Source organism: Mobula birostris, chromosome 28 (genome assembly GCF_030028105.1).
Source record: "Mobula birostris isolate sMobBir1 chromosome 28, sMobBir1.hap1, whole genome shotgun sequence".
NCBI classification, from domain to species: domain Eukaryota; kingdom Metazoa; phylum Chordata; class Chondrichthyes; order Myliobatiformes; family Myliobatidae; genus Mobula; species Mobula birostris.
This window is the reverse complement of record NC_092397.1, coordinates 7,734,320-7,841,170: the sequence shown is the minus strand read 5'-3', so window position 1 is coordinate 7,841,170 and position 106,851 is coordinate 7,734,320. Positions and strand designations below refer to the sequence as shown.

Genomic DNA, 106,851 nt, shown 5'->3' with positions numbered 1-106,851 from the left:
CTAATCTGCATGTATTTAAAATGTGGAAGGAAACTAGAACGCCCACGTGGGCACTGAGAACATACAAACTCCTGAACAGCGGCAGAATTGAACTCAGGGCACTGGTTTAAGGGCAGAGAGTTAATACACAGCGTGAGAGGAATCCTGGCATGGACCAGTTGGGCCGAAGAGCACATTTCTGTGCTGACTGACTCCAGTCTAGCATTCCATGGTCAGGTGACAACTGTGGTCTGGCGTGTTTTGTACTAATTAATGCTAACCAAGACCCAAGCGCAAATCCGTATTAACCTGAGCTAAACAACCAAGAGTGACTTTTGGCATTCGGTGTTTCTGTTGAGGAAACCCTTGTGTAACTTGAAAACTGCACTTGGCAGTTTCCTGCCCGAAGGAATGTGATCCGGGAGAAGTGCACACAATGTGCTGGAGGAGCTCAGCAGGCCGGGCAGCACCTATGGGTGGGAATAAACAGCTGACGTTTCGGGCCAAGACCCTTCATTAGGACCCAGCCTGAAACATCGACTGCTCATTACCATCCATAGATGCTGCCGGACCTGATCTCCTGCAGCACTTCGTGTCTTTCCAGCATCTGCAGTACCTCTTTGTGCCCACAATCGGGGAGAAGCTGGTGCTCCAGTTGCAAGCGTACAGGATCGGAGAGTTTCAGCGTACCTTAGTTTCCATGCGACATCACTATTGATCATAAACTTGAACTATAGCAATTGCCTAAATGCAGTTGGGACAGAGAAACAAGTGGTAGAATCTGGAGCAACAAACAATCTGCTGGAAGAAGTCAGCAGGCTGAGCAGCGCCTGTGGGGTGGGGGGTCAGGAAATTTTGTTTATTGTAACATGTACCGAGGTACACAGCAAACTTGTCTTGCAAACCATTCGTTCAGATCAATTCATTACAACAGTGCACTGAGGTAGTACAAGGTAAAACCAAAACAATAGTGTTACAGAGAGAACATAGGGCAGATAGACGAGGTGAAATCAAATCAAATCAAAAAACTTTATTGTCATTCTAACCGTACATCAGCTCCGCAGGGCAGAATGAGACAGCGTTTCTCAGGGGCAGTGCAATCATAACATAACAAATGCAACACTAAATAATAAACATAACAATAAATAGTAAAACACAACAGCCACATGTCAGTTAAAATCAATTATAAGTGTCCAGTGCAAGTTAAAAGTGTCCAAAGCAGAGTCAGGTGGAGCAGCTATTTAGCAGTCTGACTGCCTGTGGGAGGAAGCTGTTTAGTAGCCTTGTGGTTTTAGTTTTGATGCTCCTGTAACGTTTGCCTGATGGCAGAAGAACAAACAGTTCATGGAGAGGGTGTGAGGGGTCTTTAATGGTGTACCGTGTCTTCTGGAGGCGTGGACTCTGAAAGAGGTCTTGGACGGAAGGTAGGGAGACCATCAAGAACTTGATATATCAGAAAACTGTTCAATAGTTTTATAACAGAGTAGTTGCTGTCCTTGAGCTTGGAAGTACACGCTTTCAGGCTTTTGTACCTTCTGCACCAATGGGAGAGGGAGAAAATGGACATTGAAACCATGAACGCTACCCCACTTCTTTAATATATATCATTTCTGTTTTTTGCACAATTTGGCCATTAGGCTCTATAATGAGTCAACCTATAGCAGGGGAAGTGTTAGACTGTTGGAGGTAATTTATGTTTTATTTTTTCTACATCTGTTCGAATATTTATATCTGTGCACTTGTAATTCTTCTGTGACACTGCAATTTCCTTTGGGATCTATAAAGTATCCATCTATCTATCTTGGGTGCCATGTTTAGGGGTTTGGAAATGAGTTTGCTTAGAATGGTTGATGATTTTGGGTCAAAACCCAGCTTGTTTCACTTAAATGCAGTTGATGTCCACTTGTGTTAACAATCTTAAGAAGCGGTGTATCAACTTGCCAAAGCTCTGGCCAAACCCTCAACCTATACTGAATGCTAGAACTCAGACGTACATGTATCACAGTAGTTGCTGCAACTCAATAACTATTTTGGTTACACTCATTAAGTCATTAAAAACTGGGCAAGAAAGTTCCACTGTGTTTCCATTAACCTGGGGCCGTTGACAGGACTCTATTTTTAATGTCTCCCGTGAAGAATAATGTCGTTACCCCCCCCACAATGTAGCACTTAAATATAGCCCCCAAGGAGATGCCCTGCCATGTTCTGATGTAAATATGAGAGTAGAACTCAGTCAACACAAGACCTTAAGGAGCAGAAATAGGCCATTTGGCCCGTTGAGCCTGCTCCACCATTTCATCATGGCTGATCCATTTTCCCACCCAGCCCCAATCCCCTGCCTTCTCCCCGTATCTTTCCATTCCCTGACCAGTCAAAAATCTATCAACCTCTGCCTTAAATACGACTTGGCCTCCACAGCCGGTTGTGGCAAAGAGTTCCACAGATTTACCACTCTTTGGCTAAAGAAATTCCTCCTCATCTCCGTTCTAAAAGGGCACCCCTCTATTCTGAGGCTGTGCCCTCTGGTCCTAGAACCCCCGCCCCCCCCAACGATAGGAAACATTCTCACCACATCCACTCTATTGAGGCCTTTTAACTTTCAATAGGTTTCAGTGAGGTCACCCCTCATTCTTCCGAATTCCAGTGAGTACAGGCCCAAAGCTCTTCCTATGCCAAGCCTTTCAATCCCGGAATCATTCTTGTGAACCTCCTTTGAACCCTCTCCAATGTCAGCACATCCTTTCTAAGTAAGATAAGGGTCCCAAAACTCACCACAATACTCCAAATGAGGCCTCCCCATTGCTTTATATCGCCTCAACATTACATCTTTGTTTTTATGTTCTAGAAATTATCTCTGGCCCTCCCACTTTAACCAATCAGCATCCTCATAATGACAATGAATTGCAGGAAAAGAAGTAGGTTGGTGGGGGAGACATTTTATCAATGTGCCAGGAGCAGAGAAATGCCTGAACCAAATATCACTACTGGGGAAAACTTTGGAACTGGAGCAGAACTTCGAAACCACGGCTTGCAGGTTGCAAACGTTACAGAAATAGCTCACTGGGGAGGCGGTGAATTGGCAATGGGTCCCAATTTGCTTTGTGAATGTTTAGACCATGAAATGGGCGAAGACAAAACAAGGTCTAGGAAACTAGTTATGGAAATGATTTACTCATATAAGGTTGTTATGCAGAATGGATGGATTACAGAAGGAAGTACTGCTGCTTGGGGACACAGAAATAAAAATGCCAACATCTTTATCAGGGTCTCAGCCCGAGACGTTGACTGTTTATTCCCCTCCATAGATGCTGCCTGACCTGCTGTGCTCCTTTACCATTTTGTGTGTGCTGCTCTGGAATTTCGGCATCTGCAGAATCTCTGGTGTCCAGAGCCATAAGTCAGCCAAAGCAGCCAGGGTCAACCCCACGAAGAGCGAAGCCAGGCTCTTCGGCAACTGGCCCGACCGATCCAGCATCCCCTTCACCATCAGGTCTGACCATGTGAAGGTGTTGGGGATCCGGTTCGGAGGGGCTGAGGCGTGCAACAAGAACTGGCAGGAGCGGACTGCCAAGGTGAAACAGAAACTGGGACTGTGGGGAGGGTGCTCCCTGTCGACAACGGGCAAGAACCTGGTCATCAGGTGTGAGGTGCTCTCAGGGCTGCTGTACTTGGCGCAGGTCTGGCCCGTCCCCCGCTCCTACAGCTCGGAAATCACCCAGGCTGTCTTCAGATACGTCTGGGGATCCAAGATGGAGCGGGTGAGATGGACCGTCATGCACAAGTCCCTGGACAATGGGGGCAAGAACGTCCCCAATGTCGCCCTCACCCTGATGGCCAGCTTCGTATGTGGCTGCATCAGGTTGTGTGTAGAGCCCAGGTATGTGGGCACCAAGTACCACTATGTGCCCAGGTTCTACTTGTCGCCCTGGCTACGAAGGATGGGTCTGGCCCCACTCCCGCGCAACGCCCCAGTCAGCTGGTCGTTGCCAGCATACCTGTCCTACGTAGCAAAGTTCTTCCAGGAGAACGCCTTTGACCACAGGGCCATCAGGCAGTGGTCGGCACGAAGTGTCCTGCAGGCACTGCAGGAGAAGGACGTGATGGACACAGTGGGATGGTTCCCTGAGCAGACTGTCCAGTTCATCTGGCAAAATGCCTCATCGCCAGATCTCACCAACAGGCACCAAGACCTCGCCTGGCTGGCGGTGAGAGGGACCCTCCCAGTCAGAGCCCTCCTGTAGGCCCGGAATGTCATCTCCGCACCCCACTGCCCATGGGGGGACTGCAGTGAGGAGGAGTCTGTGACCCACCACACACTATCAGTTCGCAGAGAGGGTGTGGAGGAGGATGGACGGGCTAGTGTCACGTTTTATCCCCAGCAGCTGCGTAACAGAGGACTCTCTGATCTATGGGCTGTTCCCGGGGACGCACACGGAGACCAACATCCGGTGCTGCTGGCAGATCATCAACTCGGTGAAAGACGCTCTTTGGTCAGCGCGAAACTTGATGCTCTGCCAGCACATGGAGATGTCCGTGGGAGAATGCTGCCGACTGGCACATTCTTGGCTGCAGGAGTACGTGCTGAGGGACGCACTGAAACTCGGCGCAGCCACCGCAAGGGCCCGGTGGGGAAGGACCACAGTATAGGTTTCTCCACCCGTGGGAGTGGGAGGGGTCGGTGGGTGGGGAGTATACCCCTCAACAATGAGATGCTGAGCTGAACTACTGGAGTGCCACGTGGGTGGCTATAAATACGGATATGGACTGACTATAATGGAATATAATGGAATATAAAGGATGAAAAGTTATTGAATGGTTTATTGTATATATTTATTTTTGAATAAAGTATATTTTGAAATAAAAAAAAATGCATGTGAATATTAAGGCGTAGGACATCTACTTGCACCAATGTGGCTCCAAGATCAGCTCAGACCATTCAAAGGGCTACCTGGCTGCACCCTTTTCAGAAAATTCAGGGGGGAAAAATAGGATTTTCCAAAGCTGCAGACCAACAGATTGCATTTCAATAGCACAAATTCCAAAATGCCTGGACACAGTTTTAGACCATTTCCGTTGGCAAAGAGGGCTTAAAGAAAGGAAATCCAGAGACTGGCATCTCACAAGTTGACTGGCAACGCGGGTTCAGAATTGGGTTTAGTATCACTGGCATATGTCATGAAGTTTGTTGTTTTTGTGGCTGCAGTACAGTGCAATGCATTAAAAACAAGAAGTATATGTATATATTTTTAAAGATTAAATTTAAGAAGTAGTGCAAAAAGGCCTTGGTGAGACCACACCTAGAGTATTGTGTGCAGTTTTGGTCCCCTAATCTGAGGAAAGACATTCTTGCCATAGAGGGAGTACAAAGAAGGTTCACCAGATTGATTCCTGGGATGGCAGGACTTTCATATGATGAAAGACTGGATCGGCTAGGCTTATACTCTCTGGAATTTAGAAGATTGAGGGGGGATCTTATTGAAACGTATAAAATTCTGAAGGGATTGGACAGGCTAGATGTAGGAAGATTGTTCCCGATGTTGGGGAAGTCCAGAATGAGGGGTCACAGTTTGAGAATAAAGGGGAAGCCTTTTAGGACCGAGATGAGGAAAAACTTCTTCACACAGAGAGTGGTGAATCTGTGGAATTCTCTGCCACAGGAAACAGTTGAGGCCGGCTCATTGGCTATATTTAAGAGGGAGTTAGATATGGCCCTTGTGGCTAAAGGGATCAGGGGGTATGGAGAGAAGGCAGGTACAGGGTTCTGAGTTGGATGATCAGCCATGATCGTACTGAATGGCGGTGCAGACTCGAAGGGCCGAATGGCCTACTCCTGCACCTATTTTCTATGTTTCTATGAGAGCAAAAAAAATAGTCAGGTTCATCGTCCGTTCAGAAATCTGATGGTGGAGGGGAAGAAGCTGTTCCTAAAATGTTGAGTTTGTGTCTTCGGGTTCCTGTACATGGTAGCAATGAGAAGAGGCCATGCCCACGGAGATGAGGGTCTTTAATGCTGAATGTCACCTTTTTGAGTCGTCACATTTTGAAGATGTCCTCGATGCTGCGGAGGCTGGTGCCCATGGTGGTGAAGTCAACTTTTCCCTTCAATCAATCGCTTGGTCTTACTGACTTTGAGGGCAAGGTTGTTGCTGTAACACCACTCAACCAGCAGGAGGCATACAAGGAGTGATCCCTCTGTCTCTCCTGCACGCCTCCTCATCGCCATCCGAGATTCTGCCAAACGACGGTCGTGTCATCGGCAAATTTGTAGATGGCGCCTAGTGACACAGTGGTGGGTGTGGAGAGACACTAGAGCAGTGGACTGAACACGCACTGAGGTGTGCCCGTGTTGACTCTCTGCGAGGGTGAGATATTACTGCTGATCTGCACTGACTGAGATCTCCCGATGAAGAAGTCAAGGATCGCATGTTTGAAGCCTGTTGATTAGACACTAACTTTGTGAGCAGAAAAATAAGCAATGCCAGCTTTTGAAGAGGCCTCGGCCGGAAAACTTACAGGCATGTTGACGGGACTTGAGAACCTGCGTTGTAAGGAAAGGTTGAATAGGTTAGGACGAAGTGTAGCAGAATAGATTCGATAGAGGTACTGTATACAGAATTATGAAGTAGAAGCACCATCATGGGTTAAGGGTGACAGGTGAAATGTTTAAGGGGACCCTCTTCACTCAGAGAGCTGTGAGTATGGAATGAGCCGCCAGCGGAAGTTCAATTTCAACATTTAAGAGAAGTTTGGGTAAGTACATGGATGTGGGGGGAGGGGTGTGGTCCTGGTGCTGGTCCTTGGGAATAGGCAGAATAATAGCTTAGTATGGAATAAATGGGCCGAAGGGTCTCTTTCTGTCTCTTGGTGCTCTGTGACTAGGAATCCTAAACCTAAAATGAGGATATTAACAGTGAGAACAGAATATATTACAGATGTTGAATGAGCAAGCAATAGTGGGAGGCGGGCAAAAAAAAAAGGTATGAGCTTAAGGGAAATAAAACCTTAATTGACAGGTTCTGCAAAAGATCTACAGAGACTGACCGTTCTAAAGAAACAGAGATAGCAGTCTAGTTGACAGAGCAGATAACTAGGTTAAACTGCAAAAGCCATCAACAACTTCACTGTTCTGCAGGGATTTGTATAAACGTTTGTAGCCCCACCCTGGCCAGCCTCAGGGTCGCTCAGCTCGCTGTTGTCTAGGAAAACAGCCCTCGGCCCCGCCAAACCGGGTAATTAGTTCGTGTGGATGCTGTGTGATGTACCACACCTCGCCAAATAACAGACAATACACCAGATACGATTAAATGATTTACAGTTTATAGATGTTACTGGAACTATGTAATTAATAGAAAATAAAATGTAAAAGGAAAGTAAAAGGCGCCACACTTATCAAAGTTCAATCTCCTCGTGCACAAACAGTTGGGGTCAAGACCCTCCTTCTTCACTCTGTGATCCCCTCGGACCACCTTGACCTGCCGCCTGGGACCAACAACGGTGGTCGACCAGACGCTCCACATGAGTCCGTCTCTGTCTCCTCTCCTCACTGAACACCCTGGACCTCGGACTCCTGCTCGGGGTCCGACCCCGTTAGCAGACTCACAGCACCTGGTCCATCCTCTGATTCTCTCTCCTGCCTTCTGCACAAAAACCCCGCGCATCACACTAACTTACAGACACACAGAAAGAATAACATCTCTCCCAATTGGTTTGTTCATCCTCTTATCAGTAACATGATCCAAACAAATTGCTAACGGGAGGACTTTCTCAACAGTTAACATAACAAAGAAGCCATTTTAATTAGACTACGCAGTAACATAAAAGAAGAAACCCCTTACACATTGATTTAAAAATGATTCATCATCTGGGTCCCCTAGTCTGCCCAACACAGTTGTGACATGCCATGCAACTCAATAAAAGCCGCTCCCTGTCCCAACAGCTACTCGTTCTCCTGAAGGAGGGAAGTTCAAAGTGTGTGTACCATATACAACCTTGAGCTTCGTCTCCTTACAGGCAGCCCCCAAAACGAAGGAACCCTAAAGAACCCATTAACAAAGGCGGCCGTCAAACACCCCAACGTGCAGAGAGAAAAAAAACACAAATCTTGCAAACAGTAAAAGCAAGCAAGTCAGAACAAAGCCAGTGTTCAGAACAAAAGTGAGTCCATGGACACGAATCCCGGAGCAGGCCACAGCCCCGGCCTCAGTTCAGTGCGGAGCCGAGCATACGTCGCAGAGCAGCGGGCAGAACTGGCCCGACCCTCGCCTCTTGTCCCGATACCTTGTCTTTTCAATCCATCTGGACCGGTGTTTAAATCGTCCAAACATCAGTAGAACCAGAAGATGTAGCGTGCAGTGACAGGTGGATTAAACCAACCTTGCAAACAATGGTGCTTGTCCATCGCGTCCGATGATGACAGGGAGGCCTGTGCAGGAGAGTTTTCATTGTGGAAAAGTCATCCCGTTCTCTCGACCTCAGAAGCCCAGTGGTACAAACAACCGTCACGAACTGAGGTCTTCAGATATACTTCCGATATACTTTAATGATTTAGATGAAGGGATTAAAAGTAACGTTAGCAAATTTGCAGATGACACAAAGCTGGGTGGCAGTGTGAAATGTGAGGAGGATGTTATGAGAATGCAGGGTGAATTGGACAGGCTGGGTTAGTGGGCAGATGCATGGCAGATGCAGTTTAATGTGGATAAATGTAAGGTTATCCACTTTGGTCATAAGAACAGGAAGGCAGATTATTATCTAAATCGAGTCAAGTTAGGAAAAGGGGAAGTACAACGAGATCTAGGTGTTCTTGTACATCAGTCACTGAAAGCAAGCATGCAGGTAAAGCAGGCAGTGAAGAAAGCTAATGGCATGCTGGCCTTCATAACAAGGGGAATTGAGTATAGGAGCAAAGAGGTCCTTCTGCAGCTGTACAGGGCCCTGGTGAGACCACACCTGGAGTATTGCGTGCAGTTTTGGTCTCCAAGTTTGAGGAAGGACATTCTTGCTATTGAGGGAGTGCAGCGTAGGTTCACAAGGTTAATTCCCGGGATGGCGGGACTGTCATATGTTGAAAGATTGGAGCGAATGGGATTGTATACACCGGAATTTAGAAGGATGAGAGGGGATCTGATTGAAACGTGTAAGATTATTAAGGGAAGCATGTTCCCGCTGATGGGTGAGTCCAGAACCAGAGGCTACAGTTTAAGAATAAGGGGTAGGCCATTTAGAACGGAGTTGAGGAAAAAAATTTTTCACCCAGAGAGTGGTGGATATCTGGAATGCTCTGCCCCAGAAGGCTGTGGAGGCCAAGTCTCTGGATGTTTTCAAGAAAGAGATGGATAGAGCTCCTAAAGACAGCAGAATCAAAGGTTATGGGGATAAGGCAGGAACTGGATACTGATTGTGGATAATCAGCCATGATCACAGTGAATGGCGGTGCTGGCTCGAAGGGCCGAATGGCCTACTCCTGCACCTATTGTCTATTGTCTTCCCTGGTTCCAATGGATGACCGTGACGTCTTCTGTGTCTCGTCGCGCCCGTCACTCTCTGTGGCGCGTTGCAGACCCGCCTTCCCGGCTGTTGGACCTCACTGTAGATCTTGCCCGCCCAGTCCGCCAGAGCTGGCTTTTCATGGGAGGACAGGCACGTCCCTGTCTCACCGGGGTATGAGGCTACCCCTCAGATGGTTTAGCCAACAACGATGATGATGATGAGCCCACAGCTTTGAAGCCAGTCATCACTGTAGCCAGTCCAGGAGCTCTCTAGTTGCCGGCCACAGCCTCAGCTCAGAGCAGAGATGAGCAAACTTTGCCGAGCAGTGAGCTGAACTTAGGGAAGTTACTAACATGGTTAGAGCATTGGCTAACTGGTGGGAGGCAGTGACTGGGAATAAAAGGATCCTTTTCCGGTTGGCTGCCAGTGATTAGTGGTGAGACTGCTTCTTTTTATACAGTATATAAACAATTTAGATGATACAGATGACTTTGTTGCCAAGTTTGTAAATGATATGAAGATTGGTGGAGGGGCAAGTAGTGTCGAGGAAACAGGTAGGCTGCAGAAGGACTTATACAGATTAGGAGAATGGGCAAGGGAGTGGCAAATGAAATACAATGTTGGAAAGTGCATGGCCATGCACTGTAGTCATAAAAATAAAGGTACAGACTATTTCCTAAATGGGGAGAAAATCCAAAAATCTAAGGTGCAAGGGGACTCGGAAGTCCTTGTGCAGAACACCTTAAAGGTTAACTTGCAGGTGAAAAAGGCAAATGCCATGTTAGCATTCACTTCAAGAGGTCTAGAATACAAAAACGGGGGTGTGATGCTGAGGCTTTATAAGGCACTGGTGAGGCCTCACCTTGAGTATCGTGAACAGTTTTGGGCCCCTCATCTAAGAAAAGATGTGCTGGCATTGGAGAGGGTCCAGAGGAGGTTCACAAGGATGATTCTGGAAATGGAAGGGTTATAATATGAGGAACGTTTGATAGCTCTGGGTCTGTACTCTCTGGAACTTAGAAGGATGAGGGGGGGGATCTCACTGAAACCTTCCGAATGTTGAAAGGCCTAGACAGAGTAGATGTGGAAAGGATGTTTCCCATGGTGGGGGAGTCTAGGACAAGAGGGCACAGCCTCCTCCGGCTGAAGAAATTTCTCCGCACCTCTGTTAAATGGACTAGAAGGGCATCTAATTAAAACAGAAATGCGGAGAAATTTCTTTAGCCAGAGGGTGGTGAATTTGTGGAATTTGTTACCACAGGCAGCTGCGGAGGCCAGGTGTATTTAAGGCAGAGTTTGATAGGTTCTTGATTGGACACGGCATCAAAGGTTACGGGGAGGAGGCCGGTGAATGGGGTTGAGGAAGACAAAAAAAATCAGCCATGATTGAATGGCAGAGCAGACACGAGGGGACAAATAGCCTAATTCTGCTCCTATGTCTTATATGCAAGTAGAGAAACCTAATGGGATCTATTCTTCAAAAACTAAAATAATGCTGAATATTCAAACTCTTTCTTTACACATTTGGACAAGTTAGGGTTTCCAGGGACCACTGACCCAATAACTTCTCTTGTATTCAGCCAGATGTGGCTTTTTATCCCCACAGCTGTAGCCCCCAACTTGACCCAGAATCGTTCCCATAACAAATGGCATTTTTATTTGGAGTGGCTGTTAGCTTAAATCGTACACCTCCCATCAGGAAATGTGGTTTTAGTCTTCTGTCTTGTCCTACTGCCTGGAAAGCCTTCAGTCTTAATATTACTTGCAACTTTTAAGCATGGCGGGAACACGTAATCGTTCCCGTCACGTGGGATTCAGATTCAGATTTATTTGTCACGTGAACATCGAAAGGTAGAGTGGAATGCGTCATTTTGCGTGAACAACCAACACACCCAAGGCTCTGCTGGGGGTGGGGGGGTGGGGGCAGCCCGCAAATGTTGCCACACATTCCGGCGCCAACGTATCGTACCCAGAATGCTCGGCAGGACACCACAGAAGATGGCGCACCACGAATCAGAACGGGGGCAGCAAAGCAAGCCCTGCCCCTCTCTCCCACCGGCCGCCCCACACAGGATAGCTGTCTCCGGCCCCTGGCAGACTTGCAGATTTGCCGGCATTCAGCCTGCAGCGTCTCCGGCAGAGATTTAGAGATCCTGGGGCTCCGGCATAGGATACACGATGATCGTTTGTTTGCCATTTTTTAAAAATCTATCTCGCCATATATTTATTTACTTATCTATTTATTCGTTTGTTCATTCATTTATTGAGATACAGTGCAGAATAGACCCTTCTGGTTCTCAGAACATAGAAATCTATGGCACATTACAGGCCCTTCGGCCCACAACATTGTACTCTAGAAATTGCCTAGAATTTCCCTACCGCATAGCCCTCTATTTTTCTAAGCTCCACGTACCTATCTAAGAGTCCCTTAAAAGACCCTATTGTATCCACCCCCACCACCGTTGCCGGCAGCCCATTCCACACACCCACCATTCTCTGTGTGAAAAACTTACCTCTGACATCCCCTCTGTACCTACTTCCAAGCACCTTAAAACTATGCCCCCTGGTGTTAGCCATTTCAGCCCTGGGACTATCCACACGATCAATGCCTTTCATCATCTTACGCACCTCTATCGGGTCACCTCTCATCCTCCGTCGCTCCAAGGAGAAAAGGCCAAGTCCTTCGAGCTGCATTGCCCATCAATCCCCCGATTTAATCCTAGCTTAATCATGGGCCAATTTACAATGACCAATGGTGTGAACAAGCGTCACAGCCTGGTTGCAGTGGATGGCCGTGACATCTTCTGTGCCTTGCAACACGCACAACCCCGGTGGAGGAACTCAGCAGGTCAGGCAGCTCGTGGAAATGAGCAGTCAACATTTCGGGCCGCACACAGCAAAGTTGCTGGTGAACGCAGCAGGCCGGGCAGCATCTCTAGGAAGAGGTACAGTCAACGTTTCAGGCTGAGACCCTTCGTCAGGACTAACTGAAAGAAGAGTGAGTAAGAAGAGATTTGAAAGTATTCCAGCATCTGCAGATTTCCTCGTGTTAACATTTCGGGCCGAGACCCTTCATCCCTGACTGCTCGTTTCCACGGATGCTGCCCGACCTGCTGAGTTCCTCCAGTGTGTTGTGCGTGTTGCTTTGACCCCCAGCATCTGCAGAGGATTTTGTGTTACTGTGCCTTGCCGCGCCCTTCGCTCTCCACGAAGCGTTGGATCTCACCGGACAGAAGATGTCATGGTCATCCACTGCAACCATGATCCCAGTTTGGACGGTGGGAGGAAACCGGAGTACCCGGAGGAAACCCACGCGGTCACGGGGGAGAACGTACAAACTCCTCACGGGCGGCGGCGGGAATCGAACCCGGAGTCGCCGGTGCTGTAAAGCGTCGTGCTTACCACCGCACTGCTTGCACCGCGTTGTATGACATGGGCGATCACGGTCTTTCCGACGGCCGCGATTGTTCTTGGCCAATGTTTCTGCAGAAGTGGGTTGCCGTCTTCTGTCTTTACAAGATGGGTGGCCTCCCCTCTCCCCAGCCATTATCAATACCCTTCAGAGATTGTCCGCCAGGCGTCAGCAGTCGCATACCAGGACTTGCGATATGCACTGGCTGCTCAAATGGTTTCATGTGATCCCTATTTTGGGGGTGGGGGGAATAAGCAGGTGCTACACCTTGCCCACGGGTAACAAGCCAGCGGAGAGACGGAGCACTTTACACCTCCTTTACTGGAGCCGTATCTCTGCCCCGCCACCCAAACACAATAATACTTATTGTAGATTATAATTTTTATTTACGTATTGCACTGTGCTGCTGCCACAAAACAACAAACAAATTTCACCACGTATTATCGGTGCTAATAAACCTGATTTTGATTGCTGTTTAAAACACAGACTGCGCAAAAGCCGGCGGGAGATGGTTCAACAGTAGACCAGACCGTACACGCCGCAGCCTCTAATTCAGGGCAACCAGATTCCTAATAACCCCTCTCTGCACGTCCTTCTGCAAGTCCCAACCTGGAGTTGAATTCTTAAAGTGAAGAGAAAGTTTTAAAACGAATCTGCCCTGAGTACAAGCAGGCGACCAAGCGAGGGCAATATTTCGGTGGCAATAGATCAGGAAGGCAGAGAGAGAGACACACACACACACAGGAACTACACCCCAATTGAAGGGGGTTGCTTCATACTCCCGAGACAGCACATTGCCTCGGGACGCCTCTGGGGCAAGTTGATTCATTTGTTGGTGGGAGTGTGTATTTTCCGTGAAAACAGTCAGCTCTGTCCAATTGAATGTTGGATTGATCCTGGCGGTGATGCTGAGTGGAGTCACGGAGGCTTTTGAGGCTGAGTAAGGTGCGTGTGTGTGTGTGTTCACTCGTTCTATAGCAGAAGCGTCACACGATAGCCTTACTCGACGGAAACTGCAGTTGGTGACGCCCTGCAGCGCAAACGAGCCCAGGAACACAAGAGAGAACTTTTAATATCAACGCTTATCCCGACCACGGAGGACTTACTGCTTTAAACTCTTGACAAGCGACTGAAGGACCACCTGGATTCTGCGTTCACTGGTGAGGAAATACTTTACGTCATGTTTTATTTTAAAAAACTAGAGTGTTTTCCTTGGTCATTGTCTCAGAGATGCGGGGGGGGGGGCGGCATCCACTCGGCCCGTTAGACTTGTACTAGCCCCACAAGGTTTATTTCCTCCCCACCAGCCTTGCTAACTTGTCCCCTTCAAGTCTTTCACCAATTCCCATTCCCGTTACGTCGATCGCCTTCACCCCTTATCCCTCCAGTCTCCGAGCCCGCCGCCTCCCCGGAAACAAGTTCTTCCCCGGCCCATCAAAAGCCCTCATGGCTTTGGAGCGCCTCCATTAAATTCCCCCCCCCCTTAACCTTCTGAGGGCAACACAAGCCTCCAACTTCTCCAGTTAAAAGTACCTGCATATTGGTAGACAACTCAAGTTATAGGACTTTACTACAACGAGTTTTACAATGCTTGTTTAGAAGAATAGATTTTGTGTGGCCCACTCCCGCCCTTATTTCATTGAATCTGTTGTAAACCAGGTTGAAATATTTTTCTTCCCTCAGTTTTTAATTTTTTTTTTGAAAAGAAGTAGACATTCTTTTTCTAAAAACCATTTCTTCTCGGGTTATATTGTGTGGGCGGGGAAGAACACGTGATTTCTACCCCCCCACCCCGATTCCGCCTAACAATGATGTCCTCATTTGGTTATGAGACCGCTACCTGACGACATACCGGGGATCCGAAAGCTGCAGCCGCGGAGACTGAGCAAATGAATCCCTCCCGCGTTTCCACATCAGGCCCCCATGTTCCCATAAGATACAGGGGTAGAGTTGGGGCCCGGTGAGGCTGCTCCACCATTTCACCATGGCGGAGTCAACCCCCCCCCCCAATGTCCTGCCTTTCTCCCCGCATCCCTTCGAGCCCTGACTAATCAAGAATCAGTCAACCCCTGCCTTAAATATTTCCAGTGACTTGGCCCCCACAGCCGCCTGTGGCAACGAATTCCACAGATTCAACACTTTTCTGGCTAAACAAGTCCCTTCTCATCTCTGTTCTAAATGATCTTAGATCCCCCCACCAAAGGGAACATCCTCTCCACCGTACATCCACTCTATCAAGGCCTTTCAACATTTGATGAGTTTCAACGAGATCCCCTGTCATTCTTCTGAATTTCAGTGAGTACAGGCCCTCCTGTGACTAGTCTTTCAATCCCAGAATCATTTTCGGAAACCCCCTTGTGGACCCTCTCCAATGTCAGCACGTCCTTTCTTGGATAAGAGGCCCAAAACCACTAACAATACTCCCAAGTGAGGCCTAGCTAACCAGCCTCAGCATTAAATCCTTGCTTTTGTATTCGAGTCCTCTCGAAATAAATACTTTCGCTTTCCTCGCCACCGACTCAACCTGCAAATTGACCTTTCAGCGGGCAGAGTTCCTCAGGAAACTGGCTGGAGGGTCTTTTTGTGTTAGAGAATTTCTTCAGGTAACTTGGTTACCAGATTCCCAACTTCCGTTATGAGGGTTGAACGCTTTATATCAATGGATACTTAGGCTGGGTCTGAGTTGTAGAGGGCCTCAGCACAGAAACAGGCCCTTCGGCCCATCTAGTCTGTGCTGAACTGTTATTCTGTATAGTCCTGTACAGTCCTCCGTACCCCTCCCCATCTACATACTATCCAAACTTCTCTTGCGCATTAAAATTGGAACATTTGGCTTCTTATTCTGACTTCTTCCTCCCCCTCCCTTCTAGTTCTGATGAAAGGTCGTGACCTGAAACGTTGGCTGTTTCAACAGGCCAAATGGCCTAATTCTGCTCCCATGTCTTATGGTCTTATGTTTGTTCTCTCCATGAACGTTGCCCGACCTGCTGAGTTCCTCCAGCATTTTGTGTGAGCTAGTAAATGAATATAGCGCAATGACAGGTCAGGCAGCGTCTTTGGAGAGGAACACACAGTAGGTGCAGGATTAGGCCATTTGGCCCTTTGAGCCAGCACTGCCATTCACTGTGATCATGGCTGATCATCCACAATCAATATCCAGTTCCTGCCTTATCCCCAAAACCTTTGATTCCGCTATCTTTAAGAGCTCTATCCATCTCTTTCTTGAAGCATCCAGAGACTTGGCCTCCCCTGCCTTCTGGGGCAGAGCATTCCACATATCCACCACTCTCTGGGTGAAAAAGTTTTTCCTTAACTCCGTTCTAAATGGTCTACCCCATATTCTTAAACTGTGGTCTCTGGTTCTGGACTCACCCATCAGCGGGAACATGCTTCCTGCCTCCAGCGTGTCAAATCCCTTAATAATCTTATATGTTTCAATCAGATCCCCTCTCATCCTTCTAAATTCCAGTGTATACAAGCCCAGTTGCTCTAATCTTTCAACATATGACAGTCCCGCCATCCCGGGAATTAACCTTGTGAACCTACGCTACATTCCCTCAATAGCTAGAATGTCCTTCCTCAAATTTGGAGACCAAAACTGCACACAGTACTCCAGGTGTGGTCTCACTAGGGCCCTGTACAGCTGCAGAAGGACCTCTTTGCTCCTATACTCAATTCCCCTTGTTAAGAAGGCCAGCATGCCATTAGCTTTCTTCACTGCTTGCTGTACCTGCATGCTTGCTTTCAGTGACTGATGTACAAGAACACCGAGATCTCATTGTACTTCCCCTTTTCCTAACTTGACTCCATTTAGATAATAATCTGCCTTCCTGTTCCTGTACCTCACATTTATCCACATTAAACTGCATCTGCCGTGCATCCGCCCACTCACCCAGGCTGTCCAAGTCACCCTGCATTCTCATAACATCCTCCTCACATTTCACACTGCCACCCAGCTTTGTGTCATCTGCAAATTTGCTAATGTTACTTTTAATCCCTTCATCTAAATCATTATATTGTAAACAGCTGTGGTCCCAGCACTGAACCCTGCGGTAACCCACTGGTCACCGCCTGCCATTCCGAAAAGGACCCGTTAATCGCTACTCTTTGTTTCTTGTCAGCCAGCCAATTTTCAATCCATGTCAGTACTCTGCCTCCAATACCATGTGCTCTAATTTTGCCCACTAATCTCCTATGTGGGACTTTATCAAAGGCTTTCTGAAAGTCCAGGGACACTACATCCACTGGCTCTCCCTTGTCCATTTTCATAGTTACATCCTCAAAAAATTCCAGAAGATTAGTCAAGCACGATTTCCCCTTCATAAATCCATGCTGAGTTGGACCGATCCTGTTACTGCTATCCAGATGTGTCATAATTTCATCTTTTATAATTGACTCCAGCACCTTTCCCACCACCGACGTCAGGCTAACCGGTCTATAATTCCCTGTTTTCTCTCTTCCTCCCTTCTTGAAAAGTGGGACAACATTAGCCACCTCCAATCCACAGGAACTGATCCTGAATCTATAGAACATTGGAAAATGATTACCAATGCGTCCACGATTTCTAAAGCCACCTCCTTAAGTACCCTGGGATGCAGACCATCAGGTCCCGGGGACTTATCAGCCTTCAGACCCAACAGCCTATCCAACACCATTTCCTGCCTAATATAATTTTCCTTCAGTTCATCCATTACCCTAGGTCCTTTGGCCACTATTATATCTGGGAGATTGTTTGTGTCTTCCCTAGTGAAGACAGATCCAAAGTACCTGTTCTTAATTATTTTTTTTTTCCTTTTCACATACCTGAAGAAGCTTTTACTATCCTCCTTTATATTCTTGGCTAGTTTACCTTCGTACTTCATTTTTTCTCCGCATATTGCCTTTTTAGTTATCTTCTGTTGCCCTTTAAAAGTTTCCCAATCCTCCGGCTTCCCACTCATCTTTGCTATGTTATACTTCTCTTTTATTTTTATACTGTCCTTTACTTCCCTTGTCAGCCACGGCCTTCCCTTACTCCCCTTAGGATCTTTCTTCCTCTTTGGAATGAACTGATCTAGCACCTTCTGCATTATTCCCAGAAATACCTGCCATTGCCGTTCCACTGCCATCCCTGCTAGAGTATTGTTCCATTGAACTTTGGCCAGCTCCTCCCTCATAGCTCCATAGTTCCCTTTATTCAACTGTTATACTAACACTTCCGATTTTCCTTTGTCCCTCTCAATTTGTAGATTAAAACTTATCATATTATGGTTGCACCCTCCTAATGGCTCCTTTACCTCGAGGTCCCTGATCAAATTCGGTTCATTGCACAACACTAAATCTAGAGTTGCCTTCTCTCTGGTAGGCTCCAGTACAAGCTGGTTGACATTATGGTCAGGCCGCACTTGGGGTATTGTCAAAAGTTTTGGGCCCCATATCTCAGAAAGGACGTGTTGTCGTTTGGAGAGAGTCCAGAGGAGGTTCACGAGGATGATTCCAGGAATGAAGGGGTTAACGTATGAGGAGCATTTGTGGCAGCCTTTGGGCCTGTACTCACTGGAATTTTGAAGAATGCGGCGGGGGGGAGGGGGGGAATCTCATTGAAACCTACTGAATGTTGAAAGGAAAAGATGAGGTGGACGTGGAGAGGATGTTTCCTATGGTGGGTGTATCAAGAACCAGAGGGCACAGCCTCAAAATTGAGGGGAGAGCTTTTAGAACAGAGGCAAGGAGGATTTTTTTATGTAGCTGGAGAGCAGTTTTGCCCCAGACTGCAGTGGAGGCCAAGTCCGTGGCTGTATTTAAGGCAGAAGTTGATTCCTGATCGGTCAGGGCATCAAAGGATATGGCGAGAAGGCCGGTGTGTGGGGTGGAGTGGGATCTGGGATCAGCCATGGTGGAATAGTAGAGCAGACTCAATGGGCTGAATGGCCTAATTCTGCTCCTATGTCTTATGGACATTCCAGGCCGAAACCCTTCATCAGGACTGGAAAGGAAAGTAGACTTTTTAAGATCGACTCTTTGTTGCCCTTCCAAAAATGTTGTTTTCCTCCAGCACTTTGTGTGTGCGTTCCTCTAGGTTTCCAGCGTCTGCAGAAACTCTTGTGTTTATAACATTACCGCAAGGTGAGAGAACTGCAGTCCAAGATCGAGTTAAGGTTTTATCTTGTTGGTAGTTAAGAGCCTTCAGTGCCATAACTCTCCGCTCTTCCTCATCCCTTCCCTGTCCCAAGTTCCCGTTGATCCTTTGTTGGCAGTTGTGCCTTTAGATGTCTGAGCCTCGGGAATTCTGACCCAAAACCTTTCTCCTTTTAAAATCCTCCAACGATGCTTCTTGTCCCGATACTTGCACCTCCGCTTATGGGCTGGCAGCGGTTCAGGTTTTGCAAGGCAAAGGTCTGACCGCATTTGGAGTATTGCGAGCAGTATTGTGAGGATGGAGATGGCCCAGAGGAAGTTCACAAGAACTATCCTCCAAATGAAAGGCGTAGTGTACGAGGAGAGTTTGAGGGCTCTGGGTCTGCCCTCACTGGAGTTTAGAAGAATGAAGGGAGTTCTTTTGAAACCTACTGAATATTGAAAGACCTATATGGAGTGGCGGTGGTGGGGTGGAGATATGTCTCTACCAAAGGAGGTGTAAGGCCCTTCTTCCCTCTGCTAGCCTGCAGGTCACCCTTGGGCAAGGTGTAGTACCTGCTTAGCAGCCCCCCCCCCCCCGCCGACCAGGGTCATGTGAAGCCGTGGGAGCAGGTGGTTGATGGTCGTACGAGCAGTCGGCGCAGATCACAAGTCCTGGTTATGCGACCACTGATGCCAGGCCAGACAATCTCTGAAGAGTATTGATAATGGCTGGTGGGGGGGGGGGGGGGGGGGTCACCTGTCTTGTACAGTCACTGCCCAGAAGAAGGCGATGACAAACCACTTCTGTAGAAAAATTTGCCAGGAACAATCATGGTCACCATGATCGCCCATGTCATATGACACGACTCATAATGATGATGTCATATGACATGACGCGTAATGGTGATGAGATAGAGTGGATGTGAGTGAATCCAACAGCAGGTGGATCTAGGACCGGAGGGCACGGCCTTAGGATAGGAGTGTGTCCCTTTGAGACAAAGATGAGGAGAAATTTCTTTAGCCAGTGGGTGGTGAATCTGTGGGGCCAGATCATTGGGTATATTTAAAACCAGAGGTTGATAGGTTCTTGATTAGTAAGGACATCAAAGATTATGGAGAGAAGGCCGGAGAATGGGGTTGAGAAGGAAAATAAATCAGCCCTGATGGAATGGCGGAGCAAACTCGATGGGCCGGATGGCCTAAATCTGCTTCTATGTCTTATGGTTGTCTTTGTTGTCCTAATGAGGCATCTTTCAATGCTGTACATCAGTGAATGATTCTGTGAGGAGCAATCTGTTGTTCAATATGGTCTCTGGAATAAGTTTTGTATTGGAGTAATAGCCAAAGGGACATAAATTGTGCTTTAAGTAGATTGCATGGGTACGTGGCCAAGTGGTTAAGGCATTGGACTAGCGACCTGAAGGTCGTGAGTTCGAGCCCCAGCCGAGGCAACGTGTTGCGTCCTTGAGCAAGGCACTTAATCACACATTGCTCTGCGACGACCCTAGTGCCAAGCTGTATGTGTCCTAATGCCCTTCCCTTGGACGACATCGGTGTCGTGGAGAGGGGAGACTTGCAGCCTGGGCAACTGCCAGTCTTCCATACAACCTTGCCCAGGCCTGCGCCCTGGAGAGTGAAGACTTCCCAGGCGTAGAGCCATGGTCTCGCAAGACTAACGGAAGCCTTTATTATTTATTAAGTAGATTGCGGAGAACTGTTAGTGTTTCTACTGTGTTGCACGCAGTTAAGATGATATGGCTTCTGTAGAAACTGTGAGGGCTTCTGAATCCCTCCGCACTGCAGTCTTCGGCCATCATTTTGGTTCAGACAGTTTGAAGTGATTTTTAAAAAAAATTGGATTCCTTGGTTTACAATACAAGAAGTTTTCAGCATTGCCAATACAGCAGACAGGAGCAGCTGTTCACTATTTTATCTAGACCGGAGGGTTCCCGAGCTGGGGTCCGTTGGACCCCTTGGTTAATGGTAGGGGGTCCATGGTATTTAAAAAAAAGGGTTGGGAACCCCTTGTTTAGACAGAGAGCACAGTAGCGTGCAGTTCTGTCCCAACGAACTGGTTGTCACCCAGTCACACTCATGTGGCCCAGTTATCCTACTAATCTGTACATCTTTAGAGCGTGGGGGAGGGAACCGGAGCACCCGGAGGAAGCCCACATTGGTCGCGGGGGTGAACGTGCAAACTCTTCACAGACAGCGGCGGGACTGTCATAAGCTAACCGTCTCGCTTACGTGGATGGGTAACGAGCTGCTTCTTATTTTCTGTAGCAACACGTATAAATTTCTGGCGGACCTCGGCAGGCCGGGCAAGAGAGGAGTAAAGGGGCCTATGATTCGGGCCGAGGCCCCTTCGTCAGGCCCAAAACATTGGCTGTTTCTTCCTTCTCCATAGATGCTGCCCGACTTGCTGAGTGACTCCAGCGTTTGTGTGTGTGTGTGTGTGTGTGTGTGTGTTACTCTGGATTTCCAGCATCTGCAGGGTCTCCTGTGTATTATACATACAAGGTAAATGGTAGGGCACTGAAGAGTGCAGTAGAACAGAGAGATCTGGGAATACTGATACAAAATTCCCTAAAAGTGGCGTCACAGGTAGTTAGGGTCGTAAAGAGAGCTTTCGGTACCTCGGCCTTTATAAATCAAAGTATTGAGTATAAGACTTGGAATGTTATGGCGAGGTTGTGAGGCCAAATCTGGAGTATTGTGTGCAGTTTTGGTCACCAAATTACAGGAAGGATATAAATAAGGTTGAAAGAGTGCAGAGAAGGTTTACAAGGATGTTGCCAGGACTTGAGAAACTCAGTTACAGAGAAAGGTTGAATAGGTTAGGACTTTATTCCCTGGGGCGTAGAATAATGAGGGGAGATTTGATAGAGGTATATAAAATTATGATGGGTATAGATAGAGTGAATGCAAGCAGGCTTTTTCCACTGAGGCTAAAGGAGAAAAAAAACCAGAGGACATGGGATAAGGGTGAAGGAGGAAAAGTTTAAAGGGAATATTGGGGAGGCTTCTTCACACAGAGAGTGGTGAGAGTGTGGAATGAGCTGCCAGACGAAGTGGTAAATGCGGGCTCACTTTTAACATTTAAGAATAAATTGGACAGATACATGGATGGGAGGTGTGTGGAAGGATATGGTCCAGGTGCAGGTCAGTGGGACTAGGCAGAAAAATGGTTCGGCACAGCCAGGAAGGGCCAAAAGGCCTGTTTCTGTGCTGTAATGTTTTATCACTCTTCCTAAGAAAGCTGGAGCAATAGAATATGAATTACATAGGAACATAATTTTAATGAGTCATATCACCAAGATACTTCTAAGAATTTTGACGACAAGAGCTAAAAGTAAGATACAAGCTGAAATAGGCAAAGAACAATGTGGTTTTGTGAAAGACAAAGGTACAAGAAATGCAATATTGATGTTAAGGATACTATCAGAACGAGCTATTCAAGTGCAAAAAGATTTGTTTGTTTTATCGACTACACAAAATTATTTGATAAAGTGAAGCACAGTAAGTTATTTGAAATATTACAGAAAACTCTAGATCTAGATTCGAAAGACCTCTGCCTAATCAGAAATCTGTACTGGGAACAAACTGCCGCTGTAAGAATAGATGGAGAGGTGAGTCAGTTTATGAAAATCAAGCGAGGCGTTAGGCACGGGTGTGTTTTCTCCCCTGATTTATTTAATGTCTACAGTGAAACAATATTACAAAAAATAAGAGACATCTTGGGAATCAAAGTTGGTGAAAACATCAATAATTTCAGATATGCAGATGACACTGTGTTAATTGCAAGTACGGAGGAAGAACTACAAAATTTAATTGATGTAGTTGTTGAAGAAAGTGCAAAAATGGGCCTACCTATCAATTGCAAAAAGACAGAATGTATGGTGATATCCAAAAAGAAGGAGAATCCTATCTGCAGGTTGAGAATAAACAGGGAAGACATAAAACAAGTACTGGACTTTTACTGCTTAGGAAGCTGGGTGACATCAGATGGCAGGTGCGACATGGACATCAAAAGAAGAATAGGGATGGCAAAAGACACCTTTACAAGAATGAAGAGTATACTGACCAATACTAAACTAGGCATGACAACTTGCCTCAGAGTACTGAAATGTTACGTTTATCCAGTTATGTTATATGGCTCAGAATGTTGGACAATATCTAGTAACATGAGAAAATGAATTGTAGCAGCAGAGATGTGGTTTTTGAGGAGGATGCAAAGAATATCATGGACGAAACGAATATCTAACGAGGATGTCATGAACAGAGCAAGCACAAAAAGGGAAATAATGTATGAGATCATGAAAAGACAACGTAATTTCATCGGACATGTGATTAGGAAAGAGGAGTTAGAATGCACAGTAATTATGGGAAAGATTGAAGGGAAGAAAGCAAGAGGAAGGCAAAAACAAATGGTGATGGAGACAGCAGCCAGAGAACTGGAAGTGAATACCAGTGAATTGATCCACTTGACCTGAAACAGGAGTGTATGGGCGCTGGCAGTCAAAGCTCAAACTGGGCACGGCACCTGATGATGATGGTGAATGTTCTATGGTTCTCTTAGTTCCCGTAACTGGCTGTGTTGACAGATCTCCGTTCAGCAGCATCCTTCACGTCTGTATGACGAAATTTGGGACAGTTTATTTTAAATGACTGCTGGAAATATAAGTGGACTAACAGGACCCTCGTATCAAGTTATATGTTCGTCTATTATCATGCAGCACCTGCACTCCCCTCCCTGTTAAGTCACCGGCTTTTGAAGTAGCCATGCGACTTTTGGCCATACCCCTTCCCCACTGTTCTGTCATTTGCCATACTCCCTACCCTCCTCTCCCCTTTCCACATTATTATCCTGCCCTGTTTTTCTCCTGGATACCATGTTAAAACTTCTCCTTAGGTGATTATAAAATGCTTCCAACAGTCAATTTTAATATCATGCCAAAAAAAAAAGTTGGAGCTGAAATTTCAAGATTCAAATCTATTACTTCGACGTCCAGTGAAATACATCATTTGTATTAACAACCAACACACCTGAGGGTGTGCTGGGGGAGCCCGCAAGTGTCGCCTCTGTGCTTGGCAGGACAACACAGAACGCACCAAGTGACAAAGCAACAACAGCAGAGCTAGCCCCGTCTGTCCCTCCCACCCACGCACATTCACGGTCCTCTAACCTCTTCCTTCGTCCTCCGGAGGACTAGGACTTGGGCTCGTGGACCCCGGGCTTTGACTTCCCCAGGGGGCTCGCGGGAGATCCACACACTCAGTCGTGGGGGGAGGGGGCCTCTTCTCCCAGGCTCTCGATTTCACCCTCGGGCCTCGCTCCTCGCTCCTCGCCCCTCGCCGTCAACCCCAGGATCATCGGCTACTAACACTAACTCCAGACCTGCTGAGGACGGGATCCCGAACACTAGGCTTTGAACTGATTCGTGTGGCTGGGGTGGGGTGGGGTGGGGTGGGGGGGGGGGGTCCATCAGGCCGAGTTCCTCCTGTCCGCACGGAACTGCGACTCCAGAGCCCTCTGACGACCCGCCAACCCCGGGTTGGGGGGGTGGGGGAGGATGTGCAAGGGCAATGTTACCACCAGCCTGGAGGTTCATTTTAAAGCTGAAAGATAATTTGGCATAGATCGAGTGAACAGCCGGCATATTTTTCCCCAAGGCAGAAGAGATGTCAGAGGTAAATCTTTTTTCCCCACAGTGACTTGGAATGAACTGTGGGATGTGATAGTAGGGGACATTTAATAGATTCTCCGAAAAGGCTCGTAGATGATAGAAAAATAGAAGGCCGTACAGAATGTGTGAAGGAAGGGTTAAAGTAGTCTAAAGGGTAAGAAAAGAATTGTTCTATGGTGGTTTCCTTTTCAACTGTTTATTCAGCAGCTTGTAAAAAGTAATTGATTAACAGAGAACAACAAATTATAACAGTCATGGCACAGGAGAGAAAATTGTCCATTTATCTTTAAATTCCTGTGGTTATCAGTCCTCCGTTTACAGAAAACTCTTTTCCCCCTTTGCTACTTTGCGACATCTTGTTTCGTAAGTTTTGCGGGACTCAAGGTGAGTGGCTTTCATTTGTTTTGACACATCAAAAGCTGCCATGTTGACAAATGTCTGCTTCCTTACCGAGGGCTTATGGCCCTACAAGGTATTTGTGAGGTGACTCAGAAGGTAATCACTGGTTAATCATTGCCAACGAAGCCAAGTGCTTCAGACATCAAAGTCAAAGAAGGCGATTATTTTTATCCCGGCGTTGTGATATATCGGGAGAAATCCCAGACAGTACATTGTTTTAAAAAAAAGTCCATTCTGTCCTGCGAGTCTGTTCTATCATTCCACAAGATGCATGCAAGGTAGCGGACATCCCACCTCTCCCGGAAGTTCCGGGAGTCTCCTGCATATTGATAGCGGCTCCCTGATGCCCGGAAATTATACACGATATCCCGCAAATTGATTTTTTTTGAGAGGGAGAGGGAGCATCCTGATTGGTCTCTCTTCGTGCTAAGTAGACCTATCAGTTTTCTCTGTGGGCGGGCTTTACAGTCGATCTCAAAAATAATGACAGTGTTGCTCACTGCACTGTTTGCAATAGTGACTTTTCTATTGCCCATGGTGGGTTAAGACTGTAAATGACATGTTGAGGTGAGTTTAACAGATGTCATTTGTTCATTAGCATAGCTAACGTTATTTAAACTAGCTGGCTAGCTGCTAAGGAGCTACTCTATTGCAGACATCCCACCTCTCCCGGAAGTTCTGGGAGTCTCCCGCAAATTGATGGTGCTACCTCCCTGAAATGAGTTTTTGCAGGGTGGGATGTCTGAGGTGGAAGTCAGACGTTCTCTGGCTTTCAGATTCGGATTAGTGTACTTGTACGTCAAAACATCGAAGTGCGTCGTTTGTGTTAAGAACCAACGCACGCGCTGGGGTGGGGTGGGGGGCAGCCTGCAAGTGTTGCCACACATAGCATACCCGCGACGCTCGGCCAAACAGCACAGAAGACAACAAGCATGGAAGGAAGCAAGCTCCTTTCTTCGCTTCCCGTCCATCCGCACCAAGACAGTCCTCTGACTCCAGGTCCGGCTTCTGGGCCTTCAGTCTCCGGGCTCCAACTTCTAGACTTCAGATCCACCCCCCCCCCCCCCCGGACTAACCGACAACGGGACTCCAAACTCCAACTTTTGAACTTCAGTAAGGTTGCAGCGGATTTGATTGTATCCTCATTTCCATTGACCTTTCACCTCCTTGACAGGTCAAGTATCTGTCTGTACCTTTGGAAAATGTTCCAAGAATCTTCTCCCCCCACCCCTCCACCCCCACTGCCATTCCAAAGATCTTCACCGATCCTCACCGGCGTTTTCCTGCACTGTTCCCGTGTCCCTTTAACGTCCGGGAACAGTTAGTGTTTTGAATGCACTCAGTGACAAACCTTCCACGGTCCCCTGAGTCAGAGAGAGCCAGAGGTTCTCCACCCTTCGAGTGAGGAACTGTTTCCTCAGTTCCGAGAATGTGTGCTGCCAACCGCCGAAAGGAGAAGCACCCTCGGCCAGCTCTGCCCTAGCACTCGGCCGTGCTTAAAGAGAGGCTTTAAAGTTCAGCTTTATCTGCCAGCTTGCATGTCAAATCCGTCCGGAATGTGGGGGACGGGCGTGATACTGCACAGGGTCGAAGTAAGCTGCAGAGAGTTGTAAACTCAGGAAGTTCCATCACAGGCACCAGCCTCCATAGTATCCAGGACATCTTCAAGGAGCCGTGCCTCAGAAAGGCGGCGTCCGTCATTAAGACCCCCATCACCCTCTTCTCATTGTTACCATCAGGGAGGAGGTACAGAAGCCTGAAGGCACACACTCAACGATTCAGGAACAGCTTCTTCCCCTCTGCCGTCCAATCTCTGAACGGACATTGAACCTGTGAACACTACCTCACTACATTGTTTTTCTCTATTTTTGCACTGCTTATTTAATTTAACTGTTTTATATACACTAAATATATATTTTGTGAATTACAGTAACTTGCTCTATTATTGTGTAGTACACCGTGCTGCTGCCACGAAGACAGCAAGTTTCACGACGTGTGCCGGTGATATTAAACTCGATTCTGAAACGTAGGGCGAAGTGTGTTGTTGTGTCAGATCAGTGAGGGTTGAGCTGGGCAGCCCGTGAGTGTCGCCACGCTTCCGGCGCCAACATAGCACGCCCGCAACTCACTAACCCTAACCCCCAGGTCTTTGGACTGCGGGGGGGGGGGAAACCGGAGCACCTGGAGGAAACCCATGCGGTCGCGGGGAGAGCGTGCAAACTCCCTATGGGTGGCAGTGGGAATCGAACACCAATCTCATTGTGGTGGCCAGTGCTATCATGTTTGCTGTTGTGTGCTGGGGCAGCAGGCTGAGGGTAGCAGACACCAACAGAATCAACAAACTCATTCGTAAGGCCAGTGATGTTGTGGGGACGGAACTGGACTCTCTGACTGTGGTGTCTGAAAAGAGGACGCTGTCCAAGTTGCGTGCCATCTTAGACAATGTCTCCCATCTACTACATAATGTACTGGTTGGGCACAGGAGTACATTCAGCCAGAGACTCACCCCACTGAGATGCAACACAGAGCGTCATAGGAAGTCATTCCTGCCTGTGGCCATCAAACTTTACAACTCCTCCCTTGGAGGGTCAGACACCCTGAGCCAATAGGCTGGTCCTGGACTTATTTCCTGGCATAATTTACTATTTAACTATCTATGGTTTTATTACTATTTATTTATGGTGTAACTGTAACGAAAACCAATTTCCCCCAGGATCAATAAAGTATGACTATGACATAACTGGCATAGTAATAACGTTCCGCTAGCCGCTACGCCACTTGGGTCAAAGAGTCTGTTTCTGCGTGTCTCCATAACACAAGGACTGTATCTTAGTTACATTCATCAGTCTTAAGTCAGAGCCATTCAGCTTGAACACCCAGAATGCTGACGCAAACAGCTGCAGAGGCCGGGTCATTGGGTATATTTAAGGCGGAGGTTGATCATGGTTCCCGATCAGTCAGACCGTCAAAGGTTGTGGGGAGAAGGCAGAAGAATGAGGTTGAGAGGGGAGGTAAGTCGGCCATGATAGAATAGCAGAGCAGACTCGATGGGCCGAATGGCCTATTTCTGCTCCCATGTCTTCTGGCCTTGGCTGCGTTGTCCCGTAACTGTACAGTGCATTTCGCTGTCTGGTGTTTGTTGTAGATATGACAAATAGCTTTCAATGTTGAAGGGACGCCACACTTTATACTGGCCCTGGAGGGAGGTACTGCACTTCAAACTTTTCTTTTGGTGGTTAGAGGAGCTTCAGGGAAAGCACTGCCCCAACTGGTACAGGAGTTGGTTGTGACAGACGCTTTGTGATCCCCTGAGGGAATGGTTGTATCATAGCATCTCTCGGCGAAGAAAGGGGAGAGGAGGACGGGGAGCGCAGCAATGGGGGAGGGGTGGGAGAGGGGAGAATCGGCAAGAGTCTCACGGATGTTTCGAGAGCCCGTGACTTAGCGGGGAGGGGTGTGGGGGAACGAAATAATGATAGAGGTGCATCTAAATCGATATACCATCTTCAACGTGTGATGTCTCAAAAGGGTGGCAACTATCATTTACTGAGGTACAGTGTGGAGTAGTTTCTTCTAGCCTTTCGAGCCACGCCCTGCAGAAATCACCCGATTTAATCCCGTCCTAATCACGGGGCAATTTACAACGACCAATTAACCTACCATCTGGTACGACTTTGGACTGTGAGAGGAAACCGGAGCACCCGGAGGAAACCCACGCGGTCACGGGGAGCACGTATAAACTCCTTACAGGCATTGGCGGGAATTGAACCCGGATCGCTAGCACTGTAAAGCATCGTGCTAACCACTACACTACCGTGCAACAACATCCATACTTTTCAGAGCAAGGCAAGAGGAGGTTTTCTTGGGGTGCTTGCCAATTTAGAGGGGCTTTGGGTTTCGAATGTTTCTTGAGATTACAAAATGAGAAGTGATATTAAATTGTTCATCAGGTGCCGTGCCCAGTTTGAGCTTTGACTGCCATCGCCCACACACTCCTGTTTCGGGTCAACTGGATCAATTCATTGGTATTCATTTCCAATTCTCTGGCTGCTGTCTCCATCATCATTTGTCTTTGCCTTCCTCTTGCTTTCTTCCCTTCAATCTTTCCCATAATTACCGTGCATTCTAACTCTTCTTTCCTAATCACATGTCCGATGAAGTCACGTTGCTTTTTCATGATCTCATACATTATTTCTCTTTTTGTGTTTGCTCTGTTCATGACATCCTCGTTAGATATTCGTTTCATCCATGATATTCTTTGCATCCTCCTCAAAAACCACATCCCTGCTGCTACAATTCGTTTTGTCATGTTTATTAGATATTGTCCAACATTCTGAGCCATATAACACAACTGGATAAACATAACATTTCAGTACTCTGAGGCGGGTTGTCATGCCTAGTTTAGTGTTGGTCAGTATACTCTTCATTCTCGTAAAGGTGTCTTTTGCCATCCCTATTCTTCTTTTGATGTTCATGTCGCACCTGCCATCTGATGTCACCCAGCTTCCTAAGTAGCAAAAGTTCTGCACTTGTTTTATGTCTTCTCCGTTTATTCTCAGCCTGCAGATAGGATTCTCCTTCTTTTTGGATATCACCATACATTCTCTCTTTTTGCGATTGATAGATAGACCCATTTTTGCACTTTCTTCAACAACTTCATCAATTAAGTTTTGTAAATTGAGAGATGTAGAGTTGGTATTTTCCCTGGCCCATATTTCGGAAATCGGAGCTTCAAAATAAGGGGACAGAGATGAGAAGGAATTTCTTCACCCGAAGTATATATATCTAGTGTGCCCAAGACTTTTGCGCAGTACTGTAGTAATTTTATGCATTGCACTGCACTGCCACAATAAAAAACAAATTTCATGACGTACTGTACGTGAGTGATGATAAACCTGATTCTGATATGGGCCTCTATTGTGGACTGAGAGTGGGAAGGGGGCAGGGGTTGGGAAAAGGGGAAAGGAGAGGGAAGCACCAGAGAGACATTCTGTAACGATCAACAAGCCAGTCACCTTGCCTGGTGTCTCAGGGCTGGGTGTGTCTGCACCCGCCACTCCGGCACTCCTTCTCTGCCACCTGTCCCACCCCACTCCTGCCGCACCCTCACCATTCCTAACATCCTTTGCTCCCGCCAGGTCTACTAACTCTCTCTCTGCTCCACGTTGACAAATAGAGTAAACACAAGATACTCTGCCGATGCCGGGGTCAAAGCAACACTCACAACACGCTGGAGGAACTCAGCAGGTCGGGCAGCATCCGTAGAAACGATCAGTCGACGTTTTGGGCCGGAACCCTTCGTCAGGACTGTAGGGGGAAGGGGCAGAGGCCCTGTAAAGAAGGTGGGGGGAGGGTGGGAAGGAGAAGGCTGGTAGGTTCCAGGTGAAAAACCAGTAAGGGGAAAGATAAAGGGGTGGGGAGGGGATAGGCAGGAAAGATGAAGAAGGAATAGGGGAAAACACAATGGGTAGTAGAAGGAGGCAAGAGGGAGGTGATGAGCAGCTGGGGGAGGGGGCAGAGTGAAATAGGGATAGGGGAAGGGAGGGGGAGGGAATTACCGGAAGTTGGAGAATTCTATGTTCATACCAAGGGGCTGGAGACTACCCAGACAGTATATGAGGTGTTGCTCCTCCAGCCCGACTTTAGCCTCATCATGACAGTAGAGGAGGCCATGTATGGGCATATCCAAATGGGAATGGGAAGCAGAGTTGAAGTGGGTGGCTACCGGGAGATCCTGTCTGTTGTGGAAACGTTGACTGATGGTTTCCACGGATGCTGCCCGACCTGCTGAGTTCCTTCAGCGTGTTGACAAATAGAGTACCCTAGCCACCCTAGCTATATAACCGTGCCTAAGACTTTTGCACAGAACTGTATATAACTATCACTTCCATATAGTGGTGTGCCAGTGATATTAATTCTGATTCTGACAAAGTGTCCCTGTAGTCCATTTCTGAAAGGTCACTTAAAGCAGTTTCTCTGAAATTTCAAACGAGAGAAGATCTGCGTAGGCTGGAAATCCGAGCAATGCATGCAAAATGCAGGAGGAACTCAGCGGGCCAGGCAGCGTCTGCAGAAATAAGTACAGTCAACGTTTCGGGCCAGAGCCCTTCGGCAGGACTGGTTTCGGGCCGAAACGTCGACTGCTTACTCTTTTTTTCCCGTCGATTCTGTGTGTGTTTCTCTAAAATTTCATCACTTTTTTTTTAAAAAAAGCTGTTGGAAAGTGATTGGTCAACACAAATAGTTACAGAAACTACAACATCCAAAACCGTCCCCAGTGGTTCAGAGGCAGGCCAGCTGCTATCTTGGTTCCTCATACACTCTGACAGGATATTGTGGCCTGTCAGCTTGATAGGTCCACGTCCATACTTGGGGCCTCTTGCCTCAGTGCAGGGTGACCCTGGAGTTATTTATCGTCCTTCGCGCTTGGTCCAGTTTCCTGCCGGGTTTGCCGAATTCTGCTCTCCGCCCGTTTGCAGGTTGTGCGTGGCGGTCGAGTGCTTGACCCGCGGGTTGGGGGGGGGGGCACGGCGTGTTGTGCGTCGCGTCTTTACCTAAGCACAGGAGACTCTGGCAAATGGTGGAAGATTTTCAAGAACGCACGCAAAAGTGCTGGAGGGGCTTAGCAGGCCGGGCAGCATCAATGGAGGGGAATAAACAGCCGACGTTCCAGGCCGAGACCCTTCTTCAGGACTGGAATGGGAAGAAGCCAGAATAAGAAGGTGGGGGAGGAGTGATGATGTAAGAAGCTAAGGGGGGATTGGTGAAAGAGGTAAAGGGATGAAGAAGGAGGAATCTGATAGGTGGTGAGCAGACCATGGGGGGAAAAGGGAAGGGGGAATTATGAGGGGTATGGACAGGGTAAATACAAGCAGGCTTTTCCCACTGAGGTTAGGTAGATCATGGGCTAAGGGTGAAAGGTAAGAAGTCTAAGGGGAACATTAGATTAGATTAGATTATGAGGACACGCAGTCCTCTTTTATTGTCATTTAGTAATGCATGCATTAAGAAATGATACAACATTTTTCCAGAATGATATCACAGAAAACACATGACAAATCGACTTAAAAACGAACAAAAACCACATAATTATAACATAGTGAAACTTCTTCACTCAGAGGGTGGTGAGAGTGTGGAACGAGCTGCCAGCACAAGTGGTGAATGCGAGCTCGATTTCAGCGTTTAAGAGGAGGTTGGATAGGTACACGGATGGTAGGGCTATGGAGGGCTATGGTCATTGGGAGTAGGCAGTTTAAATGGTTTTCAGCAAGGACTAGATGGGCTGAAGGGCCTTTTTCTTTACTGTACGGCTCTCTGGGGAGGGGAACTAGAGGGGTGTGTTAGGCAGGTTAGGGATGGAACAGAAATTACCAGAAAGTTAGAGAAATTGATGTTCACGCCATCAGGTTGGAGGCTTTGCTCCTCCGGCCAGAGCTTGGCCTCGCTGTGGTGACCGTGGAGAGACGTACGGGAACGGGAAGTCTGTATCCGGGAGGAGGAGGGTGCCTGAGTGAGCTGTCCCAGTGCGTTTTTGGCGACGGTCGAAGCCCAGCGACCAAAGGCTGGAGGCTCGCAGTGGAGGACTGTCCATGTGTGCGCGGGTGGGGCGGAGGGAGGGAGAGAGTGGGGGAGAGGTGAGGGGCTTGCTTTGTTGCTTCTCTGCGTTGTTCTGCCGAGCATCGTGGGCCTGCTGTGTTGGTGCCAGAGGGTGTGGCGAGGGGGGCAATTTTGAAACAGGCCGTTCGGCCCATCTCCTTGCTGAAAACCATTTTGTTAGCGCCGACGACGGATTTCGCCACGCTGACATGTACACGTGGGTTTCCTCTGGGTGCTCTGGTTTCCTCCCATGGTCCAAAGACGTACCGGTTAGTAGGTTAATTGGTCGTTGTAGGTTGTCCTGTGATTAGGCTAGGGTTAAATTTGTGGGGGGGATGTAGCTCAAAGGGCAGGAAGGCCCTACATAAATCGTGGCTGATCTGATGGTTCCCTCAGCTCTACGTTCCTGTGCCGGAGAAGGAAAACTCTTGATTTTAAACCACCGCTGCCTTGCGGCCACACCCACCAACGGGAAGGGCTTCTGGAGTAAACCCCGAGGAAGAAATCCGGAGCCGGGGGTCCCTAAGGCAGTTACAACTTCACTCTGGCAACCTCTGCGATGACACTGGTGCCAGGCTGTATCGGTGCCTGCCCTTCCCTTGGGCTACGTCAGTGACGTGGAGAGGGGGAGCCCGCTGCATGGGCAACAGCCGGTTCTTCAAACCTTCCCGCCCAGGCTTGCACCCTGGAGAGGACGCAGTCCACCAGAGGTGCAAACCCACCATCCTCTGGGATCGGCGGTCTACCGCATTTCTGCCATCTTTTTCCATCACATCCTTAGCATTCAAATGTTCTGCCCTTCAGGGTGAACGGTTCCAAGGACTTTGCGCCATGTGTGAGAGAGGGGGAAAAAAAAAATCACCCATTTGTCTCAGTTAATTGGTCGTGGGTAGAGGCAGACACGTTAGGAACGTCTGAAAGACTCTGAGATGGGCACGTGGATGAAGGGAAAATGGAGGGCTATTTGGGAGGGAAGGGTCAGATCGATTTTGGAGGAGGTTAATAGCCTGGCACGACACCGAAAGTTCTGTACTGTTCTGTGATGTGGAAGCTTTAGAGATTTGCCAGGACGCTGCCTGGATGAGAGAGCACGTCTTATGAGGAGAGGCTGAGCGAGCTGGGGCTTTTCTCCTCGGAGCAAAGGAGGATGAGAGGTGACTTGATAGAGGTGCATAGTCATAGTCATACTTTATTGATCCCGAGGGAAACTGGGTTTCGTTACAGTTGCACCATAAATAATTAAATAGTAATAAAATCATAAATAGTTAAATAGTAATATGTAAATTATGCCAGGAAATAAGTCCAGGACCAGCCTATTGGTTCAGAGTGTCTGACCCTCCAAGGGAGGAGTTGTAAAGTTTGATGGCCACAGGCAGGAATGACTTCCTATGACGCTCTGTGCTGCATCTCGGTGGAATGAGTCTCTGGCTGAATGTACTCCTGTGCCCACCCAGTACATTATGTAGTGGATGGGAGACATTGTTCAAGATGGCATGCAACTTGGACAGCATACTCTTTTCAGACACCACCGTGAGAGAGTCCAGTTCCATCCCCACAACATCACTGGCCTTACGAATGAGTTTGTTGATTCTGTTGGTGTCTGCTACCCTCAGCCTGCTGCCCCAGCACACAACAGCAAACATGATAGCACTGGCCACCACAGACTCGTAGAACATCCTCAGCATCATCCGGCAGATGTTAAAGGACCTCAGTCTCCTCAGAAAATGGAGATGGCTCTGACCCTTCTTGTAGATGGCATTGCCAGAGAGTGCAGCCGGTGACATTTTCCCAGGGCGGAAACGGGAGGGCAGACGCTTAAGGTGATTGGAGGAAAGTATGGGGCCGACGGCAGGGGTAAGTCTTCTACTCAGAGATTGGAGGGTGTTGGGAATGCCCTGCCAGGGCTGGTGGTCGAGGCAGATACGGTAGGGAGATTTAAGAGACTCTTAGATGGGCACATGGATGAAAGCAAAATGGAGGGCTGTGTGGATGGAAAGGGTTGGATTAATCTTGGAGTAAATCAGAAGCTTGGCACAACATGGTGGCTGAGGGGCCCGGCATGTACTGTAATGTTCTTGGTTCCAACCTGATGGCCTGAATATTGATCTCTCCTTCCGGTTTAAAAAAAAATCCCCCCCCCCCCGTCCCTCTATTGTCTCACCTACGTCTTACCTCCTCCAGGTTGTCTCCTTCCCTTTCTCCTATGGTCAACTCTCCCTTTCTCCTTCCCACTCTCCTCTCCTGTCAGAGTCCTTCCTCTCCAGCCCTTGACCTTTCCCACCCAGCTGGCTTCACCTGTCACCTCCTAGCTAACCTCCCTCTCGCTCTTTTCCCCCCTCCCACCCACATTTTAATTCTGGCTTGTTCCCCCTCCCTTCTCAGTCCTGATGAGGGGTCTCGGCCCGAAATGTCAGGACTGTTTTATTCATTTCCACCCGACCTGCTGAGTCCCTCCAGCGTTTTAGTGTGTGTCGCTTTTATCTTGGGTGTCAAGGTAACGTTGAAAAGGCTTGTTTAGGATACAGATTATTTCATCACGTCAGTACATCGAGGTGGTACAAGGGAGAGGCAAAAACAGGCCGCAAAATATAGACAACACACATCAAAGTTGCTGGTGAACGCAGCAGGCCAGGCAGCATCTCTAGGAAGAGGTACAGTCGACGTTTCGGGCCGAGACCCTTCGACAGGACTAACTGAAGGAACAGCTAGTAAGGGATTTGAAAGTTGGAGGGGGAGGGGGAGATCCGAAATGATAGGAGAAGACAGGAGGGGGAGGGATGGAGCCAAGAGCTGGACAGGTGATAGGCAAAAGGGGTATGAGAGGATCATGGGACAGGAGGCCCAGGGAGAAGGAAAAGAGGGAGGGGGGAAAAACCCAGAGGATGGGCAGAGGGTATAGTCAGAGGGAGAAAAAGCAGAGAGAGAGAAAGAATGTGTGTATATAAATAAATAACGGATGGGGTACGAGTGGGAGGTTGGGCATTAGCGGAAGTTAGAGAAGTCAATGTTCATGCCATCAGGTTGGAGGCTACCCAGACGGAATATAAGGTGTTGTTCCTCCAACCTGAGTGTGGCTTCATCTTTACAGTAAAGGAGACCGTGGATAGACATATCAGAATGGGATGCGGAATTAAAATGTGTGGCCACTGGGAGATCCTGCTTTCTCTGGCGGAATTTCCAGCATCTGCAGAATTCCTCGTGTTTGCGCAAAATATAGAGCGACTCACACAGAGTACTGGAGGAACTCAGCAGGTCGGGCAGTGTCTATGGAAATGAATAAACACGACGTTTCGGGCCAAGAACCGTCATCAGGACATATAGAGTCTCTTGTGTTTATAATGTTACGTTTGCAGGGAAACCTCCAAGAAAGCCACAACCTTGTCGTAGGGTTTGGGGGCTCACGTGCCTCAGTGACCTGGACAGCTATGTTGGCTGGAGTCAGGGCCCTTGGCTCTTGGTAGGGTCACCCATGCCAAATAGGTCAAAGGGTAGAGGTCAGACTAAGAGTGCTCCATGTTCAGGGATTCAGCTCAGGGCCAACAACGCTGACTGGTCAAACAAAACTGTTACGGAAACGGCAACGAAATATCCTTCTACGTCTGAGTGCGACGGTATTCCTGAGTCTCCACCCGGGACCGACAGTAGTGAAAGCTGAGAGGAAGCTACTAACACGATGAAGGAAGCCCTGAACACCCCAGAGATGAAGGACCTTCGCTGCCGCCCTAAAGGCCAACGGGGTAACGGGCCATAGAGAGAGTTACAGAGAAAGTTCAGACAATAAGGTGCAAGGGTCGCATCGAGGTAGATTGTACGGTCGCAAGCCCAATCCTTAGTGTGCAGGGAGCTTGTTCAAGAGTGGTGAATCTGTGGAATTCTGTGCCACAGGCATCTGTGGAGGCCAGGTCATATTTAAGGCAGAGAGGCGACGCAGGAAATACGACCTCTGCTGAGCCTTTTTGATAAGAGTGTCCGCGTTGGGTGTCCACTTCAGGTCCTGGGAGTTTGTGACACCCAGAAACTTGAAGGTCTCCACAGCAGACACAATACTGTTGAGTGTAGTGAGTGGGGGGAGTATTGGGGGGCTCCTGAAGTCCACTGTCATCTCCACAGTCTTGAGCGTAAGACCATAAGATGTTGAAGAGCAGAAATAGGTCTTTCAGCCCAAGCCTTCTTCAACATTCGGTTATGATGGGTTTATTAACCCTCTCAACCCCACTCTCCTGCCTTCTCCCCGTAACCTTTGACCCCCCCCCCTTACAAATCAAGAACCCATCAACCTCCGCACTAAGTGTACCCCATGACTTGGCCTCCGTAGCCGTAGGTGGCAATGAATTCACGGGAGCCTAGTGGTCAGCGCAACGCTGTACAGTACCGGTGACCCGGGTTCGAATCCCGTCGCCGCCTGTAAGAAGTCTGTACGTTCTCCCCGTGCCTGCGTGGGTGGCTCGGTCCCCCCCCCCCCCCCCACTGTCCAAACACTCGCTGGTTAGCAGATTAATCGGCCATTGTAACTTGTCCCATGATTAGCCTCTGTTCAAAATCTGGGGGGGGTGGGGTGGCAGGGGGTTTGCTGGGCAGCATGGCACGAAGGGCCAGAAGGGCCTATTCTGCGCTGTAACTGAGTAAATAATTCCTCTGGCTAAAGAAGTTCCTCCTCATCTCTGTTACCTAGCTCTTGGGTGCCAGGTTCGATCCTGACCTCAATCAGGAGAAGGAAAACTCTGATCTCAAACCTTGCGGCCTCGGGGAAAAATCCGGAGCTGGGGTCCCTAAGACAGTCCGACGTTGAGCTCAACGCCGACTGGCAACTCCTGTGATGGTGCTGGTGCCAAACTGTATCAGTCTCTGCCGTTCCTTTGGGTTCATCGGATGCGTGGAGAGGGGGAGCCTGCTACACGGGCAACAGCTCGCTCTCCATATCGTACTCTCCGTACCGTATCGAATGAGGTGTACCCTGGGCTACTGTGGGAAGCGAGGGGGGAGATTGCTGAGACTCTGGCAATGATCTTTGCGTTATCAATAGGGACAGGAGAATTACCGGAGGATTGGAGGGTTGCAAATGTTGTTCCCTTGTTCAAGAAAAGGAGTAGAGCTAACCCAGGAAATTATAGACCAGTGAGTCAGCAAGTTGTTGGAGAAGATCCTGAGAGGCAGGATTTATGAGCATTTGGAGAGACATAATCTGATTAGGGATAGCCAGTTTTGTCAAGGGCAGGTTGTGCCTTACAAGCCTGATTAAATTCTTTGAGGATGTGACTAAACACATTGATGAAGGTAGAGCAGTGGATGTAGAGTATATGGATTTCAGTAAGGCATTTGATAAGGTTCCCCATGCAAGGCTCCTTCAGAAAGTAAGGAGGCATGGGATCCAAGGGGACCCTGCTTTGTGGATCCAGAATTGGCTTGCCAGCAGAAGACAAAGGGTGGTTGTAGATGGGTCATATTCTGCATGGAGATCGGTGACCAGTGGTGTTCCACAGGGATCTGTTCTGGGACCCCTCCTCTTTCTGATTTTTATAACTGACCTGGATGAGGAAGTAGAAGGGTGGGTTAGTAAGTTTGTTGATGACACAAAGGTTGGGGGTGTTGTGGATAGTGTGGAGGGCTGTCAGAAGTTACAGCGGGACATCAATAGGGTGCAGAACTGGGCTGAGAAGTGGCAGATAGACTTCAACCCAGATAATTGTGAAGTGGTTCATTTTGGTAGGTCCAATTTGAAGACAATATAATATAAATGGTAAGTCTCTTGGTAGTGTGGAGGATCTGGGAGATCTTGGGGTCCATGTGGATAGGATGCTCAAAGCTGCTGCACAGGTTGACAGTGTTGTTAAGAAGGCGTGTGGTGTGTTGGCCTTCATCAACCGTGGGATTGAGTTCAAGAGCCAGGAGGCTATATAAGACCTTGGTCAGACCCCACCTGGAGTACTGTGTTCAGTTCTGGTCACCTCACTACAGGAAGGATTTGGATACTGTAGAGAGAGAGAGCAGAGGAGATTTACAAGGATGTTGCCAGGATTGGAGAATGTACCTTATGAGAATAGGCTGAGTGAACTTGGCCTTTTCTCCTTGGAGCGACGGAGGATGAGAGGTGACCTGATAGAGGTGTACAAGATGATGAGAGGCATTGATCGTGTGGATAGCCAGAGGCTTTTTCCCGGGGCTGAAATGGTTAACACAAGGGGTCATAGTTAGTTTTAAGGTGCTTGGAAATGGGTACCGAGGAGATGTCGGGGGGTTTTCACTGAGTGGTGGGTGCATGGAATACACTGCCGGCGGTACTGGTAGAAGTGGATACAATAGGGTCTTTTAAGAGCCTCTTAGATAGGTACATAGAACTTAGAAAAACAGGGGGCTGAGGGCTTTGTGCTAGGGAAATTCGAGGCAATTTCTAGAGTAGGTTACACGGTCGGCACAACATTGTGGGCTGAAGGGCCTGTAATGTGCTGTCGATTTCTATGTTCTATGCACTGCCCTGGCTTGTGTATCTAGACATCTAGGGTGCAATATCTATGGTTGACTCTGACCAATGGAGGCCTCACCTCACAGGGTTCACTGTCAGTTTGTCTTTTTAAAGATACGTTTGGCTTTATTTGTCGCATGCGCATTGGAACGTGCAGTGAAAAGCCTCGTCTGCATCAACAACCAACACGAGGATTGTGCTGGGGGGGGGGGTGCCGTCTGCAGGAGTCGCCCACGTGACTTGCTAACCCCAGCCCACACGTCTTCGGAGCGTGGGAGGGAACAGGAGCACCCAAGGGAAACCTGCGCCGTCACGGGGCGAACATGTCCGTTCAGCGAATCGAACTGCCCCGTGATCTCCCAACCACATTTCGATTATCGGTGAGCATAGATGCCGTCACCAAGCCTCCCTGGGTCACCTGCCTCTAACCTCTCACCATACAGGGAGTACGGACAGCATCGGGAACTGGACCCTGTTCACTGGTGCAGAATCAGAATCAGGTTAAATATCACCGGCATGTGTCGTGAAGTTTGTTAACTTTCTGGCAGCGGTGCAATGCAATACATGATAAATATAGAAAAGTGAAATAAATAGATGAATTACGGTATAGGTATATTAAATAGTTAAATTAAAAATAGTGCAAAAACAAATAATAATTAAGAAAAGCACTGAGGTAGTGTTCAGGGTTCAATGTCCATTCAGAAATTGGATGGCAGAGGGGAAGAAGCTGTTCCTGACTCGTTGAGTGTGTGTCTTCAGGCTCCTGTACCTCCTTCCTGATGGTAGCAATGAGAAGAGGGCATGTCCTGGGTGATAGGGGTCCTTAATGATGGACACCGCCTTCCTTGAAGATGTCCTGGATACTACGGAGGCTGGTGCCCATGTTGGAGCTGACTGCATTTACAACTCTCTGATCCTGTGCCGTATCTAGACGGTGATGCAGCCAGTCACTAATCTCTCCACGGTACATCTCCTTTGCTCTTACGAACTCACCGAATTTTCCTTTGGGGAAAATCCAGCAAAACTGAAGTGCCCATGAACTTCCAATCGCATTTGAACTATCTGATAGACACCCTCACCAGGCCTTTCTCGATCATCACTGCCTCTAACCGATCACCACACAGGGAGTGCTCTGCTTACCTCCTTAAGGTCCAACCCAAATGATTTCTCAGGATCTTCGAGATTTATAGCACAGAAACAGACCATTCGGCACAAAGCCCATGCTGGCCTTCAGCCACACTTTTACACTAATGGTATGTTAATCCCAATTTTTAAAAGAATTCTCTCCACATTTCCACTAACTCCTTCCGGATTCTATCCCTCACTCGCACACACTAGATAAGATTAAAAATTAGCTTTATTTTTCTTTATTTAGAAATATCACATGCACACACCAGGAGCAATTTATAGCAGAGATTAACCCACCCACCCACAAGTCTTTGGGATGTTACCTACTGCCCGTTACGCCACTGGCATTTAGGGCAGCAATGAACGCCCTCCATCTCTGGCAGTGTTCAGAGCTTCCTTCATCGTGTCAGTAGCTTCCTCTTGGTTTTCACTACTGTCAGTCACGCAAGTCTCGGGTGGAGACTCAGGAATACTGTCTCACTCAGATGGAGAAGGATTCTTCGTTGCTGTTTCCGTTGCTGTTTCCGTAACAGTTTTTGTGTTTGAGCAGTCGGGGTTGTTAGCCCTGAGCTGAACCCCCGAACCTGGAGGACCGGTGGACCACTCTTAGTCTGACCTCTACCCTTTGACCTGTCTGGCATGAGTGACCCTACTAAATGCAAAAGCTTAAAGCCCTAGCTCTGTGGGTGACTGAGGCACACGAGCCTCCAAACCCAACAACAAGGTTGTGGTCCTTGGAGGAGGTCTTTGGGATGTTAGATCAGGTTTATGTACAGTGAACCGCGTCATTTGCGTTAACAGCCAACTCGCCTAAGGGTGGGGGGGCAGAACGCAGGTGGCACCATGCATTCCGGTGCCAACCTAGCATGCCCACAACGTTCGGCCGAGCAGCTGCAGCAACGGCAAAACCAGAGCGCTTGGCGAAAACGCATGTAGTCACAAGGAGAGCGTGCGGACTCCACGCGGGCAGCGCTGGAGGTCAATCTCGAACCCGAGTCCCCCACGCTAGGAGGCAGAGGCTCTCCCTGCTTGTATCTCTCAAAAACAATCTTTGAGGGGGTGGGGAGGGGTTGGAATTCAATTTTCCTCAGTTTTGTTTATTCAGTCATTAACTCTTAATACTCGGATCTTCGTGGCCCACGGGGTGGCATGGTGGCGTAGTGGTCAGCACGACGGCTTACGGTACAGGTGACCCAGGTTCAATGCCCGCCACTGCCTGTGAGAAGTTTGTACGTTCTCCCCGCGACCGTGTGGGTTTCCTCTGGGTGCCCTGGTTTCCTCCCACAGTCCAAAGACCTACCAACCGGTAGGTTAACTGGCTAGGGTTAAAGTCGGGGGAAATTGACGGGTGGTGTGGCTCGAAGGTCCAGAAGGATTTATACCAAGCTGTATTTCAATAAAAATTAAAAATGACGTCCGTCACACTCTGAGCAGCCATTAGGTAAGGGTCCTATCAGACCCATTTTGTTCATTAGAGGATCTACATGGTCTGGACCACCCTGTCTTTCTCTCTTCTTCTCCCCCGCCCCCCCCCCCCAAGAACCTTTTATCTATTTGCTGGTTACAAGTTACACCTTGAGCAGAATATCCCACCCTTTCGTGTTTTCACGCCGGCGTCCCATACTCCCTGCACCAACTTTGGTCTGTCTTGATCACCGGGGTGGGGGGCAGTGGCTGCCCCTTCTCCCTGCTCCTCCACGGGCTGCCCTGCCCTATGCCGCCCCTCCCGCCCGAGACTGCATTTTTCTTCATCTCCTTCCGCTCTGGATTGCCTTGTTACGGGGACGTAGGGACTGTGCAGATCCTTCAGCCGACCTCCTAACCTACCCGAAGATCAACCTAACCCTTCCTTCCTACATTAAAGGCATCCGTTAGTCTTGCGAGACCATGGATCTGCGCCTGGAAAGTCTTCACTCTCCAGGGCACAGGCCTGGGCAAGGTTGTATGGAAGACCAGCAGTTGCCCATGCTGCAAGTCTCCCCTCTCCACAACACCGATGTTGTCCAAGGGAAGAGAATTAGGACCCATACAGCTTGGCACCGGTGTCGTCGCAGAGCAACGTGTGATTAAGTGCCTTGCTCAAGGACACAACACGTTGCCTCGGCTGGGGCTCGAACTCACGACCTTCAGGTAGCTAGTCCAATGCCTTAACCACTTGGCCACATGCCCACACTAACCTACATAACCCTCCATTTTTCTATCATCCGTGTGCCCAACTATGAGTCTTTTAAATGTCCCCGATGTATCTGCCTCTACCACCAACCCCACCCCCCCAAAAAATTAATCTCTGAAACCCTCCCTATATTTTTCTCATCACCTTAAAATTTTGCCCCCCCCCCCCCCCCCATATTAGCCTTTTCTCCCTAGGAAAATGTCTCCAGCTCCCCACAGGATCTATGTCTCTTTATCTTGGACTTCTCAATCAAGTCACCTCTCATCATTCTTCGCTCCAGAGAGAAAAGCCCGACCTCGCTCAAACTAACCTCCTAAAACGCGCTCTCTAATCCAGGCAGCAATCTGGTAAATCTCCTCTGCTCCATCTGCTACCCCCACACTGCTAAGAATCCGTTTATTCAATTTCGTAGGTGCTGCCTGACCTGCTGAGTCCTTGTAGCACCTTGTCTGTGTTGCCAAGAATCTTACCGTTCACCCTGTACTCTGCCTTGGCGTTGGAGCTTTCAAAGAGAATCACCTCACGCTCTTCCTGGTTAAACTCCATCTGCCACTTCTTGGCCCAGCTCTGCATGCAGCCAGCGTCCCGGTGCGATCTACGCGTTATGAGTCGGAAGTCGTGACCCCTCGGGTTCCCTGTTGCTCGAGCGGCGCTGACAGAGTGACGTGCGGCCTCAGTCTTGGTGTCCTTTTGCACAGAGAGAATACGGGACCAGGAGGAGGCCTTTCAGCCTGTCAAGTCCATGCCAAAATCCGGCAATCCCTCGAGCACAAGAAAATAGGGGTAGGCCACTCCTAAACGATCACCCCCACATCCAAAACGATCATGGCTGATCTGTCCGAGGCCTCCGTCCTCTTTGCTCGATCCCCATAGCCTTCAATCTTTCGAAAACATTTAACCTTCCCTCTGCACAGTGGCCACTTTATTAGGTGCAAGAGGTTTTGGCCTGGCTTCACCTGGTCCGCTTGTACTCTTTTCTCACTCCCTCCCCCCTCCCCCATTCTGGCTTCTGCCCCCTTCCTTTCCAGTCCTAATGAAGGGTCTCGGCCTGAAACGTCGACTGTTTATTCCCCTCTATAGATGCTGCCTGACCTGCTGAGTTCCTCCAGCATTTTGTGTGTGTTGCTTTGGGCTTCCAGCATCTGCAGGCTTTCTCTTGTCTGTGAGCACCCCTTTGGATCTGTTCTCTGTTAGCCCCTGTTAAGGGGACATCTTGCCAGCAAGTCGCCATCAAGCCTGCGAGTCTCTCTTGAGGTGCCGTAGGAAACCGGTCGATCTGGGTAAAAACCCACTCACGCCACAGGGCGAGGATGCGAACTCCACATAGCGCCAGTGGATCGGGATCGAACCCCAGGCCACTGGAGCTCTCAGGGAGCTGCTCCTCTGTTAACAGAGCTCAACAGCAAAGAAGTAGGCCCTCCAGCCCATCTAGTCTGTGCTATCCCATCTACCCACACCTCCCCTTTGGCCCTCCATTCCCCTTCCATCCAGATACTCATTCAAACTTCTCTTAAAAGTTATTTTTTAGATTATGAGGACAGTCAGTCCTCTTTTATTGTCATTTAGAAATGCATACATGCATTAAGGAATGATACAATGTTTCTCCGGAGTGATATCATGCTCCACACTCTCACCACCCTCCGAGTGAAGACGTTCCCCCTTCCCCTTGCACCTTTCATCTTTCACTTTTAACCTATGACCCAACCTCAGTGGGGAGGGGTGAAAAAAAATCTGCTTGTGTTAACCCCATCTATACGCCCCATTAATTTTGACTGCCTCTGTCAAACCTCCCATCATTGTCCTGCACATCAGAGAATAAAGTACCAAACCTAAAGGTCCTGAAGTCCCCAGCAAGACCCTTGCAAATTTTCTCTGCGCTCTTTCAATCTTATTGATATTTTTCCTGTAGATAGGTGACCGGAACTGTGCACACAGTACTCCAAATTTGGCCTTATAAAACTTCAACGTGGCTCAATACTTTGATTTCTGAAGCCTGATGGAAAAACTGGCCTTTGAAGGATTTTATGTTCTTCCCCCTTCCCCCTCAAAGTATCTGAATGGCCAAGGCTCAACACCAATCCCTCGGGTATTCATTTATACATAAAGAGGGCGGCACTGTGGCGAGGCGATTAGCATGATGCTTTATCGCGCTGGTTGTGAGATCGGGGGTTCGATTCCCGCCACTGCCTGTCAGGAGTTTGTATGTTCTCCCCGTGACCGCGTGGGTTTCCTCCGGGTGCTCTGGTTTCCTCCCACAGTCCAAAGACGTACCGGTTAGGGTTAGTAAGTTGTGGGCGTGCTGTATTGGCACCAGAAACATGGAGACACTTACAGATTGTGCAACCTGGAGTATTGTGTGCAGTTTTGGTCCCCTAATCTGAGGAAAGACATCCTTGCCATAGAGGGAGTACAAAGAAGGTTCACCAGATTGATTCCTGGGATGGCAGGACTTTCATATGATGAAAGACTGGATCGGCTAGGCTTATACTCACTGGAATTTAGAAGATTGAAGGGGGATCTGATTGAAACGTATAAAATTCCAAAGGGGTTGGACAGGCAGCTGCAGGAAGATTGTTCCTGATGTTGGGGAAGTCCAGAATGAGGGGTCACAGTTTGAGGATAAAGGGGAAGCCTTTTAGGACCGAGAGCGGTGAATCTGTGGAATTCTCTGTCACAGTTGAGGCCAGTTCACTGGCTATATTTAAGAGGGATCAGGGGGTATGGAGAGAAGGCAGGTACAGGGTTCTGAGTTGGATGATCAGCCATGATCATACTGAATGGTGGTGCAGACTCGAAGGGCCGAATGGCCTACTCCACCTATTTTCTGTGTTTCTATCCTCTTCCCCCCCCCCCCCCACCGAAACAATGTATTTCTCTGTATTTTTTTGATGTACATAAGACATGGAAGCAGAATTAAGCCATTCGGCCCGTCAGGTCTGCTCTTTCATTCAGTTACGGCTCTCTGTCCCTCTCTTTGGGGGAGAGAGAAACCCCATGGCTTGTCGAGTTGTCGAGTGAACAGTTAGTTTCCCTGTCTCTTTTGGTGGGGGGGCTCTGCTATTGCTCGCTTGGTGGGTGGCGGGTGCCAATTATCTTTGCCGAAGTGAGGGGGAGGGTCGATGCGTCGTGCTGATTGTGCGTGCGGTGGGGGGGGCGCTTTGGGGTTCCAACGTTTTTACTGTCAGCCATTTTTTTGGGAGGGGCACGCCCCTGTATCTGTGGATGCCTGTGAAGAACAAGAATCTCGGGTTGTATGATGTTGTAGGAGTGTGGACAAAAATCGACATGAGTGAGTAATAATACTAAAAACATAATAACGTACAAGGTAACACTTAACATACATGGTGAATTTAACCCTTAACAGTCTGGGTGAATTCTGCCTTGTGAAATTAAGGAGCCCCCACATTGTCTACATTCTCTGATATTAAATGGAACTGTTAAACTATTTGCTGCATTCCCCTGCCTCCTCCCCCAAACCATTGACATCCTTACTCATCAAGAAGCTATGAACCTCTGCTTTAAGTGTATCCACCGACGTGGCCATCAGCTAATCTTTTTTTTGTTAAAAAGCTCATTACCCCTTTGGTGCCAGGGCTCATGGTTTCTAAATTAGCTTCACAAGCTCAGAAGTGGATGTGAGAGCCTCAGTGTTTCGCATCTCCGAAAACTTGCTCAGCAACTTTTAACCTTATTTCCTTCTGCTTGTGACCCATGGCTCTTCCTCTTTCTGGGCAACAGATTGCGCATGCGGCGTTTGAAGCGAAGGGAGGGGTGGGGAAGGGGCGGTCGGCAGAGTGCTGCGGCGGGTAGTGCCGCCGCCTCACGCCTCTGGGGACCCCGGCTTCGACAACGACCTCCAGGGTGCTGCCTGGGTGGCGCTTCCACCCCCTCCCTGTGGGCTGCCCCGGTTTTCTCCCACGTCCCGGACGTGTCGCGGGGGGGGGGGCGGTTAGTGGATTAGTTGTTCCTGGGTTGCAGGAGAATCGGGGCGAGGGGTTGGGGGGGAGCTGATGGGGTCGCGTGGGAGAGAATAGATCACGGGGAAGTAAATCGGAGAAGGTGACCGACCAATTGGATTGTACTGAGGCTGGTCAATGGGTCACATAACAGCCGCCTTAGACGTGAACTTGGGTAAATATGTCAGGATTATTAAGTCTGACACAGGTCTGACTTCTCAGTGCAGAGCAGGTACGACAGTGTGAATCTAATCTCCTCGGATGCGATACAAAACGTCTTACACAGAGGACTGTCCATCTACAGTCAACGACCACTCCATTAGGTACACCTCGTTAATGCAAATACCCAATCAGCCAATCGCATGGCAGCATCTCGACGCATAAAAGCATGCAGGCGCGGCCAAGAGGTTCAGACCAAACACCGGAATCGGGGAAGAAATGTGATCTAAGTGACCTTGATTGCGGAATGCTGGTGCAGGATGGAATGGTTTGAGGACTTCAGAAACTACTGATCTCCTGGAGTTTTTTCCACACACAGCAGTCACTAGAGATTGCAAGGAATGGTGGAAAAAAAAAACCATCCAGTGAGAGACATCAAAGTTGCTGGTGAACGCAGCAGGCCAGGCAGCATCTCGAGGAAGAGGTACAGTCAATGTTTCGGGCCGAGACCCTTCGTCAGGACTAACTGAAGGAAGAGCTAGTAAGAGATTTGAAAGTGGGAGGGGGAGGGAGAGATCCAAACTGATAGGAGAAGACAGGAGGGGAAGGGATGGAGCCAAGAGCTGGACAGGTGATTGGCAAAAGGGATATGAGAGGATCATGGGACAGGAGGCCTAGGGAGAAGGAAAAGGGGGAGGGGGGAAAAAGCCCAGAGGATGGGCAAAGGGTATATTCAGAGGGACAGAGGGAGAAAAAGGAGAGAGAGAAAAAGAATGTGTGTATAAAAATAAATAACGGATGGGGTACGAGGGGGAGGTGGGGCATTAGCGGAAGTTTGAGAAGTCAATGTTCATGCCATCAGGTTGGAGGCTACCCAGACGGAATATAAGGTGTGATTCCTCCAACCTGAGTGTGGCTTCATCTTTACAGTAGAGGAGGCCGTGGCATCTGCAGAATTCCTCGTGTTTACATCCAGTGAGAGGCGGTTCTGTGGGCGGAAAAAGCCCCGTTAATGAGAGGGGTCAGAAGAGAATGGCCAGACTGGTTTGAGCTGACGGGAAGGCGACAGTAACTCAAATAACCACCCGTTACGACAGCGGTGCGCGGAAGGGCCTCCCTGAACGCACAGCACATCGAGCCTTGAAGTGGACGGGCTACAGCAGCAGCAGAAGATCACAAACATACGCCCAGGAAGTAGCTAATAAAGTGGCCTCTGGGTGCCAGTCGGGGTTATGAGCTCGCATGCTTGCAAGGACTGATATCAGTCCAAGAATTTATAAGCCAGTGAAGTGAGCGTCGGTAAACAGCCCGCAATCAGACGGGTGGAACCTTGCTGCAGTTCGGAGCCACGCCCAGCCGGTGAGCTTCGGGAAATCAAGACGATCCTGCCCGCTCTTCCTGGCTGGACGCTGCAGTCGAGACAAGGCCGAACTGGCTGCCCGCCGCATCGACAGCGAGCTGAATGGCTGCATCGGGGTTTAAGCCATGTGGTCTTCCCACTTCTCCAGGGATTCCTGGCTCCCACTCGTACCTCGACAATTGGATCTCGGGTGGGGGGGGGGGGTTCGAATCAGAAGGTCGCAGTTTACTGAGCACTGACTGTCGGACCTGTGTCAGACTTTGAGTGGAAACACTCACGGTAAGTACGCAACTCATAATCCTGACGTGCTTTCCCACGTCCGCGTCTGAGAAGGCACGACGGTGGCTGTATTTCGTTTGGAGTTTGCGGAGATTCGGCGCATCACCAAAGGCACCGGCGAATTTCCGCAATGTGTCAGAGAGGGCATTCTAACTGGCTGTGTCACCGTCTGGTGTGGAGGTGGGGCGGGGGGAAGAGGGCTAATGTACGGGATCGAGGGAAGCTGCAGAGAGTTGTAAACTCAGTCAGCTCCATCACGGGCACCAGCCTCCGTAGTATCCAGGACATCTTCACGGAGCGATGCCTCAGAAAGGCAGCGTCCATCATTAAAGACCCCCACCACCCAGGACATGCCCTCTTCTCATTACCAGCATCAGGAAGGAGGTACAGGAGCCTGAAGGCACACACTCAACGATTCAGGAACAGCTTCTTCCCCTCTGCCGTCCGGTTTCTGAATGGACATTGAACCCATAAACACTACCTCACTACTTTTTTATTTCTATATAGCACTACTTATTTAATTTAACTATTTAACATATGCATCCTTTACTGTAATTGTTTTTTCTATTATTATATATTGCATTGCCACAAAGATAACACGCCTGCGATATTAAACCTGATTCTGGTCGTATGACCCATCGACCAGCCTCCGGGCGATCCAATTAGTCTGTCCCCTTCTCCCTGTTCTCTTGCTTGGTAACCTGTTCTCTTTCTCCAGCCTGGCATTGTTTTGCAGACTGGCAGATCAAACTAGCTCACGCGTGCTGACCAGTATTAGATAAGGATTAGCTTCATTTGTCACACACTTGGGCCTCTTATGTAAGAAGGGATGTGCTGACATTGGGGTTCAAAGGAAGCTCACAAGAAATGCTTATCAGGATTGAACGGCTTATCATATGAAAACCGTTTGATGGCTCTGGGCCTGTACTCAGTGGAATTCGGAAGAATGAGGGGTGACCGATGGAATGTTGAAAGGCCTCGATAGAGTGGATGTGGAGGGGATGCTTCCTACAGGGGGGAGTCTAAGACCAGAGGACACAGCCTCAGCACAGGGGGGAATCCTTTTGGAATGGAGATGAGGAGGAATTTCCTTAGCCAGAGGGAGGTGAATCTGAGGAATTCTTTGCCCAGGCGGCCGGGTCTTTGGGTATATTTAAGGCAGGGGTTGATCGATTCTTAATCAGTCAGGGCATGAGGGAGAAGGCAGGAGATGGGGGCTCAGAGGGAAAATGGATCTGCCGTAATGAAATGGCAGAGCAGACTTTTCGATGGGCCAAATGGCCTAATTCTGTTCCTATAGCTTATGGTCTTGTACACACTGAGACATACAGAGAAGTGCGTCGTTTTGCGCCGATGATCAACGCAGTCCGAGTATGTGCTGGGGGCCACACTTCCGGCACCAATTTTGCGCGGCCACAACTCACTAACTCTAACCAGTACGTCTTTGGAATGTGGGAGGAAACTGGAGCACCCGAAGGAATCCCATGTGGTTACGGTGAGGGGGGGGGAAGATATCCAAACTCTCTTCAGGCCGGGTAGAGTATTGAACCCTGATCTCCGGTTACGCCAACCACCATTCTATCTTGCTGCCCGTGGCAGGTGGTCGACTCCCCCACCTTCAGCACCCGGGGGTAACTATTGATCAGGAATTCAACCACACCAGTCACATGCGTGCCTTGACTGCAGGGGTTGGTCAAATGTTACGGCCAGTGACTCATTTTCTGGCCTACCACCGTCGGGAGAGTGGTAGAATTCTCTCTGTGAGTGCAGCTTCAACACCTCCCAAGAAGCTCGAGTCCATCCAGGGCAAAGCAAAAGTCCAAAGTGAATTTTATTATCAGAGTACATACTTGTCGCCACATACAGCCCTGGGGTTCATTTTCCTGCGGGCACACCCAGCAAATCCACAGGGCAGCAGCAAATAGCGAGAGTGTGCGATAGCAAGATAATCCTGATGAAGGGTCTCGGCCCGAAACGTCGACTGTGCCTCTTCCTAGAGATGCTGCCTGGCCTGCTGCGTTCACCAGCAACTTTTATGTGTGTTGCTTGAAATTCCAGCATCTGCAGATTTCCTCGTGTTTGTGACAGAGAAAATTTCGACAGGGTTTACAAACTTTGTAGCGCCAATGTAAGATTAAGGCAAGAGGAACTCCTGATATTTTTTTTTCACACAAACCCTGGAGTGTGTTAAGCAACCTGGCAATGATGTGACGATGCAGTGGTTTTCGAGGGCACCTTCCAAAGGCGTTGCCTCAAATAGGCGATATCCATCACTCAGGAACCTCACCTTTCAGGGCATGATTGCTGCCATCAGGGAGGAGATCCGGGAGCCTGAAGCCGCACGCTCAACGTTTTAGGAACAACTTCTTCCCCTCCACCATCAGCTTTCTGAACCACCCATGAACATCTATTATGAACACTGCCTATTACGCCGCTGGCGTTTTGGGCAGCGATGAAGGTCCTCCATCTCTGGCGGTGTTCGGGGCTTCCTTCATCGTGCCAGTAGCCTCCTCGCGGTTTTTGCGACTGTCAGTCATGCAAGTCCCGGGTGGAGACTCAGGAATACCGTCTCACTCAGGTGTAGAAGGATTCTTCATCGCTGTTTCTGTAACAGTTTTGTTTGACCAGGCAGGGTTGCTAACCCTGAGATGAACCCCTGAACCTGGAGGACAGGTGGACCACTCTTAGTCTGACCTCTACCCTTTGACCCTGTTTGGCATGGGTGACCCTTACCAAGAGCCAAAGCACAAGGCCCTGACTGCAGCCAACACAGCTCTCCGGGTCATTGAGGCACACAAGCCTCCAAACCCTATCATAAGTTTGTGGTCCTTTTGGAGGGCGAAAGTATAAATAATTCTTATTGTAAGTTATAGTTTATTTTATGGACTGCTGCTGCAAGACGGCAGATTTCTTGAAGTACAGTAATAGACCCAATTCTGATTCTGAAGGGAGAGTAAGCTGGTCATTGTGAAAGGACTGGACTTGTAGCGGAAACCAGAATCGGGTTTAATATCACCGGCGTATGTCGTGAAATTTGTCGTGATGCATTTTTATTACATAATAAATAAAGTTAAATTAAATAAGCAGTGCAGAAGGAGAGAGGGGAACAAAAAAACAAGTATTGAGGTAGTGTTCATGGGTTCAATGTCCATTCAGAAATCAGACGGCAGAGGGGAAGAAGCTGTTCCTGAATCGTTGAGTGTGTGCCTTCAGGCTCCTGTACCTCCTCCCTGATGTTAGCAACGAGAAGAGGGCACGTCCTGGCGGAGGAAATGCCTGTAGATGTGAAGAGGTGGGGGTGGGGGGGGGGGAACTAACCTGAGCTAGCCTTAACTCAATGGGCCAAATGGCCTCTTCCTTTGATTAATTTCACATATCGCACCTTTAAACCCATTAATGCATGAAAATAGTGAGATTAAGAAATTGGTGGTAATGAGGGAGGCAATACCTAGCAGAGTCCCTATCACTTCTGTCTCCTGAGTAACTTATTCCTTATATCTTCCCTGTTTTTCTTTTTGCTTTTACTTTCTCAAAAGCAAAATTCCAAGGCAGAGCCAGGAATTGCTGTGAGGTTCTTGGGTAACGCACACAAACTGCTGGAGGAACTCAGTAGGTCATGCAGCGTCTATGGAGAGGAGTTAAGGAGTCGACGTTTCAGGCCGAGACCCTTCATCGGGACTGGTGAGGGGGTCTTGGCATGGAATGTCGACTGTTAATTCCCCTCCGTGGGTGCTGCCTGCCCTGCTGAGTTCCTCCAGCGTTTCACGTGTGTGTTACCCTGGACTTCTAGCATCTGCAGAATCTCTGGTGTTTACGACTTACCAGGAATCCCAGGTAGAGACAGGGATTTCTGCGGAAACACCCAGTAGATCAGCTGGCCCCTGCCAATAGAAAGTTGGCGCTGCTCAATCGTCCAAAGCGTGAACTGGGATTCCACTTCCCACCCCACCCTCTCCCCGCCCAGCTGGGCGCTCCCTGCCTCGCCCGTCTCTGTCCTCCGCGGGCTCTGTGTCTCATTGGCTGCTCTCCCGCCAACAGGTATGCTGGAACATGGCCCTGGGTGGCATCAAGACGGCCAGCGGGGACTACATCGATGCCTCGTGGGAGCTGAAGATCGCGGTCGAGGAGCTGGGCCCCGAGGCAGACCCCATTACGCTGCGGATCACGGGCGATGTTCACATTGGCGGTGTGATCCTGCAGCTCGTGGAGAAAATTAGTAAGTTCTACCAACGCTCAACGTGATCATAGATATGGAGGCCTCCTTTTCTATTGTGCAAGGCCGTTCAGCTAGTATTTGTATTCCCCAAGAATCTCCCCCCTCATTCCTTTTCATCCTGGTAGTGCCCAAGAATTGAAAAGCCCCAGAAAAAATTGGTGAATACAGACCGGTCCCATTGCATACAAAGCCTTTCTCACCATTGACCACATCTACAAAGTTCACAGCTGCAATAGAGTCCATCATTGAGGATTCCCACCCTGTAGGTCGTGCTTTCTTCTCGCTGCTGTCATTACTGGAGCCTGGGGTCCCACACCACCAGGTTCAGAACTGGTAGTTACCCTTCAACCATCAGGCTCCTGAACCAGAGGAAAGTAACTTCACTCACCTCAACTCTGAACTGATTCCACAACCTATGGACTCACTTTCAAGGGCTCTACCACTCATGTTCTCAGTGTTATTTATTACCTATTTATTATTATTGGGCGGCAGGCTGGAGATACGTCTCTACCAAAGGAGGTGTGAGGCGCTCCTTCCCTCCGCTAGCCTGTAGGTCACCGTCGGGCAAGGTATCTCACCTGCTTAGTCCCCCCCCCCCCCCCGATCGGGGTCACGTGAAGGCGTTGGAGCAGGTGGTGGATGGTCATACGAGCAGCCAGTGCATATCACAAGTCACGGTGCATATTATGTGACCACTGACGCCAGGCAGACAATCTCCGAAGAGTATTGATAATGGCGGAGGGTCACCCGTCTTGTGAAGACGCTGCCCAGAAGACGGTGATGGCAAACCACTTCTGTGGGGGGGAAAAAAATTGCCAAGAGTAGTCGCAGTCACGGAAAGACCCTGATCGCCCATGTCATACAAAACGACACATAATGATGATGACAGTTATTACTAAAATATGATAGCTGATTGGTGCAGGAGTGGGAAGGAGTTGTGTCACCATCCCAGAATTTATCTTTGTGGTTCCAGTAGTGCACAAAGCTGGGGTCCGAAAGACTCCCCCCCCCCCCCCCACCCCCCCTCACCACCACCCCCTCACAACCCAGGAATAATTCTCTGTACTTTGTTAGCAATTTAACTTCAGTTCCAATCTGCAAAGGTAAGATCGTAAGACATAGGGGCAGAATTAGGCCACTCGGCCCATCAAGTCTGCTGCACCATTCCATCATGGCTGATTTACTTTTCCTCTCAATCCCACTCTCCCTTCTTCTCTCCATAACCTTTGCCCACCCTATCAACCTCTGCTTTAAATATTCCCGATGATATGGTCTCAACAGCCATCTGTGGCAATGAATTCCACACACTCACCACCAACTGGCTAAAGAAATACTCCCCCCCCCCCCAATCTCTATTCTATCCTTCTAATCTGAGGCTGCGCCCTCTGGTCCTAGACTCCCCCACTATTGGAAACATCCCCTGCAGGTCTGCCTTGAATACTGCTTCAGACCCTCTACTTCCCCTGTCCATAAGATATAGAAACAGAGCTAGGCTATTCGGCCCATCAAGGCTGCTCTGCCATTCGATCGCGGCTGATTTACTATCCCTCTCAACCCCATTCTCCTGCCTTCTTCCCATAGCCTTTGCCTACCCTGGCTAACCAAGAACCCTCCAGCCTCCACTTTAATGCATTGCTCACTTCTCCGATCCGTTTGTGTGCCGCATTTTCGAAGGTGCAGCTGGCGTTACTAATGCTCTCCCTGCCCCGCTGAAATCCGTCTGCCGGCATCCAGCCCAGTCTGAGCATTGTATCGCGTTGCTGCTCTTGAAGGAAGGAGGCTATCTGGCCCGTCCAGTCTCTGCCAACTCTCAGAGCAATCCCATCGACCCCATTCTCCCATTTATTTCTCTCTCCCACATCCCCACCAGTTCTTCCACCACCAGCCGTACAGTACAGCAGCTAATAAACTACTTGCACATCTTCGGGACGTGGGAGGAAAAGATGAAGATCAAGGTGAATGTCCCATCAAAGTAGATGTCACCATATAGGACCTTGGGATTCATTTTCTTGCAGGCATTTGCAAGAATACATATGATTGAGGACACGCAGTCCCCTTTTATGTCATTTAGTAATGCATGCATTAAGAAATGATAAAAATGTTTTTCCAGAATATCACGAAAACACATGACAAACCGACTGAAAAACTGACAAAAACCACATAATTATAACATATAGTTACAACAGTGCAAAGCAATACCGTAATTTGATAAGAACAGACCATGGCACAGTAAAAATCTCAGTCTCTGACCTGCTGAGTTCCTCCAGCCTGTTGTGAGTGTTGCTTTGACCCCAGTATCTGCAGAGTATTTTGTGTTTAAAAATACTTGTGTATTTCCTCCAATCACCTTAAAATTATGCCCTCTCGTATTAGCCAGGGGAGAAAAGATTCTCTGGCTGTCCGTTCTATCTTTGCCTCTTGTCAGCTTATACACCACTGTCAAGAGGCCTCTCGTCCTCCTTTGCTCTCAAACCGCCTCTAATCCTGTCCTCCTCTCTACCCTGGGGCGTGCCGGACATGCAGATGGCAGCCAAGGGTGGAAATGTTGACTGCATGAAACGCAAGGACGGTGAAGTCATTGGCGTGGAGATAGAAATGACTTGTGGACTTGTGCACTTGTACACTGAGAGTTCAATCCGGTTATGTCATTTCCCCTGCCTCTGTCTCTGCTCGATAGAGGCCCAGAAACACAACACCATTCTGCATTAGCTGCTTGCCCCTTTCCCCTCTGGTGTCGAAGCGGAAGGAAGTGGTTAAGCTGGGCGCTGGAGCGAGATCGGGTCAGGAAGTTGCAGCGCGCTGCTGGCAAGCCATTCGGAGAGCAAGTTTGGCAGGGTGCCAGCCGTCGCGCTCTCGGGTCTGCGCAGAGGGCGGAGGGGTTTGGTGTGTGATTCCTGCCGGGAGCCATCTTCTCTCGCGCCGAGACCTCGGCCATTTTACATTGAGGCTGGATCGTAGGGGAGAGGGATGTGGTCAGCTAGCAGAGGCAGTTAATGTGGTTTTAATTGCGGGGATTCCAACGTAAAACCTGGTTAACAATTCTGGTGGTGAGGATGGTTTGGCTTCAATTGTTGAAACAATAAAATATACGAAGGGTGATTGATAAGTTCGTGGCCAAAGATAGAAGGAGTCAACTTTAGAAAACTTAGCACATTTATTTTTCAACATAGTCCCCTCCTACATTTACACACTTAGTTCAGCGGTTGGGGAGCGTATGGATCTTGAAACTCCAGAAAGTGTCCACAGCAGGGGTGATTGATAAGCCCGTGGCCTAAGGTAGAAGGAGATGAGTTATACAGCTCTCGTTACATGCACGTGCAGGTCAACTCTTTGAGCGGTTATGCAGATAGTTTGATGTTAATAACTCACCTCCTTCTACCTTAGGCCACGAACGTGTCAATCAGCCCTGCTGAGTTATTAACCTCAAACTTTCTGCATAATCACTCAAAGAGTTGAACTGCACGTGCACGTAACGAGAGCTGTATAACTCATCTCCTTCTACCTTAGGCCACGAGCTTATCAATCACCCCTCGCATGGCCTCCTCAGGCATATTACAGCCCTTAGTAAGAATGTGGCTTCTCCTAATGTCTCACTTTATTCCGCCTCCCTTCAGCTGGTCTCACCTATCACCTGCCAGCTTGAACTCCTAGTTCTTCCCCCCACCTTAATCTGGCTTCTTCCCCCTTCCTTTCCAGTCCTGATGAAGGGTCTCATCCCGAAATGTCTGACTGTTTTTTCCTCTCCATTGATATTGCCTGACTTGCTGAGTTACCCCAGCGTTTTGTGTGTGTTGCTCTGGATTTTCCAGCATCGGTGGAATCTCTTATTTTTTTTGAGAAAGTGGCTAAGCTGACCGGAAAGTCTTTGCATTGTCCTTCGCACCTCCTCCCCCGTCTGCCTTCACCCCTGCTTTCTTGATCCGTGCCTGCGCACCGTGAGTGACCCTCGCCCCTCACCAGCCTGAATGTGGCTGCAAGCGTGGTCCACTTCAGCTGACGAGTACCCGCGAGCGCAATCGAACGCTGCGCGTTCATCAGGGAGCCCCCTCCCCACGTGCGACCTGGGGAAGGAGGGGGCCCGGCCCACTGCCTGCTCCGGGACGTTGGCGAAGAGCACCAGGAAGATCGGGATGGCGGGAGAGTACAGCGGTTGGCACGGAGCAATGCTCCGCTAAATGGTGAAAAAGGATCGGGACCAGCCAACACGCCAAATGCTCAGGGTTGGACTGATTGTGGAGTAGGCTGATTTATTATCTCTGTTCTCCTACCTTTGACACCATGACCAATCAAGAGCCTATCAATCTTCGGTTCAAATATTCCCAATGACGTGGCCTCCGCAGTCCTCTGGCTAAAGAAATCCCTCCTCATCTCTCTTCTAACGGGGACATCTTTCTAATCTGAGGCTGTGCTCCCACTGCTGGAGACATCTTCTCCACATCCACTCTTATCTAGTCCTTTCAATATTCGGTAGGTTTCAATGAGGTCCCCTTATTCTTCTAAACTCCAGTGAGTAGAGAAGAATAGACTCCAAAGAACCGTCGGGGCTGCAGAAGGGATTATTGGCGTGAAGCTGCCCTCGATCCAGGACTTATATGCATCTGGAGTCAGGAAGCGAGCAAGGAGCATCATTGTAGACCCATCACACCCTGGACATCACCTGTTCCAACTCCTTCCTTCTGGTAGGCGCTTTAGATCACTGTATGCCAGGACAAATAGGTACAAGGACAGTTTCTTTCCGTATGCCGTCAGTCTTATGAACACTTGAATTTTAGTCTGTTATTAACCAAGTCCACCTGTACATACACAGATATACCTCACGGTATATAGTTCACGAGTATTTGCACTGTTGTTTGCTTTTTGGTTCTGTACAGCGAGGGCTCAGGGAAACCGGCATCAAATTCCCTGTATGTGTCCACATACTTGGCGATAATAAAGGATTGTGATTCTGAATCTGAGTACGGGCCCCAGGGCTATCAAACACTCCTCATACATTAACCCTTTCATTCCAGGAATCATGGTCATAAACCTCCTCTGAACCCTCTCCAATGTCCGCGCATCCTTTCTTAGGCCCAAAATGGCTCACCGTACTCCAAGTGCGATCCGATCAATGCTTCACAGAGCTTCAGCGTTACATCCTTAGGTTTATATTCTAGTCCTCTGGAAATGAATTTGCTGACATTGCATTTTTCTTCCTTAATACGGACTCAACCTGCAAGTTAACCTTTTGGGAGTCCTGCACTAGGACCTTCCCCCCCCCCCCCCCCACCGAGACTATTTGCGTCTCCAATCTCTGAATTCGCTCCTTGTTTAGGAAATACTCTCAGTGGCCACTTTATTAGGTCTGCCTGTACACCTCGTTAATCCAAATATCTGATCAGCCAATCATGTGGCAGCAACTCAATGCATAAAAGCATGCAGACGTGGTCAAGAGGTTTCAGTTGTTGTCCAGACCAAACATCAGAATGGGGGAAGAAACGTGATCTAAGTGACTTTGGCCGTGGAGTGATTGTTGGCGCCAGATGGGGTGGATTGAGTATCTCAGAACCTGCTGATCTCTTGGGATTTTCACACACAAAAGTCACTAGAGTTTACAGAGAATGGTATGAGAAACAAACAGCCAGTGAGCGACAGAACTGTGGGTGAAATCGCCTTGCTAATGAGAGAGGTCAGAGGAGAATGGTTCAAGCTGACAGGAAGGCGACAGTAACTCAAATAATCATGCATAACAACAGTGGTGTGCAGAAGAGCATCTCTGACCGCACAACACGTCAAACCATATAACCATATAACAATTACAGCACGGAAACAGGCCATCTCGGCCCTTCTAGTCCGTGCCGAACTCTTACTCTCACCCAGTCCCACCGACCTGCACTCAGCCCATAACCCGCCATTCCTTTCCTGCCCATATAGCCGTCCAATTTAACTTTAAATGAAGTGGACGGGCTGCAGCAGCAGAAGATCGCGAACATACGCTCAGAGACCACTTTATTAGGTCCTGGAGGTACCCAGGTGTATACCTCGAATTTATTTTGTTTTGCGGCAGGTTTTAGAGTGCCCCCCCCGCCCCGGGTGTAGAGGTGGGGGGTCAGACTCACCAGTGTTGGAGGCAGGGAGCACAACGTGGCTGTTGATCCTCGGGAACTCTGAAGGCTGATGGCTGCTCGCCAGAGCACTCTCCGCTGGTTGTCAGCACACGCACATTCCTGCCCCACGCCTGCACTTTTCTCTTCAGCTCATTTCAGCTGCCGTCTTTGCAAATAACACGTGTGCAGGAGTCTGAGCTGAGAGGAACTCCCTGAGCCTGCGCCCCACCCCCTCCTACCCCTCCCACCCCATCAGAGGGTAATGACTTGGAAAAAAAGAATGTGCTCCTGAAAGGACTCCATTGAACCAAAAATCCTACAAAAGGTAGTGGGTACATGACAGGTAAAGACCTCCCCACCACTGAGCACATTTACATGAGACGCTGTCGTAGGAAAGCAGCATCCATCATCAGAGACCCCCACCACCCAGGTCATGCTCTCTTATCACTGCTGCCATCAGGTAGAAGAGCCTCAGAACTCACACCACCGGGTTCAAGAACAGTTACTAATGATCAGGACGCCGTTCTTTTTCGTGCGGGGGGGGATGGGTTTGATGCTTCTTTCAGAACGACTTTCATGCTCTTTCTTTGTTTCGTGGCTATCTGGAGAAGACGGATGTCAGAGTTGTATAAGGACACATACTTTGATAATAAACAAACCTTTGAGCCATCAGGCTCCTGAACAAACGGGGATAACTACACTCAACTTCACTTGCCCCCATCGTTCAGATGTTTCCATGACCAATCATCTCACTTTAGGGACTGTTTACCTCACGTTCTCGTTATTTATTGCTATCTATTTATATTCGCATTTGCACAGTTTGTTGTCCTGAATGGCGGAGCAGGCTGAATGGCCGAATTAATAGTCTTCTGCACTCTCGTTGGACATTCATCGATCCTGTTTACAGTTACTATTCTATAGATTTGCTGAGTATGCCTGCAGGAAAATGAATCTCAGGGTTGTATTTGGTGACTCTGAAAATAATATTAGAACTTTTGAGATTGGATTGGATTAGCTTTATTTGTCATATGTATATCGAAACATAAAATGAAATATCTCGCTTCTGCCTCAATGGCCGACACAGGCCGAGGATGTGCCGGGGGCAGCCCGCAAGTGTTGCCAGCTTCCGGTGCCAGTGTAGCGTGCCCAAGACTCACTCACCCTGACTTGGAGTGTGGGAGGAAATCGGAGCACCCGGAGTGTCACGGAGAGAACGGACAAACTCCTTTCAGTCAGTGGCGGGAATGGAATCCCGGTCTTCTGATTGCTGGGACTGTAAAGCGTTTGCACTAACCGCTAAGCTGCCGTGCAAAATGAAAGACCGTGCCACTGCCTTGGGTCAAGAATGATGAGTTTGGAGAAGGACATAAAGATACAGAAGGCGCTGGCGTGGAGGGCTATGAACGACATGAAAGAAATCTGGAAGTTGAACCTGACCAGAGGGCTTAAAAACAGGATCTTCATAGCAGTCACAGAGTGCATTCTCACGTACGGATGCGAGACGTGGGCACTCACCAAGACTATGCGAAAGTCTCTTCTTAAAGGCATCCGTTAGTCTTGCGAGACCATGGATCTGCGCCTGGAAAGTCTTCACTCTCCAGGGTGCAGGCCTGGGCAGGGTTGTATGGAAGACCGGCAGTTGCCCATGCTGCAAGTCTCCCCTCTCCACGACACCGATGTTGTCCAAGGGAAGGGCATTAGGACCCATACAGCTTGGCACCGGTGTCGTCGCAGAGCAATGTGTGATTAAGTGCCTTGCTCAAGGACACAACACGTTGCCTCGGCGGGGGCTCGAACTCACGACCTTCAGATCACTAGTCCAATGCCTTAACCACGTAGCCACGTGCAAAAGTCTGTAGATGGTTGCTATACACGAATGCTCCGGGTGGCTCTTGACATGAGTTGGCAACAGCACATGATGAACATCGAGCTCTATAACGACCTACCGATGCTCACCACTAAAATCGAGGCAAGAAGACTGCAACTAGCGGAGCACTGTCTACGCCACCCCGAGCTACCTGCCAGCCTAGTCATCATATGGGAGCCCAAGCACGGGAGGATGAACCCTGGGCGCCCTCCCAAGACTATGGTCAACACGCTCCTAGAAGACAGCGGCGCGGCTAATATAGATGAACTGAACACACTGATGAGGGAGAGGGAGAAGTGGAGAGTCCGTCATCGTGCCCGACGCCGGCCCCCTAGGCCTGAGTCGACGTAGTAGTAGTGGTCGCTGCACTATTCACACACCATACCTTTCACTCTTTCCTTCACACACTTCTATCCATTTCAGTGAGTCTCTTGTGCGCCGTCTCACTCTTGTACACACCAACACCTCTCGATCTCATCGATCCCGCTTTCTGTCTCACTCCGTGTGTGCGTGCATGTGTGTGTGTGTGTGTGTGTGTGTGTGTGTGTGTATGCGCCTCTTTCTCCGTGTCTCTATGGATCTCTGAGTCTCGGAGTGCCTGACTCTCCCCCTCTCCCCCCTCCCAACCTCACCCCACCTTTTGCCATCCCTCCCCTTCCCCAACTCTCCCACTCACTCTATCCCACTCTAAGGCCAATCTAACAGTCCCTTCCCAAATAACCCTCCATTTTTCTATCACCCATGTTCCTGTCTAAGAGTCTCTTAAATGTCCCTGATGTATCTGCCTCCACCATCACCCCTGGCAGAGCATTCCACGCAACCTGTAAAGAGAATAAAGAACTTGCCACCCCCTCCCCCCAAGAATCACCCTAAAATTATGCCCCCTTGTCATTTCCACCCTGGGAAAATGTTCTCGGGCTGTCCACTTTATTCCTGCCTCCCATCAGCTCCGTCGAGCCGTTTCTCAACCTCCTCTTCCCCCTCAAAGAGAAAGGCGCTCGCTCGTTTTTGTGTGGGCAGCTCAGGATTGCCAGCCTCTGCAGAATCTCTTGTGTTTACGAAATGCTGGTAGGGTTTCCAAAAATTAATCTCTTGCCTTTTTTAAAAACAAAAATAAATGCAGAAGTTCCGCCCCAGCTTTGTGCACAGATAGTCTCCGTTCCACTTCAAGTTTCATATTATTTGCTTATCTAGAGACCGACACAGTAGCAGGCCCTTTCTCAAAGCATGCCACCCCGCCCGATTACACCCGTGTGACCAGTTAACCTACTAACCCCTACATCTTTGGACTGTGCGGGAAGGAAACCGGGCTGCTCGGAGGAAGTCACCGGGGGAGAGCGTGCAGACTTCCCACGGGCAGCGGCGGGAATTGAACCTTGGGCCGCCGGCACCGTGGAGCGTCGTGCCCGCTGCTGTGGCACAGTGCTGCCCCCTGCTGCCAAGTACTGGAACAAAGCTGTGCGCCTGTCAGCAACGCTGCTTGCTCGCTCCCCACTCTTGATGGAGCTCAGCTGTCAGGACTGACAGCTACGGATTGGATAGGGTTCGGTGTGCCATTTGGATTCACCCCTGCCCCCCTCCCCAGTGCCCCCTCTGTCCTCCCAGCGATCGCAGATCGGAGGGGGTTCAATTCCCGCCACTTGTCTCTGAGAAGTTGCTGCCTTCTCCCCGTAGACAGCGTGGGTTTCCTCCGGGTGCTCTGGTTTCCTCCCGTGTTCCAAAGACGTGCAGGTCGGGGGTCAGTACGTTGCGGGCCCCGCCGGCGCCGGAAGCGTGGCGACACTGGCGGGCTGCCCCCAAAACGTCCTCACTCTGCATTGGTCGTCGGTGCCAAAGTAGGAGCGTTAACAGAACTGCAGAATAGATTAGATTATGAGGACATACAGTCCTCTTTTATTGCCATTTAGTAATGCATGCATTAAGAAATGATACAATGTTCCTCCAGTGTGATATCACAGAAACACAAGACAAACCAAGACTAAAAAAAACTGACAAAAACCACATAATTATAACATATAGTTACAACAGTGCAAAGCAATACCGTAATTTGATGAAGAACAGACCATGGGCACGGTCAAAAAAAAAAGTCTCAAAGTCTCTCGAAAGTCCCGTCATCTCACACAGACGGTTGGAGGAAGGAAACTCTCCCTGCCACGAGCTTCCAGCGCCGCCAACTTGCCGATGCAGCATCCTGGAAGCACCCGACCACAGCCGACTCTGAGTCCGTCCGAAAACTTCGAGTCTCCGACACCGAGCACCGAGCACCATCTCTGCCGAGCGCTTCGACCCCGGCCCCGGCAACAGGCAAAGCCGAGGATTTGGGGCCTTCCCCTCCGGTGGAAGGGCAGTGCAGGCAGACTTATAGGGGCAAGGGCCACGGTGAGGTAGACCAGGAGATCGAATTCATTTTTTGTGGTACGTCTGATCAAGGATCTCACAACAGTGGGGGTGGAAGCTGTCTTCGAGCCTGTGGTGTCTTCAAGCTTCTGTATCTTTGGCCCGGTGGTGGGGGAGAAGAGAGAATGTCCGGGGTGGGAGGGGTCCTTGATTTTTTTTTTAATTGCCTACTTTGCATGGACAGCAGGAGGTGTAGACAGAGTCCATGGAGGGGAGGCTGGTTTCCGTGATGGGCTGAGCTGTGTCCACGACCCTCTTCCTGTCTCGGGCAGAGCAGTTGCCGTACAGAGCCACGTTGCATAAAATAATATCTATAGTGCACCAGTAAAAACAAAGATCACCAGCATCGTGCCAAATTTGCTTTGCCTTATGAGGAGGTAGTCGGTGTGCTTTCTTGGCCGTGGGGTCTACCTGGCCGGGCCAGGGCAAGTTCAAATACAATTGTGCCAGTCTGCTCCATCATTCCATCATGGCTGATTTCACCTGCCTTCACCCCTGACCTTTGACATCCTTACTGATCAAGAAGCTATCCAACTCCATTTTAAATCTACCCGGTGGCTTGGTCCCCACAGACAGACCTGGGCCCCCTTGTCCTGGGCTCTCCCTCTATTGGAAACGTCCACTCCACGTCCATTCTATCTAGGCCTTTTAATATTCGATAGCTATCAGTGAGGTCACCCCTCGCTCTTCTGAAGCCCAGTGAGTACAGGCCCAGAGCTACCAAACGCTCCACCTGTGTTAACCCTTTCGTTCCCAGGATCATTCTCGTGAACCTCCTCTCCAACGCTAGCACATCCTTTCTAAGATGAGGGGCCCAAAATCACTCTCAGTACTCCAAGCGCAGTCTGACCGATGCCTTTAAAAAGCCTCGCCCTCTGGCTAAAGAAATTCCTCCTCATCTCACCTCTAAAGGGACGTCCTTCTATTCCGAAGCTGTGCTCCCTAATCCTGGACTACCGCACCACAGGAACTATCCTCTCCATGTCCAACCTCTCAAGGCCTTTCATTATTCAGCAGGTTTTAATGAGACTCCCCCCCCCCCCACCATTCCTCTAAACTTCAGTGAATACAGCCTAGAGCCTCAAAATCTTGTCATCAAACCCTTTTTTTTAAGATTATGAGAACACTCCGTCCTCTTTTATTGTCATTTAGAAATGCATGCATGCATTAAGAAATGATACAATGTTTCTCCGGAGTGATAGCACAGAAAACAGGACAAACCAAAGACTAACACTGACAGAACCACATAATTATAACATATAGTTACAGCAGTGCAAAGCAATACCATAATTTGATGAAGAACAGACCATGGGCACGGTAAAAAAAAAAGTCTCAAAGTCCCCGAGTCGATCGACTCCCGAGTCCCCGATAGCAGGTGGCAAAAGGGAGAAACTCCTTGCCATAAACCTCCAGGCACCCGTCAACTTGCCGATGCCTTGGAAGCAGCCGACACTGAGTCCATCTGTCTGAAAACTCCGAGCTTCTGACCAGCCCCTCCGATACAGCCTCCCGAGCGCCATCCTCTGCCGAGCGCCTCCGACCTCTCCCCGGCCGCTGAAACACGCAAAGCCGAGGATTTCGGGGCCTTCTGCTCCGGAGATTCCGGTTACCACACAGTAGCAGCGGCAGCGAAGCGGGCATTTCAGAAGTTTTCCAGATGTTCTGCTGTACTCTCACGACCGTCTCCATCAAATCAGGATTGTGCACGGTCCCCTACCTGACAGATAACAGACATCACCACCGAAGTGGCCGCGTGCGCTGCCATCGTGTCGCCATCTTCTCCCCACTCCCTTTCATGTCTGGGGTCATTCTCGTGAACTTCCTCTGAGTGCTCTCCAATCCCTTTTGTAGATATCGGGCCCAGGACTACTCACAATGCTCAAAGTATTGTTGCCAGTGGTATCCTAAAGGTGTTGGTGGGGGCAGCGGGGGAGAGTTGCTAAGTGGTGTCTCTGCTTCTCTGAATGAGGGGGCTGTTCCTGTGCTCTCCAGCGCCAATCAGTCCTGAGGTGGTGTGAGAGTAGGAACCAGTGGAGGAGTGAGCGGGAGAGAAGCCCACGACAGAGCTGGGAGCAGGTACCCTTCTCTCTACCGAGGTGACTGTCCCCCGGCCCAAAGTCAAAAGTAAATTTATTATCAAAGTACACGTATGTCACCATGTACAAACCTCAGATTCGTTTTCTTGTGGGTGCCTGCAGGGGGAGAAAAAATAAAGAAATATAATAGAATTTATAGAGAAATTTACATAAAGACAGACTAATTAGTACAAGAGAAATTCTGCTGGTGCTGGAAATCCAAGCAACACACACACACACACACACACACACACACACACACACACACACACACACACACAGACACTCACTCACTCTAAATGCTGGAGGTACCCAGCAGGCCAGGCAGCATCTAGGGAAAGAGTATACAGTCGACGTTCCAGGCCAAACCCCTTCAGCAGGACTAAATTGGGGGGTTCCAGGACAAGAGGGCACAACTTCAGGATTGAGAGACGTCCTTTTAGATTAGATTAGATTAGATTCAATTCTGTTGTCATTGTGCCGAGTACAGATACAAAGCCAATGAAATGCAGTTGGCATCTGACCAGAAATGCAAAGAATAGTGTTATTTACAAAATAACTGTGAATAAAAAGTAAGTGCTACAGCACACAAATATAAAAGTACTGAGACAGTACAAGACGGGTGAAATACTGTGATGAGAGGTTCAGCAGGGGCACAGCCCCAGGGAAGAAGCTCTTCCTGTGCCTGCTGGTGCGGGAGCGGAGGCTCCTGTAGCACCTACCGGATGGGAGGAGAGTAAAAAGTCCATGGTTAGGGTGAGATGCATCCTTGATAATGCTTTTCGCCCTGCCCAGGCAGCGTTTATGGTAGATGTTCTCAATGGTGGGCAATTGGGTGCCGATAATGTGCTGGGCAGTTTTCACCACACGCTGGAGTGCTTTGCGGTCCGATATGGGACAATTGCCATACCACGCTGAGATGCAGTTGCCGACTATGCTCTCAATGGTACAGCAGTAAAAGCTCCACAGGAAATAAGAACTGAGATGTGGAGAAATTACTTCAGTCAGGGGGTGGTAAATCAGTGGAACTTGTTGCCATGAGCGGCTGTGGAGGCCAAGTCATTGGGTGTATTTAAAGCAGAGATAGATAGGTTCTTGATTAGCCATGGCATCAAAGGGTATGGGGTGAAGGCAGGGGAGTGGGGATGACTGGAAGAATTGGATCAGCCCATGATTGAATGGCGGAGCAGACTCGATGGGCCGAATGGCCTACTCCTACTCCTGTATCTTATGGTCTAGATTAGAATCAGATGTAATATCGCTGGCATATGTTGTGAAATTTGTTGTCTTGCAGCAGAAGTATAATTCAGAATCATTATCAGGTTTAATATGGAGTATGTTGTGAAAGTTATTAGCTTTACGGCAGCAAAGCAATACATGATAATAAGAAAAAAAACTAGTTACATTAAATACTTAGGCTAAAATATGTAGTGCAAAAAAAAAGTAGTGAGGTAGTGTCCATGGGTTCACTGTCCATTCAGAAATCGGACGGCAGAGGGGAAGAAGCTGTTCCTGAATCGTTGAGTGTGTGCCTTCAGGCTCCTGTACCTCCCCCTGATGGTAACAATGAGAAGAGGGCATGTCCTGGGTGGTGGGGGTCCTTAATGATGGACGCCGCCTTTCTGAGGCATCGTTACTTGAAGATGTCCTGGATACGTAACCCGAAATGTCTGGGGCTGGAATTGTTTCAGACTTTGGAATATTTGCATCTATGTCACGAGGCGCCTTGGGGATGGGACCCAAGTCTAAACGTGAAATCCATTTATATTACATTTACGGTTTACGTACGGCTGAAGTGAAGGCTCACAGTCTGACCTGATGGAGCTGGGTCCGACTTGAATGTCCGGCCCCGATCGCGTCGATGACCGGCTTCCAGGGCTGCAATTGGCTTCATGTCCACCATCGAGTTCAAACAGCCGCCCATCCCACAGCAACTGTGACAGGAGCGGGTAGTTGAGCTCATGTTTTTAATAGTCTTGTGCATGAAGCAATCACCTTCAATCCTCAGTTCGCCGTGATAGACCTTTGCTTGTTTCGTGATCGGCAAACCGATAAGCGGTGTGATGTTCACTCCGACGCTGACAGATCCACTCTTTCAATACACGGTCGAGATCTTCACTTCTGGCTTTGCACAGTGTTACTTCCGCTTTCCGGCAACTTCTGTTCATCCCGTGGATGTCAGGTCACTTCTCAGACTGTCTGCCGTCTGGGAACCTTCTCACACATTGTGGAGTCAGCGCTCAAAAAAAAATTTCTGATTTCGGAGGTTTTTTGGATTTTGGAATTTCGGATACAGAGGGATGGTAGTGAGGAGAGCACAACCTGTGTGTGTACATATATATAAAATTAATTAAGTAATGCAAAAAGAGAGTAAAATAGTGTAGTGGTGTTCATGGGTTTGTTGTCCATTCAGAAATCCGATGGTGGAGGGGAAGAAACTGTTCCTGAATCTTTTAGCATGTGTCTTCTGGCTTCTGTAGAACCAATGTGCAAAAGGAGACAAACTGGGGGGGAAAAAAAAATACTGGGAATGTGAGTTGTAAAGAGTCTTGAAAGTGTGTCTGTAGGTCGTGGAATCAGTTCAGAGTTGAGGTGAGTGAAGTTACCCACGCTGGTTCAGAAGCCTGGTGGTGTGGGACCTGAGGCCTCCTGTACCTCCTGCCCGCTGGTAGCGGTCTCGCCTGGATGGTGAGAGTCTTTTGATGGTGGAGACTTTGTTTTTCTCTGTGACGACGCTCCTTGTAGCTGTGTTCGATGGTGGGGAGGGTTTTTGTGCCATGGACCCCCAGAGGGGTCTGAGGGGCCCATAGACTCCAGGTTGGGAATCCCTGCTGTGCTAGGCCACAATGGAGCCAGCTAGGATGCCCTGATCTGTGTCTCTGGGTGTCGAGTGTTCATTTTACTGTTGGGTGGTCCGTCGGGTTGTGTGGGCCTCACTCACTCATCTCCCCTCCCTGTTTCCCTCAGATATCAAGAAGAACTGGTCCGACCATGCGCTGTGGTGGGAACAGAAGAACAGCTGGCTCCTCAAGACCAACTGGACCCTGGACAAATGTGGCATCCAGGCCGACGCCAAGCTGTTCTTCACCCCCCAGTCCAAATCGATCCGGCTGCAGCTCCCCAACACGAAGACGGTCAGGCTCAAGGCCAGTTTCTCCAGCCCCCTCTTCCGGGCTGTGATCGGCATCTGCGAAATACTCGGTGAGTTTCCTCCACTCTGTCCCAACTCCCCTACCTGCCTTCCCCTCCCCTCCCCTCTGTCCCAACCCCCTCCCTCCCCTCCCCTCTCTCCCAATCCCCTCCCTCCCCTCCCCTCTCTCCCAACCCCCTCCCTCCCCTCCCCTCTCTCCCCCCCCCTCTCTCTCCTCCCCTCCCCCTCTCTCTCCTCCCCTCTCCCTCTCTCTCCTCCCCCCACCCTCTCTCCCCTCCCCTTTGTCCCAACCCCTCTCCCCTCCCCTCCCCCTCTCCCCTCCCCCTCTCCCCTCCCCCTCTCTCCCCTCCCTCTCTCTCCCCTCCCCCTCTCTCCCCTCCCCCTCTCTCCCCTCCCCCTCTCTCCCCTCCCCCTCTCTCCCCTCCCCCTCTCTCCCCTCCCCCTCTCTCCCCTCCCCTTTGTCCCAACCCCCCTCCCTCCCCTCCCCCTCTCCCCTCCCTCCCCTCCCCCTCTCTCCTCCCTCCCCTCCCCCTCTCTCCCCTCCCCCTCTCTCCCCTCCCCCTCTCTCCCTCCCCTTTGTCCCAACCCCCCTCTCTCCCCTCCCCTCTCCCCCCACCCTCTCTCCCCTCCCCTTTGTCCCAACCCCCCTCCCTCCCCTCCACTCTCCCTCCCCTCCACTCTCTCTCCCCTCCACCCTCTCTCCCCTCTGAACATAAGAAATAAGAACAGGAGTCGGCCATCCGGCCCATCGAACCTGCCCCGCCATTCAATACGATCATGGCTGATCTGTCCGTAAACCTAGCTCCATCCACCTGCCTTTTCCCATAACCATTAATTCCCTTACTATGTAAAAACCTATCTAACTGTATCTTAAATATATTTAGTGAGGAAGCCTCAACTGCTTCCCTGTGCAGAGAATTCCACAGATTCAGCACTCTCTGGGAAAAACAGTTTCTCCTCATCTCCATCCTAAATCTTCTCCCCTGAATCTTGAGGTAATGTCCCCTAGTTCTAGTCTCACTTACCAATGGAAACAACTTTCCTACTTCTATCTTATATATCCCTTTCAAAGTTTTGTATGTTTCTATAAGATCCCCTCTTATTCTTCTGAACTCCAGAGAGTACAGTCCCAGGCGACTCAATCTCTCCTCATAGGTTAACCCATTCATCCCTGGAATCAACCTGGTGAACCTCCTCTGCACTGCCTCCAAAGCCAGTATATTCTTCCTCAAGTATGGAGACCAGAACTGCACACAGTACTCCAGGTGCGGCCTCACCAGTAGATTATGAAGACATGCAGTCCTTTTTATTGTCATTTAGTAACACATGCATTAAGAAATGATACATTATTTCCTCCGGTGTGATATCACAAAACACAGGACAGACCAAGACTGAAAAAACTGACAAAACCACATAATTATAACATATAGTTACAACAGTGCAACAATACCATAACTTGATGAAGAAGTCCGTGAGCACAGTAGAGTTCAAAGTTTCTCAAATGTCCCACGTCTCACACAGACGGGAGAAGGAAGAAAAAACTCCCCTGCCATGCTGACCACAATCTGACTCTGAGTCATCCGAAAACTTCGAGCTCTGATCAGCTCTCCGACACCGAGTACTGAGCGCCATCTCTGTCCGGACGATTCGACCTCTTTCTCGGTGGCCAAAAGCAGGCAAGGCCGGGGATCTTGAGGCCTACCCTCCGAAAGATTCCCGACCACACAGTAATGACAGCAGCGGACGGGCGTTTCAGAAATTTCTCCAGATGTTCCTCTGTGTTTTCACGTCCATTCTCCATCAAATCAGAATTGTCCATGGCCCCTATTTAATGGATATGATATCATTTCTCGCCGGAGGGCTGCGCATGTGCGGCACGCTGCTCTCTCTCCTTCCGCCGTATTTGTCCTGTACAGTTAGGCTTTGGTGGAACATTCCACTCCAGAGACGCTGCCTAACCTGTTGAGTTCCTCCAGCATTCTGTGTCCTGCTCCGGTTGAAGCCCAAGTAGTGAGCCTCAGCTTTGACACTGCCTTACTTGGGAGCTCCCTGTGCAATCAGGCGCTCGGTTGTTTGGGCCAGATTCTACGCCGGAGGCACTCACCCACCCCCATCCTCGGAGCTCCCTTGGCCCCCACTCAGCTATGACTGGGACCGCGAGCGATGAGTGAACTTCTGCTTGCGTGGGGGATTTCACTATGCAGAAAGAAAAGTGGATACGGCCCAGACCATCACGGGTAAAGCCCTCCTCACCATGGGAAAAATCAGGTTGGTGCTGGATTCCAAAAGAAGGAATTTGTCGAATGCCTGTGAGAAGGCTTTAAGAGCAGCTTGTGGTTGAGACCACCAGGGGAAAGACAAATCTGGATTGGGTGTTGTGTAATAAACAGATTTGATTAGTGAGCTGAAGGTAAAGGAACCCTCAGGAGCCAGTGATCATAATATGATAGAATGTCTGAGAGGGAGAAGCTAAAATCAGATGTATATGTATTACAGAGGAGTAAAGGGGATTACAGAGTCATGAGAGAGGAGTTGGCCAAAGTTGATTGGAAGGGAACACTAGCTGGGATGACAGCAGAACAGCAATGACAAGGGAAGTTAAAGAGAGCTTAAAGCAAAAGAGAAAGATCTCTGCCCTCTGGCTCCTGTCTGTAACTGGTTCAACTTGTTTGCCGGGCCGAGGCAGCAAGATAGAACAATCCCCAGTGACTGCTAGCACAGGCCAGACCCTGCCCAGGCAGAGACACGCGCCTGTTTTATAGCAAGTGTGCTAAATGTGTTCTCTTGACTTCCAACTTAGGAGGGAGTCACTGGGGCTTGTTCCACTTTGCAGTCAAAGGAGACTTGCAAGGACGTTGCCTGGATTGGGGAGCATGGCTTATGAGAATAGGTTGAGTGAACTCGGCCTTTTCTCCTTGGAGCGATGGAGTATGAGAGGTGACCTGATAGAGGTGTATAAGATGATGAGAGGCATTGGTTGTGTGGATAGTCAGAGGCTTTTTCCCAGGGCTGAGATAGCTAACAAGAGGAGGCACAGTTTTAAGGTGCTTGGAAGTAGGTATAGAAAGGAGGTCAGGGATAAGTCTTTCACACAGAGTGTGGTGGGTGTGTGGAATGCACTGCTGGCGACGGTGGTGGTGGTGGATACAATAGGGGCTTTTAAGAGACTCTTAGATAGGTACATGGAGCTCAGGAAAATAGAGGGCTATGCGGTGGGGAAATTCTAGACAGTTTCTAGAGTAGGTTACATGGTCGGCACAACGTTGTGGGCCGAAGGGCCTGTAATGTGCTGTCGATTTCTATGTTCTAAACAGAAGGACTAATAGGAAGTACGTTGTTTTTAACCAGCCATTCAGGCAACTAAAGTCTTGCTACTGCAGTACACAGTCCAGTGACCGTACCATCAGACTGAGAGAGAAAATGGATCGGCCATGATGAAATGGCAGAGCAGACTCGATGGGCCAAATGGCCGAATTCTTCTTGGGTCATCGCCTTTTGAAGGTTTCCTCGATGCCACCCCGGGATACGTTTTCTCGCTGGCATTCGCGGTAGAGCAGGAAATACAATAGGATCACTAAGAAAAAACTAACAAGCAACCAGTGTTCTCAACGCGGTCTTGCCTCAAAACTTGAGGGGAAGGTGTCGTGTGCCGAGGGCAGGTTGGTAAGAGGGCGCCAGCGAGTAGCGACATGTCTCGACAGCTCACAAAACTCCGGGATATTCTGCTTCTTCTAGATACACTTCTGAACTGTGATCATCTGTAGCCTGTAATTTCCCTCCTGAGGATGCATTTTTAAGCCGACTAACCGATTTGGCGCTTTTTGCGATCTCCTGGGGGATCCGGCGTGGGCGAGAGCAGAGATCATCGCTGTGGGGTGGCGGTGTCGATTCCCGATGGCGGAACATGAACCCGTGGTCGGCGCCGCTGCTCCGCGCTGGTTAAAGCACCGAGCGAGGTTAAAATTGTGGAGGACGAGACCAGGAAACGATGGCGCCTCACCGGTCTCCCTCTCTTCTCGCTGCTGCCATCAGGCGGGAGGCGCAGGAGCCTTGGGCCTTAAGCTGCTGGGTGGGGATGGCTTGTTCCCCGGCAGCCATTGGGCCCTGGACTGGCTCCACTCCTCTCAGCACTGAACTGTCTCTGTGACTGTGGCCTGTATCAGGCCCTGGACTGGTTTCACTCCCCTCTGCACTGAACTGACTCTGTGACTGTGGCCTGTATCAGGCCCTGGACCGGTTTTACTCCCCTCTGCACTGAACTGATTCTGTGACTGTGGCCTACAGCCTTCGGGCCCTGGACTAGCTTCACTCCCATCAGCACTGAACTAACTCTGTGACTGTGGCCTGTATCAGGCCCTGGACCGGTTTCACTCCCCTCAGCACTGAAATGTCTCCATGCCTGTGGCCTGTATCGGGCCCTGGACAGGTTTCACTCCGCTCAGCACTGAACTGACTCTGTGGCCTGTATCAGGCCCTGGACTGGTTTCACTCCCCTCAGCACTGAAATGTCTCCGTGCCTATGGCCTGTATCAGGCCCTGGACCGGTTTCACTCCCCTCAGCACTGAAATGTCTCCGTGCCTGTGGCCTACAGCCTTCGGGCCCTGGACCAGCTTCACTCGTGTCAGCAGTCCATGACTGTGGACTCAGTTTTGCTGTCTCTGCAGTTCAAGTTCTGTGTGTTATTTGCTTACTTTTCGTTGTTTGCCCGAGTTGTTCTTTGCGATCCAAACGCATAAAGGCCGTAGCTTACAGCCCTTTTATTAAGGGTCACAAGAACTAAGACGATGAGGGGGAGGCTCGGTAGTGTGGCGGTCAGCACAACGCTGTACAGCGCCAGCCGCCCGGGTTCGGTTTCCCGCCACTGCCTGTGAGGTGTTTGTACGCTCCCTCCCATGACCGTGTGGGTTTCGTCCCACAGTCCGGTTGGCAGGCTAATTGGCCGTCGTAAATTGGTCCCGCAATTAGGCCAGGAGGTTGCTAGGCGACGCGTCTAGAAGGGCTGAGAGTGGGGGGCCTATTCCGCGCAGTATCTGACTAAATAAGTAAATAGGCAGATCGATCGATAAATAAATAAACAAGCAAGCATGAGGAGAGAGATTTTTTAAAAAAAGAGACCAGGGAAACAGAGAGAACAAAGATGGTCTGGTCTTCTTATCAGACCACTGATAACAGTAAATTCCATTGACATTACAACAGATAACAGTAATTGAGAAGGCCCTTCTGGTCCTTTGAACTAGGCCGCCCCAGCAACCCCCAACAAACCCGCTGAACCTCTCACCCAAGCACGGGAATGGCCAATTAACCTATCCCGGTGCGTCGTTGGACTGTGGGAGGAAACCGGAGCACCCAGGGGAAACCCACGGGGGGGGGGCGTGGAAACATACAGAGACTCCCAACGCAACGGCGCCGGAATTGAACTCTGAACTCTGGGGCACCCCGAGCCCAAACAGCGTCACGCCAGCTGCCACGCTGCCATTAAATGGCCAGACTCAAGTAACACCCACCACTAAAAGCCAAGAGATTTCCGGAAAAATTCAGAGGCAACTGTGACCGCTGAAAAACACACTGAACACTCGCCTGCATGGTGCAGAGGTGATAATTTCGGTGATTCTAGGTGACTTTGGTTATCCATATGTGATTCATATGTAGATTTTATCCTTACTTTTATAAGTTATTGTATGTTATACATGTATTATGTTAACTAGGATGCCTTACACCCTGGTCTGGAGAAAACATCCCAATTGATGGTATACAGAGGTCAAAGGTTCATTTTATTGTGAACGTACGATACAACTCTGGTATCTGTCTTCTCCAGATAGCCATGAAATGCAGAAAATCTATGAGGGTTGTTGAAAGAAAAGGCATCAACTTCCCCACCCAGCATGAAAAAGAGTAAGAAACAAAATTTGCAAACAACCCCCCCCCCACACAAAATACTAACAGGTTGCCAATGTGGAAAATGGCAGCCCGACATCAAAAATCCCAAACACCCCCTCCCAACCAATCCCTCCCTCACAAAATACAGCAGTGACAATAACATCAAATCCCCAACCCCCTCCTTCACAAAATAAAGCAGTGACAATAATATCAATTCCCCAACCCCCTCCCTCAGAAAATAAAACAGTGACAATAACATCAAATCTCCTACCCCTCCCTCATAAAATAAAACAGTGACCTCAAATCTCCAACCCCCTCCCTCGCAAAAAATACAGTGACGTGTATATAGTTAAATGACAATAAACTTGATTTGATTATATGAACCACCAACAATCATAACAAAGTTAAACTAAAAGAGGTTTGCTCTGTGTAGCCCCTCGTTCACTACCTGCCCTTGTGTTTCCTGTCAGACATCCGGCACCCTGAGGAGCTGTCCCTCCTCAGACCAGTGGACGACCCCAGTCAGAAGAAGAAGAAGAAAGACCAGGAGAATGAGCAGGAGGAGGTGGTGGACCTGGAGAAATTTGCGTTGCCTCAGGGCTCAAAGAGTAAGAACAGCAGGGTTTGGTCTCTTCAAGACTGACTGAAAGTGAGCGCGCACACAAGCATGCACGCACGCACGCACCCTCACTCACTCACTCACACAGTCACTCACACATTCACTCACAGACACTCACACTCATTCACACACTCACACACAAACACGCACACGCACACACACTCATACTCTCACACTCACACACTCACACACACACACACTGTGTCACACACACTCACTCACTCACACATTCAGACAAACACACACACACACACACACGAGCCAGTCAGAATCTGATCAAAACCTCCCACCACCAGCACCACATACACTTCACTGAGCATCACCTAATGAACTAGCACTCTGCCTCTGTATATAAATTGCGTTTTAAAGGGTTGCTTTTCTGTTTTACTATGGGTGGTAAGGTCGTGTAGTGGTTAGGGTTATGCTGGCAGTGACTCCCCACCACTGTCTGTAAGAAGATTGTACCTTCTCCCCCCGTGACCACATTCTTTCCTCCCCCGTTCCAAAGATGTACAGATTGCTGGGTTAACTGGTCACGTGCAGGCTCGTTGTGCTGGAAGGACCAGTTACCATGCTGTTTCTCTCGACATGAAAAAGATATTCATTATGTTTATTTAATTATTTATTGAGCGACAACGCGGAACAGCCCCTCTCAGCCCTTCGAGGCGCGCCGCCAAATCACGGGACAATTTACAATGACCAACTGACCTACCGACCAGTGGAGACTGCCCTCCTTCCCCGCAGTAACCTTTATGTGACTCCAGACCCAATGTCATGAGTTACCTTTAACAGTTCAGGGACAGTTTTCCAGAAGAGGGTTTCACTTTCGACTGGAGAGCGCGGTCCTGACAAAGGGACTCGGTCTGAAACGCTTGACTGTTTATTCCCCTCCACGGACGCTGCCCGACCTGAGTTGCTCCAGCGTCGTGTGTCACTTCGGGCTGGTGCCCAGCAGGTGGCGGTACTGAGCTGACGGACTCAGCGTTGCCACCTGCAGGCGGCCACAGGAATTGCGGCCGCGGCGAGAGACCCTCCGACAACATCCCGGCTCTTTTAAAAAGCTTTGCGATTCCCCTCTCGCTCCCCCCTATCCATGTCAAATTTCACCGGGGGATTTGTGAGTGTGCAGGTCTATTTTAATTGTGGAGGGTAATGCAGCGAGGGAGTGGGTGGGCGTGGCCAGACCTGATCATGACTGAAAAGTGGGGGGTGGCAGAGGAGTCCCTCGCTCCCTAATACGGACCCTCGCTCCATTCCTAATTCCCCCCTCTGCCCTGCCCACCCACTTCTCAACCCCTCCCACTCCCCTACGCGTCCCTCCCTCTCCCTTTCAGGCACCCTCCCCTTCACCTCTCATTTTCCCTCCCCTTCCGTGTCGCGCTCTCAACCCTTCCCCATGAGCGCCCTTCCCCACGCATACACTCCCCACCACCCTTCTCCCTCCTCTCCCCTTTCCCTCTCCTCTCTCTCCCCTCCTCTTTCCTCCCTCCACTTCCCCTCTCTCTCCCTCCACTTCCCCTCTCTCTCCCTCCACCCCCTCTCACCCCTCCTCTCCTCCCTCTCCTCTTTCCCCCTCCACCCTCACCCTTTCCTCTCTACCCCCACTCCTCTCTATCCCCTACTCTACCTCCCCACTCTACCCCCCTTTTCTGCCCTCTGCCCTCTCACCCCTCCCCTCTGCTCTCCCCCTTCCACCGTTACTCTCCTGCCCTCACACTTCCCCCGCTCCGCCCCTGCCCAGTTGCCGGGTGCGCGGTGGGGAGTCTCTCTGCCACGTCTGACCCGTGTCCTCCGCGCAGACCAGCGATACCACCACCCGAACGGAGTGCACTACCTGCGCGAGACGGAGGAGGGGGAGGCTGGCTACCGGATCCTGGCCGTCAGCCAGCCCAACGTGGCGCCCGAGGTGCTGGCGAAGATGAGCCGGCACAGCTCCGTGGTCGACAAGGCCCAGATCCACAGCAGGTAAGGCGTCCTCCCCGGGGAGGGGGCTTCCAAACGCTGACGTGCGGGCGGATGGGAGCCCGGGGAGGGCAGGGGGAGGCGAAGTGAGGAGGGAAGGGAAGGAGTTGGGGGGGGGGGGGACACTGAACCCTCTTGGCACGGAAGGTCAGATCCTTTTGTGGTTGGAGTCCCATTTACAGCGACTGCCTGTCCCCTCAAAATGCCCTCCTTTCCTCCCTCCGTCCATCCCCTCTCCCCGGGAACGAAAGGGTGACCGTATGAGCAGCATTTTGTGGCTCAGGGCCTGAACTCGCTGGAGCTTAGAGGAAAGATGGGGCGAAACCCATTGAAAGAGTAGATGTGGGGAAGATGTTCCCTGTGGTGGGAGAGTCTAGGGCCAGAGGAGTAGAGGGACGCCAATTTAGACCGGAGGTGAGGAGGAATTTCTTTAGCCAGAGGTGGTGAATCTGTGGAATTCGTTGCCACAGGCAGCTGAGGGGCCAGGTCATTGGGTATATTTAAAGCAGAGGTTGATAGGTTCTTCGTTAGTCAGGGCGTCAAAGGTTACGGGGAGAAGGCAGGAGAATGGGGTCGAGAGGGATAATAAATCAGCCCTGATGGAATGGAGGAGCAGACTCGATGAACCCAGAGGCTTGATTCTGCTCCTGTGTCTTATGGTGTTATGACGTGGCCTCCTCACCCCCCGCCCCCCACCCTATTCATTCCTCAGGTGGCTGGATTCCTCCCGTTCGCTCATGTCTCAGGGTATCAAGCAGAACGACCGGCTTCTGTTGCGCTTCAAGTATTTCAGCTTCTACGACCTGGACACCAAGGTAAAAGGCCTCGCCCAGGCCTCAGGAGGGTGAGGTGGGAGAGGGGCTCGCCCTACAGACTGTGGTAAGCTTCCACTGATTTGGCGAGTCCCTAAAATATGTCCTTTCCAGAGGACACATCTCCAAATTCCGGCAATCTCTCCCCCTTCCCTCCTCCTCTCTTTTTCCATCCCCCCCCCCACAACCCTTGCTCACCTCTCACACCTTCTCTCACCATCCCCTCTGCCTAGTTCCCCTCCTCCTTGCCATAGAAACATAGAAAATAGGTGCAGGAGTAGGCCATTTGGCCCGTCGAGCCTGCACCACCATTCAGCATGATCATGGCTGATCATCCAACTCAGAACCCTCTACCAGCCTTCCCTCCAGACCCCCTGATCCCTTTAGCCACAAGGGCCATATCTAACTCCCTCTTAAATATAGCCAGTGAACTGGCCTCAACTGTTTCCTGTGGCAGAGAATTCCACAGATTCACCACTCTCTGTGTGAAGAAGTTTTTCCTCATCTCGGTCCTAAAAGGCTTCCCCTTTATCCTTAAACTGTGACCCCTCGTTCTGGACTTCCCCAACATCGGGAACAATCTTCCTGCATCTAGCCTGTCCAATCCCTTTAGGATTTTATACGTTTCAATCAGATCCCCCCTCAATCTTCTAAATTCCAACGAGTATAAGCCTAGTTCATCCAGTCTTTCATCATATGAAAGTCCTGCCATCCCAGGAATCAATCTGGTGAACCTTCTTTGTACCCCCTCTATGGCAAGGATGTCTTTCCTCAGATGAGGGGACCAAAACTGCACACAGTACTCCAGGTGTGGTCTCACCAAGGCCTTGTACAACTGCAGTAGTACCTCCCTGCTCCTGTACTCGAATCCTCTTGCTATAAATGCCAGCATACCATTCGCCTTTTTCACCGCCTGCTGTACCTGCATGCCCACTTTCAATGACTGGTGTATAATGACACCCAGGTCTCGTTGCACCTCCCCTTTTCCTAATCGGCCTGTTTTTGCCACCAAAGTGGATAACCTCACATTTATCCACATTAAATTGCATCTGCCATGAATTTGCCCACTCACCCAACCTATCCAAGTCACCCTGCATCCTCTTAGCATCCTCCTCACAGTTAACACTCTCCTCTCCTATCGGATTCCTCCTTCTTCAGCCTTTTACCTTTTCCACCAGTCGACCCCGCTCCCAGCTTCTCATTTCGTCCCACCTTCGCTCTCACCTGGTCTCACCTATCACCTGTCAGCTCGTGCCCTTTCCCCACCTCCCCACCCTCTCATTCTGGCTTCTGCCCCCTTCCTGTTCAGTCCCAATGAAGGGACTCGACCAAAAAAAGTCAACTCTGGAGCAGCTTATCTACAGATGTCTACTATAAGTCTACAGACTCTCACAGCTATCTGGACTATTCCTCTTCTCACCCTGTCTCTTGCAAAAATGCCATCCCCTTCTCGCAATTCCTCCGTCTCCGCCGCATCTGCTCTCAGGATGAGGCTTTTCATTCCAGGATGAGGGAGGTGTCTTCCTTTTTTAAAGAAAGGGACTTCCCTTCCTCCACCAACAACTCTGCTCTCAAACACATCTCTCCCATTTCACGCACATCTGCTCTCACTCCATCCTCCCGTCACCCCATGAGGAATAGGGTTCCCCTGGTCCTCACCTACCACCCCACCAGCCTCCGGGTCCAACATATGATTCTCCATAACTTCCGCCACCTCCAGCAGGATCCCACCACTAAACACATCTTTCCCTCCCCCCCCCGCTTCTCTGCTTTCCGCACGGATCGCTCCCTACGTGACTCATTTGTCCATTCATCCCCCTCCATCCCTTCCCACCGATCTCCATCCTGGCACTTATCCTTGTAAGCGGAACAAGTGCTACACGTGCCCTTACACTTCCTCCCTCACTATCATTGAGGGCCCCAGACAGTCCTTCCAGGTGAGGCGACACTTCACCTGTGAGTCGGCTGGGGTGATATACTGCGTCTGGTGCTCCCGATGTGGCCTTCTATACATTGGCAAGACCCGACACAGACTGGGAGATCGTTTCGCTGAACACCTACGCTCTGTCTGCCAGAGAAAGCAGGATCTCCCAGTGGCCACACATTTTAATTCCACATCCCATTCCCATTCTGATATGTCTATCCACGGCCTCCTCTACTGTAAAGATGAAGCCACACTCAGGTTGGAGGAACAACACCTTATATTCCATCTGGGTAGCCTCCAACCTGATGGCATGAACATTGACTTCTCTAACTTCTGCTAATGCCCCACCTCCCTCTCGTACCCCATCCGTTATTTATTTATATACATACATTCTTTCTCTCTCTCCTTTTTCTCCCTCTGTCCCTCTGAATATACCCTTTGCCCATCCTCTGGGCTTCCCCCCCTCCCCCTTTTCCTTCTCCCTAGGCCTCCTGTCCCATGATCCTCTCATATCCCTTTTGCCGATCACCTGTCCAGCTCTTGACTCCATCCCTCCCCCTCCTGTCTTCTCCTATCATTTTGGATCTCCCCCTCCCCCTCCCCCTTTCAAATCTCTTACTAACTCTTCCTTCAGTTAGTCCTGACGAAGGGTTCCGGCCTGAAACGTCGACTGTACCTCTTCCTAGAGATGCTGCCTGGCCTGCTGCGTTCACCAGCAACTTTGATGTGTGTTGCTTGAAATTCCAGCATCTGCAGATTTCCTCGTGTCTGTGTTTCTTCCCCCTCTGTAGACACTGCCTGACCTGCTGAGTTTCTCTAGCACTTTGTGAGTGTGTGTAGCCCTTTGCAAATCCCCGCTGTACTCCCTTTGGTCTGTCAATGCCCCCCCGCCCCGCCCATGAGTTTCCCCGTCCCTTCACTGTCTGCTTCCTGCTGTTGGTCTCCAGGCTGCCCTGGAGAGGGCGCCATTTTGACAGCACGTGGTAATACAGATTGTTGCCACTGGGGGGCAGTCACTCACCAGCTCACACGTGCCCCTCTGGTTCAGTCGGAGAAGTGTTTCCTTCCCCCCTCACTTGCTTCTGTCCCTCGCCCTGCAGTACGACATGGTGAGGATTAACCAGCTGTACGAGCAGGCCAGGTGGGCAGTCCTTCTGGAGGAGATCGAGTGCACAGAGGAGGAAATGATGATGTTCGGAGCTCTGCAGGTACGAATTAAAATAGAGTGAAGCTCCCTCCACACTGTCCCATCACACACTCCCGGGGTCAGACACAGAGTGAAGCTCCCTCCACACCGTCCCATCACACACTCCCGGGGTCAGACACAGAGTGAAGCTCCCTCCACACCGTCCCATCACACACTCCCGGGGTCAGACACAGAGTGAAGCTCCCTCCACACTGTCCAATCACACACTCCCGGGGTCAGACACAGAGTGAAGCTCCCTCCACACCGTCCCATCACACACTCCCGGGGTCAGACACAGAGTGAAGCTCCCTCCACACCGTCCCATCACACACTCCCGGGGTCAGACACAGAGTGAAGCTCCCTCCACACTGTCCAATCACACACTCCCGGGGTCAGACACAGAGTGAAGCTCCCTCCACACCGTCCAATCACACACTACCGGGGTCAGACACAGAGTGGAGCTCCCTCCACACCGTCCCATCACACACTCCCGGGGTCAGACACAGGGTGGAGCTCCCTCCACACCGTCCCATCACACACTCCCGGGGTCAGACACAGAGTGAAGCTCCCTCCACACCGTCCCATCACACACTCCCGGGGTCAGACACAGGGTGGAGCTCCCTCCACACCGTCCCATCACACACTCCCGGGGTCAGACACAGAGTGAAGCTCCCTCCACACCGTCCAATCACACACTCCCGGGGTCAGACACAGAGTGAAGCTCCCTCCACACCGTCCCATCACACACTCCGGGGTCAGACACAGAGTGAAGCTCCCTCCGCACCGTCCCATCACACACTCCCGGGGTCAGACACAGAGTGAATCTCCCTCCGCACCGTCCCGTCACACACCCCCGGGGTCAGACACAGAGTGAAGCTCCCTCCGCACCGTCCCATCACACACTCCCGGGGTCAGACACAGAGTGAATCTCCCTCCGCACCGTCCCGTCACACACCCCCGGGGTCAGACACTGAGTGAAACTCCCTGTACCCAGTCTGGTCAGATCTCCCTGGATGGGGTCAATCTGGATTGGACACCCTCTGGCTGTACCCTATCACCAGGCAGCAGACTGGATAAGACCAGGGTCTGTTCTCACTGCTGATCCTGACGTCAGGCATCGACCGGGTGATCTGGACGAGTCCGTAACGTGGGGTGGGGGTCTCGGGCTGCCAGTCCTGATGGTGTTTCATCTTGTCCGTAACCAGTACCACATAAACAAGTGCTCGCAGTCCGGGGATATCGAGGAAACCCAGAAGGACTCAGACATGGATGAGGTGGAGGCCGCACTATCCACTCTGGAGGTGAAGCTGGAGGGATCGAGCCCAAAGGATGTCCTGGTAAAGGGGATTTTGCTGCTCCTGCCCCTCTGTAATCATGTGTCTCTGTTATTTTCGTGTTACTGTGTGCACACGTGCGTCTGTGTGTGTGTGAGACCCTATGAGAGTCAGTGTGTGTGTGTGTGAGACCGTCCCCCAGTGAGGGTCAGTGTGTGTCTGTGTGTGTGGGACTGTTCCCCATTGAGGGTCAGTGCGTGTGTGGGACTGTCCCTCAGTGAGGGTCAGTGTGTGTGTGGGACCGTCCCCCAGTGAGGGTCAGTGTGTGTGTGTGTGGGACTGTCCCCCGGTGAGGGTCAGTGTGTGTGTGGACCTGTCCCCCAGTGAGGGTCAGTGTGTGTGTGGGACCGTCACCCAGTGAGGGTCAGTGTGTGTGTGGACCTGTCCCCCAGTGAGGGTCAGTGTGTGTGTGGGACTGTTCCCCAGTGAGGGTCAGTGTGTGTGGAACCGTCCCCCAGTGAGGGTCAGTGTGTGTGTGGACCTGTCCCCCAGTGAGGGTCAGTGTGTGTGTGGGACCGTCCCCCAATGAGGGTCAGTGTGTGTGTGTGTGAGATCGTCCCCCAGTGAGGGTCAGTGTGTGTGTGTGTGTGGGACCGTCCCCCGGTGAGGGTCAGTGTGTGTGTGGACCTGTCCCCCACTGAGGGTCAGTGTGTGTGTGGGACCGTCCCCCAGTGAGGGTCAGTGTGTGTGTGGACCTGTCCCCCAGTGAGGGTCAGTGTGTGTGTGGGACCGTCCCCCAGTGAGGGTCAGTGTGTGTGTGGGACCGTTCCCCAGTGAGGGTCAGTGTGTGTGGAACCGTCCCCCAGTGAGGGTCGGTGTGTGTGTGGACCTGTCCCCCAGTGAGGGTCAGTGTGTGTGTGTGTGGGACCGTCCCCCAGTGAGGGTCAGTGTGTGTGTGTGTGTGTGTGTGAGTGTGTGTGTGTGTGTGTGTGTGTGTGTGTGTGTGTGAGAGATCGTCCCCCAGTGAGGGTCAGTGTGTGTCTGTGTGTGTGGGACTGTTCCCCATTGAGGGTCAGTGTGTGTGTGTGGGTCCGTCCCCCAGTGAGGGTCAGTGTGTGTGTGGGACCATTCTCCAGTGAGGGTCAGTGTGTGTGTGTGTGTGTGTGTGTGTGTGTGTGTGTGTGTGTGTGGGACCGTCCTCCAGTGAGGGTCAGTGTGTGTGTGGGACCATTCCCCAGTGAGGGTCAGTGTGTGTGTGGGACCATTCCCCAGTGAGTGTCAGTGTGTGTGTGTGTGTGTGTGTGTGTGTGTGTGACTGTCCCCCAGTGAGGGTCAGTGTGTGTGTGTGTGTGGGACCATTCCCCAGTGAGGGTCAGTGTGTATGTGGGACCATCCCCCAGTGAGGGTCAGTGTGTGTGTGTGTGTGTGTGTGTGTGTGTGTGTGTGTGACTGTCCCCCAGTGAAGGTCAGTGTGTGTGTGTGTGTGTGGGACTGTTCCCCATTGAGGGTCAGTGTGTGTGTGGGACCATTCCCCAGTGAGGGTCAGTGTGTGTGTGTGTGTGTGGGACCGTCGCCTAGTGAGGGTCAGTGTGTATGTGGGACCATTCCCCAGTGAGGGTCAGTGTGTGTGTGGGACTGTTCCCCATTGAGGGTCAGTCTGTGTGTGGGACCGTCCCCCAGTGAGGGTCAGTGTGTGTGTGTGTGTGTGTGTGTGTGACCGTCCCCCAGTGAGGGTCAGTGTGTGTGTGTGTGAGATCGTCCCCCAGTGAGGGTCAGTGTGTGTGTGTGTGGGACCGTCCCCCGGTGAGGGTCAGTGTGTGTGTGTGTGTGTGTGTGTGTGGGACTGTCCCCCAGTGAGGGTCAGTGTGTGTCTGTGTGTGTGGGACTGTTCCCCATTGAGGGTCAGTGTGTGTGTGGGACCATTCCCCAGTGAGGGTCAGTGTGTGTGTGTGTGGGACCGTCGCCCAGTGAGGGTCAGTGTGTATGTGGGACCATTCCCCAGTGAGGGTCAGTGTGTGTGTGGGACTGTTCCCCATTGAGGGTCAGTCTGTGTGTGGGACCATTCCCCAGTGAGGGTCAGCGTGTGTGTGGGACCGTCCCCCAGTGAGGGTCAGTGTGTGTGTGTGGGACTGTCTCCCAGTGAGGGTCAGTGTGTGTGTGACTGTCCCTCAGTGAGGGTCAGTGTGTGTGTGGGACCGTCCCCCAGTGAGGGTCAGTGTGTGTGTGTGTGTGTGTGTGTGTGTGGGACTGTCTCCCAGTGAAGGTCAGTGTGAGTGTGTGTGACCATCCCCCAGTGAGGGTCAGTGTGTGTGTGGGACTGTCCCCCAGTGAGGGTCAGTGTGTGTGGGACCATCCCTCAGTGAGGGTCAGTGTGTGTGTGTGGGACCATTCCCCAGTGAAGGTCAGTGTGTGTGTGGGACCATTCCCCAGTGAGGGTCAGTGTGTGTGTGTGGGACCGTCCCCCAGTGAAGGTCAGTGTGTGTGTGGGACCGTCCCCCAGTGAGGGTCGGTGTGTGTGTGTCGGACTGTCTCCCAGTGAGGGTCAGTGTGTGTGTGACCGTCCCCCAGTGAGGGTCAGTGTGTGTGTGGGACCGTCCCCCAGTGAGGGTCAGTGTGTGTGTGACTGTCCCTCAGTGAGGGTCAGTGTGTGTGTGGGACCGTCCCCCAGTGAGGGTCAGTGTGTGTGTGACCGTCCCCCAGTGAGGGTCAGTGTGCGTGTGGGACCGTCCCCCAGTGAGGGTCAGTGTGTGTGGGAAACCGTCCCCCAGTGAGGGTCAGTGTGTGTGTGTGTTTTATAGTTGCTATCTGAAATGTGATTAAGGGGAGGGAGGGTGCAGTGAAGATTCACAGGGACGTTGTCAGTACTGGAGGGGATTGTGTCTCAACGGGAGACCAGATCAGTTGGGATTGTTTCCAAGGAATGAAGAAGGTTCAAAGGTTACCTGAGAGAGACTTGTAAGATCATGAGGGCAGGAGGGACAGACCTTGTCCCAGGGGAGTGCAGTCCAAAACCATGGGAGATTGGTTTCGAGTGAGATCGGACAGATTTAAAAGGACTTGAATGGGTTTCTCTGCGTGGGAGGCGTTGGGTGCAAAGAGCAAGCTGGAAGTGACGGAGCTGAGTACAGTTACAATGATTAAAAGACATTTGGGTTGGTACGTGGAGATGAAAGGTTTAGAGCAGGGTTTTTTTAATGCCATGGATGGACCAATAACATCAAGCAAGGAGTCTGAGGACCCCAGGGTGGGGAACGGGCCACGTGCTGCTGACTTGGGCACTTAGCCAGAATGGGTGAGTGGGCCTTGGGGCTTGTTTCCATCTCTGACTCTCCTGGACAGCTTGTGTTGGGAGTGACTTTGAGTGAACATAGAACATCGAAATCTACAGCACCTTACAGTGCCAACCATGTAACCTACTCTAGAAACTGTCTAAAATTACCCTACTGCACAGCCCTCTATTTCTCCAAGCTCCATGTACCTACCTGAGAGCTTCTTAAAAGACCCTATCGTATCCATCTCCACCACCGCCGCTGGCAGCCCATTCCACGCACCTACCATTCTCTGTGTGAAAAACTTATCCCTTGTACCTACTTCCAAGCACCTTAAAACGATGCTCCCTTGTGTTAGCCATTCCAGCCCTGGGGAAAAGCCTCTGGCTATCCACACGATCAATGCCTCTCGTCTTATACACCTCTATCAGGTCACCTCTCATCCTCCGTTGCTCCAAGGAGAAAAGGCCGAGTTCACTCAACCTATTCTCATAAGGCACGCCCTCCAATCCAGGCAACATCCTTGTAAACCTCCTCTGCACCCTTTCTACAGTATCCACATCCTCCCTATAGTGAGGTGACCAGAACTGAACACAGTCCTCCAAGTGGGTTTTAACTAAGGTCTTATATAGCTGTAACGTTACCCCACGGCTCTTGAACCCGAAGAGTGGAATATTTCCAAATTGAATGGCCCAGCAGGATGTCTCACTGGCAATGGGGAACGAATGGGGGTTGGTGTTGGGATGGGGAGTGGGGGAACGTGGGAAAGAAGCATGGTCCGGGAAATGCTAAAGAATTCCGACCTCCTCCTCTCCAGGACAGCATCACCTCGATTCCGGAGCTACGAGACAACCTCAAGCTCTTCAGGTAGGTTGGCCCTCGTGGCGGGGGGGAGGTACCGCCAGTCCGGGAAGGAGGTCCAGACCCAGTCCGATGTGAGAACGTTAACAGGAGTTGAGTGTTTGGTAGGGAGTGTTGACACTGGTCTGTCCTCCCCATTACACCCTGAGCTCAACCATTGCCCAGTGACTAGTTCAGTCTCCTGATCCCCCCCGTGACCATTCCCCCTCTCTGTATGTCGGAGTAACTGCAGCCAAAAATAAAATTAAATTAAATAACCAAAATACCTGGACGCAGAACACACGCACTCATACGACTCAAACGTACTTTATATTGTGCGCAAGAAGAACAGCATAGACCCAGTCACCCACACTGTTCTCAAGTCAGAACAGTAAACTGCTATTTTTATACAGAATTGACTTATCAGTTACAGATATTGAACACTGTAAATGGCATATGTTCGAATTTCTTACTTGCAAGATCAATCGCCATTCACAATAGAGGTGTTACAGTCAAATGAAACTTCAAGCAGACAGCCGATGATATTTTGAAGTTAGTAAGGACAATAAAAGTGTTAAAAGTTCATTAAAACGTCAAGCGGACAGCCGATAATGTTTTGAAGTGAATAAAGATAGAGGTGTTAAAGTCAATCGAAACTTCAAGCGGACAGCTGATGATATTTTGAAGTTAGTAAAGACAGAGGTGTCAAAGTCAATCGAAACTTAGAGCGGAAAGCCGATGATATTTTAAAGTTAGCAAAGTAGGAGCCAGAGGGGGTTACAGAGACAGGGAGAGGTGTAGGGACCGGAGCGGGTTATAGAGACGGGGAGGGGTGTAGTGACCGGAGTGGGTCATGGAGACGGGGAGGGGTGTAGGGGCCGGAGGGGGTCATGGAGACGGGGAGGGGTGTAGGGGCCGGAGGGAGTTACAGAGATGGGGAGGGGTGTAGGGGCCGGAGGGGGTTACAGAGACGGGGAGGGGTGTAGGGGCCGGAGGGGGTTATAGAGATGGGGAGGGGTGTAGTGACCGGAGTGGGTCATGGAGACGGGGAGGGGTGTAGGGGCCGGAGGGGGTTACAGAGATGGGGAGGGGTGTAGGGGCCGGAGGGAGTTACAGAGATGGGGAGGGGTGTAGGGGCCGGAGGGGGTTACAGAGACGGGGAGGGGTGTAGGGGCCGGAGGGGGTTACAGAGATGGGGAGGGGTGTAGGGGCCGGAGGGTGTTACAGAGACGGGGAGGGTGTTGAGACCGGAGGGGGTTACAGAGACAGGGATGGGTGTAGGGACCGGAGGGTGTTACAAAGATGGGGAGGGTGTAGGGGCCGGAGGGGGTTACAGAGACGGGGAGGGGTGTAGGGGCCGGAGGGGGTTACAGAGACAGGGAGGGGTGTAGGGGCTGGAGGGGGTTACAGAGACGGGGAGGGTGTAGAGACCGGAGGGGTTATAGAGACAGGGAGGGTTGTAGGGACCGGAGTGGGTTATAGAGACAGGGAGGGGTGCAGGGGCCCAATTCATAGCAATTAACCCACCCGCGCACCTTTGGGATTTGGGAAGAGACCAGAGCACAGTGGGGAGACCCACGAGGTCACAAACCCCGCACACAGACAGCGCCGGGGGCCGGCATTGAACTTGGCTCTCCGGGACTCCGAACCAGCGGGTCTTCTCGCAACGTTATCGCGGCCAGTGATCTCGAGACACCCTCCCGGGATTTACTGAGGTCCAGGAGGCCGGACCGGCCTAACATCTGGTTGCAAGTATACCACATGCAGGGAGATGGTGGACTTAAACCTCTTTGTTGCCTCACAGGCCCAAGAAGTTAACACTGAAGGCCTACAAGCAGTACTGGTGTATATTCAAAGAGATGACAGTATCCTGTTATAAGAATCCGGAGTCCTTTGGCGAGCCAATTCACCAGATGAACCTCAAAGGTGAGCCCATTCCAGCCCTTTCCTTGTGTGGAGTTTTTCATTGGTTCTGTTGTATTTCTTTGTTCTACTGTGAAAGCCCGCAAGAAAATGAAGCTCAGGGTAGTTTGGAGGAAATCTTCAAAAGGCAGTATCCATAAGATACTGGAGCAAAATTAGGCCATTTGGCCCATCGAGTCTGCCAGTCATTGGCCAATCCATTTTCCCTCTCAGTTTTTATGGAGATTCCGGGTATGGTCACACTGGACTGTGTACGCAGTAGCAAGACTTCTGTTGCCTGAATGGCCGGTTGAAAACAATGTACTTCTCACTAGTCCTTCTATTAGACTGCTGAGCCTAGACCATCCCCTCCTAAGTTGAAAATCAAGAGAAAACGTTTAGAAACATAGAAACATAGAAAATAGGTGCAGGAGTAGGCCATTCGGCCCTTCGAGCCTGCACCGCCATTCAGTACGATCATGGCTGATCATCCAACTTAGAACCCTGTACCAACCTTCCCTCCATACCCCCGATCCCTTTAGCCACAAGGGCCATATCTAACTCCCTCTTAAATATAGCCAATGAACTGGCCTCAACTGTTTCCTGTGGCAGAGAATTCCACAGATTCACCACTCCCTGTGTGAAGAAGTTTTTCCTAATCTCGGTCCTAGAAGGCTTCCCCTTTATCCTCAAACTGTGACCCCTCGTTCTGGACTTCCCCAACATCGGGAACAATCTTCCTGCATCTAGCCTGTCCAATCCCTTTAGGATTTTATACGTTTCAATCAGATCCCCCCTCAATCTTCTAAATTCCAACGAGTATAAGCCTAGTTCATCCAGTCTTTCATCATATGAAAGTCCTGCCATCCCAGGAATCAATCTGGTGAACCTTCTTTGTACTCCCTCTATGGCAAGGATGTTTTTCCTCAGATTAGGGGACCAAAACTGCACACAATACTCCAGGTGTGGTCTCACCAAGGCCTTGTACAACTGCAGTAGTACCTCCCTGCTCCTGTACTCGAATCCTCTTGCTATAAATGCCAGCATACCATTCGCCTTTTTCACCGCCTGCTGTACCTGCATGCCCACTTTCAATGACTGGTGTACAATGACACCCAGGTCTCATTGCACCTCCCCTTTTCCTAATTTGCCACCATTCAGATAATAATCTGTTTTCCTGTTTTTGCCACCAAAGTGGGTAACTTCACATTTATCCACATTAAATTGCATCTGCCATGAATTTGCCCACTCACCTAACCTATCCAAGTCACCCTGCATCCTCTTAGCATCCTCCTCACAGCTAACACTGTCGCCCAGCTTCGTGTCATCCGCAAACTTGGAGATGCTGCATTTAATTCCCTCATCCAAGTCATTAATATATATTGTAAACAACTGGGGTCCCAGCACTGAGCCTTGCGGTACTCCACTAGTCACTGCCTGCCAATTTGAAAAGGTCCCGTTTATTCCCACTCTTTGCTTCCTGTCTGCCAACCAATTCTCTATCCACATCAATACCTTACCCCCAATACCGTGTGCTTTAAGTTTGCACACTAATCTCCTGTGTGGGACCTTGTCAAAAGCCTTTTGAAAATCCAACTATACCACATCCACTGGTTCTCCCCTATCCACTCTACTAGTTACAGGCACGTGTCTCTGTCTGGGCTGTGCTAGGAATCACTGGGGATTGTTCCATCTTGCCGCCTCGGCCTGGCAAACAGGTCGAACCAGTTACAGACAGGAGCCGGCGGGCAGAGATCCCTCTCTTTTGCTTTAAGCTCTCTTTAACTTCCCTTGTCAGCCACAGTAGTGTATCCTCCTTCTGTGGGATGAATCTATCCAGCGCCTTTGGAATTGCTCCCAGAAATTCCAGTCATCGCTGTTCTGCTGTCAACCCTGCTAGTGTTCCCTTCCAATCAACTTTGGCCAACTCCTCTCTCATGACTCTGTAACTCCTTTTACTCCTCTGTAATACATATACATCTGATTTCAGCTTCTCCCTCTCCGACACTCTATCATATTATGATCACTGGCTCCTGAGGGTTCCCTTATCTTCAGCTCACTAATCAAATCTAGTTTATTGCACAACACTCAATCCAGAATTGCCTTTCCCCTAGTGCTCTCATCCACAAGCTGCTCTTCAAAGCCATCTCACAGGCACTCGACAAATCCCTTCTTTTGGGATCCAGCTCCAACCTGATTTTTCCCAACCCACCTGCATATTGAAATCCCCCACGCAAGCACAAGTTCGCTCATTGCTCGCGGTCTCGGGCGTAGCTCAACAGGGGCCAAGGGAGCTCCGACGATCTTGAACCACCGCGGTCCTTGTTTGGAGTTGGTTTATTGTTGTCACAGGTACCGAGATAGAGTGAAGATCTTGTCTCACACAGTGTTCATACAGACCAGATCATTACACGGTGCATTGAGGTAGAACAAGGTAAAAGAATAACAGAATGCAGAATGAAGTGTCACAGGTGTAGGCAGAATACTTTATACTTTATACAGAATACAGGGTTAATGGCGGGATTCTTAGCAGTGTGGAGGAACAGGGGGATCTAGGGGTCCACGTGCATAGATCCCTCAAATTTGCAGCACAAGTTGATGGAGTGGTTAAGAAGGTGTGTGGTGCATTGGCCTTTGTTAGTCAGGGGATTGAGATCAAGAGCCGCGATCTAACGTTGCAGCTCTAAAAAACGCTGGTTAGACCCCCCACTTGGAGTATCGTGGTCAGTTCTGGTCACCTTGTTACAGGAAGGATGTGGAAGTTTTAGAGAGGGTGCAGAGGAGATCTACCAGATGCTGCCTGGATTGGAGAGCGTGTCTCTATGAGGAGAGGTTGTGCGAGTGCGGGCTTTTCTCTTTAGAGCGAAGGATGAGAGGTGACGACAAGAGGCATGGATCGAGTAGACAGCCAGAGACTTTTTTCCCCCAGGGTGGCGGTGGCTACTGTGAGAGGGCTTAATTTTAAGGTGATTGGAGGAAAGTAGGGGGAGATGTCAGAGGTAGGATACTTGCACAGAGAGTGGTGGGTGGAGGCGGATACATTAGGGACAGGCACGCAGATGGAAGATGCCATCTCGGGCGCGATGGGACGAGGGGAGATCTCCCGGCTGGCATCAGAGGGAGCCCAACTTTTGCCTCATGCCTTTAACCCCCGAACTTCTGACCCCACCACCCAGGTTGCGAGGTCACTCCCGATGTCAACATCAGCGCCCAGAAGTTCTGCATCAAGCTCCTGGTCCCCGCCCCGGAGGGGATGAATGAGGTTATTCTGCGCTGTGAGAACGTGAGTGTCCGAGGGGGGGGGGTGGGGGTGGGTGGAGTGGTGAGGGGGAGAGGAGAGTTAACGGTCACTCCACTGGGGGTGCGTGGTGGGACAAAACCCGGCGTGCCCTCAACAGGAGACCCGTCGGCGTCACCAAATAGAGACGGACTTCACTGGAAACACTCGGTAGGTCAGGCGGCGTCTGCGGGGAGAGAAAAACGGCTCATGTCTCAGGCCAACGGGACAGTAAAGAATCGAGTCCCACACGTATCGGTGGGCTGAGCGGCCCCAGTTGCCCCATGGTGAGGGGTAAAGTATGGGGGGGGTCGGGGTGAATATATGGGGAATAGACCACTCAAGTTGGCAGAGCATCACCTTGTATTCCGTCTGGGTAGCCTCCAACCTGATGGCATGGACATCGATTTCTCCAACTTCCCCCTTCCCCCCCTTCCCCATCCCCATTTCCCTCCCTCACCCTAGCTCCTGGCCTGCCCATCACCTCCCCCTGGGGCTCTTCGCCCAACCCCTTCCCTTTTCCCCCCCCATGGCCTTCTGTCCTCTCCTATCAGACTTCCCCCTCTCCAGCCCTTTAACTCTTTCACCAGTCGACTTCCCAGCTCTTTACTTCACCCCCTCTCCCAGTCACCTGCCACCTTGTACCTCTTCCTCCCCTCCCCACCCTCCACTTCCTTTCTCTGACCTCTGATCTTTTTTTTTTGCCCGGTCCTGACGAAGGGTCTCGGCCCGAAACATCGACCGTTCACTCTTGTCCCTGGACGTTGCCTGTCCTGCTGAGTTCCTCCAGCACTGTGTGCGTCTGTGTGTGTGTGTGTTTGTGTGTGTACGTCTGTGTGTTTTTGTATGTGTGCATTTGTGTGTGCGCGCGTGTGTGTGCATCTGTGTGTTTGTGTATGTGTGTGCGTGTTTGTGCATTTGTGTGTGTGTGTGTGTTGCTTGGATTTCCAGCATCTGCAGATTTTCTCTTGTTGGTGACTCGAGCAAAGACTGTGTGTCTGGCTACCTCGCTATTCCTCTTTCGTGGTTTTTTTTTGTAACTCAGAGCAATTTTTATCCCTGACACTGTGCTGCTGCAGCCAGACTGTGTGTCTACCTCTCACCGTAACCTGTCGTAACTTGTACGCCTTGCACTCTACGGCAGTCACAACATAATCATATTTCACCACATACACCCGTACCTAATAAAATGGCCACTGAGTGTACGTCCGTCATCTTCTGCTGCTGCAGCCTGTCCACTTCACGGTTCGACGTGTTGTGCATTCAGAGATGCTCTTTTGCACCCCACTGTTGTAACGGGTGGTTATTTGAGTTACTGTCATCTTCCTGTCAGCTTGAACCAGTCTGGCCATTCTCCCCTGAGCTCTCTCATTAACAAGACGTTTTCGCCCACAGAGCTGCCGCTCACCGGATGTCCTTTGTATCTCGCCCCACTCTCTGTAAACTCTAGAGTACGCTGTGTGGGAAAATCCCAGGAGATCAGCAGTTTCTGCGACGCCCCGTCTGCCACCAACAGTCACTCCGCGGTCAAAGTCATTTTTCTTCCCCCATTCCAGTGTTTGGTCTGAACAACAACCGAGCCTCTCGGCCGTGTCCGCGTGCTTCTACGCCCTGAGCCCCTCCCACGTGATTGGCTACGCGGTGCGCTGACCCACCTGAAGGAGTTCTTCAGAGGTGGCAACACCTTGCGAGTAGGCCGGGCGGTGCTCCCTGTAACCGTGCAGGCCGAACGGTGGGCACGGATGGGGGCAGGGGATTGTGGGGAGAGGGTTGTGTGTGTGTGTGTGTGTGTGTTTATGGATTAACGCTGCTTTCTCCACCTCCCCCCGCCACCCCGCACCCCGCTGGGCCCAGGAGGAGCAGTACGCCAAGTGGATGGCAGCCTGTCGGTTAGCGGCCAAGAGCAAGACCATGGCGGACAGCTCGTACCAGAGCGAGGTTCAGAACATCCGCTCCTTCCTGACCATGCAGAGGACCAACTCCAATCCACAGGCTGCCTCCGAGGCCAGGGCCGAGGACATCAACACCAGGTCCCTGGTGTCCCACCGTTACCAGAAGAAGTACAAAATCAAACAGGTGGGCCCGGCCTCAAGTTATCTCCCTTGGCGGCCAGGATTCTGTCTGTATGCTCCACCCCCCCCCCCCCACCCCCAGGGCACGGCCTGATATCACCTTCCCCAGGGGCCAGGATTCCCCCTCCCTAGGTTTATATAATACCTCTCCTTGGGCCTGGGCCTGTCTGTTGCCCCTCCCTGGGACAGAGCCTGTGTGATACCTATCCCTGAGCCTGGGCCTGTGTGATACCCATCCCTGGGCCTGGGCCTGTGTGATACCCATCCCTGGGACCGGGCCTGTGTGATACCCATCCCTGGGCCTGGGCCTGTGTGATATCCCTCTCTCACGCAGACTCTGGATCTGATACCTACCCTGGGGGCAGTAGTCTGTGTCTGTTAGCCCCCCTCCCATAGGTCTGTCTGATACCCCCTCCCTGGAGCAGGGTCTGCCTTTCCCCTGCCTAGGCCAAGGTACGTGTATCTGTTACCCCTCCCTGGGACAAGGCCTGTCTGATACCCTTTCATGGGGCTGGGCTGAGGCAGCAGTCTGCCTAATACCCCTTGGGTATTAGGCAGTGTGTCTGATGCCCCCTCCCTGGAGCAGGGTCTATCTGAATACCCTTCCAGGGGGCTGGGTCCATCGGGGAGGGTCTGTGTATCTGATACCCCTCCCTGGTGCGTTAGGGGGCAGGTTTTGGGGAGGTATCTGCCTGTGTTTACACCCCCACCTCCCCCTCCGGTAATGGAGTGTGACCTGGGTGACCTCAGGACCTCCACCTTACCCCTCCTCCCCCCCCCCCCCCATCCTTCATCCTTGGCACTGAACCGTGGTTTGGGTCTGGGGGGAGATTGGGGCGGGGGGGGGCGCCTGACCATCCAGTCCCCCGAGTGGGAGGCGGTGGTCCGATTCCCGGGGCGGGCCAAGGATCAGGCTAACCTCCGTCCGGTGACCTCCTGCAGTTAACCCCCCGCATCCTGGAGGCCTACCAGAACATCGACAAGCTCTCGCTCATGGAGACCAAGATGAAGTTCATCCAAGCCTGGCAGTCCCTGCCGGAGTTCGGCCTCTCCTACTTCGTCGTCAGGTGAGGGCCGCAGAACGCTGTGCTGCGGTGGCGGGCCCTTTGGCCCATCTAGCGCATGCTAGACCGGTTTCCTGCCTCGTCCCACCAAGCCTCCATATCGTTCCCATCCACGCACCTACCCAAACCCACATATACTGCTTCCGCTGACGAAAGTGGATCCCCGTCAGGTTTAATTAAATTTCTTTTTAATTTTCTGCCCAACGAGCCCAAACCGCCCAATTTTTAACCCGCCAACCGGTACGTCTTTGGACTGTGGGAGGAAACCGGAGCACCCGGAGGAAACCCACGCAGCCACGGGGAGAACGTACAAACACCTCACGGAGAGTGGCGGGAATTGAAGCCCGTGTAACTGGCGCTGTGAAGCGTGACGCTAACCGCTATGCTCGCGCGCCGCCGCTGGTGTGCGCAGACCCTGTCGCGGGACTGCGGGAGATCCGGGCCGACAGGGCGCGGGGGTCCGTGTAGGTCACTGACGTGGGACCGCGTTGCAGTTTGCACAGGCCGAGGCCGCAGCGGGTGGAGGCGGAGTCAGGTGCGCGGCGGGATGAGGTGGGTGGTTTCGAGGCGGGGGGGGCTTCCCCCACCAGCGCGCGCCCTGACGCTGTGACCGTGCCGGCAGGTTCAAGGGCTGTAAGAAAGAGGAGGTGCTGGGCATCGCGCCCAATCGCCTGATTCGCATCGACCTCAGCGTGGGCGACGTGGTGAAGACCTGGAGGTTCAACAACATGAGGCAGTGGAACGTCAACTGGGACATCCGACAGGTAGGGTGGGGCGGGGCCTCGCAGAGTCGGGGGTGGGGCCTCTGGGATTTGGGGCGGGGGGGACGTCATGGTGGATGAGTGCGGTCACCGGGGCCTCACCTTCATCCGCGAGATCGGCGCACGGACTCTCGGGAGGACTTGGGGAAGGGGGGGCCACATCTGGGAAATCGTATGCAGTCCTATCACCCTGGTGGTGTTAAGCTGGACAGAGTGCAGAGGGGAATTGCAGGGGACCCAAGGGATTGAGTTATGGAGGGAGGTTGGGATGTTATTCCTTGGAGTGGACGAGAATGAAGACAGTCTTTTCCAAGGGTTGGGGAATTAGAGCCACAGGACGGTGTTTAAGGTTAAAGAGTGGGAAGGATTTAATAGGAACCCAAGAGGCAGCTTTTTCACCCAAATAAGGAAGGAAAGGCCGGAGAAAACGGTTGCCAATTCCCCCACCCATTAACCCACCCCACCGCCACTACTTTACCATTTCCTGTCAGAGTCACCTTGCGTACAGACACACCCGTACCTAGTGTCACTTTATGTACATACAATCAATCTATACACGTAAGCTAGCTTGGTTGACGTCCATCTGTCTCGAAGGACAATGGGTGATGATCATCATCACAAGCCTGGGTGGAAGGTGTGGAGATTCTGAGATGCCCAGTCGTCAAGATCCCCCTCTCGGCCTCACCGGTGGAGTCCAAAGGAAAGCTTATGAAGCAATACGTCTGTCACCAGCTCGGCTGCAGGAGCTGCCGGAAGGATGTCCGGTGACGTCCGGCTGCCTCAGGGGCTCCACTCCGGATTTGCTGTCTGGGTTTTACTCCCGTAGCCTTCGTCTCTCCCGAGGCTGCCTGCGAGGCAGTGGGGCTATTTACCCATCGCTGGGGGTCTGGTTCACGGGCACCAGGGCGTGTCCACACACCGGTGGGCCTGCGTGCTACGTGTGCAGGGGCCGGACCTCCTCCCCGTCCTCTGTAGCTCAGCCCGAGTCGGAGAGGAGTTCGGTTTCCGTGTGTCGCCGGCGAGGAGGCACGACGTGAGGCTTGCTGTAGGAGAGGCTGTGTACTGGCAGGGAGAGACTGACACATTCAGCTCTCCTGTCCGCGAGACTGCTCGCCAGCAGTGGGAGCTGGGAGTGAGAGCGACAGGCATGACCCCACTACGCTACCACACTGGACACGTCACAACAACCACTGTGTTCTTTACCGTAGTGAGTGTTTATGGGCCGCATCAGATCTGGAGCAACAATTACTTCGTTCTCCTTTTCACTTGTGTACAGCAAACAATGACAGATCTTGAGGCAGAATATTAACATGGAAAAGACACCCAGACTGGTACATGGATAGGAACTGTTGAGAGGGATGTGAGATAAACATGGGGAAATAGAGGGAATCTTGGCCAGCATGGCCCAGATGGGCTGAAAGGCCTGTTTCTCTCTGCGCTCTGTGACTCAGTAGCCGTCAGTCCCGATTACTTGCCCGGCACCTCAGGGGGCGAAATGGCTGATGGGTGAGACGAGGCTTTGTTCGATGGGCTCCACCATCGCGTAGCGGGGTTGGCGCAGATCAGAGCGTCCCGGAGTTCAGAGTTCAACTCCGCCGCCGTTCTGTAAGGAGCCTCCCCGTGGACTGCCTGGATTTCAATCTCCACCCCCCCCCCACCCTCAGGTGTTCCGGTTTCCTCTCACCGTCCTAAGGCGTACCAGTAGGTTAGTTGGTCGCCATAAGTTGTCCCGTGGTCAGGTTAAGGTTAATCGGGGTGGGGGGCTGCGTCGCTATATTACTAAAGACAAGGCCGCTGTGGAGGCGGTAACTGTTCAGCGCCACTGACAGCCCAGCGTGGACCCTCCGGGGACTGGTGAGAATCCATCCGGCTGTCGCCCGCAAGACCAGCATTTGCCGCGCAACCCCTTGGAAGACGTGTCAAAGACGGAGAGTACACAGTTTCAGTGAGGTCCCCCCCCCCCGCCCCACATTGCTCCTCTCCAGCCAGGACGGGCCCCAAGACAAAAGTCTTGGGCACATGTGAAAAGAAAATCTGTACAGCAAAAACGTTGGCGCGTGGCCAAGTGGTTAAGGCGTCGGTCTAGTGATCTGAAGGTCGCTAGTTCGAGCCTCAGCTGAGGCAGCGTGTTGTGTCCTTGAGCAAGGCACTTAACCACACATTGCTCTGCGACGACACCGGTGCCAAGCTGTATCGGCCCTAGTACCCTTCCCTCGGACAACATCGGTGTCGTGGAGAGGGGAGACTTGCAGCATGGTGGTCTTCCAGACAACCTCGCCCAGGCCTGCGTCCTGGAAACCTTCCAAGGCGCTAATCCATGGTCTCACAAGACTAACGGATACCCATATTATCACAGTGAAAATGCTTTCAAAAATAATGAAAGGAGAATTTTCTGAATATCAGAGAAAAAATTACTATAAAGAGCAGCAAAAAATTTGTTGTGACCTTTAAAACAGCATCAGTACCCTCTGGTACACTGTCGTGCAGTTTTATAAGAAAATCAGATGAATTTGAATTGACTTTATTTCTTACATCCTTCACGTACTTGAGTAAAATCTTTACGTTGCGTCTCCGTCTGAATGTGCAAATTATAGTAATTTGTAATAAACAGTATGTACAGTAAGATATACAACAGAACAGACAACGTAGCTTAGAAATACAGCTGTGTCAGCGTGAGTTCATCAGCCTGATGACCTGGTGGAAGAAGCCGTCCTGGAGCCCGTTGGTCCTGGCTTTTATGCTATGGTACCGTTTCCCGGATGGTAGCAGCTGGAACAGTTTGTGGTTGGGGTGACTCGGGTCCCCAATGATCCTTCGGGCCCTTTTTACACACCTGTCTCTGTAAATGTCCTGAATCGTTGGAAGTTCACAGCTACAGATGCGCTGGGCTGTCCGCACCACTCTCTGCAGTGTCCTGCGATTGAGGGAAGTACAGTTTCCATACCAGACAGTGATGCAGCCAGTCAGGATGCTCTCAATTGTGCCCCTGTAGAAAGTCCTTAGGATCTGGGGGCTCATACCAAACTTGCTCAACTGTCTGTTGTGCCTTTTTCACCACACAGCTGGTGTGTACTGACCACGCGAGATCCTCGGTGATGTTTATGGCGAGGAACCTGAAGCTGTTCACCCTCTCTACCCCAGATCCATTGATGCCAATAGGGGTTAGCCCGCCTCAGTTCCTCCTGTAGTCCACAACCAGCTCCTTTGTTCCAAGTGTCTTGGAGAACTTGCTACAATTCTTCTGCAGTCCTTGGCTTCATTCTGTCCAGGTGATCCCAGACAGCCTGGATGTTGTTGAGATCAGGGCCAAGCCATCTGATACCGCATAGGGTGCCTAAGATTTCTGTATGTTAACCCTTTCATTCCTGGAATCAGTCTGCTTGTGTACCAGACCCTGATGCAGCCAGTCAGTACACACTCCGCTGTGCATTCAGTTTTTCTGTGTTTAGCCCTGATCTTCCTATCCATGTACCTGTCCGAATTTCATTTGAATGCTATGATATACATGTAACTCTCCCCCACTCACTGTGTTACTCCTGGAGAAATCGCCCCGTTTCTATTGAGAGAGTTTGCTGTAGTTCGTTTACTGCTCTCCTGTGCGGGTTATTAACCGTGCAGGTGCCTCTCGCTTCCAACACAAGTTTTCGCAGAGTCGGCGATAAGCTCCTGTAACTTTTTTAAACTGACGGAAGTCTTTTCCCCCTTGTGCCTTTAGGTCGCGATCGAGTTTGACGAAAATATCAACATTGCCTTCAGCTGTGTGACGGCCGACTGCAAGATAGTCCACGAGTATATCGGCGGCTACATCTTCCTGTCCACCCGTGCCAAGGACCAGAACGAGACCCTGAATGAGGAACTCTTCCACAAACTAACCGGAGGACACGAAGCGCTCTGATCAGCTCTGGCTGGGAGGCACCGCTCCTGTCACAGACGCCAAGAGGATTCACGGAGCGTTGAGAGACTGAAAACAGTGGTTTCCTTTCAACTCTGCTAACTAAATTAATCTCACTAATCCAGCAAGCAGCGCAGCGCACAGCTTCGAGGGCGCAGAGTCTCTGTGCTTCCAGAGGGGGTGGGGGGGAGGGGAGCTTTGAATATTTCTTTGTGGTTACTGTGGTGGGAAGTTCAAGACCCGTCCAACGCTCTCGTCAACTGAATACTGGTTTACTGCCAGCCCCGTTTCCCCCGACGCTGTTGGGCTGCCTTTTGCTGTGAGATGTCCGTGCTACTGACACCCAAACGTCTTCTAATCTGCTCACCTCCTGCCTTTTCCCCTCTTTTTCTCAAAGCTTTCCTTCTCCCGGGTTACACAGCTGGTAGAGGTCTGCACACCTAGAACTCCTCTCCTCCATCTCTCCTCTTTCTGTTCTCTCTCTTACTCTGCCTTCTTCATCCCAACTTTTTTCCTCGCTTCCTCTCTCGCGCTCTCTCACTCCTTCACCCCTCTCTTTCTCTCTCTCCCTTCTTCATCCCTTCTTTTTCTTTCACTTTCTCACTCTTGCCTCTCTGTCTCTCTCTCTCTCTCTGCCCCTTCACCCATTACCACCCCTCTCTCATTTCTCCTCCCCTTTCTCCCTCCGCGACCGAGACAGCAGCAAAAGGCCATTTCTCCGGGCCTCGTCCCAGTTCTCTCTGTTGCTGGGAGGCAAGCCAGTATCAACAGACCTGCCAGTGCCCATTGAAAGAAGGGGCACCCGGTGTTTGGTCTGGGTGGTCAGACGTGGCCTCGGTCCCCTGCTGGGGGCAGGCGGTACTGGGTCAGGGTCCCTGGGTAAACAGCCCATGGAACCAGCAGCCTGGACCCAGTAAACCACCACTGCCCCCCCCCCCCCCAGGGGGAGGTGGCATTGAAACTGGAGTAATCCACCTCGATCTCTCTGCAGAAATGTTCTGATGCGGGGCAGCAGGAGTGTGAGAGGGGAAAGGACCAATGGAACAGGATCCCTGTGTAACTCAGTGAATAACTTCATCTCTCTACTTGCTGGCTCACCCACTGGAGGCTGAATTGAGCTGAGGTTTAATTTGGGAAGCCCAGCCACTCAATCCAGTGACCATTAACTTTAGCATGCAATCCCAGTGTGCCATATCTCCACCCACCATCCACACTCCCAATGGGATCCCACTCCTTCCCATTCACTCCCACTGTCTGCACTCCCAATGGGACCCCACCCCTTCCCATTCACTCCCAATGGGACCCACCCCTTCCCATTCACCCACACTATCCTCACTCCCAGTGGACCTGCTGACTGCAGTTCAGTTGTCAATGGACCCAAACTCTTCCCACTACTCCACAGTTCAACGTTGAGTCAGTGTACACAAAGGATCACAAGAATGAAACGATGTTTGTGGAGGAGGTCCCACATGCGTCTGAAACCTGTACATAATCAGGAAAGTCACGAACAACATCTTTCTATGAAGAGAGGTTTAAATAAAGTTCTTTAGTAACATAACGCACTGTCTAACAGAATGTAGAGAAAAACAGAGAACTAGATAACATTAAAGCACATGGTTTTCATCTTGTTTTTGAGAAATCAGAGTATTTGTTATATTTAAACAAATTTTTTCTTCTGCATTTTAGGATATTGAGTCTGTTAAATAGAACAGTACAGGCCCTTCGGCCCACAGTGTTGTGCTGACCTCTCGATATCCTCCAAGATCGATCTAAACCTTCCCTCCATTTTTCTTTCATCTACATGCCTATCAGAAACATTTTTAAATGCCCCTAGTGAATCTGCCTTTAGCATCACCCTTGAGCTAGTTTACTGTTCTCTGTGTTTAAATAAGAAAACTATCTCTGACATTATTCCCTCTCGTATTGGCCATCACCATCCCGGGAGAAAGGTCACTTTGTCTATTGATACACGTCACCTCTCATCCTCCTCCACTCTAAAGAGAAAAGCCCTAACATTTTCAACCGTCCTCATAAGACAGGCTCCCTAACCCAGGCAGCAGCCTGGTGAATCTCCTCTGCACCTTCCACATCCTTCCTATAATGAGGCGACCAGAACTGAACACAGTACTGCCTGGCCTGCTGGGTTCCTCCAGCATTTTGTGTGTGTTGCTTGGATTTCCAGCATTACAGATTTTTACATAGAAAATCTACAGCACAGTACAGGCCCTTGGGCCCACGAGGCTGTGCCGAACATGTATTTACTTTAGAAATTACATAGGGTTACCCATAGCTCCATGTACCTATCCAGGAGTCTCTTAAAAGACCCTATTGTATCCACCTCCACCACCGTCGTTGGCAGCCCATTCCACGCACTCACCATTTTCTTTTGTGAATAGACAATACTCCAAGTGAGGTCTAATCAGGGTTTTGTACAGCAGCAACATTACCTCACGGCCCTTGAACTCAGTCCCCCCGACTAACGAAGGCCAACACACCAAACGCCTTCTTAGCCACACTATCAACTAGCAAGGCAGCTTTGAGGGATCGATGGGCATGGACCCCAAGATCCCTCAGTTCCTCCACACTGCTAAGGGTTCTGCCATTAACCCTGTACTCTACCTTCCAAGGTGCATTTCCAGATTGAAGTCCATCTGCCTCTTCTCAAACCAGCTCCACACCCCATTGGGACCATGGCAAAGGTCAGCAAAGTATAAAAATTGGGGCGTAATGTCGCAACTTTACAAAACACAGGTCACACCCGCTCTTGGGGAACTGTTTGTGGTTCTGCTTGCCCCACAGCGGGAAGGGTGCGATGGAGCCGAAGAGAGTGCGGAGGAGATTCACCTCTGGGAGGGGGAATGAATGGGCTTGGGCTTGTTGTCCCTGGAGTGAGGAGGCTGAGATCACGAGAGGCATAGAGAGGGCAAGTAGTCAGACAATGCACATCAAAGTTGCTGGTGAACGCAGCAGGCCAGGCAGCGTCTCTAGGAAGAGGTACAGTCAGCGTTTTGGGCCGAGACCCTTCGTCAGGACTAACTGAAAGAAGAGTTAGTAAGAGATTTGAGAGAGGGAGGGGGAGATCCAAAATGATAGGAGAAGACAGGAGGGGAAGGGATGGAGCCAAGAGCTGGACAGATGATTGGCAAAAGGGATATGAGAGGATCATGGGACAGGAGGCCCAGGGAGACAGAAAAGGGGGAGGGGGGGGAAAACCCCAGAGGATGGGCAAGGGGTATAGTGAGAGGGACAGAGGGAGAAAAAGGAGAGAGAGAGAGAGAAAGAATGTGTGTATATAAATAAATAACGGATGGGGTACGAGGGGGAGGTGGGGCATTAGCGGAAGTTAGAGAAGTCAATGTTCATGCCATCAGGTTGGAGGCTACCCAGACGGAATATAAGGCGTTGTTCCTCCAACCTGAGTGTGGCTTCATCTTGACAGTAGAGGAGGCCGTGGATAGACATGTCAGAATGGGAATGGGACGTGCAATGAAAATGTGTGGCCACTGGGAGATCCTGCTTTCTCTGGCGGACAGAGCGTAGGTGTTCAGCGAAACAGTCTCCCAGTCTGCGTCGGGTCTTTTCAGCAAGTAGTCAGAATCTATTCCCCGTGGAAGGAGCAAGACTGAGCAGGTTGAAGGTGAGAGGAGGGAGTTTCTGATTGGAAGGGTTTGTGTGTGTGTGTTTTTTTTTCACCCACACAAAGCCTTCGATAACAGGAACACACTGCCAGAGAAGGTGATGGAATCAGGAGGTGTGTTTAAGAGGCACGGAGGCGGCCATCACCGATCGGTGTTCGTTTCCCGCTGCCGACTTTCAGGAGTTTGTCTGCTCTCTCCCTCCCCGCCCCTTCCGACCGCGTGGGTTCCCTCCGCCGGCACTGGCTTCCTCCCACACTCCAAAGACGTAGCAGTTAGCACCGGTGAGTAGTGGGCTTGCCACGGCGCCGGAAGCGTGGCGGCACTTTGCGGGCCGCCCGTCGCAACCCTCGCCGATTTGATTCGGCGCCAACAACGCAATTCACCGCAAATTTCGGCGGACGAGTTGACAAATCGAGCCGCTCTTTAGCTTTCCTCTCAGGTGGGCCCTGGAATGGGCGAGGAGTTGGGAAGGCCGAATGCGGACAGGTGGGATGAGGGCAGAAAAAGGGTCGGCATAGATGTGGAGGATTGGGGGGCCTGTTTCGGTGCTGTAACTCGCAGGAGGACGGGAGGGGGGTGCAGGGGGTTGGGGAAAGCAGCCACCCTTGAGCAGAGACCTGCCACAGTTCACCCCTCGCACCCTGCAAGGTGAGCAGAACATCGACCAACTCTCGCTCACGGAGACCAAGGTGATGGAAATAATTCGGAAGGTGTGTCGCGCGGGTGGTTGATGGTTGGGTGCACTGGTTCTCCCATCTTGCCAACGGTTTGTCACCACGTGAGGAGACATTGTCAGTGTGCTGTTGATGGCAGTGTGTCCTCCGAGTGCTTGGCCCTTGTATACAGAAGTATTCATCACTTTTGGAAGTTTTCATGTTTTATTATTTTACATTGAAACTCAGTGGATTTAATTCGGCTTTTTTTGACACTAATCAAAAGAAAAAAACTCTCTTTCATGTCAAAGTGAGAACAGATCTCTACAAAGTGATCTAAATTAATTACAAATATAACCAGCCGGGGAAGTCTTCAGCATCACAGAGAGAGAGGAGGAGGGACTGTGACTGTTCTTGGCCAATTTCTTCCACCGAAGTGCTCTGCCATTGAATTCTTCTGGGCAGTGTCTTTACAAGACAGGTGACCCCCCCCCCCGCCCCCAGCCATTATCAATACCCTTCAGAGATTGTCTAGCCTGGTGGCAGTGGTCACATAACCGGGACTTGTGATCTGCACCGGCTGCTCGTACGACCATCCACCGCCTGCTCTCATGGTTTCACGTGCCCCTGATCGGGGGGGGGGGTTAAGCAGCTGCTACATCTTGCCCAAGGGTGACCTGCGGGCTAGCGGAGGGAAGGAGCTCCTCAAACCTTCTTTGGTAGAGATGTATCTCTGCCTTGCCACAGCTGATTTATTTATCAACCCCCCCTTCTTCTTCCTTCTCTCCATGACATTTGACACCTTTAATCGAGAACCTATCAACCTCTGCTTTAAATGTGTTATCTGTCTGTCAGAATGCTTCAAAAACACAAAATAATCTGCAGGTGCTGGGGTCAAAGCAACACTCACAACACGCTGGAGGGACTCAGCAGGTCGGGCAGCATCCGTGGAAACGATCAGTCCGGAACCGTTCGTCAGGACTGAAGAGGGAAGGGGCAGAGGCCCTATAAGGAAGAGTGGGGGGAGGGTGGGGAGGAGAAGGCTGGTAGGTTCCAGGTGAAAAACCAGAAAGGGGAAAGATAAAGGGGTGGGGGAGGGGAAGCAGGGAGGAGATAGGCAGGAAAGGTGAAGAAGGAATAGGGGAAAACACAAAGGGTAGTAGAAGGAGGTGGAACCATGAGGGAGGTGATAGGCAGCTGGGGGAGGGGGCAGAGTGAAATAGGGATAGGGGAAGGGAGGGGGAGGGAATTACCGGAAGTTGGAGAATTCTATGTTCATACCAAGGGGCTGGAGACTACCTAGACAGTATGTGAGGAGGAGCAACACCTCACATACCATCTCTTTTCCACGGATGCTGCCCGACCTGCTGAGTTCCTCCAGCGTGTTGTGAGAATGCTTCAAAAACAGGGGCTCCCAAACTTTTTTGTGTGATGGACACCTACCATTAACTGAGGGGTTTGTGGGCCCCCAGGTCGAGAAATCTCCGCTCTAAAACATTGAAATTGTCCCCACCTCCTCTACCAGCTCTGGTGCTGAAACTGAAAGGAGACACTAGAAATACCCAGTGGGTCAGGCAACATCTGCGTAGGAAGGAAAACTGAGATGATATTACAGATGAATCCACATTTAAGAGACTCTTAGAAAGGCACCTGGATAAAAGAGCAATGGTGGGCTATGTGGGAGAGAAGGGTTAGATTGATCTTAGAGAACTTCTATTACTGTGTAAAAGTCCTAGGCAAAAAAAAAAACAAATTTCGTGACATATGTGGGTGATGATAAACCTGATTCTGATATGGGTCTCCATTGTGGACCGAGGGTGGGAAGGGGACAGGAAGAGGGGAATCATGGTTGGGAAGAGGGGAAGGGAGAGGGAAGCACCAGAGAGAAATCCTGTGATGATCAATAAATGAATTGTTTGGAATCAAATGACCCTGCCTGGTGTCTCAGGGCCGGGTGTGTCTGCACCCCACACCACCCTCCACCCCGCCCTGACACTCCTCCTCTGCCACCTGTCCCACACTCCCCCCCTTCTCCCTCCACCCTCACCAACCCTAACATCCTTTGCTCCCCGCCAGATTTACAAACTCGCTCTCCGCTCCGCATTGACAAGTACGGTACTGTGTGTCTACCTAAGGTTCTTGCACAGTACTGTAGGTTAGTGTGGGCACGTGGCCAAGCGGTTAAGGCATTGGACTAACAATCTGAAGGTCGTGAGTTCCAGCCCCAGTGAGGGAACATGTTGTGTCCTTGAGCAAGGCACTTAACCACACATTGCTCTGCGACAACACCGGTGCCAAGCTGTATGGGTCCTAATGCCCTTCCGTTGGACAACATCGGTGTCCTGGAGAGGGGAGACTTGCAGCATAGGCAGCTGCCGGTCTTCCATAGAACCTTGCCCAGGCCTGCGCCCTGGAGAGTGAAGACTTTCCAGGCGCAGATCCATGGTCTCGCAAGACTAACGGTTGCCTTTACTGTAGGTTAAGGGGGTCAGCACAACATTGTGGGCCGTTGTGTTATCTCTCATTGAGATCCGCCCCTCCCGTTCCCCGTGAGACCACCTCACTCAGGCCAGATTCCAAGGGGCACTCCTCTGGGCATGGTGCCAATCTTTGAGCCAAAGCTACAGGGTGGGTGCACCACGATCCCAGTTTGCCAGAGGAAGCAAGGCCGACCAGGTAGAATCCCGCTCCGCTTTTCGACGGGCCAAATAGCCTAATTCTGCTCCTCTATCTCAGGGTCTCCTGCCTCCTCCCAAAGCGCCCGTGTCGGGAGCGGCAGGATCCCTGAGCTCGGGGGGGTAGGAGTGCGGGAATTCCCCACCCACAAACTGGCCCTGGAAAGGGGACTTTCCCCCAAGCCTCCTGCAACCAGATCGGTTACCGCGCCTCGTGTGTCGGGAAGATTGCTGGGACTTGTCTTCACTTTGTCAATAAATCAGTAAGCTGAGCCTGTTTCTGTCTGTGTCTCGTTTCTGTCTGAACCTGTCTCCTGGTGCCTGAGTTTCAGTGGAATCCTTATCCGCATTCTCTACCAACCTGACTTATGCTATCTCTGTCATCTCCACCTTCCCCCCCTTCTCCCTCTCTCGTCTGTCTCTGACTCACTGTCTTACTTCCAGCACCCTCCTCCTTCGACCCCTCCCTTCCCTCCAATCCCCCTCCACACCCTCCGTACCGCCACTGCACCTCATCCGCTCTCTCGCCCTCTCTCTACCTCCATTCTCTTACTGCTCCATGTCCTCTCACAAACAAGAGGAAGTCTGCAGGTGCTGGAAATCCAAAGCAACAGACACACACACACACACAAAATGCTGGAGGAACTCAGCAGGCCCAGCAGCATCTAGGGAAAAGAGTGAACATTGAGATGTTTAGGGACGAGACTGTCTCTCTCTCTCTCTTCCTCTTTACCTTTCATATTCTGTCTCTCTCGCCCTGTCTCTTTATCCTCCACATTCTCTCTCTCTCTCGTCATCGTCTACATTCTCTCTCTCGCCCTCTCTATCCTCCACATTTCTGTCACTCTCTCCTCTTCTATCCACATTTTACCACTCACTCCCTCTCCCCTCTACATTCTGTTAGACCCTCCCTCCCCCACTTTCTCTCTCACCTTCTGCCCCTCTCCCCCTCTGACACTAGACACTAGAACACCACAGCACGGTACAGGCCCTTCGGCCCTCGATGTTGTGCTGACCCATATATTCCTTTTTAAAAAAACATACTACCCATAGAACATTACAGCACAGAAACAGGCCTTTCGGCCCTTCTTGGCTGTGCCGAACCATTGTTTTGCCTAGTCCCACTGACCTGCACCTGGACCGTATCCCTCCGTACACCTCTCATCCATGTACCTGTCCAAGTTTTTC

The 106,851-nt window shown here is 50.6% G+C and overlaps 1 protein-coding gene across 1 annotated transcript; it reads left to right on the top strand.

The window, feature by feature from the left end:
- The first annotated feature begins 13,652 nt into the window (after window positions 1–13,652).
- On the top strand, window positions 13,653–100,325 carry LOC140189297 (fermitin family homolog 3-like). Its single transcript, XM_072245995.1, has 15 exons — window positions 13,653–14,040; window positions 52,215–52,392; window positions 67,782–68,015; window positions 74,314–74,451; window positions 76,262–76,427; window positions 77,137–77,239; window positions 80,261–80,368; window positions 81,552–81,683; window positions 85,707–85,756; window positions 87,534–87,655; window positions 90,808–90,914; window positions 92,763–92,984; window positions 93,923–94,047; window positions 94,667–94,808; window positions 98,521–100,325. Exons 2-15 carry the CDS (start codon window positions 52,227–52,229, stop codon window positions 98,698–98,700), a joined length of 1,995 nt encoding a protein of 664 aa, XP_072102096.1. The 5' UTR covers window positions 13,653–14,040; window positions 52,215–52,226; the 3' UTR covers window positions 98,701–100,325.
- The last annotated feature ends 6,526 nt before the right edge of the window (window positions 100,326–106,851 follow it).

What these genes read in the sequence shown, in the direction of transcription:
- LOC140189297 (XM_072245995.1), top strand. Translation starts at nt 52,227, where the DNA reads ATGGCCCTGGGTGGCATCAAGACGGCCAGCGGGGACTACATCGATGCC. An exon ending in CGAGCCCAAAGGATGTCCTG is followed by an intron (nt 81,684 to 85,706) that starts GTAAAGGGGATT and finishes CCTCCTCTCCAG; the next exon opens with GACAGCATCACCTCGATTCC. An exon ending in TCACCAGATGAACCTCAAAG is followed by an intron (nt 87,656 to 90,807) that starts GTGAGCCCATTC and finishes CCCACCACCCAG; the next exon opens with GTTGCGAGGTCACTCCCGAT.